Raw genomic sequence first — 133,840 nt, 5'->3', positions numbered from 1 at the left:
AATTATGTAATAGACACAACAGGTCTATAAATGTAATGAATGAAATGATCAATATATTTGACCCAAGTGAACAAGACACTGCTTTCAGCAGGGCAAATTGATTTTTGACAAATTTCCTTTTTAAATAAAATTAATATATGTCCATGAAGCTTAGCACAGCCCTAAAGCATACAGCATTTTGGATGCATGTACAAGGTTGCCAGTTCCACCTTCCAAACAATGCTGGGCCATTCAAAAAGGTACATTTGGTAGATAAACTAGGCACAAATTTATTAATTATCAACCTATGTATATATTGAGAATATTGTGAATATTGACCAGAAGCAAATAGAAGGGAAAGAAATGGAGGCACTGAGAGATTTTACTTTCTTGGGTTCCATGATCACTGCAGATGGTGACAGCAGTCACGAAATTAAAAGACACCTGCTTCTTGGGAGAAAAGCAATGACAAACCTAGACAGCATCTTAAAAAGCACAGACATCACCTTGCCGACAAAGGTCCGGATAGTTAAAAGCTATGGTTTTCCCAGTAGTGATGTATGGAAGTGAGAGCTGGACCATAAAGAAGGCTGATCACCAAATAATTGATGCTTCTAAATTATGGTGCTGGAGGAGACTCTTGAGAGTCCCATGGACTACAAGAAGATCAAACCTATTCATTCTTAAAGAAATCAGTCCTGAGTGCTCACTGGAAGGACAGATCCTGAAGCTGAGGCTCCAATACTTTGGCCACCTCATGAGAAGAGAAGACTCCCTGGAAAAGACCCTGATGTTGAGAAAGACTGAGGGCACAAGGAGAAGGGGACGACAGAGGACGAGATGGTTGGATAGTGTTCTTGAAGCTACCAGCATGAGTTTGACCAAACTGCGGGAGGCAGTGGAAGACAGGAGTGCCTGGCGTGCTCTGGTCCATGGGGTCACGAAAAGTCGGACACGACTAAACGACTAAACAACAGCAACAGAGCAGTAGTAGGTACAGAACACTGTCCACAATAATCACAGAGCTTACTGTTATTACATATGGCATACAGAACTTGCTGTTGCTAATATCTTGCTGTTGCTGGCGCTAAGAGACACTTCATCTGCTCTGACTAGTCTCAAAAACTGACTGTCTTAACAGGGATCAGTCTGTAGACACAGCTAGTTCTCTTAGACATACAATTTGTTAAAGCTAAATCACTTGCAATTTTGCAGAAAAACAAACTAGTTCTAAACAAAAACATTTAGGACAAATCTTTTAATTATCTCACTATCTCTACAGACAGGGACGCAGGTGGCGCTGTGGGTTAAAGCCTCAGCACCTAGGACTTGCCGATCGAAAGGTCGGCGGTTCGAATCCCTGCGGCGGGGTGCGCTCCCGCTGCTCGGTCCCAGCGCCTGCCAACCTAGCAGTTCGAAAGCACCTCCGGGTGCAAGTAGATAAATAGGGACCGCTTACCAGCGGGAAGGTAAACGGCGTTTCCGTGTGCGGCTCTGGCTCGCCAGAGCAGCGATGTCACGCTGGCCACGTGACCCGGAAGTGTCTCCGGACAGCGCTGGCCCCTGGCCTCTTGAGTGAGATGGGCGCACAACCCCAGAGTCTGTCAAGACTGGCCCATACGGGCAGGGGTACCTTTACCTTTTTATCTCTACAGACAGGCACTGATCTGAGCCACACTTGCTCATATTCAGGGAAGCCTGACAGTTAAGTCCAGTCGCGAACAACTCTCGGGTTGCAACGCTCATCTCACTTTACTGGCCGAGAGAGCCAATGTTTGTCCGCAGTTTTTCCTGGTCATGTGGCCAGCATGACTAAGCTGCTTCTGGCGAAACCAGAGCAGCGCACGGAAACACCGTTTACCTTCCCACCAGGACGGTACCTATTTATCTACTTGCACTTTGATGTGCTTTCTAATTGCTAGGTTGGCAGTACCATTTACTGTACCCTAAATCACCAGCCTTTAAAGAAAGACTTAACAAGTTCAGTGGTACAAAATTATTTATTCACATAATTTACATATATAACACAAGCGCTACTAGCGCTTTCTTTGAAATAGAAAGCTTCCACAGGAACATTACACACAGTTAAGAAAAAAAAAGTGTGTCACACTTTCCAGGACAGCAACCCCTTATCATATTTTTATGCAAATGAAATGCTCTGTTTCTGAACCCAGCATATTTAGTTCCCTTCTGTCATTAAATATCTACAATACTCATGAAAGAAATATGCATGTTTTAAAGACGTTTAAAAGGGATAACCAAGAAAACATGGTTTACAGTGAAAGCTAATAGGATCGATTGTTCTTTCCATTTAGCAAGGAAAGATAAGGCACCTTCTAGCTGAGCTTTTTATGTGATTTCTAAAAAACAATTAGTTTTGCTTTGTAATTTAAAACAATTCCAGCAAATTACATAAAAACGTATTTCATTATTTCAGCAGCCTCTTGAGTGTACATAATTTGAGAGTACATTATATCTCCTCCATGTGATTAACATGAAGTAACAGCATACTGGAACAGATTCCACTTTCTCTGAGTCTGTTGATCTAAATTTATATTTGGTAAATTATTCACATTTATTTGGCGCTCTTTTTTTTGTTCTATTTAGGGCTTCAGATATGACAGAATTGAAACAAAATTCAAATGCTCAAACCAGCAGGCAAATATAGACTTGTTAGTTTGAAAATTAAAATACTGGGCAACATGCAGTCGTGTGAATGGACTTTTACTTGTGCAATTGAGTTTCCCTTCTTTTCTTTTCGACCTCACCTGCCCAAATCTGCTCCAGAGGATAGTCCAACCTACTTGAGCAGATTTGGATAGAATTTGGACAGTGTTTGTTCTGGTTTGTTCTGGCGGAGAACTGACACACTTAGTGGACATCCACTGATTTGCTACTGATAACTATATGATACACCTTTAGAAAAAGTGAAGAGTATGTAATGCTTCTATTATCCAATTTAATAACATAAGTAATTTTGTTTTGGGATGATATATGTCACAAACCAGATGATTTGGGAAAGAGAAACAGCTACAAAATTGTATGCTTAGTTGGACAATTGCAAGTGAGAACAACTACTTCCAAGTATTTGCAAATATTAATATTTATGGGGAAATGTAGAATAAAGTTATATTCAATTGCTAATTGTAGTAAAGGAGATGAGCAATATTTGGTATCCAAATCACTAGGTTCAAGAAAAATGCAGAGAAAATAGGACACCTTTCTCAGAATGAGCACAACTGATTTAGACAGGTTTCCCCAAAAATGTCGCATGGAAGTTGTGCCTTTTAGCAAAATCATCACCAACCAAGGCTATAAACAGGGAAGGATAAAAGTCAAAAATCTAAACAGGTAACAAAAGTAGGGGAGGGAACCAGTAATAATCATGATATATTATCCTTTTATATATTGGGGCTGATCTTATTCTTGAACATCCAATTCCTCCTTGTCAGTGGGTGTTTGATGGGTCGTTTTATGCTTTTCATTGTTTTTAGCTTTTTCATTTAAAATTTAGTGCTTAGAAGTAGAGTAATATTAAATTCCTCTTTTATCTCCAGGACAGACAGAACTAACTTGGCATAGTTAAAATTTCTATACATTCAACTTAAATAAATATTTTTTCACATTTATCTCTGTACATTGAAAAGAAATTAAACATTACATTTTTGAACAAATTTACATAGGCATTTGTTATAAAATAATATTAATAAGATGACTAAAATCAGAACTTGGCTTATTTTATGATCCACATCCCATAAACATTTACTTCACAAAAAGAAGTAAAGATAATTTACAGCCCCCACAAACATGAGCATTATCTTTAGATGGTGTCTGCTCATTCTTCATGGCATTTCTCAAGTGTAGCCATGCATCTAGAAACTACTTGTACCAAAATAAAACACAGATCTGGTGCTATTCTTGCGAGTATCTTGGAACTTAAGAGACTTGTGTTTTCTTCGGTGTTTCCAAATGATAGATTATTCATAGTAAAAGAAAAAATAATTCTGCATTAAATGTAAGGGCCAACTGAAAATTTGTGACTAGTCAAAGGCATTACATTACTGCTACAATGCATTCTTGGATGCCAGGCATTTGATAAGCTCCTTGGTTATTCTGAATCATCCACCTCCATAAAAATATCACTAAAGAAATATTCTGAGATCCTGGTTGGTTGTTCTTCTTTTTCCGGCTTCTTAGTAATACCTTCCTTTTCAGATATCTCAGATAAAATCTACAAGAAAAACAAACAGATAAAAGGAACAGATATGAAATATGTAAATGTTAAATGTATGCCTAATAAACTAACATCTGCTAGGAATTGCATGATTTTGCTCACTTGTTTCAGAATATAATTTTCTATACAAATCACACTGCAATAGCTATTCTAAAACATTTTTTAATGGATTGAATCCAAAAGTGGCTCTTGCTTGAGAGTCTGTCCATGAACAGAAGTGCTTTTGATCCAATGGAGAATTCTACTTGGAGAGGAGGCAGAGAAGAGGTGGGTTGTTTTTTTCCAATTTCACATGTCCTCTGCAGCACTATGCAACACCTCTCACTGTTGTGGGAGTGTCTCCAAACTCTTCAGAGCAGATTTGTGGAACTGGGGGCGGTGGGGGGGGGGGTCAACCAACAAAAATTGTTGGCTCCCATTAGTAGTCTCTTGGAACACTCTTTCCGTGACAGGAGCTCTTTTCAGGGAAGCTTTAGATTCAACCCAATAAAGAAGAGATTCCCTTATTGACTAAAGAGGTATAGTCAGTAGTCTTTACATCAGGGGTTGAGAAATGTTGCTCAACTACAACTCCCATGATTCATAACAATTGGCTATGCTAGCTAGGGCTGATGGGAGTTGGGAGTCCAACATGGGCCACAGGTTCCCTGTCTCTGCTCTTCACTGATTTGAAGTAATTCAAACCTTGCTTTATCATGATGTAGAGCCACAAAGCATACACCAGACTGCACACGGTGACATGGCCTTTAAAAAATACCTTCTGGAGAAAAACCTATCTTTCACTCTCTACATAGGTTTTTGACACAGCTACAGGGCAATGAAGTTTTGTTTCTGGCTTAATTGTTTACTTTTCCATGTTTGTTTGTTTTATAAAATTTATACACTGCTTGATTGTAAAAAAAAACAACAACTTTAAAGCGGTTTGGAGCCTATCGTATATGTTTCTGGGAGAACTAAGTAACTAAAAGACCAAGGAGGTTGTGGAGAACTAATTACTGTTAAATTTTTATAATTAAGTTAAACAAAAATTTGCTAGAGATTTAAAGACAGGCAGTGTCTGTCTTTAAAAGGCCACGCAGATCTACATTCCATGAGTCACAAAGTGAAACAATTCATACAAAATATGGCCTAACCACTAAAGCACATTTCTGTGTGCAGCACAATGAGGAATGCACTAATAAATGAAGAACGGGACATTATCTTACGAGCTGCGGAGTTCAACACACTTTAATAGATGATGTGTAATAAAATCATGCATACCTGAACAGTAGAGGAGCTTCCATTCTCACAGTTGGAGGTTGATGGAAACGAACTATTTTCTTGAGTATCTTCCTTGTTTGAGGACAACTTTGGAAATTCAACAGTGCTTTCAGAGACCAATATATGAGGTTCCTGGAGAGGCTGTTTACTCCCTTTACTAGTTACTTCATCATCACTATTATTATTTTTGCAAATTAAAGGTAAAAATCCCAGAGATCTTTTATATGACCTGTTCAATACAAAAATAATACAAATGTCAAGATAAATTGTCCGACATATGGTGATAATAATGAAAGTTAAAAAACAACAACCCACAACCCTCTCATGGGAATCTTGGAATTGTAGAGTTGAAAGGGACCCCCAGGGTTATTCTAGCTCAACGCCCAGCAATGCAAGAATCCTGCTAACAGTTATTCATGGATGGGCTTGAGCCATCAACCTTCTGGTTAACAGCCAGATGCATTGACCCATTGTGCCACAGGGTAACTAAGACTTATTAAGATTGATTTTAAAAAGAAAACAATAAAACACTTTCCCCTAATCTGGATTAACTTTTCTGCTGTATATGGTACAGAATCGGGAGCTAGACAACTCCTTTGGTGGTATTGCTACTTGATATTGTGTTCATGTGAGGTTATTCCACCGCTTGCGTTGGGTTTACATAGTACTTTAGTTTCGTCTGTACCTTGTTAGCAGTAAAGCAGGTTGGTGCAGACCTTAGTGCATTGGTAAAGGACCCCTGGATGGTTAGTCCAGTCAAATTCAACTATGGTGTGCGGTGCTCATCTCTGCTTTCAGGCCAAAGGAGTTGGCATTGATCTGCACACAGCTTTTCCGGGTCATGTGGCCAGCATGCCTAAACTGCATCTGGTGCCATGAGACGACCGTGACAGAAGCCAGAGCGCATGGAAACGCCGTTTAGTGATGAGCACATGTTTCAACACCACTACAAAGCGGGGGAGCAGCATAGCATACTAAAAACAGCTACTAAATAAGTACCTGGATAATTGTGTTTTTGGAATGACTGCTGTGCCTCCAGCTTGCTCTGATTGTACAGATTTACAGGTTTCAACTGAGTTTTTCTGTTTTTCACTTGTTTCTGATTTTCTTGCATGGAGTGTCCTTGACACTTGGTCACCAGTAGCAGCTGCTTCATCAAGGAGCACAGCCCCTAAATTCAGAGAAGATTGAGGGTGCTCTCTTTCCATTACTTTTACCTCTGTAGATTTAGGTACTGGTCTAGAGGTGGAGGTGGTTTTCTTCTTTGAAATGTTCGATTTTCCTGACTTTTTCCCTTTTTAGAAAATAAGACGACAGCAAATACAAATAAATAAGCAAAAAATATAGAATCTGCTACTTGAATCTGCTACAGGGAAATTCCATTTTACTCTATACAAAACAACAAATTTGTCTCATTTCCCCACAAATAAGATATTCCAACAGAAATAGACATTCAGTAACATCAACTCATGCCCAAGAGACAAGTTCTGTGAATCCGAAAGTGGCTATAGATGCATTTCTCAAACAGCATCTGCCCAACCACACAGCACATGAGGAACTACTTTTGAAACTAGAGGGTGAGTTTCAAAATCAGGAATCAGGTGGGTACTGACAGTTGAGTGCTTCTGCCACTGAAAACCTACATCTTCATCCAAGCTCACCAGCTGCTAGCATCTCTGGCTACTGTAATTGTAAGAAATGTTTTCTTGTTGTTTTACTGATATGGATCTTTTGTTGTTATATGGTATATTTTTATTTTACTTATTGTCATGTAAACCACCATGGCATTTCTTTGAAATGAAAGATGCTATGTAAGTAATTTAAAGAAAGAAAGATGTTTCTGATCTGGATGGAGGAATACCTCAAGGCTTGCCTCTCCCAATATGAACCAAGCCAGACCCAGCAAGCACCTGAAGTCCTTCTCTGAGTGCCTCCTCCATGAGAGATCTGAGGCGCCTATTCTGTGGTGGTTCCCCGTTTGTGGAATGCTCTCCCCAGAGAGGCCCGTCTGGTGCCTTTTTATGCGCCAGGCAAAAACATTCCTCTTCTTCCAACCCTTTGGCTAATTAAACATATCTAAGGCCTTTTAAACTGTGTGAGGTATTGTTTTTGTTTGTTATTATGTTATGTATATTATAAACTGCCCCGTGATATTCGGATGAAATTTAATTAATTAATTTGGTATAGAAATTTAATTGATTAATAATGTCTGCTGTTAAAATAAAAAATTCAATAATGCATTTGGGATGCTGGCATACATCAATAGCTAACTATAGAAAATCACATGTTCCGTGCCTTTGTATGTGAAAACAATATAAATTTCACCTACCAGCAGCTTTCCTTGGTATACAACTTGATTTCATAGAGGCGCCCTGCATGAAAGGAAATATGAACATCCGTATAAGTTCATTTTCAGAAATATGATTCAAAAGGACAATACAATTGCTTCTATTATTTAGACTGTGAAAGAACAGGGATTAAACTTTTTAATGATACATCAACTTCATTTCCTGAAGTAAGGCTGAATTAGTATTATTTGTCCCCCAATATATTTCAGTACAAGTGAATTAAGATATTTGGCTAAGGATAAATGTGTTGAAAGAGTTTACAAAATCCTCCATCTTGAATGGAAAAATACTACATCTATTTGGGGATTCAAGATAATATCTATGCCAGTGGTGGACTTCCAAAAATTTGCATGATGAACTAATTCATTTATGTATTTTATACATAAATGAATTTATGTTGTTTTTCTAGGGTCTACTCTAAGGTACCTAAAGCAGAAGTTGAGAGGAGACTATATATATATATATATATATATATATATATATATATATATATATCCAACAAAATTTGTCTTGCAAAAGTTCTATTGTAAAAGTGGAAGTCTGCTGTGCTAGCAGAACAGCAATGTTGGACACAAACCCATGTTTGTTTCCTGGTTCTCAAATGATTAAACATGGGGTCATGTTCAACACTGCTGTTCTGTTAGCACAACAGACTTCCACATGCAACAGAACTTTCCCTTCCTTTCCTGTGCACCCTCAAAATCTGCCCCTGAGACTTAGAGGACCTCCTGGAGCAGCTTTTGAGGGTGCACACGGAGATGAAAGGAAGGGGAAGGTCCACTGTGTACCTAGAACTCTGCACACACAGCACTGGATGCAACCCATAAAGTGGAAAACTAGGATTTTACCTAATGTTGCACCAGCGGGGTTCCAATGGCTCAACAGGACTTTTACTCTCCTCCTCCTACATCTCCCCTAAATCTGCTCAGGAAGATCTCCCAAATCTCCAGAGCTGATTTTGATGGTGCTCAGGGGACAGGAGGGAAAAAGGAAAATCCCTTGCACACATTTAAGCCCCTTGAGCCAGTAAAGCTGCAGCTTTGGGTATGACCCCTAATTTCCAAAACTACATTTCCTGAGAAAAATTCTCATAGTTTATTTAATTAATCTGCAGCATGTGTTTATGATATATTTTTTATTTATTTTACCCATAGAAACATACAAAGAACATAACTTAAAATACGAATAAAGCTCAGTTCCACATACAAATACATAGCAAAACACACACACAAGAATTACTCTACAAAATACAGTAGCAAGATATCAAATGACACTATGATCTTTAATGTGACTAGAGCAATAGCAGCTATGCATTATTAATTTAGATGGCAGATCCCACAACTCAATATAATAGCCGTAGCTAACCTTTTCAGGATGAAATTTCAAGTGATGTCTCTGGGGACCAAAATGTAGACGTGAGCTTTGTTAAAAACCAAATTATCGTGGCTGCCTTCAAAAAGGCTTTCTCATTAGCCATTTCTCTCTGTTTTAATTCATTTTTAAAATATTTCATTACAAAATCAGTTTACAAACTTTTTTTTAAAAAAAGAGGAACAATTCTGATACGGTCTGGATTGGATCACAAGAACCTTTTGGCATCAGAGCATGGGAGAGGTCAGATTCACCCCACTAAAAAATATATATTAAAAGAACACTTTTTAAAGTGACTTGTTTTCAGAGGCATGGGGGAGGGGGGCGGGAGCAGAAACAGCCCTTGGGCCACGACTTGGCAACCCCTGCAGTATACAATCCAGTGATGGGGTTTGAATGCAGATTAAACTAGAATGAAGAGGCGCTGTATTACCTCTTGCACAGTCCTATAATCCGCTCTGTGATGAAAAGATTTCTTTCAGAATTGTTAGGAAAGTCAAGAATCCTAGTCAAATTTCACAGAAACTGTCTTGCTGCTCACAAATGGTGATGAAAATAGGTGAAATTTACACTGGCTTTAACACAAGCTAAACAAATGTTGCTGGTTTTCTATGCACTTGACTGTGTTAGTCCCAATCTGTGTTCTTTTGAAACTTTCAGGTTTTTTCCATTTGATTTTATTTTGCTGATTCTTTCTGGTTAGATTTCTTATATTTAGGTCCCTGGGCTGGTCATAAGCTTCTGCAAAGATTCATAAGGCACCCACTATGCCTGTTTGTTTAAACAGATAGCGTCATTTTACTTTTGTACTGGCTTTCCTATGTGCACATGCCTAACAATTCTTCAAATTAAACAACCACAAAATATAAATACAATAGAAACTAATTCTCAACTCAATAGCCAAATTCTTTAACACCTGTTCTCAAAGTTCCCAAATGAGTGGTTTAACACATTTGTTAATTTTAGATTTCTTCTTTGTAATAAATACCCTAAACACATTTCTCAAAATGGAATGGACTACTGTGCATAAGAAAGCAGTCAAAAATCAGAACATCCTAAAAAAATAAGCATGTTGTTTTCAATTGCAGCACTTCACCATAGCTCAGGGTTCTTAAAAATGGACTCTTTTCTATTGCTGCCATCAAAAAACAGCACTGAGACATATTAGAAGTGCTTTCTCCATCCTTTTTTCATGCAACCTCCCAAGTTTTCTTCACTCAGGCAACAGATAGCGAACCCAAAAGGTTCTAGCTTTTGTGATTCTCTGAATTAATCTCTGACCTTATTGGTGCTTTCCAGGTTTCCCCCTGGAGAAGACGGTTTTTTCTTCTCAGGGGCATTCCCGCTTTCTTCAAGGGCTTCAGCATGCCTTTTCAGATTCCGCCAAGAGGTTGAACCAAGCTCTGCCAATTGTTCCAGCGAGGCTTCCAGCAATCCTTCTGCCCTCGCAGTGTTATCCAAAGAGACAGCATTTTCTTCAACAGCAGCTGTTACGGATCCAAAGCTGTACAAAGTTGCCATGCAAAGGTTGTGAAATTAGTGTTATTTAATTCAATGTAAATTTAATTCAAATTAAAACTCTCATTAATAGCAATAATTTAATGCCCTTTGAAAGCTGCAATGCTTGTCTCCTTAACTTGGCAGAGGTTTCACTTAGACCAATGGGACTACAGTCCAAGTAACTACTGTATGCTTAGGACAGAGCAGTAAAAACTACTCTCTCTGAAAGTCGCTCCTTGCCTTGAGCTCACAAGAAGAATTTTGTCCTTTGACAAGGTACAGTTCTAATCAGCTGGCAGTTCTAATAGTTTTATCATGAATAACTTGGCTGACCACAAGAAGAGGGGAAACATAGAGCCTATTTCATGTTCCCACAAGGTGAATCCCGTCAAAACTTTCATTTGATAAAAGGGCAAATTCTCTTCCATAATATCCCTTTAAATCAGGCATAACTATTTTTTTTTCAGCCAGAGGGCTATATTCCCCTCTTGGCCAATTCTCTGGGAGCTGCACGCTCATATAAGGGCACTACCATCTCCAGTCTTAAGTACACCCAACAAAAGAACATCAGTTCATATTAAAAGATAATATTACTTACTTATCTTCTCTCGCCACTTCTGTGGAGTTCAGATTGTCTGGGGTAAAAAAAACTGGTGCTGGAAGCAGCTGTTCAGACGTTTGTTGTAGCAAACCAGATCCATCACTGCAATTCTCTGAACCAACGGAGATTTCCACCAATGTTAAAATGAAGGTTGGCTCCTCTCCCTTCGGATATTCTTCAACTCCAGCACTAACTACTAAGATACATATGTGGGGCAAATAAAAGATTAATAATATATAAACTAACATCGTTCTGCATGCTGTTACTCTCTTCAAAAACCCTTGCAGTATATTTTTATTTATTTTCACAAGTGATATGCAAGTGCTGTATGAAGAGATTAAGGTTGCTCCATGCTCAGCTACATAATGAATACAACCCTGGGCTGTTGAACCCTGGTGTTCAAACAGATAGCAAACTTCCACATCAGATTGTCCCTTTCTCTGCCCCCTGCAGCCAGCCTTGATATACGATTGATAATGCCATGTACAAATTCCCTTCTTGTATGTAAGCAGTAGCAACTGTAACACATATTAGAGATATAGCCAAACAAATGGAATCCATATACCTTTTAAAATCATATGTAATTAGACTACATTATACATTTCATAATGTGCCAACTCCAATTTTTATTCCTTAAATATTTATGCCTCACCTTACATTTATAAAAACATTCCTGACAGCTTATTAGTATAAACATTAGCTATTACCAAAATAGCCGTTTTCTTAGTATCTTTTGCGTCCACAGAAGCAAACGCAAAGAAGCCTTATGGACAATGTTGAAGAACTAGTTATAATTAATTTTCCCTAATAGTAGGGAAAGCAGGATTGCTACAGGCCATTTCAAGTGAATTCCCACTGAATCTCCACATGTGGAAATCTTGTTTGCATAGCGTCTCGTAGGAAAACATTCCATGCACATAGACTCAAACTGAGTGATCAACATCCCACATAAAACTAGGAATTTGACAACACAAAATGAATTCTACAAACTGGATTTTTCAGGAATGCATGGTACGTAAGGGAGATACCAAGTGTGGTCATCAGGCAGGCCTAAAGAAAGAGTCAGCAAGCTGCGATCCCATGCCCCAGCCATAAAGGTAAAGGTAAAGGGGCCCCTGACAATTTGGTCCAGTCGTGACCGACTCTGGGGTTGCAGTGCTCATTTCGCTTTATTGGCCGAGGGAGCCGGCGTACAGCTTCCGGGTCATGTGGCCAGCATGACTAAGCCGCTTCTGGCAAACCAGAGCAACACACGGAAACGCCGTTTACCTTCCCGCCGAAGCGGTACCTATTTATCTACTTGCACTTTGACTTGCTTTCGAATTGCTAGGTTGGCAGGAGCAGGGACCGAGCAACGGGAGCTCACCCCGCCGTGGGGATTCGAACCGCCAACCTTCTGATCGACAAGTCCTAGGCTCTGTGGTTTAACCCACAGCGCCACCCGTGTAGGCAATAAAATTAATCAGAACTGGTCGTAACAGTGTTTCAAAGTGAGAACTCTTTAATCTTCACCAAAGCATTGACGTATAAGCCCATTGCATGCTTCAGTCTGAGACATCTTAATGATACCTAGTTCCGGGGGAGGGGAGGTTATGGTGATCCACATTTGCATTTGTCTCTTCTTCTTTTTAATCTAACTTGTAAATGACAAGTGCGTAACCAATGTTTATGTGAAGCTAGTTCCCTAAAGCAGCAAATATGTGATCATAAAACAGTGTAAAATGTACCTGCAGTCATATCTGTGGTGGATGAAATACTGGAACACTTGGATGCTTCAGTCTGGCAATTAAAAAATCACAATAAAAATCACAAGCTTGCCAAATAACCCTAATGTTCAGAAGATAAAGGGAAAAATAAAGCAATGAAAAATTCTTGATAATTGCTTTAAAAGGAATACATATTTTTATCCATGCTGTTCCCCTCTGCCAAGCCACCTGGCAAAAATGTTTTAGAAGAGTGGAGTAAAAATGCCTGTTAAAATAAATAAACATGATCTCCTCCTTTTAAAGAACAACACTAAGAAATAAAGGAAAGAGACTTGGCAAAAGTTGTAACCGAAAAGAAAGAATATTTGACTAGAAACATGTACTATTAGGAAATAAAATCTTGCTTATAAATTTACCTTATAACTACATGGAAACGAACAACTTTGGCCTATAGCACAATCTTTGCCTGAAGTGACTCACAGAAAAGATTGCTCAGTAACTCAAAGAAAATTAATTCCTTCAATTACTCTAATTATTGAAGTGTTCATCCAAACCCACAGAGCTTGAGGCTGCTTCACAGATGACATTTTCCTACAGTTTTTTTGCACATTTACAACAAAAGTTAGTTTAAATGCTTGTCAGAAGAACAGTCTGACATGCCTTTTGTGTTAAGACCATTAAAGACAAATAAAAAAGAAAAGATTGCTCAAAACCCAAATTCAAAGCAACATTTAAAAAAAGAAAATACAGTTTAGCAACAAACAAGCAGGGATACGGAAACCATTTGTGGAAAAAGAGATCTAGTAGGAGGAAAGACTATCCTGTCCTGATTCCAATAAGGAACCCACAAGGCAGCAATATGACTGCAGTGTCACAGATAGTCCTAAGTGACTAACGTGCTCTAATAAAGGCTGAGAGGTGACCTGAGGCTTTATGACACACAGTCCACCCCCTCAAGCCCGACCTCCGCTTGTTCAAAAAACAGTCTTTCTTGAAGGGTCGGTCCAGTCCAGTTCCTCAGCCAGTAGCAGTCTTTGGATTGGCCAGCTCCTCCTGAGAATGAGGGCCAGGGCCATATTGAGACATAGACAGACAATATACATATAAGCAAGGGTGTCGTTTGTGCAATAACTATCAGGAACACTCAGAATGTACTACTGTATTCAGAGTGGCTTCTATCTATAATGGTTCTCTCTGTGTGTGTGTGTGTGTGTGTGTGTGTGTGTGCGCGCGCGCGCGCACGCGCGCACGTGCATGCGTGCTTGAAGCAGCTTCCTCCTTTTATTCTCTCCCTTAAGATAGCAGTTTTAGTTATATAAAATAAATACCTGTGCAGGTTCAATTGCCAACAACTGGTGCTCAGCAGGAGCAGAAACTTGGCCACTGATGTTTGTGCTGCAGCCACCGGGTGGTTCAGGAGGGTCTGCTTCTGGAGAAACATCTGGAGCAGTTAACAGTGATGCAACTTCCCAAGTCTCTCTTGCCGTGTTGTCTCTTTGGAAAAATTAAGCCAGTTTCACTTCATAAAATGTTTATCAGTTAAATGTTTTCATGCTGCATAGCTTTGAAATAAATGGTGCCAGGTTTACAGTCACTGTTTGTCAAAGTGATTAAAAGTACTATTAACTGTTCCATATATAAGCTCAGCTAATAAAAAATACAATGTCTTAAAGTGTCTTCCTCAAGTATCTTAAAGATGTTTTATTATTCTCACATCTCAAAAGTTACTTGGGTGAGATGACGTGGCTTAACAATTAAAGATGCTATTTCCCTTTCTTTTCTCTAAAAAATGACACCCTCTTTAAATATAGAACCAGTAAATGTGCAGTTGCATATTTCCCCATAATTCTAGTCAACTATATACTGGATATGCTCCTATTCTATAAAACACAATTTACTACATATCTCACATACAGCAACTCAAGATATCTAAGAGAGAAGCCAAAAGTACTAGCATGTGAAAATTATAAGTGTTACTACCTTTCTATGTTGTCTTTCTGCATGGCAGGACCAGAACTTGGAAGCTGTAGATGATGTTTCTCTGCAGAGCTGCTCTTAGTTAGCTCATTCAGTTTGAGATTCTTTTCCAGTTCAACTTTCTGCTCTTCTATTGCATTGTCTGACACCTTCTTTTCTATTACTTTAGACATTAAAACACCACTCAGTATAGTTTGCGGAATAAATATATACTATTTTGGATGAGGTTACAACATTGATAGGGCATCACATTACCCAATCCCCAGCTGGAAGGGTGAACAGACAGACACAGGTACATACAGGTTTGGATGCACATTTGGGGGCCAGAATTTATAGAAAATGAAATCAGATATTCTCAGAAAACATCTCCACAAGCACAGAGTACAATTTCTGCACAGGGTAAAGGATTCGTAAAGTCCTGATAACTAAATGCTTTAAGCGCAGGAACCAAAAACTTACCATTCTGGATTTCTTCAGATTGTTCACTACACGAATCAACATATTTTTGGGAAGCATTCTTGCTCAGCCTCAGACTTCTGTTAAGATTTGGTTTAGGCTTAGGAAATCTACATCTTGCTTGTTTGGATGATTGATCTCCTTTGGATGACAGTAAATCACTGCGGAGAAACAGAAACCACCACTGAGTACCCTTAATTTCAACATTTATCCAACAGAAGTAGTCAAAATCTTGGCTAGCAATGCAACCAATCTAGAAAAGGCATAGGAATGTCTGTGACAGTTCACTTCAAACACCTTGGACGCAACCAACCGCCCCGCTTCAACTAGACAAGAAGGGCAGAGGTACAGAGGGCATGTGGTTGTACACATTCGTGCAAGAATTTTGTCCACATCATCAGGCCACAATTCCATAACACTTGGTCAGATGTGGTACTGGACACCTTGACCAAATTTGCCATAATAGTGGCATCCAAGTTGCTACAAAGTCAAGTGGCTTTATCCCCCAAGTGTCTTGTCAACTACTCAAACTAATCACAGTTTGTTAAAAGGGAATCTGGGGTAACTAATATTTGGATACACAGCAAAAAAAATGCCAGGCGAGCCCTTGAGGATGTGGCAAATGCAACAAAGAATGTCTTCTTTGAGGTCTTCACCACCACATGGCAAGCACAATTATATGTCCTGATGTTTTTGGGCAGCTTTAGAGTGAGTGACCTAGTCCTAAAAACCATAGACTGAAGATGAAGAAGATTATTCAGGATACATAACACTATACACCTATGTTGTCCATTTACCTATATTTACATGGGATGGCTTGAAAAGATCAAGTTAGAATGGAGAAGAGCTAGGTGATATCATGCTATCATGGTAAAACGTCTTACAACCTAAAGAATGAGGAGGATTCCTAACTAACACAATCAGATTTTTAAATAGAACAATGCAAACCTGCTGATTCTAGTTGTTTCCTCTGAGCATGCTTCCAAAACTGATGTACTGCAATGCTGTGCAGCAGCTTCATTCGTATTTTTTGAAAGTGACACATTAGTTGCTTCCTGTAAGTAAACTTCCAAGCCTGATGGTTCAACAATATGATCCTCTGCAGCAGTTACGTTTGTATTGACCAAAGAAAGCGATTCATTTTCTGAAGGGGCAGGTTGTTGCATATGACAATGGACTACGCTTTGCTCTTCGTGACACTCATTTGGGAAGCTATCAGTAACATTCATTTCATCTTTACTGGGAAACTCCTGAATTTTTGGTTCTATTTTCCCACAAAAAGAAAAAGTTGAAAATAATTAAATTCTTAATTTATGTATAACAAACATTTATACTGTGCAATTTCAGTTGGGACAATATAAAGATTACAGTTTGAAATCCTAAGTAAATGATACATTTTCATGTCTAAATTTCATTAAATTACACCGCTGCATTTTGAATGAAAAATACCCATGAGACTAGAAACGCAGAAATCTACTACTGGAATACATTTTGCAGCTAAACCAATATTTTTATTTTACAATATTTGAATCTTGTGCAAAGTCTGGTTCTGTGGTTAAATCGAAGAGCACCTAAAATGATGTTTAGGGTTTACTAGATACTTTACTAAATGATGTTTAGGGTATACTAGATACTTCTTAGTTCAGATCATATGGACATCCTTCAGACATTTTTAGTTGCCAAAAGACTGTAATGTAATGTAATGTATGACTAGCGTAAATAATGTAAAATGGTTCCCAAGTGGTTCATATTTCACTTCTTCAATAAAAGCATCCAACACTTATCACTCTCTTTCTCTTTGTTTTAATAAAAAGTAGATTTGAAAAGGAAAAAAATGGAGCAGACCTCCTGGAAATAAGAAACTACTACTGTCACCTGAGTATAGAATCCACACAATATACCCTGGCTAACAATTAGAAGTGGATGACCTGTAATCACAGTGAAGAGGAGAGACAATTTGGTCTTCCCATATTTAAATAGTGCATGCTTTTAAAACAAACTTAGTTTGGTGTTCAGTGCATGTTAATTAAATATTGCAAAGGAAAAATAACCTTTATTTCCACCCTCCAAAATAATCACAAAGCTAGAAAAGAATAAAAACAATACAGAATCCATTGTACCACTGCTATACCAAAGTGCTATATGATAATACTGAACATACCTTGGATGCCAATGTTTAACTGGAACGCTGGATCTCTCATAGCAAGTAAAGTCATGGCTGCTTCAGTACTTCCATCACTAATCCCTGAAAAATGTTTACCAAACAAAAGCCACCAAAATCAAATTTTGTTTCTCTAATACACCCAAACTGCTTATGCTTGTCTTAAAAATGACTAGTTGCTTTTGGATCATCCTAGGTATTAACACATGCATCATTCAGCATCCCTCATTTACAAACCATGAAAGTGGTTTCAAAGTTCTTGTTTTACAGTGCAATCTGATATGCTTTCTACTCAGAAGTAAGTATCGTTGTTTTCAATGCAGCTTACTCCCAGGTAAGTGTCTATAGCAGCATTTGCCAACCTGGTGGCCTCCAAATGTTTCTCGTCAGAACCCAGCCAGCAAGGCTGGTCTGTGGGACTGCAGCCCTAGTAGTTATTTCTTTCTTTAGTGAATGAGAGACTTGAGGATCTCATCTTTTAAAAACTTTTTTTTTTTTTGTAAATTCCATTATTAATAAAATTCACAAATTTTACTTGGTCTGAATGGTACATTTATTTATGTATAGTTTTTTTACCCTTCACTTAATTCAAAGCAAGGCTGCCAGTGGCCTATATCAATCAATAATAAATTCCTGCTAGAAGACACGACCCAAAAGGAAAAGGAGGAAAATCAAACTCATAAGAATTTCATAACCACAAGCTTCTTTAAGTGGCTATTCAGTTGTTCAGCGTCAACAACTTGGACCATTTACCTGCTTTCTTTTCTTGATCTTCTTGTGCAGCCACCTTAGATAAAAAGAAACGCAAGTTAACAACTGTAGTTCTGAATCCCTCCCCCCCCCCCAATTAAATTAAATTAAATTCTACAGACCAGCTTTTTCACTTAGCATGGATAGTGACAATAACAGCTTGGCTGGAATATCATAAGCCACATTTTGTCATAAATCATGAAGTTGGTCCCCTATTGCCACATGGTTCCACACTCTCCACACAACTCAAACCAACCATATTTTTGGCTTGTTGTGTTGTTCAAATCTGGATCATGGTTTGCTTGTTTCAAACAAACCATGCATGAGGTTCATTTAATGTTTATTTCATGTTTCATGTATTTCATGTTTGTTTAAATGAACCTGGTGCATGGTTTGTTTGAAACACGCAAACCATGATCCATATTCAAGTGACATGATCAGCCATACTATGGCTCATCTGAGCCACATGGACACTTTGTGGGGAAGCAGGAACAGACAAGCCACACCAGGAGAAAGAGCAAACAAGGCCTACATCAGCACAAACAACAAGGCTCCACATTCCTACAGGTTTGCCTGTTATCACGCCATACTGGAATGGTGTGCTACATGCATTGTCTGAAAAGATGAATATACTGCTAAAAATAACTCAGCTCCTTAATCAGTATTGCCACTTCCTAAAACATTTGCTTCTCATCTTGCTTAAGGGAGTGGGTCTTATTAAAGTGGCATCACAAAAATGTAATATCTTTGCTAGCCTTGCTCCCTATTTGTGCAAATTATACGTTAACTGTCCTAAAGTAACAAGAACTGAATTATGCTAGAGAAAATAAGTTTTAAATACATTTAAGGATATTGCATAAAGAGAGAAATCAAAATACTTACATTTTGTGAGGAATACAATCCTTTGTCTGTCTGAATTACAGGCTGAGCATCTACATTCAGTTCATGAGACAGAAATGGCTCATCCGCAACATTCTCATATATCTCAAGCTGTTGGGCAGGGAAGCATACCAATTCAGTTTAGCAGTTCCCCAAAACCAAACACATTCTGAAAAGGGATCTAAGAAATGTGTGCATTGTAACTGCTTTCTGCAGACTAAAATATAACGGAAGTGATTGCATGATATATTTTCAGATGCAGTGGGGGTGCTATATGTTTTACAATTCTCAAAAAGCAATTCTTCCTAAAATAGGCATAAGCAAAAGCTCAATGGGACTTAAGTATGCATGCACTCTTAGGAATAGGAATATGTAGATGAACAATTGCTAATGGGAGAGGGGGCCACGGAAGGAATGGACAGATAACATCAATGAAATGTTGAAGAAATAACTTTCTTAAAAACAAGTCATCAGATTGCCAGTAAGGTAACACATGGGAAAGAATTCCATGTCACAGACTATGACTGCGGCCAAAAAACTAAAGTCATGGCAAGCAATTGGCCCCATATTGTATAATGTAGACCATCTTTGTCATGGCAAAATGATCCATCAACTCTTCTCCATTAGCTGTTCTTTCATACTTGACAATAAAATGTCTAAGACCTTCTATTTTCTACTTTAGCTTAAAGGATGCTGAGCAGCTATCTGTAAGTATGGCCAATCAGAGACACACACTGAACTGGCACATCTGCAGTCATCCCTTTACAGCAGGCATGATGCAATTATAGCTTTCCAGATGTTATGCGACTGTAAATCCCATAATTCCTGACCACTGGCCATGCTGGCTGGGCCATATGGGTGTTGGGGTCCAACATTTGGAGGGGCACTGGTTCCTCACCCCCACTTTACAGGTGTTTCAGTCATACCTCTTCCATTGTTTCCTCAATCTGAACAGGAACTGGATTTGGAGATCGAAGCCCTTTAGGAACAAACACTGGAGCTTTGTTTACTTCCTCTGGTGAAAAGCATTCAACTTCATAGTCTGGCTCAAAGTCATCCCCATCATCATCATCATCATCATCCTCTTGCTGAGAAGAAGCTCTAAGAGTCACCAGGTTAACCTTTGAATTCCCATATTCCTTTTTAGCATTCTTGCGAAGGACTGGTTTTGAACTTCTGCCTCTACCAACATTTGGTTTCCCCTTTTGGTAGTGTTTCCCCTTTTCACTTAGGTCATTCTCACATTCGGAAGTGAAAGACGTTATTGATCCACTTATGTTTTTCCTCTGTTTCACTGTCCTTCCCACTTGTTTTCTAAGTATAAAAAGAAATTTTGTTAAGAAGAGTTCATTGTAAAGGGTGGAAAAGCCAGGGTGCATATTTATGTTTCTTCTGTGATGAAAAAAGATGACAATCAACTCTTTTTTAAAAAGATACAAAACTTTTGCTAACATGTTTGTCATTAGGGGCCTGCATTTACATTATCAATATGGACTAAATGTTCGAGGTTTACTTATTCATAGAAACATTTATGCCCCACGTTTCCATTTAAAACAGGCATCCCAAAACCCGGTCCTCCAGATGCCTTGGGACTACAATTCCCATCATCCCTGACCACTGGTCCTGTTAGCTATGCATGATGGGAGTTGTAGTCCCAAAACATCTGGAGGGCTGAGTTTGGGGGTGCCTGATTTAAAGAATAGTGTTCAAAGAGTAACATTACCCTTTTATTCTTTCAGAAGCTCTCTCCTGAGCAGAATGGGCCTTAGAAGTTTCTTTCTTGATTTGACTTCCACTCCAAGGGGAATCACATTTTCCAGAGTGCCCGTGTCCTGTTGGGGACATCGTCTCAATACTATCTATATGATTTCTTTGTCTTGATTCAGAAGATGACGCGGAATTGTGCTGGAAACAATACAAAATTGTGCCAAATTTAATACGTTAAACTCTTCTGTGTCCTTTCAGATCTCCTACCCCTCCTTTCACATCCAGCTTTAAACAAAAGCAGCAGACAACCAGCTTCTTTAACATTCATGTAAAACAGAAATAATTTTCAGTTTTATCTAAAAATGTTGAAATAATTGTCTTTCTTTTAAAAATGTCTCATTTATTATCTAAATTATATCCTGCCTTTCCACACTGACACTGAAGGTGGCTGTTTTAACAGCTACAGGGGAAAAAGCCAGGTTATACTAGTTGATTTATATCTGCAGTCCATTACTAATTTTGGTAATGAAGTGGATAGTGTGCTAGGTCCGCAGAGTGACCTCCTTTTAAACTGCAGTTAAGCTTAACTGTGGTTTAATAGGTGAACACCAGGCCAGTGAGGCTACCACTTTAAGAAAACTAATTAATGAGAAAGAAATGGAGAGAGAATGCTACAAAATCTTAATTTTGTGTATCTTATTGCCAAAGGAGCCTTAAAAAAGAAAGCGGGAGGCAATCTCAAGGACTTTGAACCTGAGTATAGGATCTGCTAAAAACAAAACACATACACCTTGGGGATTTCCTGGCTTCTCCTTCCTGATGCAGCTCTATGTGTTCCCTGAAAACCCCTCCAAAGGGTTCACTGTGACACAGGCCACTGCATCTGGTGGGTGGGGAGGGAAGGGAATCCCTTTGCATGACTGGGTGCTTTCCACTCATCCTAGGATTTCATTGCTGTTCCCATGCTGCTGCAGGTGATTTCAGACAGCATAAAAGCAGTTCAATAACCAGCTTGTTTATGAAAATCCAATATCGTCAAAACCATTTAAATCAAAACATGATTTAGAATTCTGATCAGGGCTCACCATTAATGTGGGTGTTTTCCCAGATTTGCTGTCACTTGGGGTTGCGTTGCTTTGTGTATCGCTTCCAGTTTTCTCTTTGGTGCTGACTTCTTTTGAAGAGGCTTTTTTCTTTTTAGCTGCTTGGGCTAGGTTTGGTTTCGGCTTCTGAAGAGGACCCCTCAACAGCTGTGTGGATGTTATGCTTTTTGAAAGACTCCCTTCATGAGCACAAGAGATATCACTGACCAAAAAGAAAAAGTAACAGCAAAACAATTAGATCATTCCTGTGTTTAGTTATTCCTGAAAATGTGTGTGTGTGTGTGTTTTCGTATATCTACCTTTTATTTTCTAGAGTCTAAACCATATTAATATTTTTTCCTTTAAAAACCCAGAACCAATCTTAGCTCCTCCACACGAACCCAATAAATTTGTGATAGTGAGAAAAACAAAATCCACCCCCACCCCTCTGGCAAGGTTATTTTCAGCTTGAAGATCACTGAAAGTTCTAATAGAAGAAGAAGAAGAGTTTGGATTTGATATCCCGCCTTTCACTCCCCTTCAGGAGTCTCAAAGCGGCTCACATTCTCCTTTCCCTTCCTCCCCCACAACAAACACTCTGTGAGGTGAGTGGGGCTGAGAGACTTCAGAGAAGTGTGACTGGCCCAAGGTCACCCAGCAGCTGCATGTGGAGGAGTGGAGACTCGAACCCGGTTCCCCAGATTACGAGTCTATCGCTCTTAACCACTACACCACACTGGCTCTCTAATAACGCTTGATATAAAGACTTGGGTTCTCAAAGAAACACTTAACTTATTGAAAACTATTTTACCTTTCTGGATGATCCAGACACTTTCCTTCAACATCTTTAGAAACAAACATTTCTTTTTGGTCTTTTGGAAGTTCGCATCCCTGTGGCTTCTCAGAACAATCAATTTTCTGCTGATCAATATACCTTTCGGGTGATGGGGCTTCACTGGATTCTGACACTTCTTTTTTTTCCAGATCACCCAGGGATGCCTGGACATTGACATTATCCTTGATTTTTTAGAACACATACGCTTGTCAGTTTACTAACAGAGCAAACATAACCCTAACAACATAGTGCTCACCCCCTTGATGTTGCTGGTCTCTAAGTCCCATCAGCCCCTACCAACACAGCCAATGATCAGAAATTATGGGAGCTGTAGTCTACCAACGTCTGCATGGCATCCCTGCTCAAAAGCTTCATCTGGATTGTGATCCAGAAGTTAGTGTGAACTGGAATTTCCCTGTAGAGTCTTAAGATGGTCGACTCTAAGAATTTTCTGTTTGACTTCTGCCTGAATTATCATTGCCATAGGAATTTAAGTTTGGCTTTTCTGGTTCATATAAACTTCATCCCACAGTAAATTTATGAGTCTTTAAGGCGACACAAGTAGATTCATTGTTCAAAAACAGAATTAATTTAAAATATACAACAGAAAAAGATATGCAGGGAAAACTCCAAAAGCCTTTGCAAGAAAAATGGTCAATTATCCAAGAATGTGGCCAGAACTATTTTGCTTCTGCGGCCCTTTCCCTAATGCAGACCCCTCTGCTCCCTCACCTGCCCAAAAATGAACCGGAAAAACAGCAGCATCTCCCACAATGTTGGGACAGGTAAAGCTGTGCTTAAATGAAAGAAAACTAAAGTGTGTGGCTAACCTCTGAAGGCGGGTGCAGATCACTTTCCTTGGTCATCTCTGTTTTTTCTATGTCTCCCTCAACTGGAGCAGTAATGCTCTCCAACACGGGGTCTTCTTTCTTGTCATTCATTCTTCCAAGGTTCGGCCTGGCTCTCTGGAATCGACCTCTCACCAGCTGAGCTGGTTTGATAGTACATGGCTTATTCTCTTGGGAAGTTGGTTTTTCCCTATCCCACAAAAGGAGAAAATGTTACTGAAGTGATTGAACAGGCCCAGGAACCAAGGGAGTGCTGTTTGTGGCAAAAGCCAAACAGGAGAGAGGGGAAGAGACTTCAATCCTTTCACCATCTACAGCTACTCCCCCCCCCCCCCCCGCTTGCTAGGCTTGCACATGCTGAGCCTCTCACCATTAGGCAAGCCAGCCTCAGCAGCTGAGAGAAGCAGTAGTCTTGTGACCTCTGCATCTGCAGCCAAGCTATATCTCCTGGCTGCAGCACCAGCTACAAAGCCAGCGCTACAATTGTTTTAACTGTTTTCAATTGCTGTTGTTTACAGTTTTACTGAGGAAGGGAAGATGGCTCCACCCTAAAGTTTAGCTTAGAAATATTTTAATTAATAAATTCACAGATTTTCCCACTTGACCAACTGCTTCTCTCTCAGTGGCAGTTCTAGCACAAGAAAGAGCAAACTTAACCAGAGGAAGTAAAGTAACTGCCTAAGAGCTGAATGGCTACATTCAGACCTAATACATTCAGACCTTCTACAAAGAAGCAGGAGAGGAAATCTGACTCTGTGGTTTGCAACAGTTGCCATTTCCCGAATTCGGACCTAGGAAACTGCAGTTGGAAAGAAAGTGTATTGGGGTTCTGCCAGAGCTGTCCCCCATGCTAGCTGCGTGCTTGCCTCAAGTCAATACTCTCCACACCTGAGAAAAACAGTTGCAGCTAGAACAGAAAGGAGGGTGTGGAATCGTCCAAAGTGTGTGGGAGGATAAATGGTCATTCAAACATGCTTGGATAGCCTTGGGTGACGAGGGAGCAGATGGGAGACTGTAGGAAGCAGATACAGGCTTTAGCAGCTGCCCAAGCAAGGAAGGAAGCAGAAATCCTTCAGCTCCAGAAATCCCAAAGCGAGCGCACACAAGAAAAGGGAAAGGTGGAACTCTAACCTAGGACTCCCTTTCCCCGCCCCCCCCGCCCCCCCTTAAGGAGGGCCTGTTTTGCTTTTTTCTTATCACTGTGTGCCCTCTAGTGGCTACTGGTGGGAGTGCACTAACCCAAAGCTCTCCTACAGCTAAAAGATGGTTTAATTAGAGAACCTTTGCCTATGCTGTGTCACAGCAGAACCCCCATTTGTTTTTCCTCTTGCTGTATTATCAAAACCTGAGCATCACCAGCTTGAGGGCATAAGAAGAGTTATCTGCATTGGGGCCCCAGCAGAGAAGAACTGCACTCTTAAAAATATGGAGGAGTCATGCACACATAATAAAGGGAGTTTGGGACAAGCTAACAAGAAGAACACACACCTGGGATATTGATCTGAAATATTCTGAGAAGTACTGGGTGCTTGAGGGTCTTCCTGAATCACTTTCTCCATGTCTACCAATCTGTTCTCCAAGCCTTCAGCAGGTAATTTTTTTCTGTCACTCTTTAACTGAGGCTGGCAATAAGAAGCAATATCGAACATCAAAAGGTGGAACCATTTTAGCAAAGATGGTCTCAACTTTACACTGCATTTGCAAAAATATAGAAACAAAATCTCTCTTGAATTTGAAATGTCTTTACTACTAAAGAAAGTCTGGCCCTTTTCTTAACTTACTACTGCAGGGAGAGTTCTGGAAGGTCCATGTTTCTGCAGTTCTGATTTCTCAGTTCCAGCTGCTGCTGCTGCTTCATTTCCTAGAGATGGTGTTTCTTTCCTTCCAACTGCCCTTCCTATGTTAGGTTTCGGTCTCTGGAATCTGCCTCTGGGAAAAGGTGTTGGCTGAACAGTGCTCTGTTTGCTGGAGGGGAGACCCAAAGCAGCACATATGGCAGTTAAAATCATTCTCATCAGATACATCACCACTGATACACACATGTAACAAAACTACAACCATAGGTTAAATAATTTATCCCATGTTTCACAGATTAATGGTAACTAGTGTACTTCTCAAATATGTAACAGAAAAACAAGTGCAATAAAACCTGCATTTGGTACTTCCACAAGGCTGAGGGAGAGACTTGCCATCATTGCCCTTCCCAACATATGCCTTTTGTGGCTGTCAGCTTTGGACAAAGTTCATTGTGGAAAAGCGGCACATAAGTAAACTCAATCAACCAATCGAAATAATTTTCTTTTCAGTTCATCAGTAAATTTAATTATGTGGTGTTATCTTGCTTTCATCTTCAGTAATCACACATTCATTGCTTTCCCAAGGATTCCCTAGTTAACTACGGCTTAGATGAAGGGAACCCTGTTCCCTGCCTACACTGCTGCAGCACCTGTTCCACCTCTGAACAGTTACTCCTGAAGACCAGGAAATCCCCAAAATGGTACTGCATTGATCTGTTAGAGGGAATAAACCAATCCGTGGCAAGGCTGCTTGGGTGTTCCTGGCCCCAAAGCAAGACAGATAAACCTGTTCTGGCAATAGCTCCATCACAGAAGGATGGAAAACAAGGTTTAATTTTGGATATTTTTATTGCATCTCATTTTCAGTTAAGGAAAATCTGTTATCTCCAACATCTATCAACATATCAAATGAACAGATTTTTTTCAACCTATGTTTCAAATCAGCAGACCTGTAAAGGGGGGGGGGGAGTGGATTACCAACTGATAAAGCTTTTTAAAAGATGATAGATCCTTACCCAACTGTAATCTTTTCTTGGATATCTGGGGATGACAAAACTTCATTTGGATCACTACTTTTGAAGTCAGAATGGCTTGGGAGAGACAAGTGGGTCTCATTTGTTGCAGCTGCTTCTTGAGTATCTGCAGAGTTCCCCTCTGACAAAAGTGGCGATGGCAGGATTACACATGCTATAGTTTCCTAAAATATATTATCAGAATGTTCAATACCTGGTGCAAAATGCATGCAGTTAAATTATAAAGTTCAAGGAAAAACACACACACAAATCAGGCAGGGAATCCAAGACTACCAACAGCTTGTTCTATTATAACATACAAGGTAATATTTTTCAGATCTTGTACAGGGAAGCAATGCAACATCAGCTAGGGAGAAAGTGGCATTAAAACAGCTGAACTGTTCTACTAACTCTCAGTCATTTTAAGAATCTGATATTCACTTAAGCTTTGTAAACAGTCCATGCAGTTTACTACAAGCCTGTCCCTATGTGACTTTAAAAAACAACAACCCCAAATTAAGAAAGTCATCTTAATGTCTTTGTTAAAACATGGACATCCTTCACAAAGAAATGCTTCACGCTTGAGTTTCAAGAATGATTTGGCATACAATGCCAGGAACTCCTGGGTTTTTTTAAGGAAAAAATAGTGACACTGTGCTCCTGAAATTAAACTGCAAGTATCTCATATATGGCCTAAGGTCAACAAGTGATCTCATAGGAAACAACATGCAAACTGTCTGTCAATACACCATTTGTCCCACACAGGGCTTTCTACAAATCTCACTATTGAGTGTAATTTAATGTTTAATGTTTTATTGTGATGAGAGTGAATTCATAGGTACTTTCAGGAGCAAATGATACAGCAACCTGAAGCTATTAAATTATCAAGAACAAAGTACCAGCATAAAAATAAGTCTTACATCCAGGTTAGAGGACTTGCTGCCTTCACTCCTTGTATTTTCTCTAGAGTCAGTCTTATGTTCATTTATAAGCATTTCCTTTTCTGCTTGCATTAATTCCTCTGTTTCTGCCGCCTTTTCTGTGTTCTCCTTTAGACTTTTCAAAGATGGCTCTACTTCAGCAGAATTTTCTTTTTCTTGTACAAAACTGGAATCTCTGTTGGATAAAAAAAGTCAACAGGACTTCTATAACTTCTAAGTAAGCAAGAAAGGATGTGTGATTTTGTTTTCCTTTTTAAAATCTCAGGAGCAATGAAAAAACTAATCAACACAGTGTTGCCCAATACAACACCACAACCCACATGAATATGTGCTTACTTACACTCTTTGCACATGTTTCAATTACTAAGGACATTTCCCATAATGATCATGCAGGCAACAGATGTTCTCACTCATACCCCAATAAATAATGTTGCCGCCTGCTTGTGGGGCGGCGAGGGAGAGGGTGATGGCAGTCAGAGGGCAGAGGGACTCTCAGATCCTGCTCAAGGAACAAAATTGACAAGTGAGCAAGGGAGGCACAGGTAGGTGGGCAGGAAGGGGAAACACAGAGCACCCCACACACGATGGCTCTGGCAGCCAGAAAGAAGAAAGCCAAGAAGGATGAGTGGGTGGAGGCAGCGAGACACTCACAGCAGTCATGCAAGTTGTTTTCACCGCTCTCCAGCTCTCTGCCATTCTTTTCACACCATTTTGGCACTATTTTTTATTTTGTGGCAACGCACGTGAACACGGTTGAACCCGAGTGGAATGTGCGTTGGGGGCGGGGGGAGTGTCTGCACAATGTATTTGCCACAAACATACACATATGTCAGTACGCATTCTTTTCCATTAAGAAGATGGCATTGTGCCCTTTATTCTTTACCTTCAAAATAAGAAACCTTACCTGGTAGCAAGATCCTTCACATCCTCCACTTTATCACTTGACAGAAACACATTTTTAAATTCATGGCTCTCACATTCGAAGAGGGTCTTTACAGGAGATTGGATTGTGTGTGCCAAAAGCACTTTCTCACCACTGGCAACAGCTTTGTCTTCTAAGACATCACAGTGGGGAATGTCAGCTTCATAACTAGCTGCCTCCTAGGAAACAAATTAAACTTCTCTGAAACATCCAACATGTAAGAGTTCATCAAGAAAATAATCTGAAGACATTCAGCTAGTGTATACTTAGACAAGAACACAGTGTTCTTTTAAGCCTTTAGCCTGCATTAACTTAAGAAATTAATACCAATATAAAAGGAAATAAGTTAAAAATAATAGTTACAAAAAAAAGGTTACACTGGTACTGGGGGTGTCAAAATTGCTAATGTACTAGACTGCTTTGGTATGATAAAGCAGTAAGTTTTCACACTGCTTAGGATTCTTCTGTGCATGAAGTCAATGCAATTCAAAAGTGTGCTGCCCTTTCTTACTAATACAGTTAGCACAACAAAACATATGTTTTGAATTATTGAGGATTACATCTGGAAAAAAGAAGGCAAGCTTTAACTTGGGTACCAAAATCAATATGTGCACATGTTATTTTCTGGACCAGATTACATCTTATATAAGCAAAATAATGCTGTGCTCTTGAATGTTTTCAAATATAGGCCCCAGTCCCAAAAACATAAAAAAAAATTTACGTTGTCTGCTAAAGTAGGGATAGAATGCCCTGTGCACCTACAGTGTACATCTTTTACATCAGCAGGAAGCCCATTTTCCAGAATTCTGAATTAAAGATCTAGACTGCCTGCAACTTCCTCACATGTAATTTGTGCGCATTCAGCTTTATGCATGTGGCTAAAAAAAATTAAAGGGGGAGGAAAGGGCGTGGGGTTCCAGGAAAAATATAATATGGAAAGATTTTGAGTACTTAGATGTGATCTTACCGTCTATATTAAGAAAATGAGTGCTCTGGCACCTTTTAGACTAACTGGTTTATAAGAAACATAAATGTTTACTGGCTGGAATCTAATTCATCTAAAATGTCAAGTGCTCACATAATGTTTTATGTACAGTAGCAAGCGGGCTGTGGGACTTACTGTGGTAACAGTTAGGAGTTCATGGCTGTTATATTCAGCTTGTATCCGAATCTTCTCAGATGATTCAATGGCTGCATCAGTTGCCTTTTCTTCTTCTGCCTCCGTGTTTCTTGCTGGCTCTTCTGGCTTTCTAGCAACCCTTCCTAAATTTGGCTTGGGCCTCTGTATTCGTCCCCTTGCTAATGGCGCAGGTTTCAAGACAACCTGCTTGCTGCTTTCTTGTGATTTCTTACTAGTCCTGAAAGAACAATGATTTCAGGGAGGAAAAGAATTAGGGGGTATTAAACATTGCAAAGATCCTTCATTTCATAATGTAATTGAACCTGGTTGTTATTTGAACCAATTACAGGTGCCACTTCGAATTTTAGAAGCTTGTCACCATGGAGGATCAACTCTCCCCCTATGAATAAGCCAAAGGTATATCATCACCATAATCATCATCATCATCAACAACAACAACAACAGTATATAAACAGGCATAGTTGTATAATAAAAACAGGACTGGTGTACCAGCTGTGGCTTTATCCACAGAAAGCAGACATTGCCTCTGTAATACACGCCTTTCTTACCTCCAAGCTGGATTGCTGTAATGCGCTCTACACTAGTCTGCCCTTAAAGACTGTCTGGAAACTTCAGGTGGTACAGGTGGTACAGAAAGCAGTAGTAAGAAAAGTTATGAGAACTAAGTGTTCCAATAATCTCACACCTATTCTGAGCCAACTACAGTGGCTGCCTATTAATTTCTAGGCCCAATCCAAGGTGCTGGTTTTGGTCTTTAAAGTATGACATGGTTTGAGACCAGCTTATCTGAATCTGCTTAATTCTCTGATACTGTTTTTAACTTCTGCTGCTATTATGTTTTACTCGTATTGTGTTTTGTAGAACAATTTTACAGTTTGTAATATGTTGTGAGCAACCTGCTGTGGGGTAACTCTAACGGTCAGCCTATAAATTATAGAATTATAGAATTATAGAAACATACTTACAGAGATTCAGTATCTAAAACTTGGCAATCTTTTTCTGCAGTCTCCTCTGTGACGATACCGAGTGCATCATGCTGGTCATTGCTCTGAGGAATAGGCATAAAAACAAGTGGAGTATACATTTTTAAAATAATAGTAGTTAATGTTAGTTAATAAAGTAGCAGAAACCTGCTATAGAAAACAACTAACATAATCCTTTACATGGAGTTAAAAATCACTAATAATAATAATAATAATGGAGAGTTATTTTCCTAATTTCCCAAATTGCAAGAGCAGGGTAAGGGGAGATTTTTTTTTTCAAATTAATTTTTATTCAAATTTCCAATAACCATTCCGTTTATAATTAAACATCCAATTTGACTTATACATTCTTTTAGACTTCCATCAGCCTATCTGACAATTTTCATATTTATCACAACTTCTCACATTTCCTAAATTTATGTTGCACTTTAACAATCCTTATTTTATCTTCTCTTTTAAGTGACATTCCAGTCTATTTTTTCACAGAGCTTCTTGGAATCCAACAAGCGTTATTTCCTGATCACACACAGTTTTCATATACTCTGTAAATTTGTTCCAGTCCTCAGGGTAAGGGGAGAATTAAATCTAACATAGAGGATACCTTTCCTACTGTTTCATCAGCCTCTGGCTTTTCAGGCTTTTCCCGGAGAGGTGCTTCTTTTCTGCTGGACACTTTCAATATATTAGGTTTAGGTTTCTGCCAACGGCCTCTCACTACAGGACCTTTTTGAGTGTTTCTGGAAACACACAGAGAGAAAAAAATTATAATCCCAACACTCTTTAGGCAAAACCTGCAAATAATTTATAAAAACAATTATTTATACTCTCCAAAACAGAGATGGAAAACCTGCGGCCCTCCAGATTTTGTAGGACTACAACTCCCATCGGCGCCAGTCAGCAAAGCCAATGCTCAGGGATGATGGGAGCTATAGTCCAACAACATTGGGGATGGGACCAGATTCCCCATCCCTTCCCTAAAATGTCCAAGTGATTTCAAATGCAAAAAAATCCAAAAAGAAATTGTGAAAAGTTCTGTTTTTAGTTTCCACTCATTACAACAGTTATGCCTAATGCTCCTGTTACTGTTAAATTTTAGTACTATTTGACTCATCTCTAAAAAGGATAGATTTGGTTCCGTATCAAAGCAAGACTTTCCTCCAAAATGTCACCTCTTCTTCTATCCCAAAGAAACACAAATCAGTGTAAGCTGCTTAACTCCTAATAGTTCCTACTGTGTCTGATTAGGAGATGACATTCTGTAGGCACCATTAGGAGCTGCTTCCTTCACCACACCTGAATATAGTAAGTGGTGAAGTGATGCACACTGTAAGCCATATTTTTCAGTCTTTCTACTTTACATATACTTACTGGGATTCACTTGCCACATCATTGCTTGCTCTGTCAGTTTGCTCTATGCTAGGTTCAGTTATGTTAGCAGTTGTATCTTGCACAGAACTCTAAATGAAAGAGACATAAAGAACTTAGATAAGAGTTATTATCATTATGCTGTCTATTATTGTGCTTTGTATTACGTTTTTATTATTATGCTCCATAAAAGTATCCTTAATGCTGTCCATCACCCTGGGATCTTTTGATAAAATGCAGTATACAAACTGAAACAACAACAGGGGTGTGTGCAACAATGCAGCCAATCCCCTGAGCCCTCTTAAAAACAGGATTGGGTTGTGAAATTAAAATAACTTCCATTGCACAGAAGAGAGAATAAAAGCTTGTATTAATTTAAAATTATTTAGTCCCATACCTTTTCTGCAGCAACCAGCACCTCTGAAAGAGAAATCTTGCCCTCGGATGTGGCATTAACTGGAAGTTCTTTTTCTTCTGAAGGTTCTGATTCAAGTCTCTGTAGCTGTCCTTTCACTGTGGTCTTTTCAATAGCTGCTCTATCCGTTTCCCTGAAGTTAAATTGAATATATTTATTTTTTCCAACAAACACAATCTAGTCCATCACCAACTGTCTCAGTTAACATAATTTATTATGGGATGTAGAAGTGGTGGTGCCATCTATTATATTTTCCTGCCAGTCACTTCCTGCTGAAGCCCCCTGTCTCCCAAAAGCCACTTCTGAGTTTAACAGGAGTTTCCAGAAAGGCATGCAATGCAACCTAGAAATTTTCTGCAGGATGGAGAAATTGGTAAAAATCTAAGACTTGCCACTCAAACAATACTCATACCTTTGGATTCAAACTATGTATTTCAATCTTGCACAACAGAGGATCTACTACTATAAACATTAAGAAACAGTAATAGGAACATACAAAGAGCCCTGCTGGATCAGACCAAAGGCCGATCTACTCTCACATCTTGTTGTCACAGGGGTCAACCAAATCTCTATGGGAAACCTCCAAGCAAGACCTGAGCACAACTGCACTCTTGTCACTTGTGAATTCCAGCAACAGGTATTCACAAGGTCTATAAAGTCTCTGTGACAAAGCCTTTGTGATCTTGTTAGTTCACTGACCAAAAGGAACATTATATTCCAATGCCACACCTTTGTAGGAAGGTGAATAGGTTCCATTCCTATGTGCTTACCTGGAAGTAAGCCCCATTGAACTCAATAAGACTTACTTCTGAATCTACATACATAGGATTGCACTCTAGAAAAGCAAATATGAAATTAAAAAGACAGATTCCTTTAGGCAAATAGACCTCACACCCGTCATATATTTTCCACCTCTTTTCTGTTATTTTATTCACTTCAAATGGTAGTGAGTTTTCTTTTCTAAAATCTCCAGACCAACTTTACCAAGCCCATGTAATAAATTAAAAGCAAGGCTGAGAACCAGGAATAGGAGTTATGAGATCATAGACATGACCCTCCTTCCTACTTTATCCATAGAGAGATCACCTGAACTCCAAACTTGTTTGAAAGCCTCCCCCACCCCCAAATCAGGTTATAGAATTAGTTTCATTATATGTGGGGAAATAGGAATCACATTCAATTATTTTACTCACATAAGCTCATCATTACTTGGAAAGTCTGTATTTTCATCTGGTTGATCTAACTCTGCTACTTCATTCTGCAAGGAAATCAGAACAGTTAGTATGATCTTATGGTCCTGGCTTCTTTAATGATTAAGGGAGAGGCTATGCCAGGGAGCAAGAACCTCTACCCACTAAGCTGACTTCTCTACAAAACAGAAGTGAAGACTGATGAGAATTTCATGTGTGTGTCATGGTTGAAAGTGGGGGAACCCCACATATTGTTCTCTCACTCTCTGGGGGGAAATTGAACTAAAGTAGAATTTCAGTCAGCTCCCAAGCACACCACCTTCAGCTCCTTAGAAGATAAAGGTGGTATATAAATGTAATATATAAATACATAAATATAATAATAGTGATGATGATGTGTCAGAAGCTTTTACAGCTTGTGCATACGAAGCAAAAATCTTTGCAGACTGCTGTGCATCTCCCCCACTGAACAAATAGCAGGCACTCTCCGGGTGGACATGAATGTTTTCCCCATGTGGGTTGATGACTGCTTAATCCTTTCCTCCTCACCTAAGTCATCTCTTAGAATTGCCTACTCTGCCAGGCTGCTTTTCTCCCCAAGGGAAACAGGTTCTAGTTTATTTGTTTTTCCTCAAGGGAAAAAGGCATTTGAGACGAAGGCAATTTTAAGTGGGCAAATAACTGGGAAGAAGAAAAAGAAGGCTGAAACAGTTCCTCACCCAGCTGGTCCTCCGCTCATTCTGAGTTGTTTTACCCAAAAGAACAAATCCAGAACAAAGAAATGGGAAACGATCAGTGAGCTCCCAGAATATCTGGTATGAGTCCTTGTCCAAATAAGCTATCAGAGGTGATAACACCCCCTTATCTGGTAGCCGGCCTGCAAATGCAGGCACAATGTCATCAACGCACTACCTCCCCCACCCTGTTCTGTACCTAATAGCCCATATCCAAAAGCAATATCCGTATGCAGGAATCTATGCCGAATCAGAACAGAAACCGTAAGTGTGGCATTCAGTGCCTTCTTGTGGGTTTTATTTTTATGAGTTGTTTCTTTGAAATAGGAAGTAGGCTAGAAACACGTGTAAATATTGTTTACCTTCGTTGCACTGTTTTCTTCAACACCTTCTTTATTTGTTTTGAGAGACATCTGAGACTCTGAAGGCTGCCCAACATGGTGCTCAGAACTCGCATCTGAATCGCCTGCTTCTCCAGAATCAATGTCTAGGAATTCATTACCTTTCTGAATACTGGAAAAGTAAGAAGAATATGAAGAAAGCATTAATGATTTTCCTACTCTACCCCATAGGCTCATGGCAGATTCTTGTCTCTTACTTTTGTCTTTCAGCAGCTGTGCTAACTGAGATAGAGGCTTGCTCAAAGTGATTGATAAACGAAAAGAGGACTGCACTATAACGTCCTATCAAAGAACCCCCTCCAATACTCAAACTTTGTATCTGAAGGCAAAATTCAGCATTGTACAAGCACACTTCTGCTCACACAATAGGCCTTCCAATTCTCTTCCCCCTGCAACCTTTCAGAGCAGATGTGGGGCTGCATGGGGCAGGGGACTACAGGTGGGGGGAAAGAAGATGAAGCCACATTGTTCAAGCAGAAGACCGCTGCTCACACACAGATAGGAAGTAAAAAGAAGTTCACAGCACTCTGCAGTTATTCAATATTTGCCTATGAGATTCTATAGAGGTGTGCTATCTTTCTCCCAGCCCAAAGAGAAAGCAAGTTATGACATTTGTTTTGAATGCTCCTATGCACCCTCCAAACAAAAAAAATGTTTGTTTCTGTATATAAAAGACTCAACAGCTCCATATAAAGAAAATTAAGGCAGATTTGTCAGCCACATCTGAGTGGCAAATGAAATGGGCTCTATGTAATACAGCAATGCAGGGAACCTTTAGGAGACTTTTGGAAAGGAAGTAATAAAGATGTTATATTTATACTTTGTACCAAGGCTTGTTCATATAATTCTGCAAAGAGAATATATCTTATTACCCAGATAAAGTTGAACCAAGGTCTCCCTCTGTCTCTTCATCCACCTGTGGGTCTTCTTCAACAGATGGAAGAGTTTTGGCAGGTGTTTCTTCATCAGGGACTTCCAGCTCCTCACCAATTTCTTCTGCGCCATTTATCTCCACATTAGATGATAGATTTTTTCCTGACAATATATTGTTGAACATTATATGTCCACTGAAGCAATTACCACTCAAACACACTTCTAAAAGACAGAGCCTCTGGTTGCTTCCACATTAACTTTTTTCTTTGAAATTACTATCCAGATGGCAATTTTCAAAAGCTCTACATTTCAGTATTTTCTGTGTTTCATTCCCATTTTCTCAAATTGATCTTTGGTCATTTCCTCCCCACCCACCCCAAAGTAAATTTCAGTTACACCACTGGTCTATTTGTTATGGGCAGGCAGGATGATTTTGAATAACTAATATACTTTTAATTAAAGCTTCTTCCTACCAGATCCAGTTAATTCTATTGCACTCTATTCAGTGGATCTGATGAAGAGCATTTAATTTACTGGTTTCCTTTACTGGAAGGACTCTAGTGTGAAAGAAGTGCAACTTCCTAAAGTGATCTGTGATTTTCCACTGTCACAAAGCATTAATCATGTATTTAAGTTAACAGGAAGGAAAAATAAAATTACACAATGTCCTCCCTAACCCAGCCATTCTAATGCCAGTCAGTATATGGAGTTTATTTAACGGTAAGCTGAATCTTTCATTATTTCTTATAATTATTAATATGGCACTTTAACTATGGCAACAGTTGCTGAAAATACTTAATGGAATAAATGACATAAAAATTAATGAAACATAAATTAACAAAATAACTTCAAGTGGATATATTCTTGTGACTATGGCAACAATTCATCATAAACCATTATAAAACTCGCTTTTCATAATTGACCCTGAAATAAAGAACAATGATGTGCAATTGCACAGCCTACAAATCTTTGGGAATACAACACATATTGTATCCAACTACTTGCAGGTGCACATCAAGCCATTTTGTTACATACAGGTTTTAAAGTAGTCTCAAATTCAATATGAAAATCATCTCTATTTATGCTGTACACTTGTCATTAAGATGAAGTAAATGAGCTTCAGTTGAGTGATTATTAAATCTGGTTATGTTACTAAGGCTGTTTTATCTTGTAATAAATAGTTTAGCGTCTGGAATAAGATTAGCAAAATCAGCACACATGCACACTGTGACATAGTAGCAACAATTTATAGATTCTTACTTTTCTTTCTAGTTTTTTCTCCCTCAGCCACTTCTGCAGAAATAGTTCTTTCGTCAGGAAGATTCTCTGCCTCCTGTTCAGAATCTTTTTTCTTCCTTTTCCTCTTCTTTTTCACCATCACTGATTCAGTAACTGTCTGCCCGTCTGCCTGTTCCAAAATGCTAGGAGATTCTTCGTTCTCTTTTTCGGCTGTGCCAGCATCCACTTCCATTTCTGCATCAGAAATTCTGGCATTCTGCGGATCATCCTGACCATGGTTTGCTTGTCCATTGACAACTTTAGCTATCAAAGTATACAATGTAAATATACCTACAGCAAGACAATTCTCAACAAGGAAGCTAAAAAAAAATACCAAAAAGCTTTTTTTCAAAATCCCAAGAACAAAAATAGAATTCTACTTCCTCCATATAAGACTATTCAACATATTCTGCTTTCCCTTCCATCAGTCCTCCTTCCCACCACCCCCAAAGACGGTTTTAGCTGTGAGGAAAAGTCTTAATTCCACACACACGCCAATATTATATAAAAATAAGAGAAATGCAACATAGCAGAATGGGACCTCTCCTTCTCTGCAGCAAATCTATCCAACCAACCAAATCTGTCCCAGAGCATGAAGTCTATATGGAGAAGGAGAAGCCAAAGTTTTTTTCTGCCGGCAGATGGGCACCATTAGATATCACCCAATGTGACTATGCATGTGACATATTCCAATCAAAACTATTCAAGATGGTAATATTAATTTAAAATAAAAACCCAAGTATAAGACAGAACAAGCCCTAAACCTGTCAAAACAGTGAAAGAAATCAAAACAAAACTAATTCTAGCATTGAAAAAAGCAACAATCAAACATGCATTATGTGAAATGCCTGTAAGGCAAAGTGTTTTTGCAGCCTTCATTGCCAATCAAGCCTTTGGAAAGGCTTTCTAGAGTGCAGTACTGTCTACACCAGGGGTTGGCAAACTAAGGCCCGGGGGCTGGATCAGGCCCAATTGCCTTCAGGATCCAGCTCATGGGCTGTCCGTGGATCAGCGTGGGGATTCTGTTCATTCAGGCTGCACCATATTTTTTTCTGCAACATTCCATTCCCCCTCCCTCCCTCCCTCACACACATCACGGCGGCACCTCCTCCTGGTTTCTCTCCGCCCTGCCTAGAGGAGCAAGGGGGCTGGGCTGAGCTGGCTGGGTGCCATTTTAAGCAGCCCCTCTCCGGAGCCAGCCCTTTTGTGCTGCTCATCTTCCTCAGCTGTCGCCGCCCTGGTGCTCCTGTGGGCCAAAGAGCAGAGCGAATGAACTCCCTCTGCCTACCCATGAGAAGCAGCTGTGGCGGTGGCAGTGGTAGTGGCGGCAGCAGCAGCCCCTGGGAAGGTAAGCGCAGCGGCTGGGGGGTGGGAAGGAGGACTACTTTCCCCCCTCGCCTCTTCTTCTAGCTCCCCCCCTCCCCCGGTGATGCTTCTCCAGCCTGCCACAGGTCTGAGGGAGCGGCCTGCAGCTAAAAAAAATTGCCAACCCCTGGTCTACACTGACAAATCTAACATTCCACACAGAAGGAATGCAAAACAGTGGGTCCATCAGATCTTAGAAGAGAAGTTTAATAATAAATAGGATTTACTTTTACTCCTTAATACATTTAAGTACTTAGAAATACCTTTTCGCTTTTTCTTGAGTGTTTTTTTCTCACTGGGATTTTTTTCTTTTTGATGCTGACATTTAGCATCCTTATCCTTTTTTCTCTTTTCATTTTCCAGGACCTTCTCAAGGAGTTTTGTAAAGAAATCAAAGTCAAATGGCGTTTTTTCTTCTGTAAAAAAAGGGAGATGATTATTTTATGTACAAACATTCCAGCTAAAAATAATAATTTTGTCTTGAGCTTCTGTTGTCCTGAAAGGATTTGTCACTGAAAGTTCATGCAACTATAAATTAGTATTTTAAAATACATGTAGTCCTGATGCTACTTAATACCAAGAAAAAGCATAATATTTACTGAATATCAAGAACCATTAAACGAGATCTAACAGAGCGATGAAACAGACCCTTTACTCAAAATGTTTATCTCCTGTTAAAAGGTACAGTTATGGAATTTTAGTTTAGTTTTGCTAGAGTGCACACACCATTTCCCCCAAATGAAAAAAATGATTAAACATGTGGTAATACTTACTGAATGCTTTATCTATTCGCCATCCATTGGCCTTTTCTTCACGTTTAAATTTATTCTGAAAACAGAAAGTTATGCTATATAAGCCATTCTCAGATCATCAGCTGACACAGAAGCAAACTCAATTGAAATGATCTGTGCAAATGTTTAACAGAACAGCATAAAATGATAGATCCACAACCAGATGATCACTTCTCAATTGATTTTGGGTGGTTTTCATTGCTTACCTTAATCTCTGTTCTTGCTCTGTGAGGAAAAAGCTGACTGATCATCGAGAAGTCAGTTCCTACCATACTTATAGCTAAGAAGAACATATCTGTTTCTGTAAGAGAGAGAAAAACAGTTTAGCCATTTTTTACTAAGCAATTTTGGTATATCAGTTTTAATCTCATGATCAATAAATGTACACATTCAGCTAAATACCAAAGCATCTCCCTTTAGCTGCATATTTTGAAATGGATAATATTTCATACTAACATTAGCTACTGTATTGTACTGCGCATTTTAATAAGGGTTGCATAGCTTTACAATTCAGTGAAACACAGTTCTGTTTTTCAGGTGTTCTCATTGAAAAGGATTTTAAGCTATTCACTCCAAATGGAGCCTTAAAAAGTGAGCTATTAACACTAATCTTCCTCTGGCAGCAATGAATAATTAGTTTAAAGCACACCAAGTTTAAAGCACACCGATAAACACTGTCAATTAGCAATCAGCTATTTTTAACTCTGTACAGTACAGTAGATCTAGAGTAGGGGTAACTAACCTGATGCCCTCCAGTTGTTGTTGGGCTACAACTCCCAACATCCCTCACTAATGGTTATGCTGGCTGGGGCTAATGGGAGCTACAGTCCAACAATGTATATGGACACCACTGTGGCTGCCCATGATAATAGAAACAGAACATGAGAATTACTTGAAATTATATGGATACAGGAGTATACATAATCATTTGATCGCTACTGCCAGATTTGCACAGAAAGTCAAAGGCACTGTAACTCTTTGCATCAGTAAATGCCACTAAGACTTACTCTTGCAATTAACTTGCATGCATGCACACACACCATGGATTGTAAAAAAATACAAATTATGTTACATGATGTAACTCTCAGTTTGCATTTCTTAATGCAGAAGTATTGATCTGATGTGCAGAGATCTTTCCTATTCTAATTAATTCAAGAAGGTTCCGGAAGCTTCTCTGTGTGAAAGAAACAAGCAGAAGGTTCATGATGTTTGGGTTATTCCTTCAAAGAAGCTAAGTACAGCTGGCTTAAACTGGTCCTGTTATCTCTTTCAGTCAAGGTCATGTTGACTATAAAAATAAGGCCAGTAGGAGCCTGGGTTTCACTTTTCTCTTTCTAACTCTTTTCCTTCTGTACATAGTATGCTTAGTGTTAAGGTTTAGACTTACTATAAATTACTGTAAGTTTAAGTTAAGTCTGCCGCAACTGGATTTCTTATGGACAGTGCCAATCATGAATGTATTGGATTTGTGACTATTATGCTCATTTGCCTTCAGTAGCAGTAAAGCTCTGCTGGATGAAATACAATTGCCTCTGGTCTTTTTTTATTTTTAATCCTGCAATGTGTTTAAATTGTTACTCTGCCAACTAGACATTGGAATCTACACTGGATCAATATTGAGTAGGATTCCATGACAGTAACTCCATTATTTTGCAGTGACTGAAGTCCAGGATAGAAAGAAGATAAGGATGCCTGCAGCTGTTGCCACTCGCACTAGCTTTGTCCACCTCAAGCCATACAAACCAAGATACTTAAAAGAGTGTAGGTCTTCAAAGCCAGGGACGTGAGTGGCGCTGTGGTCTAAATCACTGAGCCTCTTGGGCTAGCTGATCAGAAGGTCAGCGGTTCAAATCCCTGTGACGGGGTGAGCTCCCGTCGCTCGGTCCCAGCTCCTGCCAACCTAGCAAATTGAAAGCACACTAGTGCAAGCAGATAAATAGGTACTGCTGCGGCGGGAAGGTAAACAACGTTTCCACGCACTCTGGTTTCCATCACAATGTTCCATTGCACTGGAAGTGGTTTAGTCATACTGGCCACATGACCTGGAAAGCTGTCTGTGGACAAACGCTGGCTCCCTCAGCCTGAAAGCGAGATGAGCGCCACAACCCCATAGTCACCTTTGACTCGACTTAACTGTCCCGGGGTCCTTCAAAGCCAAATGCAAAGAACATCACTGAGCTGCACCTACCTTTTTCTGACCATGGCTTGGTATAATAGCTTCGCCTGAAACTTGAGTAGGTTGTTGTGGATCCACGCTCAAAGATGGGATCATTATCTTCTACCACACATTGCCCTTTTGTCCTTAAAACTTCCACAGTTAAGCTAAATGTGAAATTGTATTATTAGAATACTAAAGAAATGTTGCAAGAAAACTGTCTTAATAAATAGTGAAGACCAATTGATTCCCATCTCAAATTTACTAAAATTTCTGCTCTTACTAGCAAACACTTTAATGAACAGTTTACAGTTTTTCAGTGAACTCTGGTATGGCCTTAAGTTATCATTCCATACCAATATGAATATAGTTCACTAATCCAGCAACCATTAAGATCAATGTGAGAAACAAGAAGCCTTAAGAGATCCAGGGCCCAGCTGGCTATTGGGCAACCGGAAGCAAAGCACTCAGGTGACAGATTTGGCACACTTTCCACAGGTAGAATTTCTTTTTATAATTAAGGACAAGCTGACTCGCCACCACCACTTATTCCCACTGCCTCAAATCTCTGCTCCCCGTCGTCTGCAGTTTAAAACTGAGCATATGCTATTGAAGGGGAGCAACAGAAAGAAAGTGCATATGTGAGACTGAAACAGAGTCAGAAGGGCAATGCAGCAATGCCCAATGCAGGTCTACTCAAAAGTAGTCCCACTGAACTCAATAGGTATTACTCCCAGGTAAGAGCTCATAGAAAAGGAAGGAGTTAAGGTAAGAATTGGTATCTGAATGGTGCAGCAGCTTTCTTAAAGTGCTGGTCTTAGCCGAGGTGGAAGTACTATTTCAGCTTTGCCTCAGGCAGCAAGATATATTGAGCCAACACCAATAAATTCTGCAAATGTTTGTTCTTTTCCTAAAGCAGATACAAATTGACAAAATCTAACCTTTCTTCATCGAGAATAATCGAACCGTCTTCCGCAACCTTTACCCGAGGTACAAGAAGGGGGCCATCATCATCATCTCCCCCTTCTTCTTCATCCTCATCTTCCTCATTTTCACTTTCAAGAATGATTTCAGGCCTGAAATGGGAAGAGATAACAGTTTTAGTAGCAGGGAACTTTCTTCATATTTCCTTTTCAAATAAAAATTATTTTCTATGGCCCAAGCGCTTATCAGTTACTTCCAACCGTGGCACTGGAAACAACTGTCATTATACTGTACACCTTTTTCAGAAGACTGTAACGTGTTTATGCACATACACTTTAAATAGGCATATATTTTAAATAGGCTGTTGAGAGCCAGCATCCACTAGCAGATGAGAAAGTGTAATAAATAAATAAATCACAATCCTAACCCACTCCTCTGATGTACTAATATTCCCCTTGCTGCCATCAACCATGGTATTATTTCTGTACTAACCCTGGGGACTCCTAAGCCAGCATTTCAAATCAAGAATCAAATGCTGGGTTAAGACTTATACATGGTTAATGTCAGTGCAGGCAAAAGGTGGAATCCAATTTTGGTAACCCACTTGCACACAAGACTTCTGCTGAGAATTTCTTGCCCACAACTGTTAAAGACAGTGCAGGTAAGGTACAGTGAGTTTCCATGTGAGAGGGAAGAGGCTTGGGGAACCCATGTATCCAAGAACACAACATGTACTTGGTCTTAGCTAGGATTATGTCTAAACTGGTCCTAGCAGAGTTTTACCATATGGGTAATTTACTGCAATACACTGCCCAAAGTAGTATATCTTCAAGTAAAAGAAAAAATTCTGGGGTTACAATCTTTAGAGCAATAATTCAGTTTCAATAACATTAAACAAACAAATCTTTTTCATACAAATCCCTCTGTGCTAAATTATTATACAGATCACTAGTTCTATTTGAAAGAAGGGGGGGGATTACTCTTTTGCTTGAGTCACTGTAGAAGGCTTTTCGGATTTCTTTTCTTCCACCAGTGAAGATCTATTAAATATAAAAAGCACAATTTTCATTAACCATTTATTAAAATAAAATTTGAAGACAGCAACTAGTGAACACTCCTGCAGTTTACCTGTGTGATTTACCATCCTACTCAGCACACTTTAATGTGAAATATTAGGTTTTTAATAGGTTTATTCACACAAACTTCAGTGGGATTGGGGGGAAATGTATCTATGTGATTTATTGGTTGTCAGAACAAGACAATTATGAATTATTTAGAAATCTAATTAATTAAAATTCCTTTATATGAACCCTGATGTTTTCCTATGGACAACAGAGAAAGCTGATATTATTTAAAGCAACTTAACAAGGAATCCCAAATTTTCCACAAACCTGAAAAGTCAAAAGGAGGAGGCCTAGGTATCTTAAAGGAAGGATAAAATGAAGACATAACAAATATATAAAAACAATTTACATTTACAATAAAAAATAAAATGTGTACTTACTTCATTGGATTGTTTTCAGGCAGATAGTATATGAAGTCCCTCATAACCATTTTTGAACGATCTTCTGGCATGCTTTTTTCAATTACTGGGTATTTGTATTTCTGTTGTTGCTAGACACAAAAATTATCATTTATATGAGTTTGATAGGGTTTTAGACTTAATCAGCAGTCTATACGTTAAAATCAAGTTCATATATTTCGTAACAAATAAATAAGCATAGATTTTTCTTTTTTAGACAGATCTATGACAACTTGGTTGCTCTTTTTCTGAGTGGTCTCGTGGGAGCTTTTAATTAACCTTAACTGACTGCTCATTTTATTGTTATTTTTTACTGGAGTAATTGCAACTACTCTATTTTAATTGTATGTATTGTTTTCTTTTAATATGATTATTTTTATGTGTTTTTATAATAGTCTAAACTGCCTTAGGCACTGAATGCAGAAAGGCAGTTTACTTATACCCCACCCATCTGGCTGGGTTTTCCCAGCCACTCTGGGTGGCTTTCAATAGATTAAAAATACATTAAAATATCAATCGTTAAAAAGCTTCCCTAAACAGGGCTGCCTTCATAACTGGAGCATGCACCACTCTGGCGAGACAGTCCGCGGGCAGGTAGGGTCTCAGCCTGCATACCAGATGGAGTTGGTAGACAGCTGCCCTGGATACAGAATTGACCTGCGCCTCCATGGACAGCTGTGAGTCCAAAATGACTCTCAGGCTGTGCACCTGCTCCTTCAGGGGCACAGTTAACCCATTCAGGACCAGGGAGTCCCCCACACCCGCCCACCCCCTGCCACTAGGTAGGCTTGATGAAGAGCCCTCACCAGTGTTTGACCGCATTTGACTGGAGTTTTCCTCTTCTTGTGTTGAAGCCATCTCGCCTAGCTTGTGTCCTTGCCCTAAGCTCTGTTGTGAACCAGTAAGCCAAATATGCTCCACAAAGCAGGGGAGGAGCTCAAGAGTGATCATGGCAACCCATTCAGATGTTCCTGAGGTCAGCTAGGGCTTCGGCAAGAGTGCCAGATATATCAGCCAGAAAATCCTCCAAAGTCACCTGGAAACTGATTGGATCCATCAGACTCCGAGGGCAGACCATCCTAACAGGTCCTCCCACATTCCATTTTAAAAGGTAGCATGCTTGATTTAAAAATCATATTTCATGTGATGCCACCTTCTAAAGAGAGGTGCTAACCAGTTCCATTATATCATTTCACATTCAGAGCATACTATACAACCATGATAATCTTACAAAAAGACATCCCACAGATACAAGCAAAGCTCAATGTCTGCTGGCCATTAAGCTACAAAATCCGGCAGGCTAATAAGTGACCTTCCAAGTGTTGTTGAACTATACCGCCCATCAACCCCACTCAGCATGGCCGAGCATCAAGGGTGATGGGAGTTAGTACAGTATTACAACATTTGCAGGGCCATAATTTCCTTATCCCTGTTATAAATTGATGTATCATACAATGTTGCTGAGGGTCACGCCACCTTTTACCTTTAAAAACTGGAAACCTTTAGCAAACTACCTTTTATAGGGAAGCATCATATCATGACATCAAGAGCTTCCACATCTCTTGTGGAAGTGGCAAAGTGCATGCTTTGAATGCTAATCTCCAGATAAAAAGGTAAAGGACCTCTGACCGTTAGGTCCAGTCGCAGATGACTTTGGGGTTGCGGCGCTCATCTCGCTCTATAGGCCGAGGGAGCCGGCATTTGTTCGCACACATCTTCTGGGTCATGTGGCCAGCATGACTAAGCCACTTCTGGCGAACCAGAGAAGCGCACGGAAGCACCGTTTACCTTCCCGCTGGAGAGGTACCTATTTATCTACTTACACATTGATGTGCTTTCAAACTGCTAGGTGGGCAGGAGCTGGGACCGAGTAACAGGAGCTCATCCCATCACAGGGATTCAAACTGCCAACCTTCTGATCGGCAAGCCCTAGGCTCTGTGGTTTAGACCACAGCGCTACCCGCGTCACCAATCTCCAGGTAAGACTACATAAATCTCCTCTCCAAAACCCTAGAAAATCAGTGTAGAGACAATACTACTGAATCAAATGCCAAATTTGATTCAATATGACTTCTATGCAGAAATCAGGCTATATGCTCTTTCTATTATTTTCCCCTCTTCCTCATAACCAAATCTCCGAAGTGTTGTTATACCTTCTCTTTCTTCAACTCTTCCTTGAGCATCTTCCTTAGTTTCTGAGCTTTGATTATTTTCTCACGATCAGAACATATTCTTTTCTCTTTGCCTGGAATACATTTTGAGTGTGGTATTTCTTCTTGAATCAGACTTTCCTGCGTTGGTCTTTCTTTGAGGGGTGAGGATGTGTTCTTCTGCAGGGCTTCATCACTTCTTTGACCTGTTACACATGCATTCGGCTCTTTACTTACAGACTTTTTGAATGGAGAGAATTGTGGTACTTGGGGAACAGGAGTTTTCTTTTCAGGAAGTATGGGAGACTTCGGGGAATTCTCCACATTGGTCTTCTCAGAAGGCGGCAAATCCTTCTGAAGTGGAGGGTTACAAATAACAGGAGAATGAGGTACTTGTTTTTGAGAACATTTTGATGCTGAAGTGGCAACACGTTGTGTGGATAGTGTTGCAACTCGTGGTTTAGCAAGATTAGGCATTGTAGATATTCGTTTTCTTCTCTGCAGAAGTGTCTCTGTATGTCTACTACAATCTCCATCACCACTAGCATTGGTCTTTTCATTTCTGGAAGATTAAAAGAGAGAAAGCTGTCATATTTCTAAAAATTGTAATCCGGCTGTTTTAAAAATAAATAAATGCACTGTATTCCCACAAAGCCAATCACATCATATTACGAGTTTATTTTTGAAAATGCTTATTCTGATTAGACATAAAAAATTAAAGCAAAAAATATATTACAATTTTATATCTACTTAGAATATAGATGGCTAGAGTCCCACATACAGCTCACTGTTAGCAATCTAGTATTTATATTATTTGATACGTTCAGTCATCACTTTCCACAAGAAGACATTTCTGACTTACTAATACATAATAATACAAAAAAGGTTAACAATAATTTAAAAACCGAACGCATAGAAAAAATGCAACAGAACAAAATTTCTAAGGGTGCTCATCCTACAATAACTATAAAAAATTACTCTTACCCCATATCACTAAAAGGTAAACACCATAAAATAGGCTGGAGATCATAGCACAGAACAATCCAAATTAATGACCAAAAGTCTTAACAGCTAAAAGCTGGGAATGATGGCCACATATATAATTAATGTATTTATATATTACCATTGTATTGTGGTATAATATACATTGCATATTATTATTAGGGAAGATGCAGCTAAACTTGTGGTCCTGTAGATGGTATTAAACTACAAGTCTCATCAGCCCAGCCACTATGGCAAAAAATGAGAGATGATGGGGCCATTCATCAACAACTTGGAAGATCATGAGTTAGCTACCCTTGTTTCTGGAAGGAGACAGCAGCTAATTCAAATCTAGAATTATCCCTCTTCATCACAGCCAACCAAAGAATGTATATTGCGAATTCTCCCCACACCTACAATACATAAACTTGGTAGCACCACAGTCACTGTCTAATGTCAGCTATAATTTCGAATACTCCCTTAAACCCTAGAATCACAGAAACACACACCACTCTAAATAAGATTCAAAGTCATGCTGGTTAAAGGGGGGAGGAAATAATAGACGATTGTGCACTTGTGTGCTTTGAGGGTTCACGACAGTCAAAGAGGTATATAAATCTCCTGAAATAAAAACAAAGAGACGCCGAGCTGGTTCACCATTCACCCCAACTACACGTGCGTAGTGACTCCGGATAAAAGCGCCGCACTGTGTCCCAGGCGACATGAAGCACCGGCATTTGCGAGGGGTTCCTTCACAGGCGCAGGCCATCAGGTGTCGGAGGTGCACGTGAGAACCAGTTCCCGCGATTTTCAACGCGTCTCTCCAAAAAAGAGCTTTTTGCGCTCCAGCTCATCTCCTGAAAGGGGCTCCTTTTATTTTGTGGAGAAAGGAAGCGCGCAGCCTACAGCCAAAGGCGAAGCTTACCCCTCGGGGCTGGGGCTGCTACCGTCGTCCTGCTGCAGGCTTCCGGCAGCGCCCGACGGGAGAGCCGAGGCAGCCGCATCCTCAGAAGAGCAGGGGGCGGATGCCGAGCCGGGCTGGAGACCGGGGTCCGCGGCCGCGGTGACGCCTGAGGGGCTGGGGCTGCCCCTGGGGTTGCTGCCCCTCGCCGCCGCCGCCGCCGCCGCCCCCGGTCTCACATTGGGCTTCACATTAAACCTGGCGCGGCGGAACATGGCGCCGCGAAGGGGAACCGCCGACTCTCGCTAAAGCCCGCCGTCCCCTTTTTCCTCCGGCCGCCGAGGCCGCCTCATGTCACCGGCCTCGCTCGGCCCAAGCCCAGCTCCCCGCCCTTCCTCTCCGACTCTCGCGGAGGGAGGGGGGCCTGTCAGCTGCTCCGGGGACGGCGCGCGGCGCGGCGTCATCACTCTGCGACAAAACAGGAACATCACCTGGGCGGCGAGGACACCCGCCTGAAACGCAGGGGAGCGTCGCGCGTTCATGTCGAATTTGACTTCCACGAGGAGAGGGAAGGCCGCTAGTTTATTAGCCCAGTGCATTCGTAGCGATTCCCGGCTTGGCGGCTCTTGCCTCGTGAAGCCCGCATCCCGAGGAAGGCACCCGGAGACCGGTGTTTGGTTGACCTCAGTTGGATTTTATAAATGTTAGTGTTTTCCTAGAGCGAATATTCTTTGAAAAGGTAATTCCACGTTGTACGTTTCCGAGCACAATTCAAAAGTGCGGGTGCTGACCGTTAAAGCCCTAAACGGCCTCGGCCCAGTATACCTGAAGGAGCGTCTGCACCCCCATCATTCAGCCTGAACACTGAGGTCCAACGCCGAGGGCCTCCTGGCGGTTCCTTCACTTGCAAGAAGTGAAGCTGAAGGGAACCAGACAGACCTTCTCAATAGTGGCGCCCACCCTGTGGAATGCCCTCCCATCAGATGTCAAGGAAATAGTATTTATATATATTTGAGGAGACTCCTGAAGGCAGCCCTGTATTGGAAAGCTTTTTAAGGTTTAATGTTTTATTATGTTTTTATATGTGCTGGAAGCCGCCCAGCTGGGGCAACCCAGTCAGATGGGAGGGGTATAAATAATAAATTACTATTACAGAATCTGGAACTTTCTTTTAGTTTTGCAATTTTCCTTATTTTTAGAGGGTTATATTCTGCACTCTTCATATATAAAGCATAATTGTATACCACTATTTCATTAAAAATTATATTGGGGTGATTTACAGAAGAATTTACATGCAATAAAAACTGTGTGAACATTTAAAATTGGAGATCATCAACTATTAGAGAAAGAAGCTGTCTGCATAAGCTTAGTGGCATAAAAAACTTTTCAGCAGGCACATAAAGAAGAGGAGGAGGAGTTTGGATTTGATATCCCGCTTTATCACTACCCAAAGGAGTCTCAAAGCAGCTAACATTCTCCTTTCCCTTCCTCCCCTGCAACAAACTTCAGAGAAGTGTGACTAGCCCATGGTCACCCAGCAGCTGCATGTGGAGGAGCGGAGACGCGAACCTGGTTCACCAGATTACGAGTCTACTGCTCTTAACCACTACACCACACTGCTGAAAGAAAGGGGTGTTGGCAACTATTCTATAGTTGTAACATTCCACTGGATCCAGACATGGACATAGCCAGAGGGGGGCAAGGGGGGAGCTGCCCTTCCCCAATCAAGTAAATAAATTAAAAATACTTAACTAACTGACCAATAATGTCACAGATAGCACAGTTCTGCCCCCCCCCCCAAATCCTGGCTATGCTCATGGATCCAGAGTAGGCTTTTAAAGAAGTAGGCACACGACTGCCTCTTTAAGGGCAGCTGGCAACACTCCAACACAAAAATACATTTACTACACCCGTCACCGTCTCAGTCATCTAAATCCACGCAGCTTTAATAACCCATGGTGGACAAGGATCTAGTGAGCAGATGTGGTTGGTACATAAAGTATCCAGTTGGTCAACATAAAACATCCATAAAAGGATCTAAACATTTGGATAGTGATATACAGTAACCAATATACTAAGCTATAGATACGAAAAGGAATGTGTCAGCAGAAAAATAGTGCAGTGCTTTATATAACTATGGAACATGCCATTATTATACTGTTGGTTCCAAAAAGGCGTGACCATATCTTGGACTGCAGCTCTCCACCCACCTAATGAGTTCAACCTATACTTTTTCAAATCAAGCTAACCAAACCATGATTGGATTTATTGTTGTTGTTTAGTCGTTTAGTCGTGTCCGACTCTTCGTGACCCCATGGAACAGAGCACGCCAGGCACTTCTGTCTTCCACTGCCTCCCGCAGTTTGGTCAGACTCATGTTTGTAGCTTTGAAGACACTATCCAACCAGATTGGATTTATACAGTATGCCAAAAAACATCCAGAGAGACCACATCCTTATATCACTTACTGGCAAAAATTGTATTTCAGAAAAATGGCTCAGAACACCACCTTCCAAACAAACCAAATCAATCAAATTCACAGGTCACATTGGAACAGGTGGGAATGATGAGGTGAGCCACAAAAAGTCCACTGAAACCACATCCTCATTCCTGTTCTAAGCAATAAACAATATTGCAGAAGAACAGTCAGGAACACCCAACTTCTGAGTAGCTAAACCAATCAAATTCATGTCACATTGAGCAATGTGGTTTCAAACTAGCACACTGTTTTGTGGCTTAGTGCTCATTCATATCGGTTTTGATCTGACCTACAAATGACACTGGGCAATAAATGGTATCAGAATGTGGTTTCTGCTTAAGCTTTGTGACTGCATCAATTTTATCCATTCGTGTGACCTGTGAATTTGGTTGATTTGAGGAACCATAGGAGTTGGTTCTGTTCAGATGAGTTCTGGATGTGAAGGGGCCAATAAAAGTATAACATTGGAATGCATTTGTTGTTGTTCTTTCCTTCCTTTTTTGTTGACCTATTACATCAATACAACAGAAATGTGCAAATATACATTATAGAATTCAAACACTGGAAGTCACCGAACAAATGGTATATCTCAAAATACCGTATTTTTCGCTCTATAACACGCACCTGACCATAACACGCACATTGTTTTTAGAGGAGGAAAACAAGGGAAAAAACATTCTGAATGAAACAGTGGATGTATCATTTTTGGGCTTCATGCTGTGGCCACAGACATGTGATCTGATGGTGAATTTGGGATGACCCAATGCAAAGATCCTGAGAATCCCTGTGGATCCATGCTCTGTAACCACGTTTTTGCACCATTGCAGCCCCAGGCAACAGTGGGTGCGTGATTTTTTGGTGCAGGCTGTAGCCATGGACATGCTATGTGATCTGATGTTGAATTTGGGGTGACCCAATGCAAAGATCCTGAGAATCCCTGTGGATCTATGCTTTTTAACCACGTTTTTGCACCATTGCAGCCCCATGCAACAGTGGGTGCGTGATTTTGGGGGGGCAGGCTGTAGCCATGGACATGCTATGTGATCTGATGGTGAATTTGGGGTGACCCAATGCAAGGATCCTGAGAATCCCTGTGGATCCATGCTTTTTAACCACATTTTTGCACCATTGCAGCCCCAGGCAACAGTGGGTGCGTGATTTTTTGGTGCAGGCTGTAGCCATGGACATGCTATGTGATCTGATGGTGAATTTGGGGTGACCCAATGCAAAGATCCTGAGGATCCATGTGGATCCATGCTTTTTAACCACATTTTTGCACCATTGCAGCCCCAGGCAACAGTGGGTGCGTGATTTTTTGGTGCAGGCTGTAGCCATGGACATGCTATGTGATCTGATGGTGAATTTGGGGTGACCCAATGCAAAGATCCTGAGGATCTATGCTTTGTAACCACATTTTAAGTGGGGAGGGAAGGAAAAACACAGAAGGGACAAGGAGCAGGAGAGGGGTGTGCAGAGAAGCAGCTGGCTAAGAATGCAGGAGAGGGGTAGGGAGGAAAGGAAGGCAAAAGTTTTCCCCCACCCAAGCCAGCCAACCATCTCTCTCTCTCTCTCTCTCTCTCTCTCTCTCTCTCTCTCCCTCCCTCCCTCCCTCCCTCTCTCCCTTCCCCCCTCTCTCTCCCTCTCCCCCAGCAGCACCGGAGCTTGCCTGGAGGGGAGGGGCTTTCCCTGCTCTTTGTTCCGTTTCAGCAAACACAGCAAGGAAACAGAGAAGGGTGGGCAGTAAGACCCTGAGGCAGAATGCAGGAAAGCAGCCCGCTTCTCTGTGCAGCGTGCAGCCCCGCGATTTGATTTTTGCTTGATTTTTCGGCTCCAGGGACCACACATTCGCTCTATAACACGCACAGACATTTCCCCTTCCTTTTTAGGAGAAAAAATCTGCGTGTTATAGAGCGGAATTTACGGTACATCCCCCAGTTTTGGAAATCGATTATAATTCAAAAAGCAGCCTTATCCTCCCAGTTTTCTTTAAAGTCCCCATAATTTCAGATGAATCACGGGTAAATGCATCGAACTCAGTGGGGCTTCTGAAAACACAGGAATATTCGTTCATTTCATTTCCATCCCGCCTTTTAGGGCAAGATCCTCGCATCCCATTTGAAACCTGGAGATCGTGCAGAAATCATATCCCGCGCATGCCAGGGAAGTAGCGGTACTGTATTTACATCCCAACCGTACGCGCGTTAACTCGGAAGCAAACCCCCTGAGCCACTCTCCCGCGTAACGCGCGCACAGCGTCTCAGCTTCAACTCGTGCAGGTGCAGCTGATACCAGGCATTGAGGCCCGATCGGTGGGTTGCGCGCACGCACAGTAAGGGCACCGCGGGACCGGCTCCAGATGCGCGGCTGGGAACAGGAAAGGCGTCGACGTGCGGCCTGACGTCACAGAGGCGGCCCCTTACATAAGGAGCACAACGGCGGGCGGGGCGCGCAGAAGGTTCTGGCAGTTGGAGCGGATAGCGGGGTTGTTGCTGTTCGTGCGCGTAACGGTCGCCGCCGCTGGGGTTATTGTTTTGCCATGGCCCGTAAGTATGCGGCGTGAGCGGCGCCCGCCACCGCCCTGGTGGCCTTCCCTCGCCTGTTAGGACATGTATAATTGGTGGCGGCCTGGGGCCGAAGCGGGCCTTGCGGGGATCGTAGGCCAGCCGTGGGTTGCCGCTCCCGTGTTGTGGTCCCCGGCGGGCGGCTATTGTAAGGTCGCCTCAGAGACGTTGGTAGCTTCGCTTGCAACCCTGGCCGCGCTTTGTCCGGGGAAGAAGCCCCCGTTGACTTCAGTAGGGCTTGCTCCCGAGTAGACCCGGCGAGGGCTGCTGGAGAGGCCGCCCTTGTGTGTGTCTGTTGGGGTGAACGGGGACTCTGGCTGGAGGGAAGCGGTTCTCTTTTAAGAGGAAGCGATAGGCAGGGCTGGCCTGAGAAAGCACAGCTCTGTTTTCCTTCCTCGACCGGGGAAACAACATGCTCTTTGTGAGCAGGATACGTCCCTGCTGCGCTCGCGTTACCGTCTCCCCTATTCGGAATGAGCCGTGTGAAAGGGCCCTTTTCACCGAATCCGGGGCCCCAAACTGCCTTCCCCGAGTGGAGAGAGCTAGCGGGGGACGCTCGGTGTCCACGGGTGGATGCTAAATATGCCTCAATAGTTAAGTGTTTGCACTATGCGGGCTGTACTGTACAGTATTTTCAAACTGCAGCGTTAACTTTTTGGAAACAACAGCTGCTGCGGCGGCGCCGACTTCAGTTTCCAGTGACTTTAAACTGAAACAAAAGATGCTGCTCAGTGTGTGTTATTTCTATAGAGGAGCGCTCCGATTTGTTCCCTCAGCAGGAACTAAGTCTTGCTGAGAGCTTCATTGAAATGTTAACTAGACTTGTACGCAGGCTTACTTGGAAACAAGGTCCCTTAAGTTCATTCCCCCAAAGGTGGTTCCTAGTTCCTTATTCAGCACAGATTGAAGCTGCGTGAAATATGGCTGAAGCACATGTAAACTGTACTGCAGCACTCAAACTTTTTCTACTACAGAATTAGTTGGTTGTTGTAGCATAGAGGTTGTTTTTTATTTATTTCTTCAACTTATTAGGTGCTTGTCACCCAAAGGTCTCCAAGCGACTTGCAGCAAAATTATATGCACGCACACACATATAATATTTCATATTGGGGATCCATGGCATCAAAAGGCTAGCATAAAATATTTGTGCATGCATACCTAAAGGGCATTGGTATCAGTGCTGCTCAAGTTCTTGTCAACATGTATGTGCAGTAGCCCACTTTGGTTATATCAGTTATGTTAGCTTGTAGGCTAAGATGTCACCATGTTATTGGATGAAGCACATTCCTTTGCAAGCCAGCCTGAATACTTGCCCACTTGATTGGATTTCAAACTACCTGGGCATGCTAAGTATTTCCTTGGTGACTGGCACTTACCAAAGCCACACTTTGTCGGGAATATTGAGAATATTGGCTATACTGTGGGCTGCGAAGTTGGGAACTCGGTAGTGCAGCTGATCCAACAGGGTTTGCTTACAAGCTTCATTTACCAAAGAGCAGTCAAAGTGTGGTACTTTTAACATAGTCTAAAGGGGAAAAGTTGGATTATCGGCAGCAGGATTTACTATTGTGCAAATAAGAGATGGACAATCTTTGGCCCTGTTGGTCAAAAGTCGGTACTAGTAACTGGCCTAAAGCCTAACTCTTAAAACTGTTCCAACTTCAGGTGGGAACCAGCGTGAACTTGCCCGCCAAAAGAACATGAAGAAAAACCAAGAACTAAATAAAGGAAAAAGAAAAGAGGATACTTTGTCGGCTTCTCAAAGGAAACAGAGGTATGTTTGCATAGCAATCTCTGACAACTCACATACCCTGGTGCATATGTAAGTAGTGTAAAATTCTGCCTCAGAATGCTTAAAGATAAAAAACAATTTCTGTACTGTGGCCCTGTTTTAGACTGAAAAAACATATTTGATGTTTGGGAAGCTACCTTAATGTGCTTAAGCTTGCATTTGGCTATTTGGAATGGATACAGTCTTATTATAATTGAAGTGGGGGGGGAGGTGTAGTTTAGAATTTAGAACTAGAATACCGAACTTTAAAACATTGAGAACCAACATTGTTCAACAGGACTTCTTATTCTTCCCCATTGTGTGCTCCAAAATCCATTCTAGAGGGTTGGGGGATTTTTGAGGAAGGTGAGAAACCAAAACTCTTATTGTCCTGAAAAATATTCATTGTTTCCACTAAACATGGACTTCACTCGCTCTTCATCTTTTCTTTTCCAGAGACTCCGAAATTATGCAGCAAAAGCAGAAAGCAGCTAATGAGAAGAAAACTCTTCAGACAGGAACAAAATAATCTGTGGCTGCATGAAGGACCTAATAATGCTGCAGTGCATCTCAGAATAATAGGGCCTAAGAAAAGACATATTTGTAAAAGTGGCCAGCCATTAAATGGTTAATGTTTATCTTCTACAAGCTCATTTGTCCAGTATGCATTTATTTTAGAATGTCTGATTAGTAGAGTGCATTTGCAACTGACTTGGCTTTAACTGAAATACTAGAAATAGTTCCAGTAAAATTGGATTCAAAGTTCCCTTTGCATGTCTACTAGTAATGATAGCAGTGGCTTGACTGCAGTTTTCATTGTTAAGTGTTGGCTTGGTAAATGGCTTGTGTGACTGTACCAGTTATTAAATATGCAAATAGACTGAGAATCCTGTCTGGCAGCCCAACAGCATTCAAAAATGATACTACTTTTAAAAGCCCAGGTCTCTGTTCTTGCTTTCCACTTTGTAAAGCTCAGCTGTAAAATTAACCGTAAATTATTTTTACAATAAAATGTTGCATGAAGTACTGTCTAAGTTGGAAATGGGTACACCAGACAGTTATAATAGCTTTTCCATTGTTTCTGACACGTTTGGCACAATTCAGAGGGTTCTTAGTCCTTTCATCAGCACAACTTTTCCATTGTGTTTCAATTGCAGCCTGAATACTTAATACAATTCTTCAACTGCTAAGCAAGATTCTCTAAATATATTACTATGTATAACTGCAGCTTAAAATCTGTACTCTGAACTAAAATATAAATAACCTTCTCTTTTGTCTAAAGCTTGGTTGATTATAAAAATGGCAGCCAAGAATAAGTTACTTAGTTTTACTGCTCTTTTTTTTTTAGGCCTGACTGTTTTCCATAGTGATGTTAAAGGTCTAGCGGAATTACGTATTTGACATTCATGGTTGTACTTCAGCTAGTGAGCAAGAACAAAAGCCTGTTGACCTGGGATTAAGCCAAATTTATTCTTCTGTTCCCTGCTACTTCTCTTAAAAACAATAGAGCTCTGTGTAGCATATTAGCAGATTGGGGTGGAGGCAGTCGGGGTGACCCTAACTCAGGTTTCAGAAGTTCAAAGACACTGAAATCCAGCATACTAGATAAGTTGTTCTAGTACAACAAACACTCTGCTCTAATATTTTGACTTTTCTGTAACAGACTAGGCAATTGACCCCTTTGGAATTTTACCCAACATTCAGTGTCTTGGAGCAGTAGTATAGCAGTTCATTAAACAAGGTGCACTACTAGTTTGGTAAAAGTTTGGGAGGGGAGAAGAAGTTGGCTTGTAAGACATATTAGTGGTCGCAAGTAACTAAGTGATAGATGGTTTCTCTAATACTGCTATCCCAAGGGAAGATGGATTAGCCATACCCACTTTGTGTGTGTAAATTAAAAATGTCCAGCTTTTTAAAAAGGTAAAGCTAGCAGCCCACCCTACTTCTCCAGCCTTTCCTGGTGCTGTGCTGCTATAAGCTCTGGTTTGGCTTGGTGTTGCATCCAAACCTCAGCTCATGATTTTATCTTTCATCAAACAAACCATAACATATAGCTAAGGTGTGTTCTATAGTTTACCACTAGTGGCTTGTCTTGAAGAGATTTACCCGAACCCAGACCCATGCTTTGATCAGACAAGTCATGGCTTCAATCGCAACTGGAGAAGCAAGGCAACAACTACTTTCTCTCTGGGAAAACTACATGTTTGCTCATTTGCAGTAAGCCATGGCTGGAGTTACCTGTAAACTGCCCTCTTGTCTTGCCCTAAGCAAGGTGGTTCTTCTAAGATGAGATTCAGAAGCAATACAAAATACACAAGTGAGTGAGAAGATTAAAGATTTTATTCTAAAACAGCAGGCAATGTATACGTACCAAGCAAGTACTTCAGTCTGCCACTTGGAAGCCCTCAAGAAGCGGTGATGTGACTCCCCCAGGTAGCCTCAGTTTGCATGGCTTTGTGGCCAATTAGTCAGCGCACGAGCTTCAAAGAAACTGCCCAAAACCGTCCATTTTTATAGATAGCCAGTCTTCGAAGTCACACAGGTTATGTGCAGATCATCCATTAGCCACCCCCTCCCAAGGCTTCACTTTCTCAAAACAATGTCCAACATCAAAGAAGGTACCCAGCATTATCCTCCACAACTGATTAAGGCAGCTTTGTGTGGTGCTTCACCTCCTCTCAAGTTCTCGGGACATTAATGTTCTCACACCATCAAAAAACTTAACAAGAGTGAGGGAGGGGGAAGGGACAAGCTGGCAGGGCTCTATGTCAGACCATTAATTCCTCAATACATTTTTTTCCTTGCAGATGCATTTCCCATACACCTCTCTACTGGAATATGCAAAACTGAGCTTTAAGAAATTGCGGTGGGCAAGTAGCTGTGTATGCACCATGTGTTGTACAAGTGCTTTGTACAAGCCATGCTTTCATCAATAGAAGGTTCAGCTTCTGTTTGTGATGCATTGGCTGTGGTCATAGCTGTCAATTGTGATAGCTAAACACCAGTATTCCCTCCTAAAGTAATCACTCCCTTACTGATTTCATGTCTGTTTCCATACAGAGATAAACTCTGGAGCTGTATAATGATGGCAGTCCTAATCCTACCCATGTGGTGTCTGCTTTTACACTTAGCTAGAGGCTGTGCACAGGTTTGCAGAATGCTGCTGTTGCAAGTATACATTTTTTAAAAAAAACTTTGTAGGATTTCAGGGCAGTGTACAGTCATAACAAAAATACAATGAACCACATACAACCAATAGAATTCATTTATATCTGTTTATATGTTGCTGTAAACAGATGTTTACCTTGTGCTTGGAATGACTGTAACACTGGCACAAGGTAGCCTGCTCTAAGGAAGATGTTTCAAATTTAGCAAGCCACCATTGAAAATGATGCTTTTTGTTAAGTACTATATATCTAATAAATGGGAAGTACCTAATGGAGAGCTTTAGTAGAAAAAGAAAAGTACAAATGCTATCAAGACTGAGATGTACATGGAAGAAATGTGGCTGACCTGAAGAGGTCTAGTGCATCCCAAAACAGGATAGCACTTTTCATATTACTGTAGCTGTAACAGGATGAAAATAAAAAATGGGTCTATTGACTTGCCTAGCAATCAGAAAAAAATAGTTAATACAAAACAAGATGGCTAAGTAGGAAACTGGTATTGGCAAAAATTATATGGGAAGGTATTTCTGAAGGAAATATATTGTTCCCCATATACACATACAAATTGATATGTAAATTTCATGAGACTTGCTCAGGTCAGCTACATTTTTTATTATGCCCACTTAAATTTATTAAAGCATTTTTACCCTACACCTTAACTAAATAGACTCCTAGATCAATAAAAAGTCACTCCTTGGCCAGTTTAACAATTCAAAAGACATACTGTATCACAAATTAAACTGCAAGGAAGAGAAGACTGGTTCCTATGCAGTGGCGTAGCGTGGGGGGTGCAGGGGGGGCCAGCCGCACCGGGCGCAACATCTGGGGGTTAGGGTTAGGGGGCACAGATCCACGGGTTAGGGGGCGCAAATCCACGGGTTAGGGGGCACAAATTACTTGCCTTGCCCCGGGTGCTGACAACCCACGCTACGCCACTGTTCTATGGACTGAATGAGATCCATCTGCTCAGTTGCCGTAGAGCACCTGGGTGGGAGTTCTTGGGGAAAGGGATAACAAATGCTGCTTAAATATTTCTGGTTTCATGTGGGAAGCATGTAATTTCTGCTCCAGTATTTGAGAACCTTTTGTAAGCTACTTTCAGAGCTTTTTGGAACTATAAAGTGAAATATAAGTTCTACAAATAGGTTCAGGAGTGAGGAGGACACCAGTTCTTAAAAGGAATTTCTTACAGGAATTACAATCAACTAAATGTGTGACATGTTTGGCAAAGGAAGTTGAGTTAATGGAATAGCTTTGTATCCATTCTCTGCCTCAGTTCAATGAAACATTGCCAGAAATCCATAGAAATGCTGGTTTGCACTTAGTTACCTTCAGTTAAGCAGTTCTGAGAGGTCTTTAAGGAGACTTGGTTTGTACCTCTACAGGTTACATCTAGCAGGTACGGATTTTCAACACTTTACTGGGAAAGGGTTATGTGCAGAAACAGGCATTTGTGAAGAAACTGAGACTAGACCACAATAATACAAATGGTACACCAATTAGAAAAGAGGAAGGACTGGGAACTTGTGGCCATCCAGTTCTGTTCATCCCTGATCATATCTTATCCCAGGGTTGAGGAATCTGGCTCTCCAACACCTGGAGGGACACAGGTGCCCCCCTCCCGAACTAATATAAAGGAAATCATTTACCACACAAGAATGGCTCATTCCCTCTGAGTGCAAAATTGGGGTAAGCCTTGTAACTGGTATAGCTTGATAGCAACTGTAAGTGGCCATCTGCGATTTCCTGATCACACAAGTCTATGGATTATTTCTGGTACTGTACAGATTTTTTTCATGACCTTGTGGGAAACGGCCACTACTATAAATCGTTTTAAAAAGGCATTATACAAATCAATGGAGATACGGTTTTTCAGCAGCGGTTGGCTTTGATGGCTAAATGTTCGGACTGAGGCAATAAGCATCGGAATATCAAGTGCCCCATATAAATGCGGTTTGTTGTGTGTATTATCCCATATAAATGCGGGCTTTCCTATGAAGCAGATATAGGGGAACTTTCCCTCTCCGGATGTTGCTAGGCTACAGTCTCATCAACACTGATCAAACCATCTCAAGGTGATTTACGAATGAATTACGAATTAAAAACACACAAACAACAACAACAACAAATACCTTTGGAACAATACCTCAAGCCCTAACAAGTGGACAAGTCGTAACCCTGGCGAAGTCAACCACTAACTAGACTTGGTAGGGTTTGGTCTCCCACATCTTCCCCATCTACGTGGATCGAAAGAAGGGCTGGGCAGCTGGGATGCGAGGGTTGCTTTTTAATCCCTCGGGCTCTCTGCCCAGTGTTGGAAACGGAATCCTGCACCAGAACTCTCGTTGCGCAACAAAAGTGCGGCTGCTACCTGTGGAATTCCCACCCCTTGCCCCGCCCCGCTTTTGTCGCAGGAAGGAGGAGGGAAGAGCTTGCGGCCTCCTGGCCTGCAGGGGGCAGTAAGGCAATCTCCCCTGAGGTGGCGGCGCTCGCGAGAGGCCTCTGTCGGTGGAGCTCCTCCCCTCCGGTCGCTGACTGATGACGTATAAGCAGGAGGCCCTGTGGAAGAGTGCCTTCATCCCGGAGCCCTCATGGCCTCTTGCGGCGGCGACGAGGCGGTGCTGTTCAGACGCGGGGCCGGGCAGGTACTGGGGTAGGCCGGGCTTTCCGTGGCCCTTCACAGGGTTTCGCTTTCCCTCCGTGGGGGCCGCTGTCGGCTGAGCGGGCGAGGCCGCTCCTCCCGCGTGGGGCGCTGCTCAGGAGGGACTCTGAGCTTCGCAGTTCAGCGGAGCGGATTCTGAGGGGAAAGGAGCTGCTTTTTTATTTTTTACTTTGACGAAGTAATATAAGTAAATAAGAATAAAATTGTACACCCCGTCACCGAGACCATTCCATTGTAACCTCCCAAACCCTCTTGCGAGGGTTTGACCCCTTTCCGTTTTAACAGTACAAATTCTACACACACCTTCCATAGCTCCTCAAAATCATTTCTCCTGCATGTTCCCCGTATTAATGTCACATTAGAAAGTAACTGCTTAAGTGGGGTGGGCAAGAAGGTCGACCCGCTTCCAAAACGGAAGCAAGCAGTGGTATAGTAAGGTGAGTGGATTTAGTGGTCGCATTGGGCATCTCTTCTTTAGATGGCACTGTGGACTAGGCTTCAGTCCACTTACCTGGTCCTGTTAGGTTACTTCTGAGTTAGACATGTACACCAACTGCAAATGCCGCATACCAGCCCTGTTGCTTGGGGCAGGGGCTTCTGTTCATTCTGCTGAGTGGGGCCTTGAATTTCTGCTCCAAAGGCTTGCCCTAGCAACTTCAAAAAAAGCATGAGCTATGCACAAAATACTGTAAAGCTGTCTTGGAATGCAACTAGTTTCACAACTAAGTTCTACATGCACAAGGGGATGCTTGCATTTGCACATGGCAACCAGTTATTGTAACCAGGGGAAAGCCTCTTAGGATGTGGCATGGCAGTCAGTCATTCAAAGATGGTTTAAGGAAAGGAAAGGAACCATGTGGCAGCTGCCATGCCTGAACTAACTTTTTAGATGCCAGCAGTAATATAGTATATAGCATGAGATAATCTTAATATATTGAAGAAGCCGCACCTTTAGATTTGGCTGTAACTCTCAAAATATCTTTTGGGTTTTTTAAAAAGTTTAAAATAAAAAGGAAACCTACAATTCTGTTTTGTCTCTACAGAGTGATGATTCTGATATATGGGATGATACAGCGCTCATAAAAGCATATGATAAAGCCGTTGCGTCCTTCAAGGTAAAACATATTCTAGCCTGACCCACCTGCTATGCAACATGTGAACTGCAAAGACTCGAGCTTGTATGGTGGTCACCCATTCTGATCCTTCACTGTCACCCCAAAGATAGGTGGATTGGAAGAAAGGGACAGAAGAAGATTGTTGCATTTTTCTTCTCTCAATATCCTTGTGGTTTTTAACAGCTGGGCTGAAAGCAGATAGTCCATGGAACAGTTCTTAGTGCAGAAATGCAGTGACAGGGAAAAGGTCACCTGTTCAGTTTGTCACATACATTTTTAAAGCTAAAGGAGCCTGCCAGGAAAAAGCTGGCTGCTCTAAGAAGGACATTCTGTACATATACTATTTTTTTATTTTTAACATTGGCTTAGAAGTTAAGTTTTTATGCTTGATATGTTTTGATTAATCAAATTTGGTGCAGTGCATCATTATATCAAATGATCTAGATGAAATATATGAAAATTTCAAGTAATAATTATTGTATTAATACTAGTAAAAAAAAATTAAATACCAATAGCTGTAACACAGTTTAAGGAGTTAATGGAGTTGGAAACCTGCAAAATAATTATTTTGTATATTCTTTCCATCAGAATGCTTTGAAGAATGGTGACTGTTCAGAGCCTTTGGATAAAACAGAACAAAGCGCTGGGACAAAAAGAAAAAATAATAAAAAGAACAAGAGTAGGAAGAAAAGTAATGCTGGACCACAGAAACAGGTGATTTTGCAGGGAGGGGAACCGTGACAGGAGATAGTACTAAGAATGTTGTTTTTAAAATCGTGGCATTAAGATCCTGTTTCTTCAAACATAAATATATGCTCCCATATACAAAAACCTAAAGCTTTAGCCATCTTTATCTTGTTGCACTTGATTTTTTACAGGGAAATAACTTGGTTTTCCCAATGGTCTGTATTGTGCCTTTAGTTCAGTTCAGGTATTCCAGTCCTTAAAATGGGGAAATACTTTTTATATAGGCAATAATAATGTATTATGCTGTTGGAAAGTATTTTTAGGTAGTGCATCTGCAGAACTATTTCAAACAGAGGTGATAAAGGATGAAGTTTTAAAACTGATTAATACAAAGTAAAACATAGCATGATACTCAAAGTTGAGTTTTTAAAGCTAATGTGGCTAACAAATATAGAAGGAGAGTGCAGTTTACAATATGTTAATTTTTAGATAGGTGTGTTGAACAGGTATGTCACAAATATGACATACATGTATGCAGGAGAGGGAAAGCATACTTGTATAGTAGAGTGAGGAATAAATTCATAACACCACCAACTTAACATTTTTGCCTTTCAATGCAGTGGAGAGTTAATGATGCGTGCAGTGCAGTTTGGTCTGAAGATGGCAACGTGTACCAAGCAACTATTACCTCAATTAACTGGAAGAAAGGGACTTGTGTAGTTGTCTATACTGGATACGGAAATAAGGAAGAGCAAAATCTGTCAGATCTGCTACCACCAACGGATGCTGAGGGAACAAATGAGAAAAGTGCTGCTGAGGTGAGGCCAAGTAGAAAATTTACATTTCACTTGAAATGGGAACAGTTTATCATTGCTACATGTCTTTCACTGCTCAGGGAAGTACAGTGTGTGAGGATTAAAGCTAAAGCACATGAAATAGAGGATTTTACCATTTTCTGTGCGAGCTAAATTTAGTCCTGGGCCTCCTGCACATTATTTATTCCCGGGGGGGGGGGCACAGCCAAGCCACATGAAGCCCTCATAGCAAGGCTTTCTGCCTGTTTGCATAGCAATTTCTGATTGGGAGATTAAAATTCTGCTGCCTGCTTTTTATAGAGCTTCTCTAAAGAGCACACAGAAGGATGTTTGTAGTAAACACACAACACAAAGGTTGGAGATGAAACATGCCTGCAATTTCAGAATAAAAGGCAGCATTTCCACCCACACACATTCCAGTGCTATCTCCATGGTTCTTGAGCCCAGTTGTATATTGGTCTAGTAGTAGCTTTGATCCCATTTACTCGAGCAACTGCTGTATATCCATAAGACCACATGGCAAGCAGCTCAAATAGTGAGGTAAAACAAAAATTCTACTGGCTCCCTTTGCAAAAGATCGAAAGCATTTTGCTGTGTTTTCACCTTTTTGTGCTGCTTGTGGCAGGCTACTTCTGTTGCAGCCAGGGAGTGGATTTAATTGTGCATATTTGAAGCATGTTAAAATGCTTCTAAGTAACATCCAGTATTTATTTATTTTTTTAAAATCAAGGCAGAGGAGTAGGACATAAGCAATAATAGTTAAAAAGGCAGGCATGGATGAGAGTATGTCAAAACTATGTCAAAGTAGAAATAGGGGAAGGATGAAAGTAGAGTTCCAGAAGGGCAGGTTCATAAAACCTTTTAATAGTTTGCATTTAAGAGGGTGTCTTTTGGAATGCCACGAATTCAAAACAGAAGAAAATCATGTTGCTTTTTTTGAGTTTCATTAGTTATAGCTACGTATGGCTTGCAAATACTGGTTGCAAATTCCTAATTACTGTTATTTTTTTAGAATGAAAACGAGACTCAGTATTCAACAGATGAAAGTGACATCTCATTCCGGTCACCTGGAAACAAATACAATCGTACTAAATCAGCACAGTGGAATTCTCACTTTCCTCCACCACCACCACCAGTACCGGGCCTTGGAAGGGTAAGCATAGAAGCAAATCTGAAAGACATCCAATTACTATATGGTAGTGTTCCAGCTACTTAGAAGAGTAGTATCTTTACCTTTACAAGCAGAATAACAGGTGTCATGCTAGTCATGGACGTTTTTGTGAGATTTGGGGGTTGCTGTATCTTGCATGCTTAATTTTGCAAGCATTGGTATAATGAAGACCTTTTATTGTATTTTAAATATTCTCTCATGTAGACTGGAATGAAATTCAGTGGACCTCCACCTTTTTTATCAGGCTGGCCTCCACCATTTCCATCAGGACCACCGGTGAGTGATGGGTAAAATGTGTGACAGTAAAGGGATACTCTTGTCACAAAAGGGAAAGTTCATAACCCAGACGCTGAATGGTACCACCTGAGCTGGGGATTTAAATAATGGAATGTTCCCCTACAATTATTATTTCCCTAATTCAATTAAATTTGCATTAAGAATTGTCCTAAATGTTTGTAGTGAACAATTGTTTCTTGTCCAATGTCTTGAGAAGGTAGTTATTCCAGTTCAGAAGTCTTTCATTTATCTTTTTAGTTGATACCACCTCCACCACCTTTCAGTCCAGATTCTCCTGACGACGACGAAGCATTGGGAAGTATGTTAATAGCCTGGTATATGAGTGGCTATCACACTGGTTACTATCTGGTAAGAAACATACATCTTTTCTGTACTAAAATGCAAGCAACTTGCCTAAGTCACCAATTAAGGTGCTAACACTGCTTAAATAGGTTAATCTTTCGATTTGTGGCTGGTCAGCACCTGACAGATTACATAAAATAAATATTTCTGTAGCTCATGGAACACTGTGGCTGACAGACTTGCACACATTTAATCGGGAGACAATTCTGCTGTGTATTATCTTCTGATTATAGGGAGTGTCAGTTGGTGCGCCGTCTCTTAACCAAAGACCTACTGAACTGCTTTTACCACTGCTATTAAGAACATTTAGATAATCAGGTTGAGTGTAATATGATTTCCACCCCCAGTAATTTAGAGAGCGGAAATATGAACAGGTCCTCTGTAACAACCCATTCTCTCTCTTGTATTGCACAGGGTTTAAAGCAGAGCCGCATGGAAGCTGCCTTGGGGAGACATGCCCACTCTAAGTAGCTGTTGTAAGTACTGCATTTTGTTTTAACTTTAACTTGCAATGGAGGGCAAGCTGAACTTAGTTTCATTTTGAAGGCACAAGATCAGTTTTGGGCTGGTGACATATTTTTTTTGCTTTTTCTGGAGATGGGAAAGCACACCTTATGGTGTTTCTTTGGGAGCCCACAGAAAATAGGCTCCTGTAGCTAAATGAGTCCAGGGTTGCTGCAATGGGGGGGGGGGTCAAATAATAGAATGTCGCTTGTATGAGCATATTCTCCATAAGAGTGCATGTGTATGAGGGATGGATGGCTATCAACATCAGATTTTTAAGTTTCCTCTATTTCTGATATAAAGATCAGCTTTGATAGAACATGACCTTAGCATTGGCATAATTTCTTCTAAAATGAATTTACTATCCCACATGGTCTTTTTAAAACTAGGTTTAAAAAAAAAATCCCAAGAAGGAGGATATCCCAACTCTGTATTGGTCAGCAAAGAAGCTTTCAATGGTAGCAGGATTACTGACTGGATAACTCAGAGAGGAATCTGCCAGCAATGTTTTCATCAACATTAGCAAAATTTCTGAATGGATAGCCCTGCGTTTTTTGCAAGGTGCCCGTTTCTTGTTAATCATTGGGTACCTATTCTGGACTAAGTGAACTGTTCTTCAAGTGAATCTGATTATTTGGACTTGCTTTGATTTGTAAAGCAATCTTTCAATTTGTAGAATATCTTCATTTCTAACTCTTCAGTGATGCCAAGCTGACTACACATTTAAACCTTAAACGAGGTCAGTTTTATTTTGCCGAAACTGATGTATGTCCCTTTCTAGCTGTGGGTGGCAGTGGTGATAACAGAAACTGTGTAGTCACGTGGTTAATTATGCAGCAGTCCAAATCCCAGGACTAGAACAATTCCTAGGTAAGTTGAGAGAGAGATTACTTATCAGTTACACCATTCAACTGGTTTGTATTAGTGATCAATAAAATTATTTTTTTCCAACTTGCGTTTGTATAATATGTCAGTGGGTGGGTGTTTATATTTAGAAAGCTTCTAGGTAATTTGTAAATTACCAAACATCTTTTTACATTTTGTTGTGGATGAAGATTACATCTCTGAGGGAATTGAACTTGAATTTTTATGCAATGATGTCTTTAGGTTGTTCAGCACACACCCATCTAGGTTAAACACTTTGTTAGCAGGAAAACATAGCACTAATTTCAAAACCAGAATGTAATAGTATTCCTAAATAAAATACCATATGAGATTATACTATTTCGGAAATACAACTACCCTTCATCTCCTTAACCCTAGCTTCTGAAAGTCTAGGTTACATATGGCAGCAACTTCCCTCTCTCTTCTCCCTTGGGTCTTGGGTCTTTCAAATTTCAGTGGCACCCTGTGCAAAGCCAAAATTTGCTTCCCCCACCTCTCACTTTCCATTGTGCTCAATTCACTGCATCATGCAGTTCGCCCTAGACTTGGGCCCATTGTGGAGGAACTGGTTGTGCTGCCCTAAATCCGCCTCTACAAGTAAAACTGAGAGAGACCCTTGTTTGCAACCCTGGAGAGGTGCTGCCAGTTAGAGCAGACAATACTGTCCTAGATGGAGTAATGGACTGACTCAGCATAAGGCAACTTCTGTGAGCCTCCTGTTTTAGTTTCCGTGTTATTTTAAAGGGAGATTTTTATTGTTTATTTTGAATTACGAATGTTCATATTTCAGAATTTGTGTACTTTGTAAACCACTTTGAAGCTTATTTTTGACAATTAAACATTAATCAATTCATTAATAACATTTAGCTGGTGAATGTGTCCTTGTACTAGGAGGTGTGGCCTTCCTCTTTGAAGGATACAGTAGTGCAGCTACTCCTAGGGAAATATCCTGGACCCAATGGCATTTAATAACTACCACCCAATCACAAATACCTTCTTTTTGGGCAAGGTACTCGGGGTCATGGCAGTGCAGCTGCAGGCATTCTTTAGGTAAACTGATTATCTACACCAATTCCAATTATGGTTCAGCCTTAGTTATCCTGACTTTGATTGGGAGAAGGGGGAGATCAATCTTGCTGTTCCTGCAGCTTTTGATGCCATTGACAATGGAATCCTGGACCATCTACAGGAGATGGGTAACAGGGGCACCATTCTGCCATGGTTCTAGTCTTATCTTGAGATGGTTCAAGAAGAGAGCATTGAATGAGTGTTTCTCAGCCTTCTGACTGTTATTGCAAGATGCCATACTGTCCCCAGAGCTATTTAACACCTATGTGAAGCAGCTGGGAGGGGTAATGAGATTTGGAGTGAGGTGTCACCAGTACACTGATGATAACCAGCTCGGTTTCTATGTAACCTCAGAATTGGGAATGCTTGAGAAGGTCCTGGACTGGTGTCTAGATGTAGTGGTGGGCTGCATGTGAACTAATAAGCTGAGTCTGAAACCTGGCAAGATTTGGGCTCTGTGGGAGAAAGTCACAAAGCTGCCTGCTCTAAATGGGGTTGCACTTTCCCTGTAGGAGCAGGTTCAGTCTGGTGTGGCCTCTGAGATCCAGCTCTGCCACTGGAGTTGCAGGTTGTTACAAGGGGTATGGCTGAAGCCACAGGCATGTCCACTGCATATGTGAGCCCAACATATACCCTGAGAGGAATGGAAACTTGTGTGGAGTCAGAACATGAGTTTATTAAATAAGCATGTATACATGTATGCCTAATAAAGGGCCTGCCACAACCTAAAGTAAAAATGATTGGTTTATTATTCAGAAATGAAAGATGAGCAGTACAAGTGCTTTAGAAAATGATGTTACAACTATGCAGGCTGCAAATACGATTTAATATGATCACCCACCTTAGTTTTGAAGAGTAAAAGAGTCCCTAACTACCCAGAGCTTAGAGAGTGAGAGCAGCAGTTTGCCAGAACCATACTGAAAAGAAAGAAGGAAGTATACACCTAATGGAGCAAGTGGAACACAAAAGTCAGGGATCTGACATAGGTGAAAGTTAAGTTCTCTCTTTCAAAATCCCATGGCAGCAAGGCAACTATGGTCTCTTGGCCATTCCTTTGGTCCATGGTCATGTGCCTTATTTCTTCTTAAAGGATGCGTCTAAGAGAAGTTTTAAAAAATTCATTTCATAGTCCTACTGATTTGGATCATAGCACTTCCCTCTACCAACTTTTCATTAGAAGGTGCTTTATAGATTTCTTCTACTGAAGACTGCACCTCATAGTCGCCTTTGACTGGACTTAACTTTACCTTTTTCTTTCTTTTTTTAACTTTGTGTGGTACAGTTCTATCTCTTGCCCCCAGAAGCTGAAGTGCAATTGAACATATAAAGACTCTTCCATCTGTAATCATTATAGTAAAAACAAAAAACGCAGCACGCTAACACTGTTTATTGAAACAGATATTGCCTGACATCATTCTCAACCTTTGCCAACACAGAGAAGCAGCTCTTATCATGAGATGGTCTAGAGTGATCATCGCACCAGGGATTTTGCATCCTAGATTTTAAATCCTAATGACTTACATTAAACTTGCTTCTCCATGACTGTGCTTTGTGGCTTGTAGCCTATTGTGCTGATTATTATTTAAAATGAAAGCAAGAGCCATTAATTTAGGACGCATATCCATTTCAAATTTCAGAGGTACAAACTTGCACACTATTCAGATTATTTCAGAAGAAGAAAAAGTTTCAGTAACTAGTTCCACATACAAATAGCTGTACACACATGTATATTCAAACTGGGTGTGAAAATAGTAATATTTACATAAGCATTCAGCAAGGTGCTCTTCCTCATCTTAAGCTATTTTGCTGAAGACCTTCACTGAACAGTCAAGTTGAATTTTTTACTCACAGAAAAGCACCCAGCATTGTTGACCATTAGGTAGCATCACACACAGGGAGGGTTAGGATGCTTGTGAATGCAGCCCGGACAGCAGTGCAGAGTATCATGAGCAAAAAGATCACATTCTACACAAAACACACACTGGCAGACTTTACATATATAGACCTACAAAAAAGAAAAGATTTGAAATTTAAAAGGTTACATTACAGCAGATACTAGAATTCTTTTTTGCAACTATTATCTCGTGTACTGAACACCTAACATGGATTTATCTGCTATGATCATAATGCATATTATTTTATTTTAAGTTGCCCTTCTGTTTACGTTTTTGTTTGGTTAGCCACTCAGAACTTTCAGGCACGAAGTAAAACACACTAAAATAATGAAGCCCATCCCCTTTGCCAGCTGATGCTGGGTAGCAGGAATAAGTGCTTCACCAACAAAATCCCTGCTTTATCCCTGCCCAGACACCAGGAACAAACCCTCAAGCCCAGTTTTCAGGTGGATTGGTTTGCTGGAGAGAGCCACAGTTGCGCAGACAGGTGTGTGATGCACAAAGGAACCCTTTCACCAATCTATGTTGGTGTGGCATCGACTGGACAAAGTTGGGTCAGGTCTGGCCTGCCCAGCTTGCTCATACAGGCCTTGGAAATATATACCAGGTCAGACACCTCAGCTATGATTAGGTGACAGATGAGGGTTGTTTTATTGAGAACTGACCTGGCGTTCATGAAAAGGACCACATGGTGGGAAGGTTGGTATAGCACAGACTTACATCGCTACCACTCCATAAATATTTTGGTTAATCAATCATTGACATTTTAACCAATGCACCACTTTGCTTTTAATTTGAATGTTACTATATTAACAAAACTTCATTTATATATCAGGAAAGAGCCTTGATGTATCAACTAGCCCAGACACATTTTTATAGCCTGCAAAGAGACAATCCTAAAGATTACTAAATATTTCTGCTCTCTCTGATGTAAAAGTTACAACCTTTGTTTACACTGTATTAAGTATTAAACATTTAATAACAATTTTTTTTTAGTGGGAAGAGAAGGATATGGACAAAAACATTACTTGCATGGAGAGCAAGCAAATATAATGTAATCTATAGGTTGAACGCTGAAGACTTACATGCTGATCTGTAATCTCTCCTTGGCATCCTTGGCAATAGCTGTTTAAAAAGAATATTTACGAAGAGATTTTAGAGAGACTAATTAATACATACTTCATGTTAAACCTCTACTTCATATGCCTTAAGTTATGGGTGGAGAACATTTTGGGCATCTTAACCCCAACCACCAACTTTGACAAGTGGGCAGGGACCATCCACCTGTCAATGGTAGGTGGACAATCCCACCCATCTGTCCAAGTTGATCCACAACAGTAGGGAGAGGGGTCTGCTTCATCAGCACATTCCCCCCCAGGAAACACAGTGGAGAATTAGCACCCAAAACACCCCATGTTGTCAGCTGATGGACACATAGACATGGTTTGGGGCAAATGACCTGGTGAGACAACATTCACCCAAGGGCCAGAAGTTCCGCACCCTTGCCTTAAGTATATATAACAGAAATAATGCATATTCTTTCTCTATTTATTCCTGCCTCCACTCCACTCCACTCCCTTTGTTGCCTTACAGAGTGTAAACCCTCTGAGGTAGGGACCTGTTCTCTGTTTTGTAAAGCGTTATGTCCATGCATAAGGCCTAAATAAACAGTAACAGTGCTGCTATGGTGTGTTTATAAAGCAACTATTACTTTAATAACAGAATACAGGATCAGAACTAGTTAACTGAATGCCAGAAATGTGTTGCAGCTATTACGGGTACCTTGTAACTTATGCACATTTAACTTGCATGCAATCAGCTTTATATGCTTGGCCCCCCCCCCAAAATATCATTTTCTGAAAGTGGGTGGAAAGGGGGCAGGTGGGGATAAAAGACTTTGGCAATGCCATCTGTCATTGAACCCAATGTGTTTTGACCATATGCAATTTTGGCTTTATGCGTTATGCCCAGAACGTAACCCCTGCCTGTATAAGTGTTACCTTTAATGGGGACTTAACGATGCACAGAGAAATGTCCAATAGTCCAGCCAAAACAGGGATAACCCATGTCTAGCAAAAAAGATCCCTCACATGTTCCTACTTTCACTTGTGTCAACACAAAAACTGCATGATTATATTGATGATATTGTGGCATAAAATATTGGACCCTGTGAAATGACAGAAGCTGTAACTATAAAGAGCTGAAGTTCTTTATTTGAAAATATTCCAATTAGTAATGCAAATTACTGTATGAGAATATTGCCTCTCTGGTCACTCAAGAAAGAAGAACAGAAGTGTATGTACCACCATACAATCACAGTCCCCAATTTGCTCATAATAATGAACACTTATATCTGAAACAAAAACCTGTTTCCAAAATGAATGATTGATGATGAATTGATTGACACAAAACTGGGGGGGGGGGGATGTTGTATCACAATTTGTTCTTATTTCAAGCAAAACATTACCCTGCCATCTTTTAAAAAGAACTAGAACAGTGGTGGGATCAACAGGAAGTAATGGCTATTTAAAAGGAAATGGTAGTCAAACCCCAAAAGGTGATAATCCTTTCACTGTTTCAGTAGCCGCAAGCTCCAGAGCCATTCTTGGAAACAGGAGAAATGGGAATTATGAAAAGATATTTCACCCTTTGGTGGGAAAGAAACCCCCTGCAAATGTACCATTGTTACTATGTGTTCACTATGGTGTTGTGGTCTGTAGGCAGAGATAAAGCTATCAACCCATCACATGCTGGAAACATTAACCCCTGGTATTCAGACTGGTTTTACCAGACATCTTTTACACACCGTTCTCCTATATACTGTTCCAGTGGGATTTCCTGAAAGGCATCCAAAGGAAATAGGTGATGGTAAGATCGAGCCAGATGGGGTGCAGATACTAGTGTAAGACCTACAAAAAATTATCAGCATATTTATAAAGGGTTCCTGAAAAACAATTCTCAATTATCCTTTTTAAAACGTAGCTTTAACTTATTAGCCCTCTTATTAGTATTTCAAACTTCTGCTCCTCTCATAAAACTTGTTTAACATATACAGCCTTACGGATGTGAAAAGTATGCAAATGACACTTAATTCATGATCAAGAGACCGCAACCAACCCACTAACTGTGACTAATGTGAAGGGTTTCTAGATGAAAGGCTATGACTTTTACACAGGCCTGATCTGTGGCAACATTTCGTTTAGAAATTAAATATTGGGGAAACTCACCACCTTCCACCCCAGAAAAGAAATTGAGTACCGGGAATGTCATAATTGCCTCACACACTGAAGCTGAATAGCATGTACAATTGTGAAGTGTGTGGCTAAATCACAGTGGATGCAGCAAGAGTCAAGGCTGGTGGCTAACTTTTCTGTTTTCCCAGTTGGGGGTTGGCACGCGTGTGCACACCCACCCACACACCCACACCCTATTATAATAGACAAAGATAAATACACTTAATTACTCACCACAAACTTTGCACTCCACAGGAAGCTCACAGTATTTGGCTCTACATTGGGGGCAGAAATATCCTCCCAGGGTAAGACCTGGATCATTGCTGTTTTCTAGCTGCCTGTAAAGAATAACATTTCCACCGCCCTGACAATGTTGCACAGAAACATTTTGAACAAATTGAAAAGGTTTGTAACGGTGAGAAATGGCATTAGGCCTCAAAGTTTATGGTTTAAGTTCTTGGAGAAGCCAGTATGGCTAAAGAAATTGCAACGCTTTGTCAAGCATTTGAAGAAGAGTTGCATTTTCCAGCAGTGGTGCTTCATCACTGGAAACAGTGCCGTTTACTGAGAGGGGGAGGGGAGAGGCCAGCATGGTTTAAGGCATGGGAAGAGCCAATCCGCTGCTCCCACTGGTGCCACATCATCCACTGGTACCACACCATCCTCACTGCTGCCTTTCCCCTCCACTCCCAGTAAGTCACTTGAGTCCATTATAAGATTACAGAAGAAAAGGTAAAAGACATTGAGATTTCCTTCTATGGCAAAAGAACTCTGCATCTGTTGTGCAATAAATCCATCTGGGAAGATCCATACAGACACTGTGTCCTTAAGAGTTCTCATACAGAAAGTCGGTTCAACTGAAATTCTAGCAATAATAAAATTTACAATGAGCAAAACCTACTTTTAGTTAAACAGAACTGAAGACCAAAATCTAGACATATGGGGAAGAACAGCTACACAGGCAAACCAGCCTTGGATGTTTCCACCAAATTATTTCTGAATGCTGAAGGAGACTATGAGCTGCTATTAAAACGATGTTTTCTCTCACACTACTGGAGCTATTGAAGCAGCAATTTCAGATAGAATGCTGGCTGCTCAATGTACTCATTCAGACTTTTAAACCGCGGTCCATGCCATGTCTAAACAAAGCAACCCATTACTTACGCCATGCTAAAAGATGGCTTTGCGTCCTGATCAGTCAAAGATGCAATGGTGTGCTGAGGAAAGCCTAGCGGAAAAGAACAGTTATAGTTTTAAGTCACTTTATATGTATTGTGGTCCTCATTTAAGAGGAGAATCTTAGTGTGCATTGATTTACATCCCAATATAAGCCACTTTGCCATCACTAGGTAGACAGGGCAAAATGTACGTTACAGATAACTGAAAATGGTAATAACCTGTAGTTAATAAACAATAATTGTCTAAAGCAGTGATTCTCAAAGAGTGTGGCACTGTATTATAAGGTAGTTGTGTTCTATGTTATAAATCAAGCACTGCTAGGAGTTTTTTCCCCCCAATGCATTTCTTATCAATAAAAAATGCAGTGTGGTGCAAGCAAATTTTTGTTCTGAAAGTGTGGCCCAAAGTTTGAGAACAACAGGCCTAAAGTATCTGCAGAATGCAAATCAAATGAAATATTACCTAGTATGGCAGTAGATAAATTATGCCAATTACTTGCAACCACAATATAACACTGAAATCTACCAGCTCATGATATGTGGTCTTTAGCACTATCCTAATTGCTTGCCTCTGGATATAGAGTAAACAATGCTGTGTGTTCAATACCAGTATACCAAAATATTAAAGGACAATTTCTTACCCATTCGAATAAGCGAGCTTTCAGAACTTGAACTAGCTGGTGGTGGACTGACGTGGTGCATCAGAAGTTCCCTATAATGGCTTTCATCTAAAATGACATGATAGGTTCCTGCCACACAAGGAAACAAAATAAAAAAATAATTAACTGAGAGCAGGCATCTCAACAGTTGCTCATCTGGTTGCCAGTGGTGAGTAAGAATTGTCAACAAGTGACCAAGGAAAAGAGCCCTGCAAAACCAATTAGTTCTCTTTTCCTCCTTTTAGGCCAAACCTGACACAGGTATATGTGGGCAGATGGGCGAGTAAAAATACATGTCATCTACTACCTTGTGGACCTAATTGCGAGGCTTACTGAGAATATGTCAGAGGAAAGGCTGCAATGGTTTAACAGCAAATGAATAATTTTGCACTAATTCCATCACAGCACAAAGAGATAAACAGGTTTAGAAGTGACAAGTCATTTAGATAAGCCTAGATAACGCTGACTGACTATGTAAAGATTAACTATTTATGAAATTTTCATTCTCTGTTAGCATCAGCTTTTAGTGATTTGTCATCAAAATATGTTAGATACGAGCAGTTTTTATTTTATTTATTCCAGACAGCTCTTTGGGGCAAATGCCAGTCAAAAGCAGCTAACAATCAAAACCAAAGAAAGATTTAAAAAAACTGACAGATATTTTTTAAAGCTAAAAACTGCAGTTCAAAACTACAGCCAGACCATCATCCAAATTATAAACATCACAGCTAGAAGGCCAACTGAAAATGCAGGCCTTCAGGGCTTTTTCAATTTAGTTCATGGTTCTCTCACTCAGACACACACACTCACACACACTCAAATATATACATACCACCAGTTTCCCGGGCAAGTACAGTGCAAACTCGAACTTCAGCAGAAAGGCCAATAATAGACACTCTGATCTTAACTGCCTTTAAACTCTTCAATATAAAAAAGAGAAAACACATGCAATGAGAGATCTAAAAAAACCTATAAAATGCACAAAGCTTTCAGGATTTTGTGACAAATATTTGTTTCAAGCATGTTAAGTATCTCTGCATCATTCCAAATGTCAAGAAAGTCCAGCATTCATTCTGGATTGTTTTAATAGTAAAAAACTAAAAAACAAAATCAAAAACTTGTGTACCTTAATTAGATCATAAATATTGGAAGGATCGCATGTTGTCAGACTGCTGAATATTACTAAGACTTCTCTGCTTGTATGCCCTGGCATATGCCTAGAGAGAATAAAACACTCTTTTATGTTTGTGACAAACAAAAACAAGTGCCAAAACAATCAAACACAAGACAGAGATCCACTTCTACATAAATTATGTGAGATTATTTTACACTCTGACAGCAATGAGACTTGTTATCAATTGGTGCAGAGAAAATGCTGCACGTTTTATGCTCACTAAGTAGTTTGATGGTTCAGCCAAGGCTGTTGAAAGCAAAGTAAGAAATAGGGGAGGGGAATCAGTCTTGGACATATGGGCTTTAAACATTTAGCACTGTAACTTAGCACGTACTAATCTCCAGAATAATTCTGCAGTTTGCTTTGAGTTGCTGCAGCATCTTCAAATTGCAAAATGTCCAAGATACAGGGTGGGCAATCTCTGGCTAGGTCTTTCACCAGCCAGTGTGGTGTAGTGGTTAAGAGCGGTAGTCTCGTAATCTGGGGAACCGGGTTCGCGTCTCCGCTCCTCCACATGCAGCTGCTGGGTGACCTTGGGCCAGTCACACTTCTTTGAAGTCTCTCAGCCCCACTTACCTCACAGAGTGTTTGTTGTGGGGGAGGAAGGGAAAGGAGAATGTTAGCCGCTTTGAGACTCCTTAAAGGGAGCGAAAGGCAGGATATCAAATCCAAACTCTTCTTCTTCTTCTTTGAATCTGGACCAGAGCCTGCCTTCTTCAGTGCCATTCACCATGTAATTAGTAATAAACTCTCGGTCTTAGGAAAGAGGTCCCATTTGCACAAATGAAATCATTCTTTTCCCTGTGACTACTTACTGCATGGGGAGGAAGCTAACATTCCCCTCACCCTATGCAGAACCCCCCCCCCCAAAAAAAAAACAAAGCCTAAGTGCTACACTGAGGAGGGGCAGTGAAGGGAGGAAGAGAGTAGAGAGAAAAGGTGGAGAGATAACATAAGTGATTGTTTAAATGGCTGTGTGAGAATTGGGTTTGTATGGATGTATGTGAATGGGGAGATAATTTAAATGGATAGGTACACGTGAATGGGGGCGGTGTTTGCAGTTTTGTTCCCAATATGCAGTCCCTGGAAGTTTACCCAAGACTCTTGCAAAAAGATTCCCCAATCTTGACAAAGAGGAACAATCTAGTCCTTGAACAAAATATTCTATTATTGGATAAAAGAATTTCAAACAGGAAATTCTAGTATGAAACTACTTATCAAGAAATTTGAATCTATCACCTGTGGCCTGAATACAGAACAGGTTCTTATCCCAATATAGGTGTTAATTAGCTAACCAATGCTACGATGTTTACGGTATCATCAACACTGCTCTGGGAATGGTCACTGTAATTATTTTACATGCATTTAAACTTTAACATAATTGTCAGACTGTTTTATTGCATTTTATTTCCTTCTAACCTAGTTAACACTCTGCCTCTCCCCAAACCATGAGTAAAAACATTCCATATGTCTGATGAACTGAATGGAAGTTTATACCATAATAAATATACTAATCTTTAAGGGGCCCCAAAACTTGGCTGTTTTTGCTGAAGCAGATTAATGAATGCTGGAAAGGGATACTTGATTAATAAATCACTCTCCTTATGATTATAGTCAGATCGATCTCCATGGTTGCTAAACAAAAAAAAGCACACTGCAGTAGACTACATATACTTACTTTAATGTTTGTGCAGCCAAATTTAAGGCATTATATAAAGATGGCTCTCCTAGGCAAGACATATCTACAGCTTTTTTCAAAGCAGCTGTGTGTTTTCTTGGATTCCCTATGAGGAAAATCACTCATTATCAAACACCAGAAAATAACTGAATTAAACAAAAAACAAATATTCTGACATAAAACACTGCTTTTATTAGCAGGAATGAAGGAAAATACTAAGGAAGTAAACTGACGTACATTCATGCAATATCAACCCATGGTCTGGAATTATAGCTGAACCAAGACTACAGGTATACCAGCAATGCTCCTCAAGTCTCCAGGCACCCCAAGACCACCTTTCATTATCACATGAAAGCTCAAAACAAGTATTTTCCATGCACTCCTTCTCCTTTACCAGAAGAGGGTCCTCTATCCATCCAATCAACTAGTATCCCTCATTCAAGCCCTGCTTCATCTTTGTCCAGTGTGCATTATGCCTAAGAAATGGGGCCTGCAACAAAATGCTGCAGTCTAGAGCAGGCTTTGTCAACCTTGGGAGCCCAGATGTTGGACTACAACTCTCATCATCCCTGACCACTAGTCCTGCTAGCTAGGGAAGATGGGATTTGTAGTCCAACAAAACTGAGGGACCCAAGGCTGATAAAGTCTGGTCTAGAGTGATAAGAGTGATCCTGTTCACAGCTCCAGTCAGTCAGCCAGCCAGTCAACCATCTCCTTCTCCAGAAAACCATTTCATTTCCTCCACCCCATTTTCTTTTCCAACTGATTGTCAGCATTCTGGGACTAAGAATGCTTAATCTTCATTGCACTGGTTTCTTTTGGGGGGGGTGTGTACATATACACAAGTAAAACACTGGTTCAATGCTTTATTTAAAATTTTAGAAATTAAAAGCTTACTTTGGGGACATGTGACATATGGTAGCTAATCAGCACTGGGCACATCTGGCTGCTGAATCAAATTTGCAAAACCAAACCTGTTGCCATTCCCACCATATACAGTGGTACCTCAGGTTACATACGCCTCAGGTTACATACGCTTCAGGTTACAGACTCCACTAACCCAGAAATAGTGCTTCAGGTTAAGAACTTTGCTTCAGGATAAGAACAGAAATCAGGCTCTGGTGGTAGCACGAGGCCCCATTAGCTAAAGTGGTGCTTCAGGTTAAGAACAGTTTCAGGTTAAGTACAGACCTCCGGAACGAATTAAGTACTTAACCTGAGGTACCACTGTACAAACACTTAAGGTCAATACCATCCTGGAGAAAACTTTATTTAACCATCACACAGTGAATGAATTTAGTGTTGCCCTCAACTAAAGTTTCATTTGTACATAGTTTAAGGTAGAAACATTATAGGGAACATTCTCTTTAAACTTGCTACTTTCCTCCAGCAACTATCCTTAAGTTTCCAGTGTATTTTTAAAGTTCACAGTGGGTCAAAGTCAGATGTCTGTATCATGATTATTACAGCAAGAATGACCGAATGAGGCAGAAATATAGAAGATATTATCTGTTTTGCTTTTTTAAAAAATAGCAAGGCCATAATAACGAATCTCTTCTTAGTATGAAATAAATAATTTGTTCATACCTGAAAGCTCAGTAAGTTTTTCAGCTCTTTTGCCCTTAGTCACAATAATGCCAACCTGCCAGAAAGATGTCTGCTATTAATAGAGTCACAGAGTAATGAAGTCTCGTTAACCCAACCATGTTTTCCAACGTACAGAGGTGGCAGCAGAGAGCCAAGAATCATTTGCAGAGCTTATAGTAACAAGAGGTACTTGAGATGCAAAGAGGAACAAGAGCCATCTAGCACTCCTGCAGCTTCCCATCAAAACATGTAATGAGCAACATTGCAGGGAATTCGACATGGCAGAGCTGGATAGTTTCATCTCCACCTTCTTTTGAATTATGGAAGCCATTGCTACTTCCGCTTACCCCATGACATCAACAGCTGGGGATAAGTTTGACCAAGAGCTATAAATACAAAATCTGTGGGGGCGGAAATGTTTATGCAGTTTCTGGTAATCTCTATAATTCATTCTACTATATTTACAGCAGCTTTTATTCCATAATCGTGATGAAGAAACAGAGTTTGACACTGCAAATTTCAGAATCTCGAGAGTCTCTGCTTTAATATTATTATTATTAGCCACTTCCTAATTAGTTTCTGGGACACGGGTGGCACTGTGGGTTAAACCACAGAGCCTAGGACTTGCCGATCAGAAGCTGGGAGGTTTGAATCCCTGCGACGGGTGACCTCCTGTTGCTCGGTCCCTGCTCCTGCCAACCTAGCAGTTTGAAAGCACGTCAAAGTGCAAGTAGATAAATAGATACTGCTCCAGTGGGAAGGTAAACGGCGTTTCCGTGTGCTGCTCTGGTTCGCCAGAAGCGGCTTAGTCATGCTGGCCACATGGCCCGGAAGCTGTACGCCGGCTCCCTCGGCCAGTAAAGCGAGATGAGCGCAGCAACCCCAGAGTTGGCCACGACTGGACCTAATAGTCAGGCGTCCCTTTACCTTTTTAATTAGTTTCTAGCTAGCCTAGGTGGATACAAAGACAGGCTTGATGGGAGGTGATGCCTGATGAAATCAGAAGCCGAGGGAGGGAGGGAGGGGAAGGGCAAAAGGAGGGGTGGTCAGGGGCTTCATTGCACTGTGTCATTTCTTGCTCTTGCCCATAGATAACAGAAGCAAATTGACTTGTGCAAAATCATCAAATGCATGCTCATTTATATATGCTGCAGGACCAAACCCTAGTCAGGCATTATAAATCACCTTAGTATTAATCACATGGATTAGAGAGCAAAGTCCACCTACTGGCCTGACTGCCAAGTCCCCTGCTGGTGTCCAGCCCCCTTTGGCTGTGCATTGGAAGACGGGCCTGTGATTTGGAAGCATGATCACATAGAACTCCAAATCATGGTGACAGCCTGTGTTCATAGAGCAGGCTCCCTTCTTCAGACATTCTCCAATGCACAGGCAGGGATCAAGATAGTAACCCCCTCATTTAGAATGCCAAAATGCTTTGGGCTTTATTGACAGAAAATTGAATTATCCCAGTACAACATTTTCATTATTTAATTTTAACATACCGTATTTTTTGCTCTATAAGACTCACTTTTTCCCTCCTAAATAGTAAGGGGAAATGTGTATGCGTCTTATGGAGCGAATGCAGGCTGTGCAGCTATCCCAGAAGGCAGAACAAAAAGAGGGATTGCTGCTTTCACTGCGCAGCGATCCCTCTTGCTGTTCTGGCTTCTGAGATTCAGAATTTTTTTTTTCTTGTTTTCCTCCTCCAAAAACTAGGTGCGTCTTGTAGTCTGGTGCGTCTTATAGAGCGAAAAACACGGTAAATCATGGCTTTTATTTTGTCTTTAGAATGTTTTTAACTCACCAATATGCTAACAGTCACACTTAAGATTGCTTTTAGCTAATCATTCAAAGAGGTGATTATTTCTAATCCGCAGCAACCATCTCCAACACAGTGTACATACCTGACTAATCGGATTTTGGTCAAAATATTCTTCAACAAAATATTCCAGTAACTACAAAAAGAGAAATATCATTAGAGCCATTAGTTTTCAAGTGTTACTTTATATTGCACAACTTTATGAACATTTTATGAACATTGCACAACTTTATGAGTCATTTTATACCTAGTCATCAAAAAAGATAAAAGCTTCTTGTTGTCTAAAAAGTATGCATAAGGACAACTAACAAAAAAAAAGTTGTGGTTACCAATGGTATTTCAAGAGTGATGTTAAGGTCCATCTAAACCTTATTTTTAGGATAGTTATTGACTTTCAGGAGGAATTTGAAAACATTCCCATTTGATGGCTGAAAGACACTTCCTGGAAACCCTGAGATCACCAGATAAGAAAGGGAAACAAATGAAGGATAATTTATCACATTTGTTTCCTTCCCTCCACCTTTCCTTCAAGAGATTCTAGGTGATGTTTGTTGTATCTAACCACACCCAATTCATCCTCCAAACCACTCTGCAAGGCACATTAAGCTTAGAAATGGGACTTGGCCCATGGTTATCCAGTGGGTTTCAGAGCTGAGCAAGAACTTGAATCTGTGTTGTCCCAATCTGACATTTTATCTATTTTCAGTGATTTCAGTGATCTGAGAGAAATGCAAGTTATCAGGAATAAATACCTTTAGGGTACAAGTTAGCCTGGTAGGTTTTAAATCTTGGTCTTCCATTGTTCTTGATCCATCAACCACTACATACAGGTGACGCATCTACATATGGGTAAGATATTTTTAGGAAATTAAAATATATTTTATTATAATATTCATAAAATAGAGTATCAGGCCAATATGATACATACCTTTTCAAAAGTAATCTAGGATTCACAAATTCTTCTAAATGCACAACATTGCAAAGGAATTGTGGGCTGTTGGCCCCTTCTTTCAGAGTTACAGAAATATACCTGAAAACTGAAAATCTATGCATACTTGCTTTTGAGTAGTCCCCACTGAATCCATGGAACTTACGTCAGGGTAAATTTACACTTCAAGCTGTTTGTTTTTCTCTTTGTGCTGGTTCTGGGTTTTTGTGTTTACTGACAGTATTATTTGCTTTTAAGCAGCACACAGCATTGAGCCAAGGAAGCCTGTCAACCTTTATCATACTATATAAAGGTAAAGGTAAAGGTACCCCTGCCCGTACAGGCCAGTCGTGACCGACTCTAGGGTTGTGCGCCCATCTCACTTAAGAGGCCGGGGGCCAGCGCTGTCCGCAGACACTTCCGGGTCACGTGGCCAGCGTGACAAAGCTGCTCTGGCGAGCCGGCACCAGCGCAGCACACCGAAATGCCGTTTACCTTCCCGCTATAAAGCGGTACCTATTTATCTACTTGCACTTAGGAGTGCTTTCGAACTGCTAGGTGGGCAGGAGCTGGGACCGAACGACGGGAGCACACCCCGCTGCGGGGATTCAAACTGCCGACCATATGATCGGCAAGTCCTAGGCTCTGAGGTTTTACCCACAGCGCCACCCGCGTCCCAATATCATACTATATACTTCTCACTTATTCCCCGAAACCCATATTTTCCACTAATCCTGCCCTGACATTCTCTTAGACATCCATGGGTTGTTGGTTTGTTTGTTTTTTAAATGATTCAGTTCAGATACATTACACCCAACATCCAAATTGGTCAACCACCAAAGCAGAGAACTAATGATAATTATAAAAGATACAGAGGGTTATATCCAACTAAGTTGTCCAGTGCAAGAATCTCCTCCCTCACCCCTACAAATAGGTTCTGGGATTCCCCCAACCCTATGAAGCAGATTGGGGGGTGGGGTATGGGGAGAGAAGAGGTAGTCCCATTCAAGTCCTTGTGCTAACAGCACAACATCATTGGATGCAACCCAGAGACCTTTTCATCTGTTGCTGTGCCTCTATAAGTACATTAAACTGGTATAATTTTAAACTGTTGCTTCATGACCCATGCTTTTAAGATTCTTGCTAGCCGTCCTGGGTCTGGTCAAGAGGAAGAGCGGGGCAATTTTTTTTAAAAAAAAGAAGTTTAAATCCAATCAATTTTATGTAATCAAAATACATTTTTATTTTTATTTATTAGTAGTCCAATAACATCACAAATAAATGTCTCAATGTAAAATTTGCACACAGCCTAAAATAATGATCATGTAGAACTTTTCTCACGTCTTTATCCTAACTGAAGAATCCAGCATTTTACTATAACATCCCAAAATCAACTCTAAAAGCTGATAAGCTGCAGTCACAACCCCACAGTCTTTATTGAAAGCACTTAAGCAAGGCTAACCAACCAAGTTTTCTTCAGGTATCTGAAAAAGTGTGCATGCACACAAAAGCTCATACCAATAACAAACTTAGTTGGTCTCTAAGGTGCTGCTGGAAGGAATTTTTTTATGCCTAAATAGATTATAGTTAAATGTCACTGCAATTTTACAAGAAGGTGTGTATGGTGTAGGGAAAGTTTTTCTCCCTCTCTCACAATACTAGAAGTCAGAGTTATCCAATGAATCTTGAGTGGTGGGAGATTCAGAATGGACTAAAGGAAGTACTTCTTCACATAGCACATCCTCAGACTATGCAATTTGTTACCACAAGATGTAGTGATGGCCACCAACGTGGGCAGCTTCATGGAGGACAAAGGCTCTCAATGGCTATTAGCCACAATGGCTATATACGACCTCCAGGATCAGTTGCTAGGACACAAGCAAGAGTGCTCATATCCCTCATATGAGATTCCCATATACATCGGATGAACTACTGTGACATCAGAATGCTTTACAAGATGGACCTTTGATTTGATCCAGCAGGTCTCTTCTTGTTCTTATTACTGAATGATAGTGCAGCTGCCTGCCCAAAGCAAACTGCAATCTAAGGAAAAACAAGTATGCTCTTATTAAGCATATGAACGAGACCTATTTCATATACAACTTCACAGCAATATAAGTAGAAAAAGCAAAACCAAGTAGAAAAAGAGAACTTACCATCCCAAGTCGAACTTGCCCATGATGCTCAAAGATTCTGCAAAGTAAAAAAAAAAATTAATTGCTAATTGTTATAGCATTCATATATTATAGCATCAATATATACAATCTATTCTCACTTGTGAAAAACAGATTATATTCAATGACTCATATTTACTTTTTTTAAAAAAAACTGGAAGTCTAAGAGCATATTTGATACAAAAGTTTTTAATTATGCTGTGAAGATGGATGTCAGAGCCACATTGTAATCTGATTGACTATAACATCATACAACCTAAGTAGAATGAAGTTAGATTTGAATTTAAACTGGAAACTTTTCACGCTTCTCCTTGTAAGACTGCAGCAAAATGCAATTTATTCTGAAGTGTCATTCATAGTGCATCCCTACATTGTGCAGCTTAGTGATTACCTTTTTCTTTTGGCCTTAAAAAGAATATCCTCTATGCTGGCTTTCAATGATCCAGATTCATCTTCTTTAAGAACTTCCCTAGAAGCAACAAAAATAAAGTATAATGTACTGTATATAGATAACAAAAGACTACAGTTCTTAAACAATGGAGGGGGGAGAAATAGAAAAGCTTACCAAGTTCTTTCATAACCCCCTTCCCACCGTTTGGTTCTCTCTGGTTCATCATCCATTTCTCTTCCAAGTTAAGAAACTAATAAGGAAAATTATGATACTGGAATTTAAAACTGTATTTTGAGATATTATAATAAAATTTATGCCACAATAAATAATTAAATAACACACATATGTATAAATGTCTACATCTTGTCAGGTTCAAGGTTCCTGAATAGTACATAAATCAGAGCAATCAGATGTAATTCTCAGCAGAAGCCCTTATGAAACCCCATCAGCTTTTGTGGTCTTCAAGACTCACAGAGTCCACAAAGCTCCATCCAGTACTAAAAACTAGGAAAAGAAGAGGTATTTGATGGGAAATGATTTATAACATCCTGATTCTGCTGCATCAGCACACATCACTACTCTGGCTGATCCGGAGCTGGGGTCCCAGCCTGGGCAAATTTCTGGCTACAAGGAAATCAATTCGATTTTTATTTTTTTCCATGCTCGCTTCAAACCCCCCCCCCCCTTCAGCTTAGGAAGTTTTGCTGATTTTAACGAGCCTTTTCCTGCAATTGACTTAAGAGGACAGAACATACAGTAAGCACGTTTCAACCCTTACCCAAATGACTTTTTTAAAAAGAAAAGAACAAAACCAACAACATGAAAATAGCTAGGATAAAATGACACTTCCACCACCGAAAACTAAGAAAGCTGCCAGATATTACAACTTTAGCACCTCTAAACTCTCAAGAGCCAGACAAGTAGAACTACCCTCCTCAGCCAGTGGACAAGGACAAGGTTGGGCTTGGGACAAAAGCGTCTTGTTCCCACAAAGTCTCCTAGCTCAGGAATAGGCTAACAGCTCTCAGGGCGGTCTGGGGGGAGGCTGTTCTTGCCACCTGCCTTTATCTTTCAGGAGACAGAAAGAACCGAAGAGGAGGAACCAAAAGAAGCGCGCGCCCAAGAACCTAGTCGCATGCACTTCGGAGCCTCTCTAGGAAAACCATCTCTCTGGCTAAAGGTTCCACACTTTAAACATTCCGGTGGCAGCGCAAATATTAAGAAGAAGAGTTCCGCCGTGCAAAGAGCTTGTTGCAGAGAAAGAGTAGAAGAAAAGAGCAGGGTGACTGACATAGATGCAGGGGGAAAAAGTATGTTTCTGCTGCTATGGGTGACGCAGCCTCAGCTTCTGGCAGCAATTAAAACCCACCCTTTGCGTCGCAGCAAAAACAACAAAGCCCTGTGGGGCTGAAAAAGGACTCTAGGTGTTCAAAAGCTTATGTCATAAGGAAGTTTCTCAGTTTCTTCTTTCACGTCCCTGCCCCCAATGTGGGGACTCTCGGACTCTAAATGGGCAGGACTATTTTTAAACGTTTAGAAACTCTTTAAAATAATGAGCGGTTCAGGTGAAATAAGACTCCTCTCTTTGCTGCCCTTTTGTCTTGGAAGGGGCGTGGGAATAAACTGGTGCAGCTGCTATGGACAGCTATTACTTCCTCCAGTCCAGAGAGACGCAGAGATGCTTCTCTTTTGCTAACGCTGCGGTTTAAGCCTACCTGTAGTGTCTACAGTGTTGCAGACCATGCCTTGTGACCTGGATAGCCTTCCTCGTCATCCAGTAGGTACTGTATTTTAGAGACTAAAATTTAGAGGCTCGTAACTTTGGGGCGCATCTCAGGGTGGGAAAGTTCTGAGATCAGACTTTTGTCCCCCTTTATTCCAGGGCTTAGCTTCAGCATACCCTCCAACATTTCCCCGATGAAAATAGGAAGGTCCCATTCCATAATGATAATTATACTATTGTATTTATACCCGACCATCGAACTGGGTTTCCACAGCCACTGTGGGCAGCTTCCAACATATGTATAAAAACATAATAAAACATTAAACTTTAAAAAATCACACACAAAAAAACCTTCCCTATACAGGATTGCCTTCAGGCTGCTCCTGAGTCAGATAACCATACTCTCCAACATTTCTCCAATGAAATAGGAACATCCTAAGGAAAAGTGGAACATTCCAGGATCAAATCAGAAACCTGGACGGCTTCTCTAAATCAAGGACATCCCGGAAAAATAGGGATACTTGGAGGGTCTGCTTTAGCAGAGCATGTAGAAATCACAGGTTCAACTCAGCATCTCCAGGTAGAGCTGCCTGAAAACCTGTGGAGCTGCTCCCAGTCAAAGCTGAGCTTAATGGACCATTGATCTGATCCATTGATCTGATTCATTATAAGGCAGCTTCCAATGTTCCACTGGCCAGCTGGTTCAGAACTATGCATTGCTTAAAGCAGGTGTGGGGAACCTTTGAGCCAGTTTCTCTTTAAGTCAAGAGGGGGCCCTTTGGACCGCTGGATGTTGCTGAACTACAACTCCCATCATCCATTGACATTCGCAGTGCTTGCTAGAGCTGATGGGAGTTGTGGTCCAGCAACATTTGGAGGGTCAACTGTTCCTCCCTCCTAAAAAGAAACTGGTACAAATTAAGCCTTACATTAATTAAGTACACTTAATCAAGTATATATCTGCTCAGCTCACTTCTCTACTCCAATTTATTGATAGTCTGTTTTAAAAAACTTATATCTCGTCTAGTTTTCCAAATAAATTCAAGGCAGCTAATAATAAAAATCAGTTAAAATATAAAACCATTCACAATTCAACCAAATTACAAATCAAAATATTAGCATCTCCAGCTTCCATCAACAGAAATCCCAAATGTGCCTTTCCTAATCATCTTGGACTTTCCTGAAAATCATCACACCGTCAGAGACTGGGATCACCTTTTCCCAAAAAAGGTGTTGTTAGCTTTCAATTTCCCAAGGACAAGAGAGTCACTAATCACAGGTGAACAGACTCTGTAACAGAGCATTGCTTTAACAAATAAGAGATAGGGTGGGTTCTCACTTTTAGCCTTTTTATTGTTAAAAAAAAGTCCTGTTTTAAATTAATAAAACAAGATGGCTCAAAAATGGTATAAGCCTATCATCAACAATAAGTTTATTGTGCTAGCCAAAGGCCATGATATTTCATAACAGTTTACTGAACTACAAACAAAAAATATCCTGGTACATATAAATATAATTTATTGATCCATTTTCTTTCTTTTTGTCCCAGTCAAACATTAAAGAAGGCAGGCACTAACTGCCTCCCCCCCCCCAAAAAAACCTTGTATTATATCTGCTTTTTTCCTGCATTGTAGTTTCTTGCTTATTATCTCATTCTGGAATTCATTGTCAAAACATCTATTTGGCGGCGTCACGTCGCGCGTCGGACGTCGTTTGCCGTCGCCGCCGGTCCACGCATGCGCGGAGGCGGGGCCTAGTCCTCCTCCGGGTCGCCGCCGCCGCGTTCGGACGCGAAATGGAACTGTCGGCGGCCTGGAGCGCGCTCAGCACCGGCCTGGTGCCGCCCGAAGCCCTGGGGATGGAGGCGCCGCCGCGCTACGACTCCCCCCCCGACCTGCGCCCGGCCTGGGCCGCCCTCCGCCACCACGGCCTGCAGAGCGCCCTGGAAGACTGGTTCCTCGAGGTCCTCCAGACGGACCTCCAGTCCCGCCTGGGCCCCGAGTTCTGGAGGCGCGCGGCGCCGGCGCCCGGTGAACCGCAGCGCGCCCATTCCCTGCTGGAGGCCTTCCGCTGGCTGGAAGAGCGCCTGGCGCCCTACCTGCGCGGTGCCGCCCTGCTGGAGGAGTGGGTGCCCGAGGGGGCGCCTGGCGCCGGTGCCACCGGGCGCCTGCGCGGGAACCTCGACGCTCTGCTGCGTGCCGTGGTTTTCCTGGCGCCGCCGGGGGCGTTTCAGGAGGCGCTGGGCGACCTCTACGGGCGCAGCTTCCGGGTCTACATGGCGGGAAATGTAGCACCGGCGGGCAGCGGCGAAGAGGAGGGAACCATAGCGCGCTTTGAGGAGCTGAACGGCGTCCTGCACCGCCTCCGCCTCCTCGAGCGAATCAGCACGCCCGCCGTGACCGACATCCTCCACCGCATGATCGCCGAGCGCCTGGAGGGCACCTGCCGGGGCGAGTTCGAGCGCTCCTTCCTCCCCGACTTCCAGGAATGGCTCGAGCGCGTGATTGGCTGGGTCGGCTGGGTCTTCCGGCGGGAGGGCGGGGCCGAAGCTGCCCCCCTGCGGCGCTGGCGCTGCCACGTCCAGAGGTTCTTCTACCGCCTCTACACCGCCATGAGGATCGAGGAGCTCTTTGGCATCATCCGAGATTTCCCCGACTCCAAGCCAGCCATAGAGGACCTCAAGTTCTGCCTAGAGAGGACCAACCAGCGCCAGCACCTCCTGACCTCCCTGAAAAGCGCCCTGGAGATGCGACTCCTCCATCCCGGGGTCAACACCTCAGACATCATCACCCTCTACATCTGCGCCATTAAGGCCTTGCGCCAGCTGGACCCCTCGATGGTCATCCTGCAGGTGGCCGGGGAGCCCATCCGCAAGTACCTGAGGACCCGCGATGACACCGTGCGGCAGATCGTGGCTGGCCTGACGGGCGAGGGATCGGGTGACCTGGCGCACGAGCTCTCCCGAGCGGATCCCGTCGCCCTGGACAACGGGCAGGAGAGCGATGAGGAGGCTGGCGCCCAGCCAGAGGACTGGGTGCCTGACCCAGTCGACGCCCACCCAGCTGGAAAGCCCGCTGCCAAGCGCCGCTCGGCGGACATCATCACTCTGCTGGTCAGCATCTATGGCAGCAAGGACCTCTTCATCAACGAATACCGCACCCTGCTGGCCGACCGCCTGCTCCACCAGCTGAACTACAGCGCCGAGAGGGAAATCCGCAACGTTGAGCTGCTCAAGCTGCGCTTTGGGGAAACCCAGATGCTCTACTGCGAGGTGATGCTGAAGGACATGGCCGACTCACGCCGGATCAACGCCCACATCCGGGACGAGGAGCAGAAGCTTCCGGAAGGCCAGAGGCCCCCCTTCCGGCTGGCGGCGGCCATCATTTCCAGCGAGTTTTGGCCGCCCCTCAAGGAGGAGAAGCTGGAGCTGCCAGCCGAGATCAAGGCTGCCATGGAGGACTATGCCCGGAAGTACGAGAAGCTGAAGGCCATGCGGACACTGAGCTGGAAGCACCACTTGGGGGCGGTCTGCCTGGAGGTAGAGCTCGCCGATAGGACGCTTTCCCTGTCCGTCACGCCGGCCCAGGCGGCCATCATTCTCCACTTCCAGGACAAGGGCACCTGGACCCTGGAGGAGCTGAGCACGACCCTCCACTGCCCCCCGGCCCTCCTGCGCCGCAAGCTGGCCCTCTGGCTCCAGCAGGGGGTGCTGCGCGAAGAGACGCCTGGCACCTTCGCAGTGGTGGAGGAGGCGCCCAAGGAGGCACCCGAGAAGGTGGTGCTGGTGGAGAGCGACGAGGAGGGCGACTCCGCCATGGCCTCCCAGGCCGACCAGAAGGAGGGGGAGCTCCAGGTTTTCTGGACCTACATCCAGGCCATGCTGACCAACCTGGAGAGCCTGCCCCTCGAGCGGATCCACAGCATGCTGAAGATCTTCGTCATGACGGGTCCCATGGTCAGCGAGATCGACTTGCGGGAGCTCCAGATCTTCCTCCAGAAGAAGGTCCAGGATGAGCAGCTGGTCTATTGCGGTGGCGTCTACCGCCTGCCCAAGGCCGGGAACTGAAGCTCCGGGTGCGAGAGATCCACCGGGCACCATCCGTTTGGGGGCGCTACCGTTTCCACGCAATAAAGCTATTTGTTTGCAACAAAGCACCTGGTTTTTTCCCCCCGGGAACCGAAGCGCTGGGTGCGAGAGATCAGCTGGGTGCGAGAGATCCACCGGACGCCATCCATTTGGGGGGCGCTACAGTTCCCACACAATAAAGATAATTGGTTCGCAAGCAAAGCGCCTGGGTTTTTCCCCTAAGGCCGGGAACTGAAGCGCCGGGTGTGTGGGATCCACTGGGTACGCCCCACAAGCTATGGGGACAGCGGGGAGGCAGAGTGCCACCTTCCTGCTGTTCCCTGACCTGGTTTGGAGGCTGGCGGTGGGGGAAAGCAGCACTTCTCCTCACCGCCAGCCCCACAAGCTTGGGGGACAGCGGGGAGGCGGCGCTCCGCCTTCCCGCTGTTCCCCGACATGGTTTGGAAGCTGGCAGTGGGGGAAAGCAGCGCTTCTCCCCACCGCCAGCCCCACAAGCTCGGGGGACAGCGGGGAGGCAGAGCGCCACCTTCCCGCTGTTCCCTGACCTGGTTTGAAGGCTGGCGGTGGGGGAAAGCAGCGCTCCCCCCCCCACCCGCCAGCCCCAAAGAGCAGGTCGAAAGGAGCCCAAAGCGTCCAGAGCCCAGCGGGAACTCCTGCTGGGCTCTAGAGGCTTCGGGTGAACGCACCTTGAACGCACAGAACACACCTTGTTTTAGAGGGGGAGAACAAGAAAAAAAATTTTTTCCTGTTCTCCCCCTCCTCTGGTCCAGTGTGTCCTATGGTCTGGTGCGTCCAATAGAGCGAAAAATACGGTATTTGGCACAAAACATATTTGGGCACAGAAAGGCTTTCCTCCGTCTCTCTCTGGAGACTGCAGTTCTTTGTTGAATTACTAAACACAATGTGGACAAATATCACATCCATCACCATAAGATGTCCAAAAAACCAAGCCCCATATGTGCTCATAACTTTCAAGTAGAAACCTGCCAAGTGAGAGTGCATTTCCCGATACCTTCAGTTGCCCAACAGCTGAACACGTCTACTTGCATATCCAAACAAAATGCTTCACTACGTCACATGACAGAAACCCACAATCATAACATGAAGATAATAGTCATGTTCTCAAGGGGAAAATGGATACACGCAAGCCTGTTCTAAAACAAAGCAAGGAAGGAAGTAAAACCAGGTAGTTTTTAGTTCTTTTTTAAAATAGTAAGACTTCAAAAGACAGCTCTGTAACCAAATTATAAACACTTTGGTTGTTAAAACATTTGCATCTGTGGCAATTTTAGTCTAGTTTTTATGAACAGAATAATTTCAAAGTCACCCAGTCAGCCCACGTTAGCTGGTTAAAAAGAGGTATAACAGCCCAGGACCCATCAAGCAGTTCTTGATTTGTATTTTGAGAAAGTTAAACTATTTTAATAATTTACGTGGTTTTGTAGGCTAGATGTTTTTGACTGCTGTTTAAATTATTATATTTCATAGAAATTTTACATTATTTACTTTTAGATCTTTAAAATAAATAAATAGCCCTCTTATACTTAAGGTTTTAGGTTTTGGGCTCTGGATATCACACACACAAATCAGACTATCCAATTAATTATATCCTATTTTTTTAAAAAAAACTACAAAAAATGCCTAATATTGCTACAATATGGAAACACTCGTTTTTCAGTATAAAACGTCAAGTTTGAAACATGTCAACCTCCACCTGATTCTTCTGTAGAAATTAGGACATACTGTAGTTGAAAGTTTTGGGGAACCATCCAGTAAGCTTGCTGCTGCTTCCATTCATTTCAACATTCACTGTAACCCATTTGAAATATCATTTGTTTTCCTTCAGAACACCTGGCTATAATCTGTTGTTCCAAAAAGGGTTAGTTTTAATAGAGGACTAAGTACACACTATAAAACTGATCATTTAAATTACATTCACATAAAACATTTTATTTCAACAACAATGTGCTGGGTGAAGGTATTTAGTTAGAACTAGCGCTGTGATGTAAACCACTGAGCTTGCCGATTGGAAGGTTGGCGGTTTGAATCCCCGTGACGGAATGAGCTCCCGTTGCTCAGTCCCAGCTCCTGGGCTTAAATGTCAGGGGTCCTTTACCTTTTTTAAAAGCTTGAAAATATTTTCCCTATGTTAATTAATAGCTGATAATTTACATTTTCTCAACAACATTTATTTGCAAGCATGGTATTACCCTTACAGTTATGTGCAATTAAATTGTGTGGTGTTTGTTTTAAGATTAACACCCTGCAGTTTATTTATTTTGAAAAATTATATCCATCTTTTCACCATCTCGTTCTCAAAGCAGCTTACAATGAAAAAAACGCAAAATTTCTAAAATAATTAAACTGCAAAAAATTTAAACCTTAGAAATTTAAATATCCAACATCTGAACAAGAAAATGAGAATGTTTTAGAACAGGGGGCGGCAAGGTTTACCTTGCCTGGGCTGGTCTACTCCAGCAGAGATCCCTCTGTGGGCCAGATCGAGCTCGTGCGTGAGCGCATGCAGCCGCAATTTCCAGCGTCTCCGTCTGTGCAGACATGATTTCCGGTGTCTGCATCTGCACAGACGCGATTTCCGGCACCACGGAAATGAGTCCCTGCGCCACACTGTGCCGTTTTAGCACAGTGTGTGGGGACTCTCCGAGCGGGCAGCTTGGTTCGGGGGTGGCTCGTGGGCCGGTTAAATGACCCCTGTGGGCCACTTGTGGCCCATGGGCCTTAGGTTGCCTACCCCTGTTTTTGAACATTGGAGAAGCATCCATGATGCAAAGGCCTCCTGGAATAAGATGGCTTTAACCAGGCACCTGAAACTAAACAGAGACAGTACCTGTCATAATATGTTTGTTTGCATAGTTTTAATAGCACTGCTTCAGATTCTGCAGATACCATATTCCTCCCTGCAAAGACAAGGAACGTTTTGCATCATCATTTATTATGACACAAATGGAACTGACGAATGTTAAATCAAAACTGATGAAATATTTCAGTGCAATTCCTGACTCCACACCCTTACCTCCCTTCTCTCGATTCAGCCTGAAACTGGGTGAGAACTGCATGTGTTACCTCTTTTCTCCTAATTGAAATCCTTCTCATAGGAGAGGCCAGACCAAATATTTCCATATTCTTATTACAATTTGTAACACAAAATGTGTTTAAGTAAAGATTATAAATGAAGGTGATCGTGTAAGAGCTTAAAGAAGTGTATTATCATAATTGTTTCCTCTTAGGCACAAAGGAAGCTGCTTGATACCAAATAAAGTCCAATGGTCATCTAGTTCAGTATTGTCTGAGCTAGACAATACTGAAAGACAATGTTAAACAATGGAGAAGGGTGTCATGAATTAGCCAGCCCCCAGGGAAGGTTTGCAGCCAGCTCCCAGAGAATGGTTGCTGACAATTGAAGGAAGCAGTCAGGAACAGAGGGTTATCTGCCATGCAGGATGAGCATGGCTAGTGCCAACTCCCTCACCCCTTGGAATGCCGGCTGATAAGGAAATAGAGAGCAAGCTAGAACACAGTCACAGCTCAATGAAAGCACAAATAGGTAAGAAAGAGTTAAGAAACAGCCTCTCAGAGACTGGGGAAGAGGAGGGAGCTGGCCCCCTCCATGAATGGGAGGACTGCAAGTTCAGTTGCTTCTGGTCTCACTGGAAGCAGTTTTCAGAAGGGTCATCATGATTAATGATGGTGGAGGCTGTGTTAGAGACGTCCAGTTATCTGTTTGTTTTGACAATAAATCATCTTTTTTAATTAACTACACTCACCGTGTTATCAAGCCAGGGACTGGACTCCTCACAAAGGGTTGCATATCCTCCAACATGTCTCCAGTGAAAATAGGGACGACCTGTTCCATATGTTGTGATGATGTAAACATTTGAATTGATGGAGCTGCAGCACAATCATTAATGAAGCTGAAGTGCAATAATAATAAACAGTTTTTGCTGCTGCTTCATTAAACATCCACATTACAAAATGTCCAGTGTATTTTGGGTCAAAGATAATTAATGGTGATTAAGAGAATGTAAGCTTTGCCTCTATTTTCTCTCACCACCTTCTTTTAGTATCTTGAACCTCTTTGTCTAAGGAGGAAATGTGGCTGTGCTTCACGTCATGATTGATATAGGACAACCAAGGATGCCAGGCCATCCTCTCTCAACTAGGTCATTCTTTCTAAAGTCTGTTTTGAAAGAGCTAGTACTCAGCTTCTCCACCTCTCCAGGAAAACACACACATGGCTCCACGGGTCTGTTGGCAGGATGCTGTGTGGGCTGAAGTCAGCAATAATGGAAGACCATATAAAACCGCCCTGCCAAGACCAGTCTAGTGCAACAAATACTTTAGGGATGCCTACAGGCTTTTCTGTTCTCCAGCAACTGGCAGAAATACATTCCCCCTGAACCTGGAGGGTAAACTGAGCTGTTATGGTCAATTACCTTTCATAGACCTGTCCTCTGGATTAACTCAATCCCATTTCAGAGAAAGCTTTAACTCAAGGGTTAACTGCTCCCGAAAAGACTCTCAACTTTCAAGAAATAGCTGCAAAGCCTCAGTAACCACTCCCATATTGACACTACAAAAAGGCCCGGCCTCAGCTATCAAGTTTTCAGAGGATCATAAAAACATACAAGAACAAAACAACTATATAAAACACATTAGAGTGATTAAAGCCAGCTACTCAACATGCTGGGAAGCCAGTGCAAATAAAATAGTCTTCACCTGGTGCTGAAAACAACACAGAGTTTATTTTACTCCAGAGAATTGTATTTTCCATAAGAGGTGCCACCACTGCAAAGGTGCCGTCTCTGATCACCATCTGCCTTCAGTGGAGAAAAACCTCAAATGATTTCAGATGGTGAATTCAACTCAGGCTCACGTGGAAGAAGGCATTTCTTTATAAGACTCAGGTCCCGGGTTGTTCAAGGTTAGTTCCAGTGGCCTGTGGCGTTGTTTAGAGTGACAAGATATAGCCAGTTTCGGTTAGAACTTAACCGCTGTTTTGGACTAATTAAAGTACAGTATCTGACAGGAGTGCCTGACATGCTCTGGTCCATGGGTCACAAAGAGTCGGACATGACTAAACAACATCATCATCTGACAACACAGTCTCCTGTGGAATTCATTGCAGGCCGCAGTCTAATCTGGAGGTTACCAGAGCATGAATCACTAGGACCAGACTCTCTTTTCTCATGAGGGGAGTCACAGCTGGCAAACCATCTGAAGTTGTTGAAAGGTGCTTCATATCAACCACAGAAGGCACTCAAGTCTCCATTGACAATGCCGGATCTTACAGCAACCACAAATTTCACAGCTGATCCGTCATAAGTGATACCCCAACCAGAATGGTTTGGATACTTCTCTCTATCTTATCAGAACTGAGCTTCAATGTATCAATCCTCATCCAGTCAATTTAAAATCCAAAATGCTGGTTCAGCAAGGCTACAGCCTCAGCTGAATGAGATAAAAAGAAATGGAGCTGGATGGCACAAACATACTGATAGCTCCAAATCTTCAGACAACCTCATTCAACAGCTTAAATGAGATACAAGTATAAAACATGTAATAAAGGCTGATGGAATTTCAAAGTTTGATTTTGCTGGTGCTTTCTTCAAAGGAATGCTGAGACATGTTTCTTTTGACCAACCACGGATGCTGTGAGCCTGTCAACTTGATACAGGTGCATGTTGGGAATTGTAGGTTTGTTTGCAATCTTGCCTGAGACATGTATTTTTTTTATTTTTATTTTTTTAAGCGAGAAGTTGCTTCCTGTTATAAACTGGGCAGAGGGGACTGGGTTAATCCCATTTATGCAAACGGTTCAGAAGAAGAAGAGTTTGGATTTGATATCCCCCTTTATCACTACCCGAAGGAGTCTCAAAGCAGCAACATTCTCCTTTCCCTTCCTCCCCCACAACAAACACTCTGTGAGGTGAGTGGGGCTGAGAGACTTCAGAGAAGTGAGACTAGCCCAAGGTTAGTCCAAGCAGCCCAAGCAGCTGCACGTGGAGGAGCGGAGACAAGAACCCGGTTCCCCAGATTACGAGACTACCGCTCTTAACCACACCACCACACTGGGTGTAGTGATTGTTGTTGTTTAATCATTTAGTCGTGTCCAACTCTTCGTGACCCCATGGACCAGAGCATGTTTAGTGATTACAAAACTTTATTGTTGTCAATACTGTGGTGATGGTAGGATGTACTCTTTCTATGAAGTCAGTCTGCTGTGGAATCCTTACCGGCAAGATTGGTGCACTATGTACATGCTTGCACCATTTATTTCTGAAGCATGCACAGCAGATAGCCACATAGTGCAATCTTGTACATATGTATCAAGGAGCAATCCCCATTAAGTGTAGTTTACTTCTGAGTAATGTGGTTATTGTTGCATGAACCCACACTAGAAACTGTGATAGCATAAATTCATTCAGAACAAAGGTAGCACATATCTACGCATTTATGCAGCTGTAGTGTTTAAGTGCCTACTGTTTCTTTGCAAAAGAGAAGGCGGAAATCAGAACAGGTGGAGGGCACATTTTTTCCCTCTCAATAAAAAAGCGACTGTGGGAGCAGGGGCCCCTTCTGAACCAAAGACTTTGGGCTTCATTAGGGGCTAAGTATTTGTATAATTGAAATGCTTAAGTGTCCAGTATCTTTGCAAGGAGGACAGAAAGAACCTGAACATGACCTCTGGTTGTCAAGCAGCCCCACCAGGTCCAATATTCAACAACCAGAACTAAGACAGGGTATTTTCAGTATGTCTTAAATTGTGGGGGGGAAAAATCAGTATTGTCTGGATGGTACTTGACCTCCCCACTCCCACACATGAGAGTACAGATCAGGGCTTACATTGGAAGAGCTGTAGTAGTATTTTCATATGTGGCAGAGATTTCATAATATAAAAAATATTGTTCTAAAATTATTAGTAATAAGTACTTTATCTGATTGCTAGACTCCTAAGATATGTCACAAAGACTGGTTGAACAGGTTGCAGAGCATAGCCATAATGGAAAATGCTACATGCTTTATTAAAACAATAACTGACCAGCTGCTCATTATTATTTTTTAGAATGCTCATTTTATTTTGGAGACATCATGGGCATAATTTACAATGAGACCCACTGGACTCTGATCTGAAACTAGACCTGAGACAGACCCACATAATTAGCATCATTCAAGGATAGCTGGAGTTTCATTAAATCATTGACGCTCATGGAAACTTTTCTGGGCACCCATTCTTACAGTTCATATACAATGTGTATCGTTATGCGTGTTTAAAGGAAAGCTACATTTTATTGCTTCACCCACAGCCATGTCCTGTTAAATGCTGTGTATGAGCTTGCCCCTCTCAACCATTAAAAACCACCAGTTGAACTATCCCTTTGGGAATGGTGTGCACTAGTTGCCAAGCAGAGATGAAGTGCAATGGCCCTTTGCTTAAATCCATGCTCTGCTCCCATAAGGCATGACCCTAGGTTCTTAACACAATAGGATATTCTGTTGTTGCTCTATAGAAAGGCTCCCGTGACACCTTTAGACTAACACACCTATTTGTAGCACAAGCTTTTGGGGATTAATAGTCCACTTCATCATGTGCATCCAATGACATACTTTGCTCCATGAAAGCTTAAGCTACAATAGATCTGTTAGTCTTAAGCACATACCTCTTCTTAATTTAATTTCTGCCACAATAGATTAACACAGCTGCCACTTGAAGTTCATACATAGTTTATGAACCCCCCCCCAAAAAAAAAAACCTTAGCAATGAAGCATGCAATAAAGGTTGGGAATTAGTATTAAGCACATTATTTTATTGACACCATATAACAAAAATACAAATCAGCCATTACGTACACAGTTATTACGTTCCAATTAAGACAAATTAAAAGCACACTTTCCATTCTTTTGCCAAATTCACGGAATTTGTTTTTCTTTATTCAGTCCATTAAAATCCTTATGAACATTGTCCGTTATCTAGAGCAGGCACAGCCAAACTCGGCCCTCCAGACGTTTTGGGACTTCCATCCTCCCTGACCACTAGTCCTGTTAGCTAGGGATGATGGGAGTTGTAGTCCCAAAACATCTGGAGGGCTGAGTTTGCCTATTCCTGATCTAGAGTCTTGGATTTATAGGGGGTGCTTTCAGGCAAATATACTTTCCCCAATAGCAGTGCAAGCCAGAGCTGCAGAATGGCCGACTACAACTGTGGCCTTTTCTGAACAAAGAACTGCCATTTTTAATTATCATGGAATGCATGAAGATTAGACAGCATCTATATTCCAATCGCAGACATGGATAACACTGTGCTGTTATTCACAATGCAACTACAGTAGACTCGCAAGTTGCTCAGGGGTTACATTTATAAAGCCAAAACAGCATATAGTCAGAACAATCCCTGAACCAATCTTGGCATGATCACTCCTCCCCTTCTTCTGAAGCTGGTGTGCCGAGTGGGCCTTGTCCCCCATGTAAGGCAGAGAGCTTTTAAGCCTTGCTTAGCAGGCTCTGGGATCTCACAAAGTCCCAACAAGATCTTGAGGAGGCCTCCAGAACCCTTGTGACAGTCTTCCAAAGCCCAGTAAGCAAATCTGAGAGCCTAACAGTTCTCTGCCTTGTGTGCATTTAATTTGTGTGATGTCAGTTGACCGGCTGCCGGGCACATAAAGCTGTATTCACACAAGTTAAATGCACGCAGGGTGCGAGTCTGCCGTGTTTAAAACTGAGCTATGGTAACTGTAGCAAAGAAATAAGTAAATAAGTCTGCCCAATGCAAAAATTTGTATTATCCGTTACTATGTCAAAAGTGTCACAAAACAGGAAGCATACACTTTTTGTTGTATTTTTGCTTGACTAAAAAAGTGATTACCCTAGCATGAATATATCAAAATAATGTGTGAAATATGCCTCAAAAAGAAAACAACAACTAAGTGTTAAACTTTAGCCTTGATATGCCAATATAGATGGGTTCAGGTGTCAAGCTAAACCATAGTTTAAGCATAATGAGAACTTATGCAGCAAAGTTTGCCAGTCACCAGCACAAGTATGAAGTGGAGCTGGGAGACTTAGCCACAGCTTGTCATGTTATCTAAACTGAAAAGGTGCAGTTAATGTTAACAATGGCTTGTTTGCAACTTCAAGTGTTGTTTCGCTTTGGGGAAAGGGGGCAATACAAATCTTGGAGAACTGATGGCTATTGCATTAGCGCTACAGCATGCGTGGAGTGTGCCAAGAACTGACCTAAGAGAGCACTGGATCTCAGTAAGTATACAATTCATTTGGATTTTCACTGGGTATTCCTAAGTGACGGTGCTTTTGTTAAACAGAACATTCAAAAAGGAGCACCCACATGTTTATAAAATGATCAGTTTCTACTTTGGTTTCCATTCTTCTTTGGCTATGGCAAAACTGTTTTCCTGTAGAGTGGTCCGGACTTTGGCAACTTAGAAGAACCAGGCTAGCTGTAGTTGATCCTTTTTTACATACTCAGATACAACTCAAAAGTCAATCCATAGAAGATATTAAGAGTCAAAACATTGCTACTCAAAGCGACATTTGTACAATGAAAACATTCCCTACAATACAAATGGTTATTTTAAAAAATAATAGATATATTTACATTTAGTTTCACATTGACATTGATGATACCATACAGAATGATCAACACTGGGCTGCACCTAAAAAATACATTTCTTAATATTTTGACATTTACAAGGAAAATTGGTTGCTATGTTTCGAAAACAAAACAATGAAGAAACGTACCTTTTGGAAGAAGCACCCAGACCACACAATGAATGGCATTTAGAAGGATACAATGTGACAATAAATCTTTAAGAAAGGGAGGATGGATTATTTGGGGGGGGTTACAAGATTTGGGGGGGGCATTTCTCAACTGCTTTTAAAAATAAGACGCGACACACAGAGGTGAATGGAGGATGAGTCATCGCAGACAAAGGACAGGAAGATGCCCACTACATGTTAAAACGGATGAACCTGATGTGATGAGTGGTGAAATTCCTTGACTCAGCGAAACAATAAGAGGTCTCATATACTGAGTGCTCAATTTCATACTTCATAGTAAACATGGCACAAGTGTTGTATTGGTGAAAATATTGCCCTGTCATTATCTGTGGTCCAACACAATCATGTCCCACCTTTATGAAAATTAACATATTTAAGCAACCAGGCTGTCTTTCTTTCTTCTTGTTATGACTTTCGTCTGTCATAATCACTGACCATCCTCTTGATGTGCGACAGTTTGCTCTTTAGTACCTTGCAGTGGGCTTTGCGGTTCTTATAGTCTGCTGACTAAAACACAGAATGAAAACTATTAATAAATGAAGTAAATCAGATTTCATTTCATCTTAAAAATGCTAGAATAATATACTGTCTTATTAATTCAAGTGATCACTATCAGAAGAGACAAATGAGCCTATTCTGAAACTCTCAATAGTTTATGAAGTCCTTAAAACAATGAATTTGCAGAATAATGACCCAAGGGATATGACCTCATGTGCTTCTGTTCGAAACTGAAGGAACACGTAAGTTTGAATTTTGAATGTGTAAATGTCTAAAGACAATGCATAAAACAAGCACCCTTAGATGTACTGCTAGATAAGAGTTTAATGGTTATTGTATTTGTTTAAAAACCAATAAAAATTTGTTTTAAAGAAAAAAATAAACGGAAGGAACATGTATGGCAGACCAATAGCTGTGCTTTTGTTTTAAAAGAGACAGAACAGTTCAAAGACAACAGTTTGAAAAGCGGCCTGCCACTTTAACAGAAAGAATTTATATGTTGAACACACCCAACATTAGATTCTGTCAAATACTGGTGCAGGGAGGGAAACACCCCAAACAGCTAGAGATTGAACATGCTTTGGCTCTGTATTTGACAGGGACAGATGCAAGCCCAACCTCAGCCTTCCCTTGCTCTGCCTCTGCAACCTGAAAAGTGGTCTGAATTTTGGAACACCCATCAGGTCAGAGCTGGAGCTGGAGCTGGGAGGCAGAGGATTGCTATGGCTATGAGCTTGTACCTGGACAGTATAAAACCAAAACAGATCTTAGCCTTCTGCCAAACTCTGGGGTGTGATTCATCCTCTCTCTTCCATAGCTCCAGTGTTCAGAGGAAAACTTGGTTTCATCTTGCCCACCAGAGGCTGCCTGGCCCCCTCACCTGTAGATTCAGTGACACTCCATAGATCCAATTTTTCCACAGGAGGCTAAAGTGGTTCTGGTGGCACAGAAACCCTTTCACCAGCTGAGGCTGGTGTGCCAACTGCACCCTCTCCTAGATAGAAATCACCTGGGCCAGAGTCATCCAGGCTATGTTAACTTGGCAACTTGTTCAACAAGAGCTAAGTCACAATTGAAGTCTACATGTTCTGTGGCCAAGGATTACTGCAACACATCTGGGACACTTCTAGCCCCATCATGTTGCACATGTGTTCAATGAGTTAGGTCCAAACTGGTGAAGAACAAAAATCAACAACTGTGGGAAACTACAGTGACTAGTGTTTTTGAATAAACACCACAAGCTTTTTAGAAGACAAAAACAATTGCAACAGGTTTCAGGAAGCAGCCACTCAAAGTCTGCAAAAATAGACAACCCAGCTGTACTTCTTTCAAAGTGGGTTACACAGCCTGCTGCAACAGGAGGTATCTTGGTTTACGCAGAGATTACTTAAGTAAACTACTTACTGCCTTTATATCCTTCAGTCGGTTGTATTCTTCAGCAGCAGACTACAAGTAAAAATAACTCAAATTAGATATCACAAACATTAGCAAAAATCAAAAGCAGAATGGAGGCAGGCTTCGTTATGATGCATGTATGAATATTCAACTATTAAACCAATATATTTATTGGTGACAAGAACAGCTGCAGGAACGTAAGGAGAGCCCGGCTGGATCAGGCCAAAGGCCCATCTTGGCCACCATTCTTTTCTCAAACAGTTGCCTATGGAAAGCCTGCAAGTATAGGTATCTGTTGGAGGAATTCTCATCTACCCCGATCCTTCACAAATATGGACTGGAGACCACACACTATTTGGGAGTGGGGAAGGAGAGGGATGGTTCAGTGATAACCCACAGGCTTTGCATGCAGAATGTCCCAGGTTCAATCCCCAACTTCTCCAAATAAAGCTTGCAAAGACTCATGTCTGAAGCCCAGGAATGGCAATATTCAAATAGATAGACAAATGGTCCAACTCCTTTTAATGCAGCTTCCTCGACTCCTATAACCCCCATAAGCCACCACCAATCAAAGATGACAACATTGGGATGGATGGAGTAATGGTTTAACTCAGCCTAAATAAGGAGTGGTTTCCAGGAAGCTAGTTATTGGGGGGGGGGGGATCAGAGATAGCCACTGCAGGAGTCTAGACTGATTGACCGCTGACAAGGGCCAGAGTCTCTATCTTTAAGCAGTGCTAAAGAGGCTAGAAAAGGGGATTGAGCAACAAACAGCAGGAAAGGAGACAGAGAAAAATATCCCATTATTTCATCAGTGTATTCACTCAAAAGCTGACTCAGATCCTTCAGAAATAAAAAGGAAGCAGCAAACATTGTGCAGTCAGCCCCAAAAGTCTTCCTCAGAGGTCACCAACATTAAATACTTTCCTTGTTGCTAACTCCCCACAACACTTGGGATTCTTGTTGGATGAAGTAGGTTAGAAAGCTCCTTTATCAAGCATGTTACTTCCTCTAAAGCTACAGGCATTTGAGTCCCAGTCAGTATTAGCATTAAGGACTGCTTTCTACATTACAGTAAATTATATATCTGTCTTTTCAGGTCAAAGAGCAACATCCTTTCTTCGGAAAGGGAAAACTACTTCCAGCTACCTAGCCTAAGGGAAGCCTACGGTTAGAGTTGGTTTCAACAAACACTGCACTGATTATTAGGAGTTTAGGTGTTTCTTTCCTGTTCCTTTTTAATTACAGTATCACAAACTTTAATAGCTTGTGATTTTTTTAGGGGAAAGCATATGGGACTAATAATAGTTGTCCATTGGCTACTAATATTGCGTTCAACGTCTAAAGCCACATTTCAAAAAAACAGAGAGACATAAAAATACAAATTTGCCTTCACCAAAACACCACTGAGTCACTTCACCAATCTTTTGCTCTTTCCAGTGACTCTTCAAGTTAGAGCTCCTTCCCTGACCTATTGCTTAAGAATGTTTTAAGTGGAGATGCCAAGGATGGAACCCGGGTCCTTCTGCATGAGAAATATGATGTCCAATGCAATGCCCATCATCATGCTGGGTGGGGTTGATGGGAGTTGGAATCTGACAACATCTGGAGGGCTATCCCACCCTCCACAGCCTTAGCTAGACTGTAGTTCTGGGAGATGGGATGCAAGCAAATTTAGTGCATATTACAGCACATGTACAGATGCAGACATAATTCTAATGTCCAAAATTCTCTCAAGAGGCAAATGGTGTATGTACCCCTAAAGCAATACTCTCATATCATAATATATTTCAATGAATGAAATTTACCCTATATTCTTCACTGTCTTCAGGGTAGTCATCCAATTCTTTATCAAGACGAGAAATTTCTCTGCTGATTTCGTCAAGCTCTGCTTGCAACCGCTTGTATTCTTGTAGACCTGCATCAAAATCTCGCTTGTATCCTTGCCTTTGTTGATCGGATGATACAGGTGGATATTCCCTGGATGAAGAGTGATTTAAATGACATTGTTTGAAGAAATGGAGTGGGCAGTTGCAGAGAGACTTGCTGATTTAGCATTTGTTTATAGGGAAAGGATACCTATGATGCAAATTAATCTTTCAGTTTTGTGCTTTGGTCAAAGCATGAAAATGTAGAATTTAGATCTGCATTCTTTACTAGAACTGGCAAAAGCCTATAGGAGCCTTGTAGACAGATGAACCAACGCAATAATAAAGAAGTACATTTCCACACCTTTAAAGAGTAAAGTTTTCACTGCACTAAACATTAGCCTGTGCAAAAGAAACATGTTAATAAATTGAAATGTTTGCTTTCCCAAGGAGAATTCTCAGTCCCAGAAAGTTACTTCATGTCAACGGTTTCTGCAGAATATTGCAACACTTGTGTTAAAAATGTAATTTAACAAACAATATCACAGCATATTTTTGAAATGAACATTGACATGCTATATAACCTGATTTGATCAAATGGACTACACAGGTATTTCACCGAACACTTCCTATTTTTTGCAGTCATGAAATGAAAGAACCAGACAGGCAATGTACCAATGTGCTTATGGTATGCATATTGTTATCATTTTTATACTGAATAACAATCCCATATAAAGTCATGATGGCAGACCATTTGCAACTTTCCTTCAGCAAGACTTCAGTTTCTAGAAATTATTACCACTATTTTGGGCTCCATCTTCCTTCCATGTACATATGGTTATCCAAGGAAATCTCTCTCTCTCTCTCTCTCTCTCTCTCTCTCTCTCTCTCTCTCACACACACACACACACACACACACACACACAATATGCATTCCACATATTATGTTTTTTGCACCTTGATTGGGCAAATGCATGGAAAGGGCACTGTTTACTTAACAAGCAATGCAAGCTTTCCTTCATACTTCATTATCTTGGCTGACTGCATGAGTTGCCATAGTTACGCATAACACACTTGAGTTTCTAACTCAGGTTACATAAAGGGTAGCTGGAGTGCATTTCATTTGTACCTCTTTATTTTGAAAATTGGTTACTATAAGTTTTACTTACAAAAAGGTCTGTAAAGGGACAAATCAAGAATTTCACAAACTATGTTACTATCTGATTAGAGTGAGGCATATTTATTTAATTGCTGGTCAGTTTTTACCTATTTAAGCAGTGATCCAAGAACTTTTAACCAACTGAATCATCTCACTGAAACACAGGAAGAGCCATTTCTGAAATCTTACATTCTTGTGACCAGATTCTAAAAACAGAGACCTTCCAAGTATGCATACAAGCAGCAGCTCAGGATGAGTCAGTTTCAGCAGGCAGTTTTCAGAGGCTAGTAATGTTCCAAAATATGACATCTGCCTGCACCTCCCTTCATTTTCCTGCTCTGCCCTAACATACAAGATTGACACCTTAATAGGTAGGTAACACACAGAAGCTACAGCAACTAATTTTTCAATCCATCACATTCATGTAAAATACTTATATTCAAACACAGTGATGCTTCCATCAGTAGTAGGAAAGGCACTGCACTTATATTTTCCCTGCTGAAATACTAGCTTTTCACTAACAAGTAGGTGACATCAACTTCTGAATTTCATATCCAGTTTCCATTTATGCTAGTGGAAACCTAGAGAGAGTGAGTGTTGGTAGGAGGCTGTATCCCAGTGCTCTTCATAACATACACAACCTGTTAAAGCCTCATGGTAACCTGCATCAACTTGAGTTGGAATAAGTGGGGTTCTCTGTACTGATGCTCTACAACCAGGCTGCCATTAACATGGTACCAATGCCCAAGTTGTATGGAATTGTCCATACCTGTCCCAGTCCTCCTCCAGTTCATCACAAGACTCTCCTCCAGTGGTGTAATCTGCATCATAGTTGTCGGTGTAGGTTCTCTTTGCTCTTCCTGCTCTTCCTTTTTGTGCTGGCTCCTTAGCTGACCCATTGTAACTGCTAGTGTTGGCATACTGAGGTGGCATTGGGCTCTTTGTTAAATTCACTTCAGGTATCCTGTTACAAAACAAAAACAATTCATTTCCATTAAGAAAGACAAAATAAAGACTGCTGGTTGTCAATGCTAGGCTTCCCAATGTTAAGATTATTTTCCTCATCACACAAAATGACACTATTGTCTAAGAGCTGTTTACGAAGTCAGGTAGACTAATGCAACAGGTAACAAAGTCAGTGAAGTCATGCCAGATACTTTCTGCTCTGCAGCATAAGCTGGTACCCTTCTCTAGAAATGTTAATCAGAGTAACCCCTGTAATTCTAAGGGCTCAGAGTTACTGTTCAGCTTTAGTAAACTAATGATTAAAATATGAACAAAAGGGACCTACGCATTGAACTTGATGAAATAAAATGTTGGACGCATTTGCTTGACTGTTCTTTAACTTTAAGTATCCCAACCTTTTGCAAGTTGTACACATTTAATTTCCCTGTCATTTACAGAAAACAGTTGACTTCAAGAATCTAAGACAAAATGATATTAATTATTGTTTTCTTTGGCACACACACAACAGTCCTCAAATCCTTCTGTAAGCAAACCTCAGTATGTGCAAGTGAAACTACCAGATATACATCCTGCCTCATCATCTTCTGTGTTTTGTCATGTCTTTTTTGATATTGAAAGCCCCTCTCAACATGGCTCACATAATTAAAATTAAATTTTACTGTGAATATGGTTCTGACCCTCCCTGCTATAGCCATAGTTGGGGGCAGTTTTGGGAAGGGTCAGACCAATATTCATAACAAAACTTATTTTTAATTATGTAAACCACCCTGAGACTTGTGTTTAGCCATTATTGAAGGTGGTTTACATTTAACTTAGTCTTTAAGTGAGAAAACAAGAGTGGCACATCTTGGGTCAGGCACATTTTGGCTGGCCCTGATAGCCAAAATGGTGTGGTTTCTAGGACCCTGCCTTTTGCTTTCAGTGTAATCCTGGGTATATTTATTTGAAAGTCAGTCTCGTTACATTCATTGGGTCTTCCTCCTAGATTAACAGGCATAGAGTTGCAGCTGTAGTAATTGACCTTATACTGTGCCTCCATGGGAGGTCAGGCACAATTTCCAGCTCTATTTTGGGGGAACTGGGGTAAGAGAACAGGAGTTTGCTTTAGCAGGGACTAGTTGAGGTGGCTTGCGCACCAGTCAAACAGATGCCCCAAACCTTCCTCTCTAGCTGGTTTACCTGCCATGCCATGATGAGTGTTTTAGCAACATAGCCTTCCTTTCGAGCTTGAAGGTGGTGGCGAACACATCTTCTTCCATCTGCTCAAGGGTGATCCCTGCCCAACTCTAAGCTACAAAGAAACTTGATTGGGCTGGTAGAACACTTTCCAATGCATGGTGATAGAAATATTAGCTCCCCCCCCCCCCGGTCAATTTATTTTCTGCAATTAGACCCCAGATGACCGAGGGACTTACACATTCTAGGTTAAGACATGGTTGTGAAACTTCTGAATACCACTAATGTGACAAGCCGCCCCGCCTGCCTCCGCCCAATGAATGCAGTGTTTTTATTTCATTCAATATAGAGACTGAGAACGTTATGAAATCGTCACTTGTGAGCTAAATTTGCAAGCAAGATGGTGTTGCTGCACCTCTCAAAACATGGCCATCAACCTTTGACAACCATTCATTACAGTGCTATTTCATGTAATATGTATGCAAGGACTGTCCTTATTCCATTATGTTCATTCATAAACAGAATAACTAACAAGTTCAGCTATGGCTATCTTCCAGACAAAACATAGTTCTTAAGGTACAAAGGCAAGCTGGATGAACGACATACTTTCTGATCACCAGTTCCTCTTGAACCCAATTAAAAGGTGATACATGGGGGCAAAGTAATGATAAACCACCAATACATCACCTAAGGCAGTGGCAGACGATATGATGCGCTCCAGATGTTATAGACTGCACTTCCCATTAATTCCTGGCCATTGGCCATGCTTGCTAGGGTTGATGGGAGTTCTAGTCCAAAACATCAGGAGGGCATACTACCTGACGTAAGGAACGCTTGATGAGCAAGTGGGCAATGGAAGCCAATACAGTGGTACCTCGGGTTAAGTACTTTCTTTGTTCTGGAAGTCTGTTCTTAAACTGAAATTGTTCTTAACCTGAAGCACCACTTTAGCTAATGGGGCCTCCTGCTGCCACCGAGCCGTCAGAGCATGATTTCTGTTCTCATCCTGAACCAAAGTTCTTAACCTGAAGCACTATTTCTGGGTTAGCGGAGTCTGTAACCTGAAGCGTATGTAACCTGAGGTACCACTGTAATAGAAGGCAAGTCAGTTTTCTAAACAATGGAGCCAGAGAATATTACAAGAACAGCAATCTCTTCAAGCAACCTCTACAAGCCCAGGGGATAACATGATTCTTTCAAATCACTATGCTTAACGTTCTCCCAACACACCCCTAAGTTGATATTGGCTCTTGATTAAAAGCTTTTAAAAAATTTCCACACACCCAAGAACTTGGGAGAAGTTTTTTTTAAAGGCTGTTCAGTATTTACAAGATGCATGAAGGAAGATAGGATAGTACTGCTCATTCTTTAAAAATCCCTAGAGTTAGGATTCTTAGTGCTGCTTTAATGTTTCTAGGTGTTGGCTTTATGTTATTGTTTTCATCATAAATTCCCTTACAAAATGCTATGAAATGCAGGGTGCAACAGTGAAAGAACAATACACCCAAGGGACTAAGTCTGTAATCCTATGCCCTTATCTGACAACAAGTCTCACAGAACTCAACAAGACTTACTTCCAGAGGACTGTAAGTGTATGTTTACTTCCTAGGTTATCAAAATGCGGATTGGTTATCCTTATCCAAATACTTATTAAACAGTGGAGGACACACATGAAAAGTAAACAGCAGTGTAACCATGAAACTATGCTCTTGAAACCTTAAACACAGGGCCTGTGTTTGTTCTCTCAGGTTGTGCACATTCTACATTTTATACAATATTTGCACTTTTATTGTTAGGTCTGCATACCATGAAAAGTATACCCACACAGGCATCAGCCTTGCTTTTAATGCAGAATATTGAAAAGAAAAAAACAAAGCTATGCACATCCCGGATGAACACTGTAACAAATAAATCCTGTATATGACAAAGTGATAAGTAGCTACAAGATGAAGATCAACAGTATGCTTTTTTCTTTTTTTCAAACACCCTAGTCTCTTAACTCTCAGGACAGGTCAGATCCAAGTGTTATTTATTTATTGAGGTTTTCCTATCCCCTCTAGTCTGGAGCATTTCACATAAGAAAAGCTTAAAACAACCACCTAACACATACAATAACAATAAAACCATTACATTTAAAGACAACAGAGCAGCAGTGATACATTTCTTTCTTTTTTATTTTTATTTTTTTATAATATATTTATTAAGGATTTTAGACATTATAGTCACCAAACACTTAAAAAACCATCACCAACATACAATTAACAAAAATAAAGAGAGGAAAAAAACAAAATGAAAAAACAAATAAGATTAACACCTTATACAAAAAAACATACCACAACAGAATAACCATATTTTCTTCACTTCTTGGACTTCCTGCATTCCTAATTTATAAAACTTTAAACAGCAATTTATCATCTTGTTTCGATGCTTATTTTGTAATTTTCCAATATTATATCTCTAACTTTAAATACTTTCGTATAAATCTTAAATACTTAATTTAGACATAATATTTATCCAGAATTTATCTCTTTCTCAAGTTTAACTTATTCTCATATTCCTTTCAACTAGCTTGATGGTGCCGTGTTGTTTTCAGTCCTGCATCCTTCTTAACATTCATACAATTTGCAGTATTTTTGTAAATAGTCCTTAAATTTCTTCCAATCCTCTTCTGCTGCTTCCTCTCCCAGGTCTCGGATTCTGCCAGTCATTTCTGCTAGTTCCATATAGTCTATCAGTTGCATCTGCCATTCTTCCAGCGTGGGCAAATCTTGGGTGTTCCAATGCTTAGCGATAAGTATCCTTGCTGCTGTTGTTGCATACATAAAGAATGTTCGGTCCTTCTTTAACACCCTCTGGCCAACAATGCCCAGAAGAAAGGCCTCTGGTTTCTTAGGGAAGGTATACTTAAATACCTTTTTCAACTCATTATAAATCATTTCCCAGAAAGCCTTAACCCTAGGGCAAGTCCACCAGAGGTGAAAGAACGTTCCTTCAGTTTCCTTACATTTCCAACATTTATTGTCAGGCAAATGATATATTTTTGCAAGCTTGACTGGGGTCATGTACCACCTATATATCATTTTCATAATATTTTCTTTCAGGGCATTACATGCCGTGAACTTCACACCGGTGGTCCATAACCTTTCCCAGTCAGCAAACATGATATTATACCCAATGTCCTGTGCCCATTTTATCATAGCTGATTTAACCATTTCATCTTGTGTGTTCCATTTTAACAGCAAATTGTACATTTTTGAAAGTACCTTAGTCTTAGGTTCTAACAGTTCTGTTTCTAACTTCGATTTTTCCACCTGGAATCCTATCTTTTTATCCAAATTAAAGACCTCTTTAATCTGAGCATAATGCACTTTATCTTTTAATTTCTCCAAACTCTGCAGCCTCCAAGTATCTCCATCCTTTTCTAATATTTCCCAATATTTCGGCCATTTGGCCTCCATATTGAGTCTTTTCCGGGCCTTGGCTTCCATTGGTGACAACCACCTTGGGGTTTTGTTTTCTAGTAAGTCTTTGTATTTTGTCCAGACGTTAAACACTGCTTTTCTAACAATATGGTTCTTGAAAGCCTTATGGCTTTTAACCTTGTCGTACCAAAAATATGCATGCCATCCATAAGCATTATTAAATCCTTCCAGATCTAAAACATCGGTGTTCTCAAGAAGCAGCCAATCTTTCAGCCAGCAGAAAGCTGCTGATTCATAATACAACCTTAAGTCTGGCAGGGCAAACCCCCCTCTTTCCTTAGCATCAGTTAATATTTTAAACTTAATTCTGGGCTTTTTGCCCTGCCAGACAAATTTGGAGATATCTCTTTGCCACCTCCCGAAACACTCCACTTTGTCCACAATCTGTAGAGTCTGGAACAAAAACAGCATTTTTGGCAATACATTCATCTTTATAGCAGCAATTCGGCCCAACAAGGAAAGTTTCAATCTTGACCAACATTCTAAATCCCTTTTAATTTCTGACCAGCACTTTTCGTAGTTGTCCTTAAATAGACTCAGATTCTTGGCTGTTATGTTTACCCCTAGGTATCTCACTTTTTTAACTACACTTAAATCTGTCTCTTTCTGAAACCTTTCTGATTCTGAAAGTGTCAAGTTTTTTTCCAATACTTTAGTTTTTTGCTTGTTTAGTTTAAATCCCGCCACCCGACAAACTCATAAATCAGTTGCAATACCCTTTTCGTACTAGATTCTGGCTCCTGTAAAGTCAAAACCAGGTCATCTGCAAAAGCTTTAAGTTTGTACTGTTTCGCTCCGACCTGAATTCCTTCAACCAACCGGTCCCCTCTGATCATATTCAAGAGCACCTCCAGGACCGAAATGAACAACAAAGGGGAGATAGGGCAGCCTTGTCGTGTTCCTTTTTCAATTTTAAATTCTTCCGTCACCACATTGTTAACTATCAATTTAGCTTTTTGTTCTGAATAAATTGCATCTATCCCATTTTCAAAACCCTGTCCCACTCCCAGCCCTTCCAGATTTTTCTTCATAAACTTCCATGAGATGTTGTCAAAGGCCTTCTCCGCATCTATGAATATTAACACTGCTTTTGTATTAATATTTGTTTGTAAAAGTTCCAAAATGTCAATGATATTCCTTGTATTAGCAAACAAGTGTCTACCAGGGAGAAAGCCTGCCTGATCCTTGTGGATCACTTCGTTTAAAAAAATTTTAAATCTACTCGCTAAAATATCTGCAAAGATTTTGTAATCCACATTTAGGAGGGAAATGGGACGGTAGTTCTTAAGTTATGTCTTTTCAGTTTCTAATTTAGGAATCAATGTGATGAAGGCTTCTTTCCACGATACATTTCTTTATTCCCTCTTCTGAGAATTAACCCTCCACCCCATCCTCAACCTAGCTAGTTAACCTATCTGTCAGCTGTTCACCTAAACTAACCCATGATCCAAACAAAGGTGTAATTCAGATCCTGGGATCACCGCCAGTGTCAGAATTTGGGCTTTCAAATTTCAGTGGGACCCTGTGTAATGCCAAAATTCAGCACCCATTACAGGTGAACCAGTCGCACTCCCCTAAATCTGCCGCTGTTACTGCCCCCCACCCATTTCAACTGCAGGTCAGTGTTACAGTTTTGGCAACAGGAATCTTAGTAACTGATTAATGTTCCGAAAGGGGGGGAGGAGGAGAAAAATGATATCACAACCTGCTTTGAATTGCTTAATATTGATCCTGTGTGGTCTTTCTATTGCATTGTGTCCATTAAATTAGGGGGGGGGGGACAGGAACATTTATACTTACGGAGTAGCTCTGTAGCTATTGTCATTATAGATCTGTTGTACAGGAACTTCAGAAACTGAGTAACCCACAGAACTGGCAGCTCGATCTGTATAGTCAGCTACAGGGGTAGGTATTGCTGGCTCCGGATTTATGTTCTTCACCTGGAAGGACATACATGTGTTAAGATAAACACGTAACATTGAACAGGATACCGTCATCCCAGAGCAGAATACTTCTCTCGGCTTTTAATTGGCTGCATTTCAGATTCTTAAATGGCGCAAAATGGGTATTTAAAGAAAGGATTAGACTCCACAGTAGAGGGCTGAACCCACAATGCAGCACTAAAGAACACGTTGCCTGCCAGGTCTCTCTGCCCAAAGAGGTTATAATAAGCAACTACACTCAAGGGAGAATTTTGCAGTTTTTCAAATGCCAAAATTTCGCACCAAACTAAGCCTGCCTCAAATGTGCATGTTGAGCATAAGGCTTTGTACAGATTCACTCTGGCTCCGGTGCGTTCCCGTTGCTGGTGTTTGAAACTGTGTACGCATGACATTAGCCACTATGAATATCTATCCTGTAAGGGTTTGAGAAATACTGCTGTTTAATGCCTCATACCAGCTTCCATCCAATTTACTAACTTAAACCACAGTTCAACAGCTGTTGTGTGTGTGCAGGTGACAGCTTCCTGAATAGGGGTTTGGGGGGTTGCTGGGGTGGGAAAACCAAACAGGTAATGTGCATTCCTGTCCCTTCTTTGGTGCATACAGCAATGTGCAAGTGAGACTTGCAGAATGGGGTGCACAGTGATCATGTCTCCTTAGTCTGACCCACAGGTGAAGAGATCCGAGATGAGACACTTTTCTAGAAGTCATTCTCAACAGCCCCTCACACATGGGACTACAACTGGAACAAATGCTGAACTTGAATTCAACATCTCACTATTATGTCTGCTCGTCAGCACAAGCATTTCTGCTTACTAGAACAAATGCTATTCCCTGCCCCTTGGGTACTGTTCTGAGGTTCTCCCAGAGCTGTTTGGGGGGCACCCGGGTGCCCAGGGGTAGGGGGGGGGAGAGACCCATTGTTCTAGCAGGACTCGTACCGGTTCCTGCTACCACAACTGTTTACTTGAATTGGACCTATTGCAGCGACTTTTACATGCCTGTTGATGGAGCCTGAGAATTCCCAGTATCCCACATCAAGAACACCCGAGAGCTTCCCACTGGGGAATCCCCTTTCTTGACTCATCCGGAAAATACAGGCATTTAGTCACCTTCTCTGCTGTAGAACAGCAGCAGGTGATGAAATGCACACATGGTAATGTTAAGGTTCATTTTAAAAAATCAATATAAACAACTATCGCACGAAAATGAAAAACAAACAAACAAACCCAGCAGTCCAGGAATAACTCAGACAGCAAAACATAACTGGCTAATTAAAAGCTTAAGCAAGCTTAAAGACACAAACAAAGTCAGCCAGTAGAAAACGCTCTCAACCAGAGCCACAATTTCACCTGCTATCACCAAGGGAGCCAGGCAGCCCACTCTGGGAAACGCATTCCACAGAAAAGGCTCAGCTCTCTGCACCCTCACTGACCTCACCCAAAGCAGGCTGCCCAGAGTAGAATCCAAGTGCCTCTCCCTTGAGTGACTGACTCTCTTATCAGCCAACTTCTCAGATCAAAGAGCTTCCCATGAGGCGGCTCCGACCCCCAGGCACCTGGCTGAAGGCAAGACCCAGGATATCAATCCAGAGCCATCCAGGTCAGTTTCCAGGCTGATGCATGAACAAATCACTCAGTCTCAGGAATGTTTGGCCCAAGGTGGCAGAATTTGTAAAAACAATTCTAACTATATGGCACCACGTCACGAAAACAGTGTGGGTGGGGGCAGCCACCCTGGCTGGGACATCTTGCTAAATAATTCCAGTCATGCCATTCTGAGGTGGGGCAGAAGTTACATATGGAGTGCACCACTCATATCAAGAGACACAGAACACACGTACAGTGGTACCTCGGGTTAAGTACTTAATTCATTCTGGAGGTCCGTTCTTAACCTGAAACTGTTCTTAACCTGAAGCACCACTCTAGCTAATGGGGCCTCCCGCTGCCATAGCACGATTTCTGTTCTCATCCTGAAGCAAAGTTCTTAACCCGAGGTAATATTTCTGGGTTAGTGGAGTCTGTAACCTGAAGCGTATGTAACCTGAAGCATATGTAACCCGAGGTACCACTGTACTTTTCTTTTAAGGCATAAAACACCTGCTAGGCAGAAATTTCTTTGCATGAATTGAAGCAGCTCTGACCACAAGAGATTGATGGCTAAGTATTGGCAAGGAGCCTTCTTCAGCTCAAAAGCTGCATTTCCTGTTGGCTAACTGGGGGGAGGAGGGCTGCATGCCAAAAGTGGGGTGTGGCTACCCCACCCCCTGCTCACACATGCTTTTTTAAAAAGAGTGCTTTTAAAAGCTTTTAAAGTAGCAAACCCCAAACAACAATTAGCATGGAATGGAAACCTTATTTCAAGTACCTTGCAAGTACCTGCAAGCAGGGATTTTCTGGGATCACAGTTGGGGAATGAAGGGTTAACTCTCCTCCCAAGCTCTACCTGGAGGGCGGGGGGGGGGGGAGAGAAAGCCCCTCTCCTACATCACAATTAGGCTTCTGTTGTTTGGAAGTCTTTCAAGCCTAATTGCAGCACAGGGGGTCCTGGCTGGGGAAGGAAAGGTTTACAATGGCCACCCCAGGGGATAATTGTATATAAATGAAGGCTTTTTTTCAAGCCTGATAGCTGGAGGGCAGGGGTGCAGCAAGAAGGGGATGCTTATGATGCAGATGAGGAGGACCCAGGGGCTACATCTGGCACACAGGCTGATATTTTCCACCCCTGAGTTACGGGTTTTATCAAATTCGTACTGGCTTCAAAGCTGCATGGGACTGCAGTTATTTGCAGTTTAACCAATGGGGCAAAATATTCCCTCCCAGTATCTGGATACCACACTAGAAAGCACCATGGTTCTAATCTCAGCATTTTGTAAAATGGTGTGCATAGACATTTGTTCTGTGAGTATACAGTCTAAACCTCCACTGCCTTGGGAGAAGAAAAGGCAAAGGAGTAAACCTTACAGAAATTCGGAGTGGAGTCCCTAAGTGGCACCTTGTACGCCTCCTTCCAGTGACCCCTGCAGCCAAGCTGGTGCCAAATGCATAGGGAAGCATAAGTCTGATGTTATTGAGCTTTATATTTGCTGGAATCTGCCCAGAGTTGCTATGGCAACCCAGTCAGATGGGCAAAGTACAAATAATAAAATTTGTTGTTGTTGTTGTTGTTGCTCCTTTGGACCACATCAGCGAGGTTGAGGGGGGGTGTCTTGTCATCTGGGCAGCCCAAGACCTCCATACACACTACCCAGGCTTGCACCTCAGGAAGGCCACTTCCATGCTACTAACACAGCAGTTTGCCTTCACCCCTAGAGGCACAATCCAATGTCTCTGGAGACAGAGGGATACCAACAACAACCCCTTCCAAGAGGCTGGGTGTAACTACTTTCACAAAGCAACTACTTTCTTCTCAAATTCCATCTGATATTCAGTATTAGATATGGAGTGCTATGTGTCTTCGCCTCACGATCTCTTTTGGGCAGAGGAAGGAGGGAGGGAAAGAGCAGTTTGACTGGTTTTTCAAACTTTACATGGTTATTTGTTGGAGTGTTTAAGGGGAAAGGTATTCCCCCCCCCAAAAAAAATGGCATTCTTCCACAGTTTGCTCTATGTAGAACTAATATGACAAAAAGCTATTGGCTCTAAGTTCTCCAGAGGCTTAAAACGTCATACAGAGTTGCTGAAAGCCTACATCTCTTCACAGCCATAGCATAGCTTTGTCAGCTATGTTTTCCAGAGCACAGAAGCAGCTACTTAAGAGGGAAAAGGAGGGGGAGAAGTGCGACATTCCAGATGAAATAATTTCATCTTTCCAAAACACAAACAGCGCTGGAGGACAGCTCATACTCATTTCAATTTATGCTGAATTTCTTATTCTTTCTCTCTACCTTGGACACACCGTGTTCAAGGTGATTAATGCTGTTGTTGTTTAAGGCATATACAGTAATAAAGCAAAAACAATGGCAATTCATAATACAGGACACCAGAGGAAAGAAAAACAAAAACCAAGCTGGAAAAGGTGCTCTGCCTACAGTGGAAAGCCAAAAGAGTAAGGACTAAGCGGATTATGCAGAGCAAGGAATTCCCCATTGTGGCCATCATGACCAAGTAGACTAAGTGTGTGGACAAAATCTGCTCCTTATCTCTCCCCTTGTGGGGCAAATGAGAGAGATGGGTAGAGTCACTCACTGGTCAATCACCTGATATCACAATGATGCCAGATGATGATTGTTGGGACCTCCTATGCAGGGCTTGCGAAGAGCCTTCTGCAGTCTGAATGTAAGGCGGGTGGCTCCACCATGGAGCTACAGCTCTTCCTTTGCTAATGTTTCTAGGAAAGCAGTGTTTTCACTTATGTACCCAGTCACTGTATTCTTTTCAAACTTAATCTACTTTCCACACACCACAAACGAAAGATAGCTGTCGAATTAACACAACAACCCTTTTTAAAGGAATAGCTCCAGTAAAGTTTTAACCCTGAGAACTGGATTGGCCCAAATTTCATCCTATTGACTTAAGGTCAAAGGAACTCACTTATTTAGTTTAGCTGGTTTGTTGACCCAGCGTGTAAAGAATCAGTAACATGAGAACCAAACAATTTTCTCTATGGCGGAGACTAGAAAATTTTCAACTGCCTAAATTCACCTAAAGTGACTGCACATATTAGCATGTTAGCTGGAAGCAGGATTCTTGTGGGGACTACGGCATAAAAGAAAAGAGAACGTGCAAATCATGTTAAACAAGACTATTTCCCTAAGTTATAAGAGCTGCAGCAAGTCATCCTCTTCTTTGGCATAACTGAAATCCATGCATGACCTCTAGTTTTAAAGAGTGATGCAGAACAGGCAGATACCAGAGTATGGTGGTTCGCATTATATTTAAAAGGGCACACCTAAAATATGAAGTCTGAATGCAAACACATGTATCATCCATGATTGGCTGCAACTCCCAGTTGAGAATATGCTTGGTTCTAAACCAAATTTTGTCTATTTACTGTGTAAAGTAAGCCTGAGGACATATATAATGGTTGTGGTAAGACACCGAGGCACTGAATAATCAACTCCGGAAGTCTGCCTGCTGATCCCATCAATTCAATAAATATACAAGACAAACTATGGTTTAGCAACGCAGGAATGAAGCCTGTATTTACATATATGCTCACACCTCTCCCTGACACTTCCTGAGTTATGGCAAATATAGTTTGCTGTTAAATATGCAAAAGTAAATCATGATTGGCTGCAATCCTGAAAGTAACTTATTAAGTGGAACATGGGGGGGAAAGGGGAGGGTGCATGTAAGCCTGAGGTTTGTTCATGCAACACAAAACTATGGTTTGTCATTTGTCATTACAGAAACTGGCCCAGTATTGGTGGAGTTACTGCACCTGATACATCCTACACAGAAGAATATTATGCAAGTCCTGGGAAGCTTGGTACCCTCATTTCCCCTGCACATCTAGTTTATAATTATTGCCAAAATTAGGTCAAAATCAGCATATGCCAAAGTAAAAGGAAGATTATCAGTCTTCTAACATGTGGATGTATCAAACACTCATCCACGTATCTCAGAAACCTAATCATGTACTCCATTTTAGGTTGATATATTGTACAGTGGTAAGGGACACGGGTGGCGTTGTGGTCTAAACCACTGAGCCTCTTGGGTTTGCTGATCAGAAAGTCGGCGGTTCAAATCCCCACCACGGAGTGAGCTCCCATTGCTCGGTCCCAGCTCCTGCCAACCTAGCAGTTCGAAATCATGCCAAAAAGTGCAAGTAGATAAATAGGTACCGCTCCAGTGGGCAGGTAAATGGTGTTTCAATGTACTGCTTTGGTTTCGGTGTTCCACTGCGCCAGAAGTGGCTTAGTCATGCTGGCCACATGACTCGGAAAACTGTCTGCGGACAAATGCCGGCTCCCTTGGCCTGTAAAGCGAGATGAGCACCGCAACTCCAGAGTTGTCTGCAACTGGACTTAACTGTCAGGGGTCCTTTACCGTGGTACCTTAGATCCCGAACGTCCTGGAACTCAAGACGTTTTGCCTCCTAAACGCCGCAAACCCGGAAGTGATTGTTCCAGTTTGTGAATGTTCTTTCGGAACCCGAACATCTGACGGGGCTTCCATGGCTTCTGATTGGCTGCAGGAGCTTCCTGCAGCCAATGAGAAGCCACGATTTGGTTTTCAAATGTTTTGGAAGTCGAACGAACCTCCAGAATGGATTCTGTTTGACTTCCAAGGTACGACTACATTACAAAGTGTGAAAAGGAAGACTTTTTTAAAAAAAATCCCCCCCCCCCCCCACAAAATGAGAGAATGCTACAACTGTTTCTAATTACCATTTGAAGTATGGTGATATAAGAGTGTTTTTATGTGCACTCTAAAAGCTGTGACAGCCCACCTAACCTGGCTTTACAACTTGGATATACAGAGAGCTAGATAAGCCATTGAATATGCTACTCGACAACAGTAACTATGACAGATTTTCATAGTTTTTGGAGATGGCTAACCTGTTGTCTCCAGATGTTGCTGAACTCCCCCCATTCCTTTTCACTGCAGCTGATGTGAGTTTTACTTGAGCAATAGCTGGAGGACCACAAGTCAGCCACACCTGGTTAAGCATGAATGAGCAGTGTTGCTAATAAGTTACTCTCTTAAGTCATGGTTGACCTTGACCATTTCCAGGACATCTAAAAAGCAATATACATCCGATCCCACTACTTTCTGTTTGATCTATTAATAACTCCGGTCAGCCACAGTCCTAGGCTGTAACAAGTTGCAGAGCTTGGAACATGCAGTATAAAAGGCTCCATGAGTATTTAGTACTTTATCTGGATAATTCTAAATTGGTCACTGTGGATTTTCTGGGTGCACCTGAACAAACTGTCATTTTTTAAAAAAATCAGTTACATATAAGTGAACCTCAGAACTCCCCCGGCATTAAAACAGAAGAGATTTCCTCTAAAGTGTTAATGTAGTTCTTCACAAAAAGCCACCTCAAATATCAGAAGTTAGCCATAATTTTCTGCTTGGGATATCTGATCTCTGGTAAAGACAAAAAGCTACAGGTACTGTATAGTTATTCACTGGGATTTGTTATGTGGCTCAGGGGTTTTTTTCCACCTGCACTTCTCCTGGCAGAGTGAAACATGAGTAAACAAGTTCATTAGCTAGTAAAGAACACGCCCCGAAACTGTCTCACCGAAACATTTGCTTCATATCATGTAAGGCACTATATGAAGCAGTCAGTCCTTTTACACTGGCCTGATGGATAAAGGACAAACGAAGTCCATGTCATGTGCAAGTCATAAAATATCAAAGTGCACAGTGAATACTGTACTCATAAAAGAGCAAGCATTAAACTGAGTCACTTTCCTAGTTAATTAAGCACCTCCAGCATAAGGAGGTGGGTTGCTTTTTATATTACAGTGAAGGTATTTTAAATGCTCAGCCTTGCATTTATAACATTTGCATCATTATCTCAAAAGTTGTACTACTACCTCTCAAATTACCTGAAGTTACATTGAAAATTCTTAGTATTTATATTCCAAAAGAGCATTTAGTCTTTGTAAATAGCACCAGCAAAACACAATCCAAGGGCCAATTCTGTACTGTATATGACCTGGGATATTTTTCTCTGCCCAGAACACACAACACGCATAGTGAACAGCACATTTAGCTTGTTCATTCCGAGTGTAAACTGCAATTTTACATGCTGCAAACCTGGAGAAAACCTATCCAGCACAAGCATTGTGCAACAAAGAGATAAAAATGGGTTGTCTTCCCTAGACTCCTATCAAGAATGAACCCTGCTGCCTCAAGAAATAATGCTTAGGAGGTGGGTTTTAAAAAAACACAACTTCAAATAATCACTAAACTTAATGATTCTTCAGCATTGTAGTCACTAATGCACATGTCTATGTGTATAATCTTTAATGCAGGCTCACAATTATTGAAGACAAAAATTTCAAAATAAAATATTAAAACATAACTTACCCACTCTTCTACATTGGGAGCCTCTTCATAACTTTTTACGTGGTCCCACAGGATATTCACTTTGCCATAGTAATTCATTTTACTTCGGGTTCTTGCTGCAAAGAATATTATTATGGCAAAAGCTACAACAAGGAGGAAGGCCAATACAATGGCAATAGCCTAGGAAAGGAACAGATCAATAGGAGTTTTTAAATGCAACAAATCAGAACAAAGATAGTCTTAAATTTGACTATCTATCCCTTTCAAAACTACAAGTAACAATGAGACAGAAACACATTGGTCTTAAGCAACTTACTCTTTTAGCCATGGTTACTTAACTGCACTTAACAGAATAGTTAAAATGGTGGCCCACCTCACAAGATTGTTGCAAAAACTGATTATGACAGGACTTGGTATGCAAAGTGTATCGTAAATTACTCGGGATCTCAATGCAGGTAGAAATTCCTTACACTTATTTAGGCAAGCCATTCCTCAAACTGGATATACGCTATATCCAGAAACTCAGGCTTTCATGGGATTAAGAAAGGAATAATGAAAGGTAAAAAATAATTTAGAGATGCCTGCCTTTCTAACAGTCATTTTAAAAAAAATGCTTAGCTCAATTAGGTGAACCTAGTGCTTAAAAATAAGGTGTCCTAGGGCAATCTCATTAACTGAGAAGTATGAATCTGCACCTGCCTGCGCTTTACTGGCAGAATCCACAGTATATGAACACATGTGATCTTTTTTATGCTCAGGAACAGGTTCCCAATTATCAACAGCAATGCAATAAACCAGTTGCAGATGGCACGGTGGAGCAGAGGCACTCACCCTGCTTCTCAGGAGAACAGTGGGAGGGGCAAGGTGGCAGCACCAGTGGAGCTACAGAAGTGTTCCTGCTGGTGTGTTAGCACCGTGCTAACATCGCTGCTGCTGTGCCCCTCCCAATTCTTCCTCCTGGTAAGCAGCAGTGACTTGTCTGCTATTGCAAGAAACAATTCTCAAATATTTGGGGGGAGGTCATCCGACATAAGCTCATATTTTGATTGGTTGGCTCCTGTTCTGCCAGTTCTGAACTAGCTCCCCATGATAGGGGCCCATCTTCATTTCAGCCTTCAGCCTACTTTTGTGTATCATAGGGCAGAGAAGAAACCAAGAGCCATTTCCTTCACATTCACTTCTGCAAAATTTTATTAATTGGAAGGCAAGGCTGAGCAGAACTTTCTTGTGAGAATTTTTTTTTTAAGATCAGGCTGTTGGGGGGGAGGAGGATTTGAGCATAATTTTTCATGCTTAGCCTTTAACTTCCTTGGGCAGAAGCAAACAATTGCATTCCTGCAATCAAAAAAATATGATTGCAGCTATTTAGCATCCCCATACTTTCATTTCAAATTATTTTTATTAATCCCCTTGAGATTTTTGCAAAAATCTTAGGTGGTGACTGATTGATTTTTTTAAACAAACAAATGGAGAATTGAAACTTGTCCAAGACCATTCAATATGTCTACAGAGTTGAGTTACTGTCCATGAACATAATTGCCCAAGACAGCTAGCACAGGTTATTCAATTAAGGATCAACATAGACAAATCCATAAAAGGAACAGCTAAAAGGATTAGCATGGTTTGTAGGCTCCAGCTGCTTCCTAACAAGTGTTTCAATAATTCAAGTAGAGCTTAAACCAGGATACATAGATCTGAACTCAAGATTTAGAGGTGCAATGCGACTCCAGTAAATAAAACCAGTCAAGCCATGTTGAAACCCTGAACCCCTACTCACTAGGTCTAGGCCTCCAATTACCGTATTTTTTGCACCATAACACTCACTTTTTTCCTCCTAGAAAGTAAGGGGAAATGCTTGTGCGTGTTATGGAGTGAATGCCTATGGGTGGCGGGGGGGGGGGATCTGCTGCAGTCGTGAGCAGAGGATCCATGGTTCCCCTTCCTTCCCTCCTCCGTGGCTCGCTTTGAAACAGCAAAGCGGGAGAGGAGCCGCTTACACAGGTGTAAGCGGCTCCTGTCTGGTTGGCTGCTTTAAACCATGCTCTCTGTCCCTCTCTCCTCCCCACTCATCTCGCTAAATAGCAGCAAAGCTTTTCAGCTCTCTAAGCCGGGGAGGAGGGAGAGAAGCAGAGCCTGCTTGTTTTAAAGGAGCAAAGCGGGAGAGGAGAGGAGCCTTCTCCGCTTATACCCCTCTTCTGCATTATTAGCAGCATCCTTCTCCACGCACCCCACGCATGCTCCTTGTCCCTTAAGTGCTTTTCCTTCCCTCCCCACTTAAAACGTGGTTACAAAGCACGGATCCACATGGATCCTCAGGATTTTTGCATTGGGCTACCCCAAACTCACCATCAGATCACATGTCTGTGGCCACAGCATGAACCACAAAAATAATACATCCACTGTTTCGTTTAGAATATTTTTTTTCTTGTTTTCCTCCTCTAAAAACTACGTGCGTGTTATGGTCAGGTGCGTGTTATAGAGCGAAAAATACAGTAATCATCTGGATCCTCTCTAGAGGAGTATGCACAGTATTAAAAAACAGAGAACAATCACATTCTTGCAAAAGCTGCCCAAGGTTAGCTAAATAGCCACCAGTATAAGCTAATCAATAATAGCTCAATTACAAAACTAGTTTTAGCATCATTATTCAGCACACCATTTGATTCAGGAATGAAATACTAGTATTTTGCATTTTGAATTTCTTAATTATCGCATCTACATACCTCCTGAGGTTCCACCACACAGTAGTGATACAAGTACTGATTCACAAAGACTCCAGTGTTTGTAGGAGAGTAAAAGGAGCTGCACATGGCATAAATCTGATTGTAGTACATCGATCCAGAAGCTTGTGCAGTTGGGTTCACTGCTAGTGTATATACAATGGCCGCAATAAATATCAAAAAGAGGAAGATGGAGCTTCCTATTATCAGGAGGAGGTAATACTTCCTTGACCTGGCTATGCTAGTCTTGGTAACGCCCGTTACAAAAACCACTAATCCAGCAATAAAGCAAAAAGCTGCCATTGCAATGATGAAGCCTTTTGCTCCTCGTGGATCAATATAATTTCCTCCATAGCCATAGCCATAAGAACTTCCAAAGCCACCAAAGGAGCTACCATAGCCGTAGCCAGATCCCATACCATAGCCATAACCAGTTCCCATACCAGTTCCCAGACCAGTTCCCAGGCCAGTTCCATACATATCCATGTCCCAAGCCAACGTGGATGCAACACATGCAAAGATGCCAATGGACATCACTATTATGAGAACCGACATGATCTTGATTATTCCTGGAGGGGAGGACCATTTGTAGAAGTGTTGAACTTCCTCTTCCGGATAGTAGGAATATGCAGGCTGAGAGTACATTGGCTGAGAATGGAATTCACCACCATACGCATTATTGCTTGGTACATAGTGTGAAGGTTTGCTGCAAAAATCCAAAAAAAACACACGCCTTGTTATGAACTGCTATTAAAATATGAAATATTAATTTCTCTAGATACCTCTGAAAACCATTTAATTACTGTATTTTATAACAGCATATAGCATTATTATTATTATTATTTTATTTATACCTCGCCCATCTGGCTGGGTAGCTTCCACTCTGGGTAGCTTCCAACACACACAAAAGTAACAATAAAACATCAAACATAAATAGTAACAATCAGACCTTATATACAAAGTCACAAAAAGTTGTTTAAAATAAAGAACTTATACCAAATAAAGTAGTATGCAATAATGCATTAGACTCCAATAGTAAACACTAAAATTAAACATCAGCTAGTAATAATTAAACTGTTTACACTTATCAATTACAATAAAGAATTACATCTGCCATGTTTGAAATACACATTATATGGTATGCATGTATTCTGTGCAGTGTTTCACAAACTTTGACTGGCCTTAGTAGGCAATCCAAAATTTGTTGTCAGAATCCTACCCTTGGAAGACAGGGTCTTTGTCTGACAGTACACTAAATATATGGCAAGCAAGAGTCTGCACAAGGGTTGGCATCCATCTCCCATTCCAGCTGCATGTTCAAAGGACTCTGCAGAGGATGAGTCTGACCCACTTTCTAAAACCTTACATAACTTAGTTGTGTTCCGCCATAAGCTGCTGCTGCTGCCTGGCTAGCCAAAACTGACTGGGATTGGGTGGGGGTTGTGTGTGTGTGTGTGTGTGTGTGTGTGTGTGTGTACACATGCACCTTGCAGTAAACAGGGGTGGTGGCTCCTTGCATACTGAGTACTTTCTAAATGCTGGAAAAGGAGCAGGAAGAAATGAACATCTCTGATGGGGCACAACACCATTCAGATCACCCCCTACCCTGCTTCTGAGCTTATGGGGAGTGGGCCCCTGCTGCACCTTCCTCTCCCCTCCACCCACACAGCTCTGTAGCTTTCATTTCAGTAACCTCTCCCACCTCTTGGAATCAAACTTCCTTCTCCCTCTCCAGCACACCTCTTGGTGCTTGAGCCTCTGCTGCTGTCTGTTCCACAGAACAGATGTTCACCATCTCCCTATAAGTGGCATGGGCTGGAGGGCAACCGGGGTTCCCATGCTGAGCACTCCATAGTGCTGCGAAGTGGGGCACTTGCACACTCAGCCCTGATTAGTGCTGAGCAGAAAGAGTTGGGAGCACACAGCTGGACAGCTGCTTGCAGAAGGGTAGAGTCCTCCACATGTCATGGATTGATTTTCTGCCTGTTGGTTTTACATTTGAGCACATGTAACTGAATACAAAGAATACAAGTGGCATTTTTCTGCCCATAAGACTACAAGTGGAGTTGCGGGACAGAGGAAACAGATTCCCCCCCCCCCCACATTTATGAACACAGGTATGGGTGCAATAAACTCTCTCAGGTAAGCCAGATTTATTGCATATTGTATGTGTGAGTGAGTTAAAAACCCCAAAATGTATTTTATTTCATACAAGTTATACTGTATACCACTTGAATGCAAAATGCCTCAAAATGGTTGGGAAATGAGAAAGTACAGTCCCTTTTTTAATACAGGAACAGGTGATGACCCTTTCCTACTGTATTTTAAAAATGAAAGCAACCTCTAAAACGCCACAAGACAATTTTATAATTGACATGGCGTGAGTTTTATATCTTGTGACAACGTTCACCTGCATTAGCTTAAAAAATTTGAAAAGCCATTTATACTGAATTTTCTAACATCTCCTATTCTTTAGCATTATTGCAGAGAGAGAAACAACCACAAAAGGACCTTCTAACAAAAAGATGGCAAAAGACCTTTCATTAATGAGGATTACATACAAGAATATGATTGTAATATAGCAGTCTATAAGAAAATTACAATCTTTCAGAAGTTTATAAAAACCTGTTACAAAAAAATCTCTGTCCCACAGATCATCCCATTGTCATCTCTGTAGCAAGTGAAAATCAATTACCGTATTTGCTCAAATGTAACGTGCACCTTTTTTGGACAAATTACGTCACAAAAATTAGGGTGCAGGTTAGATTCAATGGTGCATTAGATTCACATAAATACGGTAATAGGTAGGGTGGTATTTGGGAGGGAAGCTTGATGCTTTCTAAAAGAAGCAGACAGCTTCAGCCATAATACCAATATGAAGTTCATTCTGTATTTAAATTTATGAGAGGCAAAGCCCACAGGTTGGACTGACCTGTAGGAACAAGCGTGCCCATAGGAATGCCATCACGGGCTTAATGACGTCATTGCACTGGCTTGAGAAAAGCATCACATTACCAAACTATAGTAGCTGAAGACTGGTCAGGCACATTTCCCAACTAGTCCTTTCCACTAACATAGAACCAGGATTTGATTAATCTTCCTAGTCACTCATGTGGGCAAGAAAACAAAGGCCTCTGTGGACCACCCTTTCCTGACCAAGTGAAGTCCAGGTGTTTTGGAAACCCATCAGCCCCAGTAAACACTCAAGGTTCCCCAGATTGGGGGAGGCTGACACATGCTATCACAATTAGCACAGAAAAGCCATCCTTCCCCCATGAACTTCCTCTCTGTCAGTAAGTAAATGGTACTTTTGCCAGCCATTTCCAATGCAACATTCCAGTCGGTAGGAAAGTACAGTCGAAACCTCCAGCTCACAAGGCTGGAAAGCAGACAATTCTTTGCACATTATTAAATATTCAGTTATTCAGTAAATATCTCCTGACAGAAAACATACACGTTTATAAACACAAAAAGTGCAGGTGTTGAACCCTTCACCAGTCACAATATGCAGAAACAGCAAAGATCAACAGTACTGTTATCACATTAAGCAATGACTCCTTGACCTTAAGCACCTTACATGGAGACAAGTCTTACCAGATTTAAACACAGGATTTATTTCCACCTCATAGTCACAATTCCTAGGTACTGTGGGCTAACAGATCTGCAGAGATTATATTTGCATTCCAGCAGCCTTCTACCAAACTTAAGCCGTGTTTTAAAAAGAGGGATGATTGGAAAAGCCAATCTGAAGCGGATGGGCTAGATGCATTCTGTAGCTAGAGTGTACTTAAAAAAAAAAAAAGCCACTCAGTTGCATGACATAATGGTTAGAATTTTGAACTATGACCTGGGAGACGAGGGTTCAAATCCCCATTCAGCCATGCAGCTCACTGGGTGACCTTGGGCCAGTTAACATCTCTTAACCTAACCTACCTCACAGCGTTGTTGTGAGGAGGAAATGGAAAGGAAGAGAACCATACATACCACCTTGAGCTCCTTGGAAGATAAAGGTGGTATGTAAATGTGATAAATAAAATAAAATATGGACTCAGTTTCAGCAAGACCTTAGTTTGCTATGAAATCCACAAACCTGCTTGCTAAGGAAACTTATTTTCCCCATCAAGCAGCTAACCTCTCCCACCATTGTATTGTCACAACCATTTTGAAATGTCTCCATATATACAGTGGATTTAACAATACTCTCTCTACTCTAAGGCTGTACAATTTATAGCAGGGGCAGGATAGTCTACCCCCCTTATGCCCTTGATTCTCAATAGTAAGTGTACGTCCACACACATAGAGTACCTATGTTGAGCTTTAAAATGGTGTCTGCTTTATGGCTACTACCATTATATAATTTAATTTTCAAAATATGTATTGTTTTAGTGACAAAGTAGCTAGCATAAACTGCATCTAGTGTTTATACAATTAATGTTGGGAGCTGCCAGAATTCTTATCTTTAACAGTGTACACTAGTTATCAACAATAATTTGAACTAGCACGGAGAAAAGAAAAACAGATATTTACAATTCATCGGGTCGATAAGGCGGCGGACTTTCAAATGGCCTCGATGACATAGTGGAAGCTCTGGACTGTTTAGCTGCAAGAATTTAAATCTATAAGAAGAAATGGGGGGGAAAGAAACTCAACTTAGAATATTAAGTCAACCATAACCAAACCATCAATAGTTATACACACCAATATGGAGTTGTAAGTTTCTAAATTACAATAACAGGACAACACTTTTCAGCAAAGTAGATGTAGACAGCAGAGACGGAATGATTTATGTTCTATAAAGGGTTGCCACATTTTTTGGCCCGTAAGCACATTTACAAATTGGTGAACCCGTCATAGGCACACAAACACACCCCATAACAAACCATGCTCTGCAACCAATTATATCAGCTACAATGCTTCCTTAAAGCCTAATTTCAGCAGCATGAAGGGACTATGTGGACACACACGCATATGCAAGTACCATCCCTGTATACCATGTATGATACAGGAGCAACTATTTATATTCCATCTAAATTTACAGGAAATCCCAAGTGTGTTTACAAGGAAGTATGTTTTACTTGATAAATGGTCTTGCACCTATATAAGTATGCACAGGACTGCAGCTTATGGATACAATATAAACTGAGGCACCCCCTCTCCAATTCTCATAATTAGTTCCTCATTCATTCCTTTTAATATAATTAAATTGATTCCATCTATTGAAAATAGATTTGGTCAATACTCTTCAATCCAATTCAAACTTTGATAGATACATCCTTTTATCTTGCTCCCAGAAAGCAGCTCCCTTGTTCATTTTAGGTGAGATGGCAGATCTACACATATGCTCAATGGCAGTGTTTTCATGTAATGTTAAGCTATGGTGCATGGTTGGTTTAAACCATACTGTTCATGAATTGTAGGCTTGTCCATACAGATTATTATGCACTTCCATTTCACAACCCACTCTGGCCAGCTGGGACAACAAACCACAAGCTTTGGTTTACCCTGAAGTTTGAACCAGAGATTCTTGTTTGCTTCTCTCTAAATTCACCATGATGTTATCATGGTTTGTTTGGGAAAAACAACCGACAGAGTACTGGTTCAGACGTCATGCTAGCCCAAGGCTTGTGGTTTGTAAGTTGTTGCGCCTGTCTGGACAAAGAGGGGAATGTAAAGAAAGAACAAGTTGTGGGCACTTCCAAGCTGTTTGCATATTATGGTTAAAAAACAAAACACACACTTTATATGTTTTATGTGATGGATCAGGGGCATTTCACGCAGGGGCATTTGTGTTCTCTATATTAGTGTTTTTCAACCTTTTTTGGGCAAAGGCACACTTGTTTCATGAAAAAAATCACGAGGCACACCACCATTAGAAAATGTTAAAAAAATTAACTCTGTGCCTATATTGACTATATATAAAGTAATTCTCTTGAATAGGAATCAAATAAACACAAATAAAGTATTTTATCATTCCTTTAAGTAAACAAACATGAAAAATTATAAAATACTTTATTCAGTGCGCAACCTGGGCCTGTTTGGCTGAACACAAAGCTGATATTCTAGCTGGAATCGAAGAAAGACACACACATAGCTCTATGGGGAATTGAAGAAAGACACACAAGACCGCCTGTCCGCTCTCATCCAATCCCATCCGATCTGATCCCCACCCAGGACGGATGGAAAATAGGGTGGACACAGTCCGGTGCCCGCCTAGTGGGCGAAAATTTGACTTAAAAAAAAAAAATCTTTCAAATTTTTCAAATTTTCCCACGGCACACCAGGTAACATCTCACGGCACACTAGTGTGCCACGGAACAGTGGTTGAAAAACACTGCTCTATATAATGCCACACTGCACACCAGTATTTCTTTTTAGCATTCCACATTGATATATTATAAATGTAGGAGCAAGCTCTCTTCAGTTTTTAAACATGAACATTTGCAAACATGATCTATGCTCAGATCATCCCTACATTTCATGATTTACACTACAATCCAAAAATACACTTCCCAGGGAGCAGGCTCCATTGAACTAAATGGGATTAACTTCTGAACAAACCTATTCCAGGACACTGGAAAGTCCAACAAACACAAAATCACATTTGGCTTAACAAACATACATACAAAGCAAGGGAAGCAGATCCACCTGCTTTGTGTTCTGGCTATCAATCTATGCAACTTGAAAAATGTGATACAGATACAAATTACTATAATATTCCACCTAATTGCAGTCCCACATTCTGAAGCAGTTGCCCTCTTAATTTAGGAATGTACTGGAAACCAACATGCAAGAATGAGAAAACCCCCTTTTAAAAATATAATGTATTCATTTTGTTAACTAAAAAACTGTATCATGTCTTTGCACAAAATTGGAAAAACCTCAACCAGATCTCAACACTGATAATGCTTACAATTCCAACCCATTCTACCATCCTGCACTTACACATGCTATATTTAATTCTGTGACATGTCTATGTGAAACCAGTTTCCAAGCTTTTGACTGCTCAGAGTCCACCCTTGGCCAAGACGTCAAACTTATCCAACCTCCCAGTGCATTGTTCAGAATGTGCAATGCTTGATGACGCACTTGCAGGAGTCCTCTAACTTACCAGAGTGTCCTAGTTCTCTGCTTGGCATACAGAACCAGTAGCCTTTAACATGAACCCATCTACATACTGTATAGCAAAAACCAATTAAAGCATGTTCTTCAACATAACAAACTCGCAGCACAACCCTACAGACATTTGCAAAGAAACAAGACCCACTGGATTCATAGGGATTTACACTTAAGTAAAAGTGTGCATAGAATTACAGCCTTAGGAAATGAGAGAACAGAAAAGTCAAACAATTGAAGAAAATCATTTATGCCCTCAGGCCACCTATTTAAAAAAATAAAACTGAATTGTCGAGATAAAACTGAATTGGAGCAGAGAATAAGGAAATAGCAGGGAGGGAAGAGTGGATTTTAATGTGCTTTAGCCAGTGTAAACAAGAAATTTGGAGTAAAATTCCATATTAATTCCTGCAGATTAACAGTAATCCTAACCATGTCTACTCAGAAATCCTATTGAAATCAGCAGGTAAATTACTCCCAGGTAAATGAGATTAGGCTTTGAATTTAGAATACAGTATAAAAGTTTGGCACCTAGGGCTCTAAAGACCTGCCAGACTTATTGAACATTTAATGTCCTCCAAGGATAGTATCCAAGACTACAGGAGCCTTGTTTACAACCACACTTTCAAGAAACACGGCTCAGAGTGAAAGAAAGCTAATTCCTAAATGATAGACAAAAGAGCAAACAAGAATTCGTAAGGATCAGGAGGGCTTAAGCACCTGGTCGATGAGCAGTGCTCATTTAAAACTGGACGTGTCTTTGAGCGAATCATATTAGACCAACAACATTCATGCCACTGAACCAAAATAAAGTTCAGGGTCGATAAATTAATATATCTCGATAGCGACCGCAGACTTTGCATGAGAACGACGAAGAGGCAGCTGTGGCAAGAAATTAAATCTCAGTTATATGGAGGAAAATTAAATCTCAGCCGCCTGGAGGAAAGAATCGCAAATGAGTGTCCTGTGAAGTTTTAAGTTTCGGATAAGCGTCCTGTAAAGTTTTAAGAGGAAAGTGGAGAGGGTGGGGACTAGAGAAGCATGGCTGTCTTCCCCCTTTCTTCCCCACCCACCACAAAATAAAGCTCACTCACAACAGCCAGAAAGAGCTGGCTCCATCCAGAGCGATTCGGGTTAACCTCACAATCTCAGCCCACGCAGCAAGGCTGAACAGCTTAAGCCCTGGCTTGGGGCTCGCAAGCATAAACGAGATATCCCACCTGAAATCACTACTAAGCCTGAGCAAAGTCATTCAGAGTATCGTTTATTCCCCCCCGGTACCCCCCCTCTTGAAAAAGTCTACACCTATCACGTTTTGGACTCACCCAAACAGCTCCCCGCCAAAGAAAAGCGCACCTTGCCTCGCCGATGAACTGCCACCTGCTGCGCGCCTCGCTCTCCCCTCAAGAACTTGCATCTCTTCCTCCAACTCCGCCTCCTCCTCCTTCTCCCCACAGCCAAGAGCGAGCGGAGGAGCGCCACACCCGAGCGGAGCATGCGCACTGCCGGCACACCTGGGGGGTTGAAAGGGAGGGGGCGGGGTGAGGAGTTCCCCGCTCCCTCGAAACCAGCCAAGCTCGCTCGGGACTGAGCGGCTCGGAATGCGCGCACGGCGCAACCCCATTGGCCCAGCGCCTTCCCATTCCTAGCCCGGGGGCGGGGCCCAGAATGGGGCCCCGGAATAGCCAAGGGAGTAGTAGAGCGGGAATGCCGCGCGCGGGGATGTGACCTCTTCACCTGATACTCACCTGTCGGCGGCAAACAGGTTGTTCCTGCAAGCGCTTGGAGGGGAGAGAGCGCATTTAAAGGGACAAGGCTCCGTCGGGAGGAAGAGGAGCTCCGCTCTCGGCGTCTCGTTCGGGATGCCGGGACGAGACTGGCACACAAAAAGTGCCTCGACGCGCTTACCCAGGTGGGGTGAACTTCGCCGAGACTGCGGCGTCATCCTGGCGTCCTTGAAACCAGGTGTTCTTGCGAGGAATCGCTCACATACCTGAGAGGGGGTGCGGGGACGGAGGGAGGGAGAGAGGCTGTTCTTTCCCTCGCTCAGGTGTTGGGTAATTGTCCCGACTCTCTTAAATTCGGAGTTCTTACATGATGGTCAAACAAAAACATGTCCACGGAACACCAAACAAAACATGTCCACAAAAATGACCATTTAAACAACTGGCATTTTTTTAAAAAAACTAAGACGTTTAGAACAATAGGAGCCAACTCGTAGGGGCCCAGGGGCCTTCACCCACCCATAAAATATTTGAGGGGGTCTGCCTATCCCTCCCCCCAGTTAATGAGCATTGTCATTCAAATAGTGTGCATATGCGCATCTTGTGATTGATTATGTGACACAGGCTTACTTGCCTCTCCCCCCCCCCCCAATATTTTATTCAAGTTATTCACGTTTATTCAACACAGTCTCCACTGTCCCTCATTCCAAGGAAACCAAACCCTAGTGGCTGGGGAAGTAAATAATAAATAATAATTTATTATTTATATCCCGCCCATCCGGCTGGGTTTCCCCAGCCACTGGGGTTTGGTATGTTTGTTTGCACATATATACAACCTGAATCCACGATGGAGGGGTTCAAAGCATTAACACCCCAAGAATGTCTTGCCTCTCCCATACTCACAGCCTTGGATCCCAGGAGAGACCAGGCATGTCTTATCTCTCTTCCTCTCTCTCCCTTTCCAGTTTGCAGCTTTTCTTCCAGCTTCTAGCTCACATAACTCTCCACTTTGGGCTTTTGTCTTTCTAACTAATAGACAATTGAAGGAGGCACAGAGCCACTTCCTTAAGGACCCATACTTAGCAGGCTTTACCAGGCTGCCTGGCTATTCCAAGAATTAGAAGAGGACTCCCAAGCAATAGAAGGGTCTCCACCTACAGCCTACTGCCCACCCCCACCCCAAACTCATAACATGTTGTTGTTTTTCAGAACTTACAGAATCGACAGTGGGTGTGATTAAATGAGCGGTAGTGTAGAAAGAGGATGTTGTTATGTATAATTGTTACCCAGTGATTCCATGAGATAAGTTATCAGTTAAAATGTTCCTGTCTCAGCAATAGATGTAATATGTTTTGGGACTAGAGAACTACAGAGTTTTCTAGAGATGTTTATTTCCATGATGTGCCAAAGATGATGGTGAGCCAGCCACTTATGTCTATGTTGCTGACCACCTTGTTTTGTTGACAGAAGTGTTATTTTTCTCATTGAAAAGCACTCATATACTAGTTAGTGGGGAGGCCTTGGCATACAACCACAAAACCAACATGATAAAATGTTTAGAAAGTATTCAGAATGAGAAAAATGTGCACAATTAAAAGATTCAGTACAAATCTGCAGGGGGTATAGAGAGGAACATGGGAAGCTCCATTGTGCACTCATACAGACCAAAGAGCCATCCAGCTCAATCTTGTTTACATAACCTTTCCCCATCCTGGAGCCTCCTGAAGTTTTGGACTCCAATTCCCTTCAGACACAGAGAGTGAAATGCTTTTTGTTTTCTTTTTTCTTTTTGCCAAGCAGCCAAAACAAAGCAGCCAGGACACACAGCAAGGGTAGCCACAGACACATACTGATAGCAGCAACTTTTAATGTTTCACTGAATGGGCATGAAGTTGGGAATCAGGAAATGGGAGTTTGAGCTCCACCAGGGAGAATTTTGCATGCCCATAAAAAAGTCCTGTCTCTATGATGTAAAATCTTCAGAAAAGCAATTTTTCTGGGTTTTTGTGAGGAGGGTAGTTTTGTTTATCTATTTATTTAAATATATGCAATATTGTGTGTTGTAGCCAACATTGCTATTCTCATCACTTGCACACTGGAACTCTCCTCTCCTGTGCAGCCCTCTGCACATGCTCAAAAACTGCCCTGGAGAGTTGGGCGATCCTCCCTGTGAGAAGAGGAAAGGGACGTTCCACTGCATGAGTGGAACACGACTCACAGAGGTTTGGATACAACCTTTACCCCCATGAAATCTAAACTTATTTTAGTTTTAACAGCATAAACAGTATTTTTATGGCTTAATTAGCATGTATAATCATATTTTGCATATTTATAAACATTACAGAACAATCTGATGCAAGCGTACTTTGAAATAAAACGCATTCTGTTTAGCAGAGTTTATTCCCAGTTCAGTAAACAGACTGGAAGGGAG

General features: G+C 41.4%; 6 protein-coding genes and 1 long non-coding RNA gene across 13 annotated transcripts; 4 read left to right on the top strand and 3 right to left on the bottom strand.

The window, feature by feature from the left end:
- Nucleotides 1–1,960: 1,960 nt before the first annotated feature.
- BDP1 (BDP1 general transcription factor IIIB subunit) lies at nt 1,961–48,002 on the bottom strand. 3 transcript variants are annotated; one of them, XM_083703074.1, is made up of 42 exons: nt 47,560–48,002; nt 45,657–46,215; nt 43,486–43,595; nt 42,962–43,021; nt 41,999–42,133; nt 41,091–41,224; nt 39,109–39,203; nt 38,885–38,939; nt 38,375–38,527; nt 36,729–37,010; nt 35,468–35,630; nt 34,557–34,707; nt 33,464–33,528; nt 32,253–32,403; nt 31,859–31,947; nt 31,092–31,227; nt 30,473–30,555; nt 29,487–29,724; nt 28,349–28,545; nt 27,424–27,619; nt 26,507–26,688; nt 25,476–25,659; nt 25,183–25,316; nt 23,677–23,884; nt 22,823–23,028; nt 22,015–22,234; nt 20,946–21,127; nt 20,149–20,536; nt 19,226–19,333; nt 18,347–18,380; nt 17,594–17,677; nt 16,381–16,696; nt 15,436–15,593; nt 14,980–15,133; nt 14,328–14,493; nt 13,021–13,072; nt 11,291–11,489; nt 10,474–10,696; nt 7,803–7,845; nt 6,473–6,767; nt 5,474–5,702; nt 1,961–4,210 (listed from the first exon to the last, which is right to left on the bottom strand). In XM_083703074.1, exons 1-42 carry the CDS (start codon nt 47,808–47,810, stop codon nt 4,088–4,090), a joined length of 7,191 nt encoding a protein of 2,396 aa, XP_083559200.1. In that variant the 5' UTR covers nt 47,811–48,002; the 3' UTR covers nt 1,961–4,087. The 3 variants fall into 3 exon arrangements, with proteins under 3 accessions (XP_083559200.1, XP_083559201.1, XP_083559202.1); XM_083703075.1 differs by having other exon boundaries at nt 11,291–11,486; XM_083703076.1 differs by having other exon boundaries at nt 22,823–23,010.
- Nucleotides 48,003–52,429: 4,427 nt separating this feature from the next.
- Nucleotides 52,430–55,369, top strand: SERF1B (small EDRK-rich factor 1B). Its single transcript, XM_083703017.1, has 3 exons — nt 52,430–52,557; nt 54,241–54,349; nt 54,803–55,369. Exons 1-3 carry the CDS (start codon nt 52,551–52,553, stop codon nt 54,873–54,875), a joined length of 189 nt encoding a protein of 62 aa, XP_083559143.1. The 5' UTR covers nt 52,430–52,550; the 3' UTR covers nt 54,876–55,369.
- Nucleotides 55,370–60,025: 4,656 nt separating this feature from the next.
- On the top strand, nt 60,026–66,057 carry LOC310827357 (survival of motor neuron protein-like). The gene is made up of 9 exons (XM_083703341.1): nt 60,026–60,158; nt 61,219–61,290; nt 61,879–62,004; nt 62,598–62,795; nt 63,805–63,945; nt 64,168–64,239; nt 64,498–64,608; nt 65,017–65,078; nt 65,496–66,057. The coding sequence occupies exons 1-8, from the start codon at nt 60,105–60,107 to the stop codon at nt 65,071–65,073; spliced, it is 831 nt and encodes a 276-aa protein (XP_083559467.1). The 5' UTR covers nt 60,026–60,104; the 3' UTR covers nt 65,074–65,078; nt 65,496–66,057.
- A 1,733-nt stretch (nt 66,058–67,790) lies between these two features.
- On the bottom strand, nt 67,791–84,968 carry GTF2H2 (general transcription factor IIH subunit 2). Of its 4 annotated transcripts, none has more exons than XM_083703310.1 (16): nt 84,838–84,968; nt 83,950–84,025; nt 83,776–83,853; nt 83,367–83,403; nt 81,035–81,121; nt 80,368–80,418; nt 78,464–78,518; nt 76,877–76,982; nt 75,151–75,241; nt 74,857–74,944; nt 74,007–74,114; nt 73,352–73,415; nt 72,422–72,525; nt 71,761–71,863; nt 70,040–70,079; nt 67,791–69,064 (listed from the first exon to the last, which is right to left on the bottom strand). In XM_083703310.1, the coding sequence occupies exons 2-16, from the start codon at nt 84,003–84,005 to the stop codon at nt 68,945–68,947; spliced, it is 1,188 nt and encodes a 395-aa protein (XP_083559436.1). In that variant the 5' UTR covers nt 84,006–84,025; nt 84,838–84,968; the 3' UTR covers nt 67,791–68,944. The 4 variants fall into 4 exon arrangements, with proteins under 4 accessions (XP_083559436.1, XP_083559437.1, XP_083559438.1 ...); XM_083703311.1 differs by having other exon boundaries at nt 84,706–84,898; XM_083703312.1 differs by lacking the exon at nt 84,838–84,968 and adding an exon at nt 84,671–84,831.
- A 2,268-nt stretch (nt 84,969–87,236) lies between these two features.
- On the top strand, nt 87,237–89,650 carry ANAPC2 (anaphase promoting complex subunit 2). Its single transcript, XM_083703205.1, has one exon. It carries the CDS (start codon nt 87,294–87,296, stop codon nt 89,562–89,564), a length of 2,271 nt encoding a protein of 756 aa, XP_083559331.1. The 5' UTR covers nt 87,237–87,293; the 3' UTR covers nt 89,565–89,650.
- Nucleotides 89,651–97,390: 7,740 nt separating this feature from the next.
- Nucleotides 97,391–131,196, bottom strand: OCLN (occludin). 2 transcript variants are annotated; one of them, XM_083703237.1, is made up of 9 exons: nt 131,042–131,196; nt 127,100–127,188; nt 122,576–123,278; nt 119,874–120,032; nt 111,743–111,882; nt 105,088–105,282; nt 103,100–103,271; nt 101,301–101,342; nt 97,391–99,905 (listed from the first exon to the last, which is right to left on the bottom strand). In XM_083703237.1, exons 2-9 carry the CDS (start codon nt 127,147–127,149, stop codon nt 99,804–99,806), a joined length of 1,563 nt encoding a protein of 520 aa, XP_083559363.1. In that variant the 5' UTR covers nt 127,150–127,188; nt 131,042–131,196; the 3' UTR covers nt 97,391–99,803. The 2 variants fall into 2 exon arrangements, with proteins under 2 accessions (XP_083559363.1, XP_083559364.1); XM_083703238.1 differs by having other exon boundaries at nt 131,011–131,137.
- Nucleotides 99,912–103,593, top strand: LOC310827401. Its single transcript, XR_014556348.1, has 2 exons — nt 99,912–100,138; nt 102,732–103,593. It is a non-coding gene; the product is annotated as an uncharacterized lncRNA (long non-coding RNA).
- Nucleotides 131,197–133,840: the final 2,644 nt, after the last annotated feature.

The sequence above is a fragment of the Podarcis gaigeae genome (assembly GCF_964106915.1).
Source record: "Podarcis gaigeae genome assembly, chromosome: 11".
Lineage (NCBI taxonomy): Eukaryota > Metazoa > Chordata > Lepidosauria > Squamata > Lacertidae > Podarcis > Podarcis gaigeae.
This window is presented reverse-complemented; position numbering and strand designations above follow the sequence as displayed.

Bases quoted from the DNA above. Each gene is read 5' to 3' on its own strand.
- LOC310827357 (XM_083703341.1), top strand. From the start codon at position 60,105: ATGGCCTCTTGCGGCGGCGACGAGGCGGTGCTGTTCAGACGCGGGGCC. The intron at 62,796-63,804 runs GTGAGGCCAAGT...TTATTTTTTTAG, and splicing joins ATGAGAAAAGTGCTGCTGAG to AATGAAAACGAGACTCAGTA. The intron at 63,946-64,167 runs GTAAGCATAGAA...TCTCTCATGTAG, and splicing joins CAGTACCGGGCCTTGGAAGG to ACTGGAATGAAATTCAGTGG.
- BDP1 (XM_083703074.1), bottom strand. From the start codon at position 47,810: ATGTTCCGCCGCGCCAGGTTTAATGTGAAGCCCAATGTGAGACCGGGG. The intron at 39,204-41,090 runs GTAGGTGCAGCT...TCTCTCTTACAG, and splicing joins CAAGCCATGGTCAGAAAAAG to AAACAGATATGTTCTTCTTA. The intron at 18,381-19,225 runs GTAAGTATTTTG...TTTTTATCTAAG, and splicing joins GATTGTATTCCTCACAAAAT to GTGGCTGCACAAGAAGATCA.
- OCLN (XM_083703237.1), bottom strand. From the start codon at position 127,149: ATGTCATCGAGGCCATTTGAAAGTCCGCCGCCTTATCGACCCGATGAA. The intron at 120,033-122,575 runs GTATGTAGATGC...TTCCTTTCCTAG, and splicing joins GTGTGGTGGAACCTCAGGAG to GCTATTGCCATTGTATTGGC. The intron at 111,883-119,873 runs GTAAGTTATGTT...ATGTCCTTCCAG, and splicing joins CTCCCAATGTAGAAGAGTGG to GTGAAGAACATAAATCCGGA.
- ANAPC2 (XM_083703205.1), top strand. From the start codon at position 87,294: ATGGAACTGTCGGCGGCCTGGAGCGCGCTCAGCACCGGCCTGGTGCCG.
- SERF1B (XM_083703017.1), top strand. The intron at 54,350-54,802 runs GTATGTTTGCAT...TTTCTTTTCCAG, and splicing joins GCTTCTCAAAGGAAACAGAG to AGACTCCGAAATTATGCAGC.
- GTF2H2 (XM_083703310.1), bottom strand. From the start codon at position 84,005: ATGGATGATGAACCAGAGAGAACCAAACGGTGGGAAGGGGGTTATGAA. The intron at 74,945-75,150 runs GTACACAAGTTT...TTTATATTGAAG, and splicing joins ATATTTATGATCTAATTAAG to AGTTTAAAGGCAGTTAAGAT. The intron at 69,065-70,039 runs GTAAGTCTTCAG...TCTTTTTTGTAG, and splicing joins GAGAGATTACAGATCAGCAT to GTCTATATATGTAAAGTCTG.